The 144179-nt window shown below is 41.3% G+C and overlaps 4 protein-coding genes and 1 long non-coding RNA gene across 11 annotated transcripts; 3 read left to right on the forward strand and 2 right to left on the reverse strand.

Moving 5' to 3' along the window:
• Positions 1-247: 247 nt before the first annotated feature.
• Positions 248-5795, forward strand: wnt8b (wingless-type MMTV integration site family, member 8b). Its single transcript, XM_030070703.1, has 6 exons — positions 248-318; positions 1127-1160; positions 2640-2778; positions 3466-3591; positions 3722-3864; positions 5226-5795. The coding sequence occupies exons 1-6, from the start codon at positions 248-250 to the stop codon at positions 5793-5795; spliced, it is 1083 nt and encodes a 360-aa protein (XP_029926563.1).
• A 6631-nt stretch (positions 5796-12426) lies between these two features.
• hif1an (hypoxia inducible factor 1 subunit alpha inhibitor) lies at positions 12427-31293 on the forward strand. Of its 3 annotated transcripts, none has more exons than XM_030070335.1 (8): positions 12427-12832; positions 24318-24568; positions 25146-25294; positions 25495-25640; positions 26004-26110; positions 28139-28202; positions 28346-28456; positions 28853-31293. In XM_030070335.1, exons 1-8 carry the CDS (start codon positions 12653-12655, stop codon positions 28907-28909), a joined length of 1065 nt encoding a protein of 354 aa, XP_029926195.1. In that variant the 5' UTR covers positions 12427-12652; the 3' UTR covers positions 28910-31293. The 3 variants fall into 3 exon arrangements, with proteins under 3 accessions (XP_029926195.1, XP_029926197.1, XP_029926196.1); XM_030070337.1 differs by lacking the exon at positions 12427-12832 and adding an exon at positions 23240-23261; XM_030070336.1 differs by lacking the exon at positions 12427-12832 and adding an exon at positions 23571-23620.
• A 51-nt stretch (positions 31294-31344) lies between these two features.
• Positions 31345-35876, reverse strand: cuedc2 (CUE domain containing 2). Of its 2 annotated transcripts, none has more exons than XM_030070338.1 (9): positions 35742-35876; positions 34951-35037; positions 34558-34701; positions 34358-34419; positions 33974-34107; positions 33647-33814; positions 33450-33514; positions 33294-33354; positions 31345-32773 (listed from the first exon to the last, which is right to left on the reverse strand). In XM_030070338.1, the coding sequence occupies exons 2-9, from the start codon at positions 35022-35024 to the stop codon at positions 32627-32629; spliced, it is 855 nt and encodes a 284-aa protein (XP_029926198.1). In that variant the 5' UTR covers positions 35025-35037; positions 35742-35876; the 3' UTR covers positions 31345-32626. The 2 variants fall into 2 exon arrangements, with proteins under 2 accessions (XP_029926198.1, XP_029926199.1); XM_030070339.1 differs by lacking the exon at positions 35742-35876 and adding an exon at positions 35367-35575.
• A 3873-nt stretch (positions 35877-39749) lies between these two features.
• LOC115372440 (uncharacterized) lies at positions 39750-61565 on the forward strand. Its single transcript, XR_003929452.1, has 3 exons — positions 39750-39907; positions 60168-60374; positions 61430-61565. It is a non-coding gene; the product is annotated as an uncharacterized LOC115372440 (long non-coding RNA).
• Positions 61566-81784: 20219 nt separating this feature from the next.
• On the reverse strand, positions 81785-108971 carry pax2a (paired box 2a). 4 transcript variants are annotated; one of them, XM_030070523.1, is made up of 11 exons: positions 108923-108965; positions 107188-107353; positions 105751-105948; positions 101705-101790; positions 100917-101036; positions 99850-99894; positions 92960-93135; positions 90760-90880; positions 83942-84043; positions 82192-82278; positions 81785-81906 (listed from the first exon to the last, which is right to left on the reverse strand). In XM_030070523.1, the coding sequence occupies exons 1-11, from the start codon at positions 108963-108965 to the stop codon at positions 81785-81787; spliced, it is 1266 nt and encodes a 421-aa protein (XP_029926383.1). The 4 variants fall into 4 exon arrangements, with proteins under 4 accessions (XP_029926383.1, XP_029926384.1, XP_029926385.1 ...); XM_030070525.1 differs by having other exon boundaries at positions 81849-81925; XM_030070524.1 differs by lacking the exon at positions 99850-99894.
• Positions 108972-144179: the final 35208 nt, after the last annotated feature.

Here is a 144179-nt window from a genome sequence, read left to right on the forward strand (position 1 = left end):
TCCTTGGTGCAATACTTCTGATTGGCTAAGAGAGTAAGAAGGGGGAAAATCTTTAATTAAGCAGATAATCTCTTGTTGGGACGAGAGCGGCTCCATTTAAGAGCCCCCCTCTTTGAGTCCTGTTTGGGACCCTTGGTAGCCCCAGTGAGGTTTTATATGTTGGCAGCTCAGTATCCTCTCCACCGCTAGACTGTCTGCAGGCTTTGGAAGGGCTACAGAGCCGCCGCCATCCCTCTCACCTGCCAGGATGTTCATGCATTTGGAGGTTTTCTATTATATTTTCATTCTTCTGGCTCATATGAGGTCTTACTGCTGCTGGTGAGTCGCATTTCATTTTGTCTTTACAGTTACATTTTGCGCCCTAATGCTGTTTACTTTAAGTATTTCATGCCATGGCAGTACCAACTCTTACAATCACCACAATACAAAAGTATTCTCTCTCTCTCTCTCTCTCTCTCTCTCTCTCTCTTTTTTTTTTTTTTTAAAGCATTGTATGGTCAGTGTACACCTCTTTTGTTTAGTATTCAGTTGTTCAAATATTATTATAAGGTCTAACATAACATATAAGAGAGTGTAATTGATCAGTTTAGTTGCTATAAGAACTTATTTTATTTACGTAAATGGTAATTTGAACAGAACCAACATTTTGAAAGTTCAAAGTTACTTTATTACATTATTCAATATTTGTATTTTAAAATGCAAAAGGATTTTTATGGGCATAATTTTGATGGTCAACACCTGTACTTAAATTATGTAACACTGGTTAGCACTGGGAAATTCCTTCATTTCTATTCAGCTCAGTTTTGTTCTCTTATACTGTGCTATGTTATGTTATGCTATATTATATTTTATTATGTTATACTGTGTCCATTGTTCAAATCCTTATCAAATTCAGATAGCATAGCTTTGCAACAGTCTGCCTCAATTCTAATATTTATGGACTATTCTTGAAAAAAGCAGGCCTATCGGTGGTGTTTACTATGTTTTGCCTATAACTGATTATAGATAATAGATTTCACGTGTTATGAAGCATGCTAATGAGAGATGTAAGCAGAGGACAGAGGAATTCCTAGTCTTGTGAAGGACACTTAGCTTTCCTGAGTTAATAAGCTGTCTCCTCTTCCAGGTCAGTGAATAATTTCTTGATGACTGGACCCAAGGTAAGCCAAGTTTCTTTTGATCTTTTCTCTCTCTTTCCCTTTCCTTAAAAAGAGAGGGAGAGTAGCTTCCCTTGCAGATGTATTGGAGAAGACATGATTTCTGTCTCGTTTTTGAGTCCTCGGTATAGGCCTGTTGTTCCTGTGATATCTCAATTCAAGTGTGTGACAAGCTCAGGTCCCTGCCTGTATGCCACAATGGCACTAATGATATATCAATGATATTCTTGGCCCTTTGTGATTTTTTCTCCTACCTCCATACACTTGACCTTATTCAGAGGCTCTGTATCCCTGGGTTGAGTGTGTAAAGAGGCAGGAGAGGCGAGGGCAAGCATGGCTATAGTGGGTGGTCATCATTAGCGAGCCAGACCCCTGTGAAAGAGGTGGTGCTTCATCTCCCCAAAGGCCACTTGAGACATATTAGTATGTATCGTTCACACAGTCTGAACAAGTAGCAGAGCGGCAGGCGAAAGCCAAGGGGACAGTGCATTGGTCAGTGTTCAGGACTTGGCATTCACAGTGGCAAATAAAGTTTAAGAATTATAATAATATTTGGACTCAGTTTGAGTCCGTTCAGGTAGGTTTTAACGTTATATTGATAATCAACAGGAATTATTCTCCTAAAACAGGAATTATTCTCCTAAAAAGGTCTTCTGGATGTATACAGTGTCTTTATGTTGACTATGAATACCATAGTGAATACTACAGAATACAATCATTTGTTGAGAAGGCCTCCAAATAGCAAGGCTGGAGCATTGGAATTAATCATTTACCACACTCGCTTTTTCAAATTTCCGTGGCAATTTATTTCTGGCCTCTGGAATTTCTTAAGGGAGTTGTCCGAATAAACACTTCTCAAATGAACTGATGTATTTATAGAATTAGAGGGCAGGGCAATCCGACATGAATGGAAGATGTGAGTTTCCATCTGTCTTTTCATCTCTTCATCAGGATCATCAACGCATCCGATTTGTTCCAAGATGATGTGAAAAAAGTTGACATCAGCAGCTAGATGGAAAAATATCAGTCAGTCATAATAAATCAAGACTAGATCACAGGGCCATCGTTAGACTTTTCATCGGGCAGATTTGACTTTGCTAGCGCTGAGTCTTTACATAAATGTCAAAACTTGCTCTGATGATTGATTGGCTCTGCTCAGGACTTACTAACTACCAATGATGTTGAATCAACTCCATGCCCTCTGAATCACACACTGAGTCTTGACGGTCGGCCTGCAGTGTATCTGTCCACAAAGCCTCTGTGATTGGTTAGGGAGGATATAATTACTCTTAATCACTTATTATATTTTGCAAGTACTATATATACTGAGCCTCAGGCAAATGCAAATGCAGCATGAGTCAGGCTACTAAATAATATGAGAGGCTTTAGAACCATCTCACCTTGTCACATCTGTGTCATCGCTGCAAGTCTGTGGGTTATTCTCTGGTTCCCACATTTTCCTCCTCCTCTCTGCCTCCCCAGGCGTACCTGATCTACTCCAGCAGTGTGGCAGCAGGAGCTCAGAGTGGCATAGAGGAGTGCAAATACCAGTTTGCATGGGACCGCTGGAACTGCCCAGAGAGAGCGCTCCAGCTGTCCACACACAGCAGCCTGCGCAGCGGTAAGCCCACAGTCCCCACGGACCAGCCACTGATAACACCACCTCTCCCTGATTTCTCTGCACATCAACAAAAATAGACTCTAGTTCTGATTGGTAATGATAATGATAATAGATTTAAACTGCAGGTTTGCTGTCCCGTCTCTAATTCTTGTCCGATTTGTGACCTTAAGAGAGAGCTTGTATTTGTTCCAGGTCTCTGAGAGGGGGGGAAGGTTTTTTTGAAATTGAGATGTTTGCTTAGTCAGAGGATACATCACCCTTAAGGATCGTTACAGTGACCACAGTCGCCCCGGCCAAAACAAACACACTAATCCAATTCACAACATCCTTACAGAGCCACCTCTCCTATTCAGGGCTTGTGAAAACATGATATTCATCAAACAAAGAGTGAGAGTCAAATGGGTTCGGTGTCATAGGATCCGTTTCATACAGAGCAGTTTATGATATTGATACCTCCACTCATAAACCACAGCATTTTTTACATGAAAATTAGGACTCAGTTTCTCATAGAAGAAACAGCATTTAATACACAGTTACTAACAATTACTAATCTAATATCCATTATAGTCTCCTAACCATTATAATACCTTCACATATTTCCTCTGCATTCATAGCCAACAATGAGCGATGTGTCTCTGACCTGTGGATGATCAGAAAATGATTGTAAATAAACTTTTCTGTTGCCAGCAAATCGGGAGACAGCGTTTGTCCATGCTATCAGCTCCGCTGGTGTGATGTACACGCTGACCAGGAACTGCAGTCTTGGGGACTTTGACAACTGTGGCTGTGACGACACCAGGAACGGACAACGGGGTAAGAGAAATATGCACGTCTGTTCATAAAGCTAAAAGCAACCTGAAATGAGTCACAGCAAAGGTTGAAGAACCTTAAACGGCAGACTTAACAGTATAGGCAATTTAATTATCATTCTTTTCTTTCCCAGGTGGTCACGGATGGCTCTGGGGGGGCTGCAGTGACAACGTCGGCTTTGGCGAGGCCATCTCTAAACAGTTTGTTGATGCCCTGGAGACCGGGCAGGACGCACGGGCAGCCATGAATCTCCATAATAACGAGGCTGGACGCAAGGTACAGTTCTGTTCCCTAATTCTCTCTGCTGTAAAAATATACATGCAGAATGAAAACCAAGAGGGAAAACCCACAACATAAGATGTGGTCCAGTCATGTTATAGTAATGCTTTGGTTTGATTTATCATTCATGTTAGAGCTCATCACTGTCTCATCACCGTCAAACTTGAACCATACAGTAGTTATAGCTGCAGTTTCAGGGGGTGTGGCTTGAAAACTGGGTGGCGGCCTGGTTGAAATTTGGGGAATCTCTCTTGACCCTACAGCTGAATGCACAATGTTAAGCACCTTTTGAATAATTTTTCCCCCTGCTCAGAATTACACTGAGTGTGCCACCCAAGCATCCCTTTCACATCCCTGTAAGTGAGGTGCCACTCGTCCCCAATAATAACAGTGTGTTCGGTGTACCAGAAGGGCCTATTTACCAGTGCTGAATGCCCCTTATGACAATACCGCAACTCAAGAATCTCAGGATCACTGGTGCAAGCTTAATTAGAGTTCCTGCGGAGCCAGACATTGCATAGCATTCTGTATTATGCTGCTTTTTAAAATAAGTGTTTAGTTTTATTCTTGCAATAAGGATCCCACATTTATGTTGGTCTTTGTTGGGCCCTGGGGGAGTCTGAGGGGACCACAGGCATGCAGCTGAAGTGCTCTTTGTTTACCGTGCCTGTGCTCCCCCCTGTTGTGCCCTAGGATCCCCATGGCACCTGGAGCATCATTGTAACAGAAAAAAATGGGGAGAGAAAGAGAGAAAAACTCCTTTTTCATTTCTCCACTCAATGGGACTCTCCATTGGGTCTTGTCTCACTAGAAAACATGTTGATAATGAACATGCTAAATAAATACTCCTATTTCTTCTGAGGGACAATAGGACTCAATGTGAAACTTTGATTCAGGCTCACCTCAACAGAAAGTTCATCCCCTCCCCGAAAACAAAACGTCCCTTTTCAAGCAACAGCTGTTTTGTGTGGGTTAAAGTCAGGAAAGACTGAGGACGATGAAAAAAAAAAAAAAAAAACCCTCAGCAATGGACCTTGAAGCTATCATTTCTTCCTTTCAATGTATTCATCCTTTTTCCGTTAACTGGAAAACCTCAAGAGTACAATCGCTTAATTTGACAACACATCAATCAAGAGACAATGCACATCCTGTCTTTAACACACGCGCACACACACATGCACGTGCACCTACATAAATACACATACATATGTATGTATATGCATATTCATGTACGCACACACATCTAATGTCCTCAATTTGTGTAAAATGTGGCAGGGTTTGTGCAAAATGCAATATAACTACATTTTATCAAAGGGAATCCTCACTATTTCCTTCCTTTCTCTTACTCTTGACTTCAGGCTGTGAAAGGGACCATGCAGCGGACGTGTAAATGTCACGGGGTCTCAGGGAGCTGCACCACTCAGACCTGCTGGCTGCAGCTCCCAGAATTCAGGGAGGTTGGAAACTACCTGAAGGAGAAATATCACAGGGCTCTGAAGGTGGATCTTCTGCGGGGAGCGGGGAACAGTGCAGCCAGCCGAGGGGCCATCGCCGAGACCTTCAGCTCCATCTCTCGCAAGGAGCTGGTCCATCTGGAAGACTCCCCTGATTACTGCCTAGAAAATCGCACTCTTGGCTTGCCGGGCACAGAGGGCCGCGAATGCCTCAAGAAAGGCAAGAACCTGAGCAAATGGGAGAAGCGGAGTTGCAAAAGACTATGCGGCGAATGCGGGCTGGCTGTGGAGGAACGCAAGGCTGAGATGGTGTCGAGCTGTAATTGTAAATTCCACTGGTGCTGCGCGGTGAAGTGCGAGCAGTGCCGAAAGACAGTGACCAAGTACTTCTGTGTGAAGAAAGGAGGCCAGCGGGGCAGGAATGAGAGCGCTAGCAGCCGCAGGAAGAGCCTCAGACTGAGGAAGAAGCACTGAAATGTTATGTTGTCATCCTCATCATTTTCCTTCTGCCACCATCTTAATTTTTTTTTTTTTTATCACAACACCCCTTGTCAACAAGCCCTCTCTGCCTGTGCAGGAAATGTATTTTGGAAAAGTTTATCTGACATGCAAACTAAGACCATCTTAAAGGTCCATTATACATAATTGCCAAGGGCTAATCCGAGTGAAGACTCAACTGGTTAAAAAATGTAATAAGCATGTAATTTGATAATTGAAACTACATCTGACTGACTGCTAAATTATGTGCTTATCCCACATTTTTTGTTAACTGTGTCTTAATAGTCCTCACTTAAATCAGCCCTTGGTCATTTTTCATAGTGCACCTTCAATTGTCAGTTTTGTATTGAAGGTTAATGACAGGGGAATGAGCACATTCCCTACATGATAGAGAGGATGAGAAGGGGAACTTTTAGAACTTTGTAGATTTTTTGGGGGGTATAAATTTATTTAAAATATATTTTTGTACTTTTTACAATAATATTTTGAAAAGTCACTGGGCATATGAAAGAATATTTAACCGACTAAATTTTTTTCTTTTTTCCCACTCCATGTTTTATTTATTTGTCATGCATCAAAAAAGGCTTTGGGGAGACAATTATTCATGTTTTGAATAGTGAAAGATCTGACTGTGAAGCACTGGCATGATAAACCTCTAAAATGATTTTCAAGAGCAAACCATGTGTGATTCTTAGAAACTCCCTAAACATGTTCAGCCCAGCACTCATCTTTGTCTCAACAGTCACTGCCAACATTTGATTACAATTTTACAATCTTTTATGATGACTCTGGCCATAGTCCACTCTCCCACCATCTGGCTTGCCCACACCTGTTTTGCCCATTTTGTGTATTTAATTGTATATAAAATGAAGCACTTTGTACTGTACATTGTTAATTTATTGCACAAGTTTTCCTAGTTTTGCTTTATTCTTAGCTGTCTTTGTGGTTTGTTTTCTGTTCAAATGTAATTAAAGAATAATAAATCCTTAAACCTGAGATATCTTTCAACCTGAAGAAAGTACCACTTATTCAAATGAACATATTTTAACACATTCTTTGTGACAGTAATTATTGACGATCTGCAGTACACAGAGCAACCTTACTCTTCACATTGTTCACATCGGGGATAGGATGCCCCCGGGGCAAAGCAACAAGAATAGAGAACTTTTCACCATACTCTTCCTTCCATCACGCCTTTCTCAATTTCGCCTCTACAAATACCTCCCGTTCTCTCCCTCATCATGGTAATCCTCAAAGAGCCCCCTAACTCCCCAGTGCTTGGAACTTTCTTTACTGTTTAATACTAGTTTAATTAACTTTGTCCAGACAAGAGTAGGGGTGTGGGGGTGGAGGGCATGAGGCAAGTTGCCCTTAAAAATCATCCCGCCTCTAATTTTATATGCTAATCTCCTTTTTCACGCCACCCCTCCTTAGGAGTGGGGGAAAGAAATGTTGGGAAAACTTGGGGTTGCCTGTGCTGGGCTTCCTGCGGCTGTTTTATTTCTGGGCCCACCTATTTGGATCCTTTCACTCCTCTAGGGCCTTCCTTTGCTCGATTTAACAATGAATGCAGAGCTAATCAGCTCTCTCGGAAATGCACCACTGTCGAGGAAGGTAATCCCTTCTTCTCTACTCTCAATGGGCTGTCGCCTTCTAAAGGGCTTTGGGAAAAGGCTTTGCACAGATTCACACTGTTCGCTCAAAAGAAGTTAGTTCAAGTATTGTGCCCAAACAAGTGGGTTTTATAAACAAATGCTTGCCAGGATACTCACCCCACCTGCAAGTAAAAAGTGCCAGGCCCAGGCACACTAGCACATGGCAGCCGAAGCCAAGGCCCTTAAGACGAGATGGGACATGAAAGAGGAGATTAGAGGTCCCATTGAGAGGGGGGCGTTCATTTCTGCACCTTCCTCTTTTTACTCAATAAAGTGTCAAGGAAACACCTTGTTGACATCTTATTTACCAAATAATGATCATAATCAAAACTCCCCCTCCTCTGATGACCCCTGTAGGCTGGCTGGATTGCTCTGCCTGGCATGCAGAAAAACCCTCTCATCGACAAAAGAACCAGCATACCATACTTTTGCCCCGCAGCTCTGTGGAAGCTCTGCAATTCACTGGGACAGCTAGGGAAAGACACACCATAGCCCCTCTCATACACTGAGGAACCTCAAAATGTGGATTTCATTGTATTTCAAAGGTACCACAAAAGACATAATAAGTATTTAATTATTTGTTTCACTTTGCAACAAATCAGATTTCAGCATGGTATGTGAAATTCAATAACGTATTCATCTTTATATTTGAAGAGTTCATATATATATATATATATATATATAACATAAATGCCATTCTTGAAAAGAAAAAAAAAGAAAAGAAACTGAACTGACTGTTGTATGTAATGCTTCACACACTGAATCCAAGTCAAATATTGCCTATGCACAAGCTTACTAGTATGATTTTCTGATTAACCTGAAAAAGCATGTTTCATAGAAATTGATACAACTGGAGTTATGCTTTCGCAAACAACCTTTTCTTTCTTTATTTATTAATGTGAGTCATGGATTACTGACATGAGCTAGCCGACTCTGTAAGCCCACATGTGAAATAATCACACAGAGGAACGCGTGGGCCTCGGTGTCCCAGGGCCATACCTGCTGACACAGCACTCAGTGGATGTGTGGGAAAGCCTCACAGACGAGCACGTTTGGCCGGTTCAAAGCCCAGCTGTTTGCCACACCTGTGACACTGTCCACTTGTTCAGGCAGGATCAATTCTGCATCAGCAGCAGAGATGAAAGAGGGGCATTTGAAAATCTGGACTAATCCCGGTCTAGTGGGTGGGATATGTCGGTAATACCATGCTTAACCTGTGGACTTGGTTTCAGGTCCTGATCTGCAGGTTTCACTCTGCAAAGAAATTTGAGCTGCATAGAACAAAATGAGATGATCATCATGCTTACAATGCACAAGACTGCACTGGTGACTATGGTTCAGAACATTTAAATAGCATTGACCCTATAATCCTCCTGCTGTACTTTTAAGATTTATGTTGACTCATGAGTGTGTGCTGATGTTTTAACATGAAGGACCAACTAGAGATTCATACAAACAACTAGACACACTTGTAGTTTAAGACAAAACATTGACACGAAAGACATGCAACATATTTCTTTTTATTTTCTTTCGATCTTAAGTTGGTTCTCTCTCTGTCACACATGGGCTCAAATACATGCAATCACGCATTAAAAAGTGAGAAAGTGAGAAATGTCCGCTTTGCTCGCCCACATTCAAGCCCATATTTTCCTCTTTATAACCAATATTTAATATGAATCATGGCTCAGACACACAAACTGCAGGGCCGGAGGTCTGGGGCCCCGTTTCCCCCACCCAGAGAGTGACATGACCTCTGACCAAGGAAACTGAACTTCTGTCTCTCCTCCATCTAAACCTCTGTGTGTCAGGGTGGGGGTGCTGGGCCTGCCAGGTCCAGTTTGTAATGAGGCATGAGCCCGAGGTGACGGAGAGAGAGAGGTGACACAGTGGAAATGGGAAATTAAGAGGAAACTGTCTCTCACAGCTCGGATGGTTGATTTTCACTTCTGTTGGCACTGGAGGTCACGCGATGCTGAGATATAGAAAGCTGTGGCAGAGATGTACCATTGAATTGGTATAATTGTTCACACTGGCCTTATTTTAAAAACAACTTTTTCACAGCAGCCATTTTAGGGTGAACCCAGGTGTTACTAATGACACTGATTAAGGCTCTATTCTTTTTTGGTGTTTGGAACAGAATTTTAATTAATAATATTAGTAACACTTGTCTTTACTCTACTATTTCATTTTGAAATGGCTGATGAAATACGTCTGTTACAATCAAAATTTGATTTTTGTGTCATGTTGGAATCTGTGATAGCAGCACCCACTGATGTTCAGCCTGTCTTCTAAAATACTTTTGGGCTTATATTACATATATATTACATATGGATTAGATTTTTTAAAAAAAGAAAAAAAAAAGAAAAAAGAAAAAAGAGCATAATTCTCTCAAAGTATTGCAAATGAAGATACAATCAATAAAAAAAACATGAAGCAAACTACTTTCACTGCTTGAGAGAATCCTTGACTAATAGGATTTATGGCTTAGGGGTTCTGGACACACAACACTTAGAAGGGTGAGGGTCAGTATGACGGTACAGATGACTGGGCCATCAATCGCCTACTCTAAATCAGTTTACAAAAAACAGAGAAACCTGCAGTTACTGGTGTTGTCTTATGTTGTAGATACTTAAGCTATAATTCACAGTTACATGACATACCTTAATGCATTGCACTTAGCGATATAATCAAAGACATTTTAGCTCTAGAAACATCAACCAGATATTTACAGCAACTATAAGGCGCTATCAGTTATTAGGAAACTCCTGCATTGTATCGCAACAGTAGCTCCTCAAACAATTCTTTGTTTTGACAAGAGTCCATCTGTTGGGAAGAAGAGAGCAGTGATGTGTGTTGTCCCTATCAGCAGGATTGAGATACAAGCTCTCTGGGCTCAGCAGGGTGGTCGGTCCCCCAGCCATGGATATCTGTGGAGATTGGGAGGAGAGGAGCATCAGAGGGATCAGGTCAGCTCAGCTCACTGGTCTGCAGAGGAAACACTGAGCATGGGAACCCACCGGGGGGCCCAAACTAGTCCCTGGGGTGGAAATCTGCTGGGGAAGCCTGAAAAGATGCCTGTTGATGCAAAAGCTGATAGCTTTAAAAAGCTGTCCCGAATCTGTCCATACAAAAAACACATAGCACATCACATTTTAAAGTAAGGGTTATGTTTAAGGGGGGGAAAGATCAAAGTGATTGATAAGATACACAGCACTCCAGCTAACTCCACCTTACCAGACTGATGATGACGAAGTGGAGGAAGGCTTCATCAGTTCAGCTGATCAGTCCACTGAGCAAGGTACAGCGTGCACTGCTATCTCTGAGGAGTGATCACCCAGTGATCAGTGAAGAAACGCTCAGGCTATGATGATCATGGTTAAATATTGGCCCTGGATGGCAAAAGATAGATAGAGAGAGAGAGAGAGAGAGAGATAGAGAGAGAGAGAGAGAGAGAGAGAGAGAGAGAGAGGGAGAGGGAGAGAGAGAGAGACTTTGTTGGAAATGTTTTATGAAAACATTTCCAAAGCTACAGATTCAACTGCTACAAAAATCTACTCACCACATACATTACAAAAAGAGATTAAATAGAAATAAAATGATACCCACTGCCTCTCTCCTCAAACACACTCACTATCAGTATCCAGAGACCCCCCTTCTGACAACATTACATCAAACCATTACATCAAAAAAGCGTCCCAGTTGCAAAAAATAAAAAAGTTCCCCATCCCTCAATGTTCTGACAGCCTCACCTACACAGCAAACACTCTGAAACCCCTCTCTGTTATTAACCAAACTGTGATATTCAAATTCAGCCCTAAGGCACACAGAGACCAGCCCCTTAAACCCTGACACCACCTCCACCAGCCCCCGCCCCTGCAGCCTGTCTCCTCTGCTGAGACAAATGTCCAACTTTTCCTGACCAGCCACAAAAATTCAGCGACCCAGGATCAACAGCCCCACGGAGAAAACGACTCCTATCCTCCCACAGATCCCAGACAGCAGTGCAAAAAGCAGCGACAACCTGTTACACTCAGAAACGACACAACACACAGCCTCGCTGATATTACAGAATGGACATCCCATCACCACACTTGGATCCATTTTGTTAAATAAAAAAATGTTGGCCAGTTTCTTTACTTGTATTAGTGACTCTATAATTTGGTTTGAGAAATATAATTTGACCAAAAATATGTTTTTTTTTGACAAATGATGAAATAAAAGAGTTCTCAGTAGTGGCCTTTAGACTTTTGGACCCCACTGTACATCTATTTACTATGCCATTCCAACCCATGCATGCAGCGTTATGTTCTCTTTCATTTTTCCCTGCAGTCCAAACTCAGTGCAGTATTCTCTAGATCAGCTTGCCATCAGTGTAATAACTCTGGTTCCAACACTGTTCCAATATTGTTGTCTGAATTAAAGTTATTTATTTAATTCATTTTTTTTTTTCTACAAAATGCTTTATGTGTAGGCTAGACTACAAAACAGGCATACTGGCATTGTCCAAATTTCTACTTTTCATATACCACTTCTTCTGTGCTTCTTTTTTGTTAATTTATTTACTTTTGTGATGTTTCATGTTTAATGTGATCTGGGGTAACCCACCGAGTTGAAGCCAATAAAATTGACCAGCAACACTAATTCAGATTCTGAAATAGGTATTTAAAATGGTCATATTTCATGTCACTTTATTGAAAATAGCCTACACATCACAGATAGCATGAAGCCATCATCGATTTCTGTCTATATCTGCTGGCCAACCCATTGTCCTCACCACTGACGACCAAAAAATGACGCAATAGCGCCCTCTAGTGGAAGTTGCAATGTGTTACATCAGATATTAGTTACTCCTCCAGCACTTTAGGTGTCACTGTTCCTCATTCTGCGCATGAAATTCTCAAAGTATTTCCTTGACTACTTTGGTTGGTGTCGTTTGTTCTGTGCCTGTCAACGCTGTGTTTACATCTACATGGAGCGGAGCTAAAACGACGCTGCGTTTGCCGTCTGGAGACCAGTTTGGTTTTCTCTGAGTCTTATTCCGCCGTGGAGGAGACACTTTGTATCACACACCCGCCGCTGAACCTCCAACCGAGCTGGGGTTTGTCGCGAAGAGGAGCCAATTTCGGACTGTTTTACTGAAAGGAGGTCGGGGGTTTGAAGCTGTGGTAGTCGACGGTGATGGCAACGGCAACGGTGGTGGAGACCGATCCGACCGCAAGCGAAGGCGGCGCCGCTTTCTCCGAGGTCCAAAACACGGGCTGGAATGAGTCTCAGCTCCGAAAGTATCCCTTCCCAACCAAGCCCATCCCCAGACTGTCCCACACAGACCCCAGGGCTGAGATGCTCATAAACAACGAGGTAAACTCCGCTGGCTACACAACTTTACGCACCCTGCGGCTGTACCTACTGATCCTCCGCTCTGCTTTTAATGGTTCAGATGGGTTGGAAGACCTTTGCTAGTTGTGTTAGACGACTGAGGACACAGATAGATTAGGGAAACTCAAACCAGTTCATATCCAGGACCCCAGATAGATCACGTAATGCACCATCCTCTCGTCTGATAGCATGCATGCACATCTGAGTGGTTACTTGCGCTGCAGAATTCAGTATCTCATTATTCTGTGGGTAGGGTGGTATGACTAGGGGGAGAAGGAAACCTAACTTAAATGAGTCATCTTTATGACCTCATTTTGAAAAAAAGTGATCACGCACTCCTCTCCGTTTTTCTGGGCTCCTCCTGAAACACGTCAGGGACCCCATGGTGTCCCTTGGTCCCAGTTTGGGAGCCACTAGCACTGGGAACCCTGATCTGCTCTTGAATTAACAGCAGATCGGATCAAGTGTGCCTGGCTCAAGATTAAGCTTAGAAACCCATCTCATTAAACATAGCAGAGCTCAGTTCATTGCTGCCGCCTTATTGCAGTACTCTTGGAGTTTAGAGATGGTAGGTCACGATTCATCCCAATAACCTTTACTCTTTAAGAGACTAAAGTCTCAGCAATTGAGTAAACATGATATTCCCGCGTTACAAGACCGTTTAATTTGCATCAGTGAAAATTAACCATCTTCCATAGCAGGTAGTAAAGGATAAGTGCCTTTTCCACTATTGCAAAAAGATGCAACAGTGGTGTTTTCCACAGTAGTTTTGTTGGGTAACAATGTGCCCGCATTGGTTGTGAGTGACAGCATTGTGGAAATGCACATCTTATTTGTTTGTACATGTTCAGAACTTGCATGTCACCAGAAATGTTACATCCCATCCGCTGCTGGTGGAAGAGCTCTGGGCGTTGCTGTGTTTGCATGACAAAATTGTAAACTTACATCACTTCCATTATGTGACAGAAGCTGTACAAGCAGAATAAAGGCAAGGCTGATATTTTTTCAGGTAGACAAGCCAACCTGTAATGGTCAAAATACAAATGTGAAAAAAAAAATCACATTATCAGCAGGACCTTTTGACAGTTGGCAGCTTGTTTAACATTAACAAAAAGGACCCTGCACAGAATGAGTTATTATGCATGCCATGATCCTTCCCATGAATGAGTGAATATGCTTTTTCACTTTTTCATTAATATGCCTTTCAAGGAAAATGACACCCCACTCACCAACTCCTAAAAGGATCTTATGATGAATTGTATCACAAAAGGCTACACTTATTTGCCTCTCTGTGATTGCATTTTAGGCTCAGTGGGTTTGAATGCCTGCTAGCACCACACAGACAGTATTACTATGACTAAGAAACACGCCACAGGCATAGTTTGTGTTGTGATAAGGAAACCCATTCTCTGTTTTCATTGTTGAATGCTCCTTTTATCGCTAGCAGCTTTTGCCCCACTTCAGGGGTTAAAAAGAACAAGGGAATGAACAAAAGTGTGTTTTCAATGAGTTTCACTCAGTAACAGGTCAGATCTGAATTCTGTTACCCCGTCCATCTAGTTGTTGTAATTGTACAGAAATAGTTATTTTCAACACTTTTAAAACTACACTGGCTTCAAAAGATCCTTGTCACTTGCACCACTAATTGTGTGATGGCTGTGTTGTAGTACACTAACCAAAGTTGTTTTTCTGCACTTTTAAGAGTTACTGTCCAAGAATAGATCAAGTATAACAGGGGAGTCTTCACAAACTAAACCATGCATCACTTGAACTTTGAAAGTGGAAAACATTGCTTTTACAGTGACCCTACCACTTGACATAAGACCTTGGTTTAGGGGACATTTTATAAATTATTTGAGTAACTGATCTTTTACCAGCAGTTATGTATTTTTCATGCTGTGTCCAAAACTGGAGGAACAAAAAATATGTTAGGAACACTAACATATTGTTCTTGATCTAGAAATTCTACTCTAAGGCTACATTTAGGTAGTCAGGAGAATATGGCCTAAATCATTTTTTTTTTTTTTTTTTTTTTTTTTTACTCAAATGTGACACCTCTAATATTTTTATACCAGTGTGATCAGCAGAAAGCCACACTGAATCTGACACCTCCTGAGTCCTAAACTGAGAGACACTGAGGTTGCAAATTTAATAGATATTAAGGGAAGATGCTTCAGCCAAAGCCCCCTTTTTTTCTTGTCCTCAACCCGACCGGCTGACGGACTGTTTCTGCAGAAACTATTTGAGAAATGAACGCCTGCACCACTGTTTAAATGGACTGTCGTGCCAATGACATTTTCTGTCGTTCAGTAGCATGCTTGTTGTAATTGTGGGGTCATGGTACAGATTTTTTTGCACTGATGTCCGATACGGGTCTCATGCAAAGATGAATGTGAGCAGTCAAGCCCAAAAGATCACATCTGAGAAAAAAAAATCAGAATTGGGTCACTTTAAACCGCTGTGAGATCGTGGCCCAACTCCTAGAGGGGAGCTTTAAGTCTGTTTTCAAAAGATCATAAACAGGTGTATGAACTAAAACGTGCAGAACAACAAGGTTAAATATTAAAGTGAACCTCTGGATGAGTCACAGTGGAAAAATAATTGCAGACTCGGGTCATAGAGTTAACGTATTTGAAAAGATATCTCTTTTCAATGATCTTATTCATGGGGGTAGGGTTTGCTCTCTCCTTGCTGTAATGTCCTTAAGGAAGATAGACGTGAATGGGAAACTCCTGCAAGTTTGGTTATTTTTGTGTTTGGCAGCCTAGGACCCGTGCATATCCTTTTATTGTTGTAGCTACAGCACATAGTGTTCACTAATACATTGCATCTGTTATTATGACTTAAATTAAGCATTAGTGTCCTTTGCCTGGCTGAGGGAAAAATGGGAGAGGCCATCTCAAAATCTCGAAACATCATGAGGCTTTTCTGATGATTAAACCCAGGACTTTGTAGAGTGAAACACACATCACCTGCCTGAGGTGTTGTATGGATGAACTTCCACTGAACTTGGATTAGAGCTGGACTAAGATTTGAGCAAACTCATCATATGCTCCTGCCTTATATCAATGAATTACAGTTTAATAATCTATCCTTACAATTAACATATATCCAGGGTGTGATACTGTCCCTTGTTGCCATTTATGTTATTTTACTGGTATTACAATATGATTTTCTGTGGCTTTTTGAACCTGCTGCTTCATATTGTAAAACCCTGCTGCGACATGTGTGTGGTAGCTCTCTAAAAGCAAAGGCACATAAATGGCTCACATTGGTGGCGACCTCAATATTCTGAAGTGTTTATACTGTTTACCGTCGAGGGAGTGAGTTCAATCTCGCTTCGTTTCAGGCGTAATCACGAGAAAACTAAAAAAAAAAAAAAAAAAAAAAAAGAAAGAAAGAAAGAAAAAGAAACGAACTGCCGGCTACGTGAGCGCGCGTGCGTGAGCGAATGTATCGCGAGCCCGAGGTTTAAGGATGCTGATGAGATGTCCAAATAAGGCTCGTCCATTCAAGTCCCCACTGAAATCCTTTACAGCAGAGCCGAGTGGTGTGTGTGTGTTTCCACCGTGCACGTACCAGGATGCGTGCAAGTTGCAGCTCTCTCTTTATATAAATATAAATATATATTTATAATATGGATTGCGTTGTGTTGCACCGCCGTAACAGTTACAACAACCTGTCAAAATAAAAGCCCGGCGTGTGGCTGCGCCAAACTAGAAGCCTTAACGTAAATGCGCGTCTGAGCTTTATACTTTCCTGCACTAAAAGGTTTCCCAGCAAGCCTGTGTTGAAATGATCTGATCTCACACTTCTGGCTGTGAATGCAGACGCCGTGCGCTCGCCTGTGAAACCGCGGAGTGGCTGCGTGCGCGGAGAGACACGGGAGCGCGCCTGTGGGTGTACGTTCAGTTAGTCACGTAGCACTCGCTACCTAACCCTTAACCCTTATTATGTCCAAAGGGACCGCCAGAGCTGCAGCCTGGCACTTACACGGAAACACCCACCAGTGATGTGATGTACATGTGTGCATGATGCGTCTCTCCGAATACAAAAGACTCTTTTGATTGCCACAGAAACACGAATAATAATAATAATTAAAAAAAAAGTGTGTGGAGGATCAACCACAAGAACACTCAGCTACATGACTCAGGAGCACCCGGTAATGCTGGGGATTTTTTCCCCCTCAGTTGATGATAATTTCTTGGAATTATAGGATTAAAGCTGTAAACAATAAAGTGAGATGTTAATGTGAGAACAGTTAATTTACAGCATAAAATGGGGATATGTAAAGTTGTAAAGTTAAAGAGAATGTAAATTTCTCTTGTGAGCTGGTGTGTTTTGCGTACGTGTGTATGTTTTGCAGGGCTCTCAAGTTTTGAATGCAGACCAGAGTGACACCCCCCTCCCCCCCGGCCGCCCCCAATTTTGTCACTCCGCAGAGGGTTGGATGGGTTATAGAAATGGAGGTCTTTCATATTATTCATATTATCATCAGTGTGGTTGCTGTTATAATAACTACTCAGGCTTACAGAAGTATGACACCAGGCACTGACAGTTTAACCAAGTAGAACATCTTTATTGATTTTTTTTTTTTTATTTAATGTGAGTGAGAGAGTGACTGACTGACTGACTGACCAGCTGATGGAGAGACTGAGTGGCTGACTGAGTGAGTGAGTGAGTGACCAACTGACTGAGTGACTGAGTGACCAACTGACTGAGTGAGTGAGTGACTGAGTGACTGACTGAGTGACCAACTCACTGAGTGAGTGACCAAGTGACTGACTGACTGAGTGAGTGAGTTACTGACTGAGTGAGCAACTGACTGAGTGACCAACTGACTGACTGAGTGAGTGACCAAGTGACTGACTGCCTGACTGAGTGAGTGACTGATTGACCAACTGACTGAGTGAGTTACTGAATGAGCAACTGACTGAGTGACTGACTGACTGAGTGACCAACTGACTGAGTGAGTGAGTGAGTGAGTGACTGACTGCCTGCCTGCCTGATTGAGTGAGTGAGTGAGTGACCAACTGACTGAGTGACTGACTGAGTGAGTGACCAACTGACTGAGTGACTGAGTGAGTGAGTGAGTTACTGACTGACTGAGTGACCAACTGACTGAGTGACCAACTGACTGAGTGAGTGAGTGAGTGACTGCCTGACTGAGTGACCAACTGACTGAGTGACTGCCTGCCTGACTGAGTGAGTGACTGAGTGACTGACTGAGTGACCAACTGACTGAGTGACTGCCTGACTGAGTGACCAACTGACTGAGTGAGTGAGTGACTGTCTGACTGAGTGAGTGACTGAGTGACCAACTGACTGAGTGACCAACTGACTGACTGACTGAGTGAGTGAGTTACTGACTGACTGAGTGACCAACTGAGTGAGTGAGTGACCAACTGACTGAGTGACTGACTGACTGAGTGAGTGAGTGACTGACTGACTGAGTGACCAACTGACTGAGTGAGTGAGTGACTGAGTGACCAACTGACTGAGTGACTGACTGAGTGACTGACTGACTGCCTGCCTGACTGAGTGAGTGAGTGACTGACTGAGTGAGTTACTGACTGACTGAGTGAGTTACTGACTGACTGAGTGACCAACTGACTGAGTGACTGAGTTACTGACTGACTGAGTGACCAAGTGACTGACTGAGTGAGTGAGTGAGTGACCAACTGACTGACTGCCTGACTGAGTTACTGACTGACTGAGTGACCAAGTGACTGACTGCCTGACTGAGTGAGTGAGTGACCAACTGACTGACTGAGTGAGTGAGTTACTGACTGACTGAGTGACCAAGTGACTGACTGAGTGACTGCCTGACTGAGTGACCAACTGACTGACTGACTGAGTGAGTGAGTGACTGACTGACTGAGTGACCAACTGACTGAGTGAGCGAGTTACTGAGTGACCAACTCACTGACTGAGTGACTGACTGACTGAGTGACTGACTGACTGAGTGAGCGAGTTACTGACTGAGTGACCAAGTGACTGACTGACTGAGTGAGTGAGTGAGTGAGTGAGTGAGTGAGTGAGTGACTGACTGACTGACTGACTATCTATGACTTGTGTCGTTTGTTATAAGTGTCTGTGGCCTTTTTGGACTCAGTAATCATCTGTGTTGTTGGCTCCCACTTAAAACAGTTCGGCTCAAGTCCTGCCATTTTCAAGGTCATGATGGAGGCCAATGTCCCGTCCAGAGACAAGCTATTCCGGGTTGATGTTTTGTTGAGACCCACCATCGAAAATACCCTCTCAGCATCCGCATTTGAGTGAGGAAGAACTAAGATTAAGGTTGCAATCTTTGCAAGCCTCCCAAATTGGTTCAAGCCAGTCACCTTTGAAAAAAGGAACCAAGGGCCTTTATTACTTAAATGTTTTCCTTTTATATTAAAAATGAGCAAATTGTGTTGTGTGCAAAATATTTCTTACTTTGTTCTTTTTTGAGGTCATCATTCCCCAAAACTCCTCAACGTCAAATGATGTTGGGTCCTGGGGCATGGCAATGTCCATTAGCTGGTAGTCCATAAGCTCCTCAGCTATTTGGTCCTGTTCCTTGGGATCATTAAAAGGAAGGAGTTCCTGATATCTTAAAAAGAGCACAATGTGTACAAGACTGTTTAGAATGCAATGAGAGACAGATTTCTTTTGTGATCATGATAATCATCTTTTTAAACCTAAAAAGATAGTCAGTATGTGAAAACCCTTGCCTGTCTACAAAGTAGAGGACATCTTCAACCCCACACTCAGCCCTCATTTGCACATCAACAAATCTGGCATGCTTCAGGAGAGCATCTTCCAAAGGGAGTTTATCTATGGCATACTCCACAGCTCTGACCAGGAAGGCCAGTGCTGCCTGTTGGAATTGTTGAGCCTTCTGTGTTGTGACCTCTCCAGCCTCAAGGAGCCTGTTGAGTGTAGCTCTGGTGATGAATCCCACATTGAGTTTTTCTCCTATCAGAGAGACAGTAGACATACAGTAGAGAAAGGTAGTCAAATACATGCATCTTACAGGATATCTTTGGGTTTAATACATACTTTTTAAAATATTTTATCCATTTTCCATCATCAGAAAGATCACTTAATCCATAGAAAAAAATTTATTTGTTGTCAATAAGCCTACAGGTTTATCTCCCTATGTGACTTCAAAGCATTACCTGGCAGTTGGTGCAGTGGGTCCTTGTAGGGGATGTCATGGACTTCTCCTCGCAGTGCTGCTGGTTTCAGGAACCTCAAACAAAGTTTCTTCACAAATTTCGTCATCTGCAAAATTTAATGTCATAAAAGTTTCCAATGCATGATTGATCATGCATTGGTGCATGATGCATGATAGATAATTAAGTTATTTTTTCACTCTGCAAAAGTCATTTATCAAGGGAGGCATATAGTGCACAGAATCAACAAATGACAAAATAACACAACCTATATCTCAAAGGAGTGCTGCACATAAGAAAGGAGACACAAAAATAGCCAAACATAGCCCACCAACCCTCCCATTTACCTCTTCATACAGCTGGAATATAGATGCCTTTTCTCTCTGGAGAAGGAGGTTCAGTGCAGAGAACACTGGCAATGTGGCCTGAAAGAACAGGAGGTAGACTTCCGTCAGGGGATCGGTAAACGCCTCCACTAGCCTTCTGAACCTTGGTTGTTTCTCATCTGCAAATAGACAATTTGTTAGTATTGGGTGTCTCATTTAACTATCCTGAACTAGTGTCAATATAATGAGTGACTTACTTAAGGATTTGAAGTAGCTGGTGAGTGGGCCATATTGCTTCAGAATGCGGGTGATGCACATCTCCAAACTCAGCCACCTCACAGAAATGTGCAGTAGCATTTCCATGTACTCACTGCCATGGAGTTCACAAAATTCTGATAAAATATGCAAGAAAAACAAAGTTAACTCATTTTTTCTTCAGTTTTGGTGTACAACACTGTAGCTAAATGAATTACAAACCTTTCAAGTAACCTTTACGGTTCGTGCTGCCCTTAAACCAATATCCAGTGTCAACCACAAGGTCCTCAGTGTCAAATCCAGATATCTGCAGAACATGATATGAGTGCAAGGATGTCATTTTACAGCAAATTAATTATTTCACCTTACATTAACAGATAATTAATATAAAAGCAAACATGTTGAAACTTACTTCCAAAAACCTCTCCCCTGCATGTTTGGCAGTGTTATGGATTATATGGCAGGGGCATCCATGAATGTAAATTTTGGGGTTTTCCTGAAGCATTTTTGCCGCAATTGAATTTTTGGCACCAATGTTAACAGGGGCATTATCAACTGACAAGCCAATGCAGTTTTTCCAAGGAATGTTATTCTCCATCAGTACATCGTGGATTTTTTTATATATGACATCAGCTGTGCCACATCTATTTCCACTTGTAGTGCACATGTCCAGGAATCTGTGCACAACTTTGGTGGTGTCAAATACCCTGACAGTTAAGGGGTTCATCTTCTCAAGTCCTGTAATGATATGGTAAATAACTAATTTTGCATGCATACACTGGATGTGTATTATTTCAGTGTGACTTAAACATGAGGAAATAGAAACAGGCAATTTAGCTGTCAAACGTATAGCCTACCTGTGTCATTTGAACCATCTATGACCAGTGTAAAGGGATTTTCCCTCATCTTCATCACCAGCTCGTTCTTATAGTGTGGTGCCACTGCTTCATTAATGATGCAGGTAGTTTTTGTGCTAGCACTCTTGAAATTTTGAGCTGTGGGAGAGTCTTTGAAACATTCCCTGTACAAGGGGCTGAAATGGTCAGCCACAGCAAACGGCACATTGTGTTGAACCATTGCTACGGCAACTTTCACTTCAGCTCTCCTTGTCTGCAACAGAAACAAATGAAAAAAGATTTAGCTCTGCTGACTACACATTTGAATGTCTACATGTCTACAATTTTAGTAACAACAAAAATACATTACAGAGCAGTATTCTGTCCATGTCATGGATGAATGTCTCATATATCATATGCCACAAACATAGAATTAGTTGTACTATTTTGTATAAATGGTATTCATGAACATTGTAACCTTTTGGATGTAATGTGCTATGTACCTTGACCTCTTGGACACTCATTTCTGCAGTCACTGGCACGTAAAAGTTTTTGACTGTGCTGGCTGACTTCAGTGACTGCTGTTTGGCCTTGTGCCCCTTACTTTCTATGTGCCTGGTCACATCTCGCACACCTTGATGGGCACAGGAGTTCTCTTGGCGGCAGATGGAGCACCAATAATAGAAGCTGGTGCTTCCTACAGTAATAAACGGCCATTTACAGGTCCATTCTTTATTAAAAGAGCTCTTGTAGGTGGCTGCTCCTGGTACTTTTCTTTTGTTTGTTTTGATGGTCTCTTCTGACTCCATAGCCATCTCGGACGTCTCTTCCACCTGTGCTGTCTCTGTCTCTTCCACCTGCACTGTATGTTCCTCTTCCACCTGTGCTGTCTCTGTCTCTTCCACCTGCACTGTATGTTCCTCTTCCTCCTGTGCTGTCTCTTTCTCTTCCACCTGCACTGTATGTTCCTCTTCCTCCTGTGCTGTCTCTTTCTCTTCCACCTGCACTGTATGTTCCTCTTCCTCCTGTGCTGTCTCTTTCTCTTCCACCTGCACTGTCTCTTTCTCCTGCACTGTCTCCTCCTGTTCCACCTGCACTGTCTCCTCTAACCTGGGCTTTTTAGGGGGCTTTCCTCTCATGGCAAATGAGAGGATGCTTGACTGCTTTGCCTTTTTACCTAACGTCTTTGAAAGACATATGCAATGATTAATGCATCCATGGCCAGGATTATGATCATAAAATATGACATGATTTTAAAAGTGACCTATGAAAACAGCAGTGTTAATTTTGTAAACGACGATGTTTACTAAACGTAAACACTATTACTGTGTCTCAAATTGCGCACTTCTCACACTCACGGCACCACTGACCGGAAGTAGCTAGCCAAAAAAGCTGACTTCACTTGTCGTTTTACGACTGCTAATATGTCACTTTATTAAGTTTTAATTTTTTTTCAGGCGAGAAAGTAACCACGTAGATTCCAAATGTTTGGTCAGTTTGTCCAAGTAACGTCTGTTTTGAAAATTGCTTTGACGTTTTCGGATAACTCTCAAGCTAGCGATTGTGCAAAGTACAGCCACATCCGGTTATTTACAAAAATAAAACTCTAATACCTTAGAAGCAGTGGTGATGCTTTTATTTTGAAGATAGGATGTATACACGTCTACTTCCGGATAACTTTACCACCGAAAACCAAAGCCGGCTGCGGCACTGGTAGGCATCAGGCGGGCCGACGACGGCACTAGCCGCTACCGCGTCAGGTCTGCCTGACAGGTGAGCAGCCGGTGCCGCGGTCGGTCCGCCTGATGCCGACTGTCGGCCACAGCACCAGGGGGTAGCGGTTACTGCCGCAGACGAAACATTCTTCAATAACAAATGATAAATTTAAGAATGATCAAAATCAGTAATCAATAGAGCTATTGTCGCGGGCGACGGTATTCGGCGGTGAATCTCCGTTCGGAATTAGAGAGGAGGAGAAGTAGAAGCTGTGGCGATAAGTGCACAACGGGAAGCGCGCCACCCTTCACTTTCGAAATTCGCGCCCTGTGCCAGTAATGGCCCTTTTACTCACCTCGACACGGTTTAGGTGATTTTCCATTACAATTGAGTAGCACCTCGCCGTGGCTGAGCGTACTTACAGACAGTGCACTGACGGAAGTGTGCGATTTGAGATACATCGTATTTCAGCAGCAGGTATACTAGCTCAGCACTAAGCAGCAGAACGCAGTTTCTATTTAACTAGCAGCTAGCTACCGTTGGTCAGCCGTTAACATAACAAACCCGCTGTCTGTCACAGTGAAACCATTTTTATTTATTGACTACCGTCATTCAAACAACCTAAGATGGTTCGCTGATGTGTGTGAATAGAATATTTATGACTTACTCTGGTCGCATACTCCGGTGGTCTCTCTCTGTGATGCAGCTCGTATCCAGTCGCAATTTCCAAAGAAAATAAAACTTCCAGGGGAACGGTTGTAGCAGAATTGCTTTTTTCATTGGTTGTTGCGTTAAGATTTACCCAGATACAGCAGTGTTTCTGTATCTGATTGGCTACACCATAGCCAATCAAACAACTTTCTTTTTTTGACTGACAGCACTGACACAGGCGCTCAATTTTTTTTTTTCAGCGTGAGAAATACAATGTGTGGCGGGAGTGCGTGACAAAAGACCCAAAAGAGTGACTGTCACGCTCAATGCGTGACACTTGAGAGCCCTGGTTTTGGTGTGTGTGGAATGTGTGTGTGTCTGGATTCATGGAGAGTGAGTAATGCAGTGTAAGTGTATTACGTGCCACTATAGGTCTTATTTGTGTCTCAAAGTTGGTGGGATACTTTACAATAGATAGGTCCTATTCATTTGCATGAGATCAATTTATTCAATCTGTTTTCAGGAGCCGGTGGTTTTAACAGACACAAATCTGGTGTATCCGGCTCTCAAATGGGACATTGGGTACCTCCAGGAGAACATCGGAAGCGGGGATTTCTCCGTCTATATAGCAGAAAACCACAAATTCCTCTACTACGATGAGAAAAAGATGGTCAACTTTGAGAACTTTGTGCCCAAATCACGACGAATGGAAATGAAATTCTCAGAGTTTGTGGACAAAATGCACAAAACAGAAGAAATGGGAGGAGAAGAGAGGTGAGCCACACTTGTTAAGTACACTTGTTTGTTTGAGCGTGGTGCGTATTCAGAAGAACCCAGAATTTTGATGCTTAATCGAAACAACAAAGTCTTCCTTTGAACTGTAAACAGGAATGTAACCCAAGTGTCAGAGACAAGACGGGATGTAGGCCAGAGTGTTTGTGCTGCAGGTGTGCTTGACAGTGGAGCGTGTTTTCTCTCATGAAATCTAATGCAGTACAGGAAACTGCAGGGAATGACTAAGCATTCACACAGGAGCATCTGTGGGACACCCTAGCTCTGTGACCTGACTTGGCCGGGCCGCTCACATTTGGATCACTTACTGAAGTGAACCTTCCCTTTGACTCACTGACACTTTTAGCAGCTCCTGCCTATATATATGTTTACAACACACTCTTCCCTTCCCTCGTATCTTTTTTGTGGTTTAAACAAGATGTGGTCTGCTACACTAATAATGATACTGCAGTGTAAACCTGCCTATCCTGCTGACACATGCAGAGTGCTTTTGAAAGTCAGCTGCACCGTGATGTGTGTTGGATTTGTGACTTTGTGTCTCTTTTCATGCTGTTTCCAGGGTATACCTGCAGCAGACACTGAATGACACAGTAGGGAGGAAGATTGTTGTTGACTTCCTAGGTTTCAACTGGAACTGGATCAACAAGCAGCAAGCCAAGAGAAACTGGGGACAGCTGACATCCAACCTGCTGCTCATAGGCATGGAGGGTAAGGGCCCCGCAGGCAGTAGTTATCCAATGAATAACTGATGTCTTCTAGTTTCTGCTGTATGATGCTGGATGAAATGGCCTCAGGCTGTGTCTAAATGATTTATCTTGTTTCTGTAATTTTAGATGTCTGTGTTGCCTCTTCTGGTGCGATCTCACTCAACATATCCACATTCTTCATTCATCCTCTTTTCACCACAGGCAACGTAACGCCAGCGCATTACGATGAGCAGCAAAACTTCTTTGCACAGATCAAAGGCCACAAGAGATGCATCCTCTTTCCTCCAGATCAGTTTGAATGTCTCTACCCATACCCTGTGCATCACCCCTGTGACAGACAGAGCCAAGTAAGCCCACGACATGCAAGTTCCACCTAGGTTTTATGAGGTGGGCTTGACTTGATTTTTTGGTTCCAGAATAGTGATTTCTGGTTTAGGCAATCAAGATCAGTCAAGTTCAGACAGGCTAAGATTAAACAGTGACTGAAATGAGCTGTGAAAAAGTGATTTACCATGGATTCACAATGAGAGAAACTATGTGCATCACATAGAGGCAAGTGCATGGTCTCTTATTTGTCTGAAAGTATCCAATATATAATTTCATTCCAGTATTTTTAGAAACAAAAAAGATAATTTATTTTCTCTTTTCACCAAGACAACTGAATGAGATGTGTTCATATTTTCTAATGGATATACATTCTTAATTTATAGGTTGATTTTGATAACCCTGACTATGAGAGGTTTCCCAACTTCAAAAATGTACTTGGCTATGAGGCTGTTGTCGGTCCTGGAGACGTGCTCTACATCCCCATGTACTGGTAAGAAGTGCTTTCATGGTCCATCTAGCTCCCATGTCTGTGGAGATGTGAAAATGTTGCACGCAACCATTACTCTCCATACAAATCAGCATCACCAAATCACTTCATTATCCCTCAGACAACTAGTCTCCCAGAAGCCTTGCCATATGAAACATTTTCATGTCCTCTGCATTTGAATGTGATATTCTTTGATTTAGCTGATAAACATTCTTGTGTCAGAAAATTATTCATCCATTTTCTATTACTGAACGTTAATTGTGCCTGACTGATTGGCCCAGAATCTGTAAACATCTGCTGTGTCAAAAGCAACTGAACGCAGCAGGAATAATTATTTAAGAATAAAGCTGTCCTGTTACAGCATAAATTGGCAGTGACCGCTTGGTATTGGCGCGATGGCAACAAAGGTGGAAAACCCTGATATGTAGTTTTATGGCCCCAATGAGCAAGCCCCAAAATGCTGCCCTTGGGCCAGAACCACTTTACTCTGCTGTATCCCACAATGCTTCACTGCACGGCTTGCTTGTTGGTGAGCCGAGCTGGCTGTGTGTGTGATGATTTCCTCTCCCCATGTCACACAGACTGCCTCCTGCTGCAGGCAGTGGAGGGAGAAATATGGTGACATTTCCATAAGAAAACTTGTGAGAACTACTAGCTGGCGCTCAGTAGAGTGTTTACTTCCACAGGCACGATGCAGTTGTCAGGACATGCAAGTTCCAGATGTTGAATTTTCACCACAAGTTCATAATTTCTTCCATGCCTCATTACCAACTTGTTTTACATCAGGAGATGCACACGTTTTCATGACTGTATGTGGAATGACACATGAAATATGCCTGTTCAAATTCTGGCCACTTCTAAGTGTTTTATTGGAGCACCACATGGCCAATCAGCTCTGTATTTGTTCAGCAGCAGTGATGAGTGTCATCTACTATGCCTAATTTTGTAAAAAAAATAGCAGGACAGATAGGTGAAAACTAGATATGAGCTCTTGAGTGCTTCCATGTTGTTTGATAGGTCCAGTAATGGAGGGTTTGCCTCTTATCTCTGCTGATCGATACAAAGAGTTTGATGGTGTTACATGAATCCCTTTGGAAGTTTTATGCCTTTTAGTGAGAACCCACATCCAGTGTCATGCCCTCCGGTGGGAAGTCCCTTTGAAAAGTTAATCAGTTCTTCATTCACCATAACTAACCTTTCCATTTCGTCTAAATTTTAGATATCTTGCTAACAGACAGACTAATAGTTGGAGTGGGGCAGAAAAAAAAATTCTAACCTGTGTGTGAGCAAGAGGATTGTCCAAGCAATCAAATGGCACCAACTTGCACCTGGGCACTTCCAGTGGGCACCAACCATTTACACACTGTACAAGCCAGTCAACAGTTTCAGAAAAGTGGGCATTCCTGTATGGACAAAATGACCTACCACTGAGTCTGCATCTCTCAAAACTAAATGAAACTTAATTGAATAAAAACGCCTGAAGAGAATTATGCATGGGGAATTAACTTTGCTTGTTCCCACCAGGTTGTTTGTTTCTGCTTGCAAACTGAAAGATTGCTCATGGAGACGAAGATCCCCCTTGTGAAATGTGCAGCTGTGCTCATTTAAAGTGGCGTGTGTTGTGGTGCCCTTTCTTGTGGGCAGTGCTCTTGCTTATGTGCAACTTCTCACTTATTCTTGCGAGTTTTATCATGGAAATGCAACCTTTGTTTTGAAAATGCTGACCTGGAGAAATGATGCCAAACATTTATTTAACACCGCTTACCTACCATACTGTCTCTCTCCCCCATAATAAGTGCCTGAGCTGACCTGGACCCTCCTCATCATCACACTCTTTAGGCTGCCACCCTTGTTACTCTTCTGCCTTTAGACTGCCTCTTTCAGTGTCTCACTGCCATTCATGATGTTGACATTCAGTATAAGAATTTTGTCTTGCGGTAACATAGAAATTCTAGAAATTTTTTCTTTAGTGGTGAGCCAGGACTTGTTCAGTTTAACTAATTAAGTCACACTTTTTCCTCTTTTCCTCAGGTGGCATCACATCGAGTCGCTGTTGAATGGTGGAGTGACAATCACTGTAAACTTCTGGTACAAAGTATGGACCTTTTTCATTCACTAGAACCGCATTCAAATACCTGTCTCATCCTTGCTGTTGCATTTACAAGTGGTTCTGCTTTCTAATCATGCCTTATCAAGTGTTTTTTTCATAAACATCAATGTACTGACTCCTTTGTGCAGGGTGCGCCTACACCCAAGAGGATAGAGTACCCTCTGCGAGCTCATCAGAAGGTGGCCATCATGAGAAATATTGAGAAGATGCTGGGAGAAGCGCTGGGAGACCCACATGAAGTAAAAGCAGTTGTTTTTATATCTTCATTAACTTATTTAACCGACAAATGATACAAAAATCTCTGCAGTCATCACTGTGCACAAGTGAAACTTGGACGTCACTCCTCCACCTCAGTTTCTAGAACATCAAACCAGGTTCCAAAGCTATTCCACATTTAGGTCGTCTGTTGGGAATGGAGCATGCATGAAATCCCAGTGGCACGCTGACCCTTCCAGCAACCCAATTACTGGAAATATTTATGGCTTACCTGATTTAGTACAAAGGAAAGAGATATGACAGGCCAGTATCAAAGGACACTGAAAGAATGCAGGATGTAGCTCTCTTACTGTTGGATGTATTTTGTTCTTGATGTGAAATTGCTTATCGTAACTGAGAATCTCTTTGTTTTTTTGTAGGTCGGACCTTTACTGAACTTGATGATCAAGGGGCGGTATGACCAGGATTTCAGCTAGAACCACATCACAAAAAAACATTAACCAGACTGCTGCTGAACGTGTGTGCGCATTAAAGTGAAACTGGTTCACATGCACTACGCACTCTGACTTTGGAGCTACCATTGCATGGCAGTAAATGGCCACCTTGAAAGACATTGAGACCACTCTGCTTTGTCTCTCTTAGCGCTGTTTTCATTGTAGATCCAACGATGACATGACAAGGAACTTGGCCTCTGCAAGTGTTTTTTTTTTTTTTTTTCTCTTCAGAGGTGGCATAATTTAGCTAATCTTCACTAAAATCCAGATACATTTATGTGAGTCAGTGTTCTTTCAATATCGTTGTAATAAAATATTCATTCTTAAAACAGTTCTAAGCACATCAACGAGACTATGTAGTCAGACTTTAATAATGATGCATGTTCAGGTGTATTTGGCCACACAGTCAGTACAGGTGGTCCGAGATGAGTACCTTTTGGGGAACCTTTCACATCATCACTTTGATCACTAAATAGGTGAATCCAGGCTTGGGATGTGTAAGAATTAGAATATTACAACACATTTTCCATCACAGTATACAAACATAATTGTGGTTTGATAACGAAATTTGCAGATTTCTTCCTGCACTTCCTCAACTCTGGGTGTTACAGGTGCTCTCCACTTTTAACCTGTAAACAAATTTAAAACTGCTTAAGTTCTTACCTATAAAGATGACCATTTTCTTCCTCTTCTTCTTCTTTTTTTTTTTTTTTTTGGAATATGCCTTCATGTGACTGTGTAAGCTGTGTTCTCTGTAGGCCAACTTTGCTGTGGTTCTTGGGAGTGATCAGCAAGAATTTTCTGTTGTAAACAAGAAGGCTTACAATGCTATGTGCGCAGTAATAGAAACCGAGTGATTGAAACAGTATGGATAAACAATAAATGATGAAGAATCTTCAATCTGGGTGAGAATGAAAAAAAAAAAACAAGCAGCTCATATTCACCCCAAGCAATATGCGACTGCTTACAGTTAATTGATTTTAGTTGAGTGATTGCTGTTATTTTTATGTTGTTGCTCGTTTGATTAATATTCCAAGTACTTTTATTGGATGTGCTTTTCTACTTACTTACCGGTATGAATTGAGGGTGCACTGAAAGTAAATAAATTTAGCAGTTTCACTTGTGTACACAGCTAATTTGAAGATTGAAAATTACTTGGTGTTGTAATTTGGGGAGGTTTCTGTAAGTATGGGGGACATTTTGTTTGGTGTGTGTGCCACATGCTACCAGCTCAGTCGAAGTTACAAAAGGGATTGAATAAAAGTGAAAGTGATAGTGTTTCATGTTGATAGCTGACCTAGTAGGGCCACCTGCTGGAGTGCATCTTTTGTATCCACCATCTAACATAATGTACTGTTTACAGTGGTGCCGTTCGCAGTAGCATGTCAACTTTGATTTATCATCATCTGGTCCATGGACTATAATGCCAAAATATATTCAATCACCATTATAGACAAAAAGCAGCAGGTCCGAGCTACAAATTGTGCACCAAAAGTCAAATTCAAGTTGAAATTTTATATTTGGTTGACCCAGGTTAACAACCCTCAAAATAGCACTTATGTATAGTTTTCATGCAGCCATATTTTGAAGGACATCCAAATGGGAGAGCAACTTGACAATTATTGTGCAATTTTTCGGTGCTCTTGCAGTTACAAAATGTCAATAGCACATCATATGACACAGATGGGACAGAATAATTGCATATTGTGCTGTATGTGCCAACCCAGCTGTGTATGAACTGTTAAATAGCTGTCAATATTTAGAAAGTTGTCTGGTTGCTCTGTGACACTTGAGTCGGTGGATATACGGAGAACTTACAAGGAAAAGAATATCTCCATACTTCATATACCAGTAATATGTACATCTTCAGGGCAAGTTTTCAAGACGTGTTCAATTCAATCTTTGAGGTATGTGAATTGTTGTGTATCTAATGTGCATATCTATTATAAAGTACAACTTGATGACACGCCATTTTCTCTGTAAAAAGACTTCATTTACCTGATGTAAGTCAGGGGTTGGATTTTCCTCTTTATTCCCAGGTTATCCTGTTTACTGTACTATGTGCCTTGTTCCACAATGGCATGGCACTAAATATTGCTAGGACATTGATTTTTTTTTTTTTTTTCCAAAATCATTTTTTACTCTGGCATTGAACAGCTTTACCGATGAAACTTAATAATTCATTGAAAAAACCTGAGCGTAGTCTCACTGATGGATGCCTGTTTTGAACATAATGTGCTCTTAGCTCCTCTGATTAAAGTTTGACTTTGTTTGCAGAGTTCTGAAGGACTTCTGAAAGATGTGATCATTTCTTCTGCACGTAGCTTTGCAATAAACTGTTCTAACAATGCTTTCAAAATGGTGTCAGTCAGTCTTTGGTAATGTCAGTGAATAATGTAAAGAATACGATACAAAGGTTAATTCTACAAAAATTAGTATTTACTACAAATTGTGTGGCAACAACAATTTTCCAAGGCAAGGTCAAGGGTGTCAAAACTCAGTTGTGACTTGAACACGGCTTGAGTAATTTATACCAGTATGCTTTACAGTAACACCATCATATTACTTACAGTAATTAAAGACAACACCGTTGCCGATAATGACAAAAGTATCAGTATCAACATAACTTTTCAACACTTGTGTTACACCTACACTCAGAAAAACTAATTCTCTATTTTATACCAACCGAAAACTGCCAATAGTTTGCTCCAAATGGATGCATAAGACAACACAAAATACAGCAGTATAACTTGGCAAAACTTATTCTAATTAACAACCAATTTGTCCTAATTTACATTTAAACCTAGAATCGAGTCATAATTAAAGTTTTCACAATCACAAGCAAAGTCACTGAAAACACAGATGAGGATGGAACGTTACTGAGAGGGGACCATTTTAGTAACCTTATGTAAACAGACCCTGCGAGCACCTAAAAGCACTCATCACAATAAATCCTTAAACAGTTTAAAACTTTGCAAATCTAAACATCTATATCAAAAATAAAGACAATGCTGTTTGATTGAACTTATCTGACTTTAAACAACTTTAAAATCAAGTCCTCAAGCAGCACTTGTCTGTTGATACTTTACAGTCCTCCACCCAAATTATCATGCCAATAATTTCTATGATGAAAAAATAGAACTTTGAATGAAAAACGGGTTCAATGCGTGAATTACCTAACATCAAAAAGGTTAAGAACTGTAATGTCCAGAGCGAGGTCTACAGCACCACTATAAAGAAACTAGCTATTTACAGCAATTAAAATACTTTGATTAGTCTGTTGCCATCATACCACATAATCAGTTTAGGAAAATACAAACAAATGGAAACCCGGAGCAAAGAAAAGTATGTCAGTGCAATGTCAGACCCGCTGAAATGGCAAAAAGTAGATAGACTAAGAGTTGGTACATTACACAAACATGTACACAAGCTATGATATCCCCACCAAAATGTCACACAAAATACCAACACCCCCAGGGTTAGGTGAACAGTGCTGCAAATAAAACACTGCGATGAGACGTATTTAACCAAGGCAGATAACTGTAACAAATCTGTTAAATAAGCCACTGATATACTATCAAATATCTTCTTTTTGCTTGAGTAAAATATCCAACAAATTCAGGCCCAAACAAAGGAATAAATTAAAGAATAATGTAAACAATAATGTCAATAGCTGCTCTTATAGTGATGTCTCAATCATCAATGGAATCTGTATTTCCGTGCAGGCTTGAGACTGACGTATGTCTTTTTCATGTCATCAGTCTCTTCTTTCTTCACAAGCTGGTATCGCTCCCCTTTCGTGGTTACCACCTGGTTACTGTGGTACCGAACAAGCTTCTTTGGGGCCTGTGAAGTTCATAACAGAATGCACAAAGTTTATTGTCTGAGCAGACTTATTGTGACAATGATAATAAACCTTATGCACCATCTTCCACATCACTGTTACAAAGTGCTTTACACAATAAAGTAACGGTACCAATCATTTCAAAACAAATTAAAAAGGATAAAAGTAACAAAGAGAGATCAAAAGGATAAAACAGAAGAAATGAATTGGAGATGATGCTATGAACAACATTAGGGAAAGGCCTCAGCATAAATATGAGTTTTAAAAAGAGATTTACAGGGAGGCACTGACTGAGCTACCCTGAGGCGTCCAACAGGGAGCTACATATCCAAGGGGCCTGGAGAGCCAAGGCCTGGTCACCCTTGGTAACGAGACAAGTTTTGGGAACAACGAAAGGCACCCTGCCTGCAGTCGAGCTCATATGCAATAAACAAATCTAAAAACTAACCTGGAGCCTCCCTGTGTAGTGTCTTGCACACAACAAAACTTAAATTCTGAAGATAAGGTATGAAGGGAACTTACATCTTTGGGGGCAACAGGTCTGTGTGTTTTCTTGTCATCTTCCCTGTCTACTAGCATGTACCTTGGGAAATAAAACATAACCATGAGTATGGATGTTGCAATAAAGAAACAAGCATGCTATCTCTTACTAAGGAACATGAACAATCGTCAACTTACTTCTCCAGGATGCTCTCTTTAAGTTTCTGGTCAGCAACTGAGGACATACCCTTCCCATGGTTTACCTAAGACAACAGGACAGACTGACTGTTACCAGTTTGTCACAGTGTATACCATCAGATCAGACAAACATGCACAAGGTGGGCAATGACTGACACTACAAGCTTGATGACTCTCAGGTTGTTGCAGAAACTCACATTAAGAGGAGTGGGGCTGAGCTGGACATCCCCTTCTATGATAAGGCGCACGGCCTCCTCCATGTCTCCCTTTGCGATAGACAGGGCGCTGCGGGCCTCTGACAGACTGCACTTGGGAAACATCTCCAGCAGGTGCTGTTCCTGTGCCTCCCACTCAGACAGCGGCACCTGGACAAAATATCATTCTTATATTGCTTCAACTTCAACTCAATATCAACACTAGCAAGAGCCACGTGGAGATTCTCGTGATGCATAAGGGAAAGTGTTATTCCAAAGAGTCTAATGAGAAAAAAAAAAAAAAATGCTGCCATGTCCTTAAATTATTACCTTGGCAGTGGCGCCCTCTGTCTGCGCATTAAGGCAGTGCGTGTCTCTCCCTGGTGGAGGTCCAGTCGCCAGTGATGTGAGTTTCAATGGAATCTCATTGGTCCCTGCCTTAGGCACACTGTTTTCTGTGTCAACTAAGCAATAAACACACAGCAGAACATCAATAATCTGTAGCAGACATATTAGACAACATTTTCCAGCTAAAATGAGCAAATGTTATTCCTCAAACAGCGGTCACTGGATCAGTTTATTCTGAAACCCCATTGGGCATTTGTTGATTTTAAAAAACAAAACAAAACAAAAAACAAAAACCAATATAACATTGCATTTGGTACTCATAACAAGGTGATACATTTGCAATATACGTCACATCATGACAGTTACCTGAGTTCCGGGCTGTGGCTAATTTAGAAGCCAAATTGAACATCATTTCACAGACTTTGACACTACAAATTAAAAACAAGGCATTAAAATAAGCATAACAGTCAAATGCCAGCAAAATTATGTGATGGTTTTATCTCATTTATCTGTGCTATCTGTGACAATCAGAAAATGTTGAAAGTGTAGTTATCTCTCATCTATACCTGTCAATTTCAGCAAAGCCAGGTATGTAGGCCTCTAGCATTTCAGCAAAGACCTCCACATCAAAGTTCTCCTCCACACTCTCCTGGGAGCCCAGATCCTCCAAGACCCCAGTGATATAAGAAAGGAGAACATCATCCAGTGTGCTGCAGAGTGGTTAGAGATGAAATACTGTGATTGCAGTCAAGTGAGCTAGTCACAGGGAACTGCATGCAATGAAGAGCTACAATCATAATCTTGATTTAAAAAAAAAAAAAAAAAAAAAAATGCAGTTATGTGGCAACAATTTGTGGCAAACATGCATGCCATACAATTTCCAACAACAATCTTTGTTTTAATGCAACTGTACAATCGTTGTACTGACATGAACTGTGCCACACAAACAAAACTTTTACCTGAGATCTGCATCAGGGATGAATGTCTGAATGAATTCGTGCAGGGCACCATGGATAATTTTGTGGAGGTCCATAGCGTTCTCCCGACTGTGCAGAAGAGGAAAAATAAACCTAAGTCCAACTAGCTGCAGCTGGGGTACAACAGATGGTCACACTAGTCATGTTAAACGGGACGGACTTCAAACCTCAAATAACCACACAGCTGTCAGCCATTCACCAAACATGGCAGTGGTGCTGTTCTGTAAGTTTGCTGTTATGAAAATGTTACAAAAGCTTTTCTTGGTTATGAGAGCTTGCTGGCGCTGCTCTATCTCACACTGACACGGTACTGTAGTGGCTACTGCTGAAACTGGTATTGCCACTGCTAATGTTTTCTCTAAACAAACCTATCTAAGTCCATCTGCGATATTTATTACCTTTAAGCAGCGTGTTAGAGAAGGAAACAAAACATGTTACCGCCGACTACCTATGTTAGCAGGCGAGCTAATCGTAAATTAGCCTAATAATTGCTAACGCTCCAGCTGAGATAGTTTTAGCTAAAGCGTTAGCTGCGGGCTAGCCAGAAAGCCGTGTGAGGTGAGTGAACTATCCCAATTCGATAGTTTAATTGATTTCCTGTCAACATTGGCCATTCAATCAACATCAGCATCCATCGTTACAACGTTAGCTAGCTTGTTAGCTCGCTGACTAGCATTAGCAGCTGGTTGGCGTTTCTTGCTAACGATGCTAAATGCATCCCAGGTGGTAATTAATTTTTGATGTCATAGCATCCCTTAAATGAATAAACTTACTGTGATGGGATTATGGGGACATGAAGCTAGATGTTTTCCCCAGATGTGTTGGGGGAGGCAGGGCACGGGCTTTTCTCTGGTCGCCTGTTAGCTAGCCCGCACGCTCAGTTCAAAACATCCGCACGTCATTTCCTTTGATCGTAAACAAGCAGCTGCGCCAAATTTGGTCTAAATCTTCCTTCAATTTCATCCATTAGCTTTTATGTTAAAATAACTAACTAACGCCAGTTATTTTTTGTGCTCCGACTGTAATTCAACCCTGTAGTTAAACCTATACAAGTGTTTAGAATTGTAAGTGTTACCATGGGAATGTGTAATGGAAATGACATTTGAAAGTAAAGTGATGCGTCCATCACAACAAAGACAAGATGTTTTCTCAACCTCTGTACAGTCACAGTGCTTCAGTTACGGTGTGTTCAAGGTGTAGACACGACCATGAAAACACAGCCGGTTTCCCCCGAGAAACTGGACCAGGTCAGAAATGATCAAACTGAAAATAATATCATTTTCAGAAACATGATCATATGGTAATCTTTTTTATGTTTGGGGTCAGATTGACCCCAGACATGATAATGGGGTTGATGATATAAAATGCTGTAGCATGCAGTCTAGCTGATGTGCCAGCAGCATGTCATGTTACATTATCAATTTTTGTTAAACAATTTTAATCATAATTCACTCATTCTGTCCGAACATAATCAAAGCTTTTATGTCTTTATGGAAATTTTGACTGAGAGCTGTGTTATGGTGATCTCAGTATAAATGAACACTTTATTAGTGACTCAAATTTCTGTCTGTTGTCGTTGGTGACTTTATTTTTTATTTTTTTTCTTCTGGTAAAAGAAGGTAGAGAGAGGTGCCAAACTAAACTGTTCAAGCTTATAATAGCATATGAATAATATGAATAATAACATATGAATTCTGTGTAGCCTATTCTGGTTATTATAAAAAAAATTTTTTCCTCCATAGGGGATCAAACTATTGTTTCTCATAACATGACCCATTAACTGTTTGGCCTATTTTGGCATATTGTGTGCAGACTAATTACAGCTCGGCTTTCAGTTAACATTTCTCCACAATAAATTATAAAGTTTGTGCAACACATCTTTGGGTCCTCTCCCCATGTCTGAACATTGCTTTAGGCCGGCATTAGACTAGTAAACAGGCGACTCTCACTTGGACATTATCTCATATCTTTTGCCAGATCCATACATAGTTGATGATCAAGGTGTTATCTGATGCAACATCAATGATGTCATTAGATCCTACTCTCAGTTACCTCCGCTGTGTTGGTATTATAGCAGATATGTACCTGTAAATCATTAATGCCCATTCAATTGTTTGCTCGCTCCCTTGGCAGTATCTCTTGCCAGCTGTAGTATTTCATCAAGCCTATGCAGGAAATATGGTACACACTACTGATAAAACAAGTAGGAACAATTCTTAACTTGGCTGAACTCTGTTTCAACTCTGAGGTCATGGCTAGACAGGTGGGGCTGAGGTATCAGTGAGGAGAGCGTGTAAAAATCTACAGCGAAGGAGTGCATCTCGTTTTTCTCCACATTGTGTCCACAGCTGACAGTGAAAAGAATCTGCAAGGCAGGCCATATAATGGAGACACAAGCACGCACTTAAGAGCAGCAGTAATGTATTGTTAACACTTAAGGGAATTGTGACGTTAGGCAGAAAAGTGAGTCAGCACCGGTAGTTTTCTCTGAAGCTGGAATAAAGAGCCTATATTTTGCCATGTGGGTTTATTTAACATTTATCCAAACTCTTACATAGAATTGAATTTATGCACATTGCCTGAATTGTTCCCAAAATAGAAAAAAATAGAAAACACCCCCCACAAAACCATACTGGGGGGCTGTATATAACCCCCCTCAGATTTTCCAATTCAAATTTTCCTCGGTAAACATTTACTTATTTGCGTTTTATTATATTATACTGTTTTTATCTATCTATCTATCTATCTATCTATCTATCTATCTATCTATCTATCTATCTGTCCATCTATCTATTTTACTAGGAAGCATCCTAACACTAGGTGGCAGCATTGAGTCATTGCTGACAGCAGGATGTCATCCACTGAGACTTTTTACTCTTGAGACCTGCCAGTAAAAACAACAAAAGTGATTTGTACTTATCAGAGCAGATCCGAAATTGTTTATAGCACATTGTGATGGATTACTCTGATTATTTATTTATTTATTTATTTATTTTTTATTCATCCTCATTATTTATTCTGTAACCCACTCCAACCTTGGAAAGACAAAGTTGTGTGTGTAAGTTTAAAGGCAAGCTCACAAAACTGCAATGAAATTACTTGCAAACACATTTGTGCTTAAAATTGGGAAAACACAGGGAATTAGCTGTCACTGTCAGAAAATAAAATAGAGAGAGAGAGAGAGAGAGAGAGAGAGAGAGAGAGAGAGAGAGAGAGCGCACTGGCTACTTCCATATACATGCGTCATTTTGACCATGTGAAAAATGTTTCATAATTATGTACAAGTAAGGAGTAAGTACAGATTTTATTAGACCAAATATACAAGTGAACGTATAATTTGAAGATAAAATGCCATAGCCCATAATGTTGTGCAAAAACCAAAGGTTCAGTATCACTTATTGGGATTTAATATGTATGTGTGTAACAGTGCTTACCACATGCACATATTTTTTAAAGTCTATTTATAAGATCAAAAATACAAGTTTGTGTCAGACTGTTTTAGCTCTTCCAAATTCATTACATTTTTCTGCTTTTCGGGACAAGAGCAAGGCCCTGAGCACAACAATTTATGTGTGTGATCAACTTCCTGTTATTTATCCACATTATTCTCCCAATGTCTAGGAAGTGTTTTTAATCAAAATAGGAAGCACTTGCACAAATGAGTCAAAAAACTTTTCTTTTTTCTTTTCTTTTTTTTTTTAAATTTCATATTCTATACATGCTAAGTGAAAAACTACCCTGAATGTGCAGTAATGGTGTGTTTACACGTCTCCCCCTGCCTATATGCTGTGGTACGATCAAGCATGTCATGCAACAATGTCGAGTCAGGGCACATAATGTGGATGTTGTACTGGTGGCACAGATTTCCATTTTCACACAGACAATGGGGACTGGGGGTAGGCAGGGGCATGTCTGAGCAAAAAAATCTAATTTCACTATTCTCATCAGAGTCACCAAACACTGTGTGAATGATTTACTGCCAAATTAATTACCCTTTACCCAACTTTAGACAATAATGTTCAGAGCTGTCTGTCGGAACAGTTCTGTAATTATTCTATTAATGTTCAATTTGCAGTTCAGCCAGAGTGACTTCATATTTAGATTTTATTATATTTTCTTAGTGAATGTGTAGTATTGCATCCACAATAGAAAGGCACAGAATTATTAGACATTTTTCAATTGAATTACCTGTGCAGCAAAGATGGAATCAGCGCATTATTTGATCTCAACACAGGAGAGAGAATTTGTTAAAATTTTAAATACTTAACACATCTGCTCAAAAGCTTTACAAAAGGTGCATTTATGGAGTGAAATCAAGCACAGTGCACTTTAATTAATTTACACTTTACTATTTAAGGTTCCCTTTGCTATCATAAGCCAGTTTTAATCAAGTCTAAGACTTTCAAGTAATCATTTCACCTCTTTCACCTCATAAATTTGGTTTTGGAGGCCATGTGGTTAAAGGCATTCTAGTGATTAAAAAAAGTACAGCATTAATAAGACTAATAAAATTCAAGTTGTTATAATATTTTTAATTTGATTACTGTGTACATTTACTGGAGTGTGACTGAGTTTTTTTTTTTTTTTTTTTTTTAATCATAGTCTACTTTAACCATAGTTTAGACTACTTTTTCAGTGTTTCAGTTCATTCCACTGTGGCAATCTAAAACTCATTCTACCCTTACCTAATTTCTTTTTCTTTTTCTTTTTCTTTTTTTTAAAGGCACAAATGCTGAACATTAGTGACTCGGAGGGGCTTGGAGCATGAGCCGAAGCTGGCTTGTTGTCCGAGGGCAAAGCTGAGCCGATCCAGATCCGGGCCACCTGTGTGGGCTAGCCTGCCCTCCCGTCTGCCTCCTGTCCTGTTTCCAGGAAGTGGTCACCAGGCTGCCCAGTGCCCCTCGCTCCCCCCGCTTCCACCTCCCAGACCAGCCATAGGGTACAGTATGTGAGAGTGCAGGGCCAGACTGGATACACAGACACAAAGTTAGAAATCTGTGTCAAATCCCTCTGAAGAAAGTGGAATATATATTACAGAAAAACATCGATTACTCTTGATAGGCTATAAAGCATTAACACTATTCTAACAGCAGCATTATAGTAGAAGTAGGACACAGTTTTTGGCTAAATTACAGCATGTGAAAATGACCGGAGTACTTAATAGCATCCTTAGAAAAACATATATCCATTTGTAGAGCCTGTGTAAATTACTTCCTTAATGTGCCAGCTATTTTAATTGCAATTTTGCAATATTTAAGTTTTGCTGGGTTTAATAAGCTACAAATGATGGCCACCGTAAGTAGGGCAGTTCAATATGTATTAATACAGCTAACCTAGGTTCATCTCAGTAAGTGGGCTGGTCTGCCCTGTCTTGGTCTATGTGTCTCTGTTCAGCAGTCGATAGGTTAACCTGCCCATGGCATCCATCTTGTGTGGCCCCCCTCGCATTACCATTGATCTGAGGGAAATAAAGAGCACACGTGTTATTATATACAGCCCAGAAAAACACCCTCTCACAGTGATGGAGTGAACAGGCCAAATGTATGAAATATTGCCCCTCCGACATATTCTGTCTTCCTGTCAATAGTACAGCCTTTGCCCACAACGTAGATCGATAGGGACTTATCTTTTCATGATAACACATAACGATGTTGCCTGTTTTCTTTTTCTGATATTGAAGCTCTAATTCTACCCTGCCACCTTTTTAAATCATGCATGCTGATATGTATATTTGGACGTGCCAACATAACTGTTTCCTTTTTATATATATTTATATATTTTTTGCTTCTATTTTGCCAAACCTTCAAGAAAGACCTACCAGTTTGAGAGATGGCAGTTATAAATTTACATGTTGGTTTTCTGGACGTTTCTCTGAAGCTTTTGGGGGTCTCTCATGTGTGAGACTGCTCAGCGGAGAGAAGACACCCCTCTGTAAAAACATCTGTTGTGGAAATGGCTGTCAGACTCCCTTTTGTGGGCTCCGTCTCTTCGTTTGCACAGAGATTGTCATTTGTTTTGATCATTTATGTGGGTGAAAGAATAATGATGAAAAATCTAGAGGATGCACCCATGCAGTCGAGCAGTCTGCAGTTAGTCAGATTTTTTTTTTTTTTTTAGGGATTGGAGCATTTCTCTGTGAGGCATTGTGGTCTGCATATTGAGGCATATCACTTAACTCCACGTTGTTCAGTAGAAAACCATAGTAGCGCATGTGGAATTGTAATGTCAGTGTGGATGATATGGCAAAGTAAAACTTTTCAGAAAATACTCTGCAAGGAACCATTTAAATTAGCAAACATTCCCTGTATATTAAGGGAAGCTGCTTAATATGATAACCAGAAACCTTCATTTGATTATTCATGATGTGGTGATCTTTATCATATATGAAAAGAAGTCACTGGAAAGAGAAATTGATATTGTTATTTATTGTTTGCAATAGTTTCCATGTGGAAACTATTTCTTGCAGACAGAATACAATGATTGCTGAATTCATTCTGGCTTTTGAAAGGTTTTGACGGGTGGATGGAGGCAGCCTGTGTTATTTAATACAAGTAAACTTAGACTAAATGCTGTAAACCGGTACCACTCATTGGAAACTATTACTTTCCGGGAGACTTATTAATCTGGTGAATGAGTATGCCAGCTGTAACAGGTGACTGTTTTTTGTCCCTGAAATGTTATTTTGATATATGGTCTGTACAAGCTTATGTGGTGACTTTCTCTTAAAATGGCCCAAGGTGTGGCGACGCCATGATTCTCCACCTACACAGGAAGTGTTTTGAGAGCACCTGTCCAGTAGAGCCGCGAGGCATGTCACCTCCATGTATCCCCGGGTCAACTGCCATTTATCTTAGTCAAACAGCTCCTTCGACTAATTCCTTTTCACTGCTCGACAATATTGTGCAGCCACAGCACAACAGGGAACACTGATACAACCATCTCACTCCAGGGTATTCCATTATAAAGGGCTGGATTATTGTAGGAGATTGTGTGGATCACCTTCAGACAAGGGAAGTCGGTTTTAAAACACTTGGCAATTTTATTATGCATGTATAGGCTAAATATCTGTCTTTTCCCTGCAACTTTTAATTGTGGAGAAATTACTGTTTTGGTCACGTGTTGGGGCAGATGGCAGCATCTGAATTACTTCTCCAACCTATATGTCTTGAAATGCCAAGCAAAAACTCTAACCATACTCTAACCAGACAATAAAAAACAGATAAAATTAAGTTTTGGTCAGGGATATTTTCCACAAGCTCCGAAGAGTCCTCTGAACACTCATTTTCATTTGTTTTGAGTCACACCGTTGTGAAGAAGGAAGACTAAACAATGCCAGATGTGAGGCATTTTCTCAGTTCACACACTATAACATATTTCCATGGGTTTACAGTGTATTTCTAGCATTTAGATTGTGTCTTACATAGGCCTCTGTCATGCCATCTTCACAAATTCTTCTACATTATTGTTTTTTTGTTTTTTTTAAATTCTAACATTTTTTAAATGATTATTATTGTTTCATTTATTTATTTATTTATTTGTTTATGTAGGAAGGTCCCATTGAGATACAGTATCTCTTCTTCCAGGCAGTCGTGGTGAAGAAGGCAGCAGAAAGCTAAGTTACTCAGAGAAAGTCCACATCAAGGCAATACCAGGTCAAGGCTCAATGAAACAAGTGTCCTTTAAGATACTCTTTAGGGTATTTTAAAATATGCATAAAGCAGGCAGTGTTACCAGTTTTAAGTTGTTTTGCGTTTTTTTTTTCATGCCTAAGGTGCGTGGAAAGAAAAGACAGTTTTACCGAGAATTGAAGGAATCCAGCTGGAGGATCTAGTGTTGTCGTTACTTGAGGAAGACGACAAAAGGTTGGAAATACTATGAAAGAAATTTGATCGACAATGTCTTAAAAATAAATATCACCATATGCATTCTTCTCCTTATATAAAGTGAGGGCAGGCCAAGAGCTTCATACAAAGTGCAATACAATTTGCAGTTATTATGTCTTCACAATCATGTAATATGAAGACATAAAAACCAAAGTAGCCTATTTTATGTTATTTATTTATTTTAGCCCTAGAGAGTTAATTACATGTCCTATGATCCTATGATCTAAATATTCAGAGTGAGTCCTATTTTGAAATATAAGCACTGTCTGCATTTAATTTAGTCATAACAGCAAGATCCCTGCATGAATTAACAGGATGCCAGTTTGTGGTTGCGTGGTTCTCCTGCAGAACAGGTGAGTGTTTCAGCAGAGTGACACCTCATAAACCAGCTGATAACCTGTTCCTGTGTCTTATCTGTCTCAGACAATCCCTGGTCCCTAAGCACGTTGTCGTTTCCCCTCGGGCCCATTATCAGATCCCCTCTGTAGGCTCCCAGCAGCTGCAGTTATTGTAGGAGACTCTACTTTTATAGCCCCATGATGTCTTTGACAACACTGCAGTTTTATGAGTGAATACATGCTGGTCGTCATGATCTGTATTTTCCTGTTTTTCTTTTTTCTTTTTTTTGACAGAGCCTATTACAGGTATTTGCCTTAAGCACAGCCTCCATCTCCAAAGGCTTTTTGTTGTTTATCCCATACATAGTTTCAAGACAAATGATTGCTACATTCAGTTTACAATAATAAAAAATCTATTTTTTAGTGCACATAGAACATGTTTTTTTAAGAACTTTAAAAATGTAATTATTCCATGCTGTCAGTTTTAAAGTTTGATTCACATTCTCTGTGGTTCACATTGGTGTTTATTATACAAACTTGCAGAATAAAAAAAAAAAAGAAATACTGAAGAAACCATTATTCTTTGCAATATTTTCATGACAATAGGAAAAAATGGACAATGCAGTGAAAAGCCTTTTGAGGAACCGTTGAATTTGATGCTGAGGCTTATTTTATTTTCACATGAAGTATGTGATTAATAATCTTTTTTTCCAATCATGTTTCAGCACTGATCGGCCCCTCTCACTATCTGTGGGAAACGTGTTATCTCCCTCCACCATTCATGTATACATTTATTGGATCCCAAGTCTCTGGGATCAATCTTTTGGCCACCAGAGGAGCATAACTAATGGCAACATTAGAATGGCTTTGTGAGAGGGACCGGCCGGATGCGGGTTAACCAAGCAGGAAATAATCTAGGATTTTATATCTTGCATGAATGGCCATAGGATATGCTGAGAATAAATTAATCCCCCCCAAAATTTTGAAGTGAGGTTGTCTTTTGAATAGAACAGTTTCAGAGGGGCGGGATTGTTTGGCTGATTTTTTTTTCTTTCTCTGTTGAGGGGGGGTGATGCTCCCTGAACGCACACATGTGGAATTTCTTGGCAGATAATGACTGTCATCTTAATGCTCAGCCAGGGTCAGACTATCTATTCTGTCTCTGACCGCAGGTCTAGACAGCCTTCCTCTGGAAAGCCTTTTTTTCTCTCTTACTTCCTTTTAAAGACCCACTTCTATTTTCCTGTTGTGCCCAAACAAGGATTTTATAAAACGGGTGACATCGCCACACAAGCTGTCCGCTGAATCCCCCTTAATTAAAGTGACGTTTAAAGCTTCCCTCAGACACTAATAAACCCCCTCTCCATTAAGATCCTCCTAATTACTGTGTGCAAAGGAAAGGGGGACACACACAGACAGACAGTGTGGAGGTAAGCCTGCTGGCATTTGGCCCCATAAGCTGAGCGCCACACAAAAGAAAATGTCCCCTGGGTTACCCATCCTACCAGAGAGGTTTTTTTTTTTTTTTAATCTCACTCCCCCCTTCCCTGTTTTCCTCTTTATGAATGAAAGTATATGACATGTGGGGCTGGGAGTGTCCATTCATGGAGCCGGTGGAATGTGTGAATAAGGGCCTTGAATGAGGCAGGAATCACAGCCACCTGATTAGTCATTAAGCAGTCTTTTCATATTACCATTGTTTTAATGTGCATGCCGGAAGTATGATTGCTTTTGTCTGTGAAGTCTATGAACTCTCATTCACCAGCGATGTGCTTATTAAATCTGTAGCGCAAAGTTTAGATATGTAACATAAAGCTTGGGGTTGCAGGGATATTTTCTAAAAATCTGTTTGTTCCTGTGAAAGTTTTACACAGATAAATCAATTCAAATTCACTTACTTCACCATATATGACATTTGTTGGAACTTCATGACGTAGAGTGTCAGTAGATTGTGATGTAAATGAGTTGGCCCAAATGGCAACTGAGTGGTTGGAATTGATGTAGACAAGAGACTTTGGTATTGTCACATTTCACACTGATCCTCAAGTATAGAGTGTGTGGACAGACACCGCAGCTTCAGTGGCAGAGGCTAGCACAGAAAGGTTAAACGTGTTTGGTTCACGTCCTGGTCTGCAGATTAATGACATTAACGAAGTTTCCATTAGTCGTGCAACGGGGGGAGACATGGGCGTCCATGCGGAAAGCCACATGACCGAGGCAGAGATAAGAGAAAATGAAATACGTCTTCATGGAGACAGGAGGGGCCAGGAAGTGCCACTCCAAATTAGCCGCAGGCCCAGTTTGTTGTTACTTCATTAACCCAACAGCCCCGGGAAAAATAAAGAGAAGGGTCGCAACCTTTAGCAACAGGGAAGCCTGAAATTTGCAAAGAGAGGCTCTTCAAATTTTTACCGGAGACACTGAGGTTACTCTCACATGTTGTTATTTTCTTCCGCGACCCAGTTCAGTTTGCACTCCAGATTACTTTGGGGTTGCATCATTAAACGAGGAAATGATGAAACCTCTGATGAAATACATTGTTTAGTTATCTTTGTTCTGTTTCATCAGCTAGCTTATAGCTGACCTTTAATACTCCAAGTAGCGTCTCGGGATGCTCAGTTTGAGTTCTTTATAATATCCTCACAGGTGGTTAAAAGGCAGATGAACCAGTTGGTGAGGTAATCTCAGTCCACTCTGACCGTTTTCAGACATTGTTCTGACTAAATCTTAAAAAAAGAATCTAGTTTCAAAAGCAGAGTTTGCTATTTTCTTACCAGGTTGACTAGTACCATTCAGGATTACACTCTCCAATCTTTAAAAACATCAAATTGCTGCATTCCTGGTATAGTTTCTCTGCTGTCAGACCTCAGTAAATTTATAAAGATGTCTTCTACATCCACACACCAAACTGAATCAAGATTATTTCCTGAGTACAGATTATGTTTCCTAGTTCAGAGCTGACAGCAGAGTAGATAATAAGGATGTAAAAGTTCACAAAACCAGGCTTGCATTCTTGTCAGTGAATGCATCATGATCTCACAAGCACTGAAACACCGACTAGCCCGCCTTGAGAGAAACCTCTCACAAAATAAGAGCCAACAGGCCGACTGTAATATACAACAGCTTATAATGAGCCATACTCCTTTTCAATGAGACCATAAAGAGATGGTATGTGCTGCAACTGCATATATATGCTTTCTTTCTTTCTTTTTTAAAAAATTTTGGATTAAAAGTAAACCTTTTGAAATAAGTGGGATTATCTGACTGTCCCCTTTATCGTATCGTAACCATTTAAAGGACTGATATTCAGAGGAACTTCTTTCGCAGGTTTCAGATGTCATTATTATAATTAGATGCTGTGCCCTGTGTTCTGTTTGTTGCCTTCTTGAACATTTGGTGCACTTCAAAACACAGTGGAGTTGTATAATGCCGTCCTTGTTGTTTGTAACTCGAGCTGAGCAGCAGCTCTTTATTTGCAGGCGGTGACTTTATTAGAGTCTATGGTTACAGACCCTTGGAAGGAGGGCTATTGTATTCTCACCCCTCCTCTGGCAAACATACCTCTTCTACTCCTTTCCTTTGTATACACCTCATACAAACAGGCCCGATGGAGTTCATCAAGTCAAATCTGGACTTACAGGGAGAATTCTTGGTTATTTTTCATTGACTGAAAAAATAGACAGTGATGGATTCTTAATTTTTTGTCCTGACATATTTGCACATATTGTTTTAGTGTCACTATTTCAATTAAAATGCCAGCTAAAATCTGCCTGCCTCTCTTTCTCTCTCTCTCGCACTCTCCCTCTGTCTCTTTCTCTCTCTCTCTGTCTCACACACACACACACACATACACACACTCAGCAACATGGATCAACAGTAGCTGACTCGGCTAGAAACTCAGTGGCACAGGTAGAGAGGAGCTGGGTCCAGCGAGTGTCTACTGGGGCTGCAGACACATCTGCCTGCTTGATTTCACCTGGTAACTGAGCATGTAGTATTTACTTCACGGCTGAAATGCAATCAGGGGCTGGTAGCTGGCAAGGAAGCAATGAGCCTGCGATTAGTTTTTTTTTTTTTTTTCCTTCCCCTCTGAAGAAGTCAGGAAGAGTTGAGTTGAAGAAGTGGGGTAGCAAAAATGCTTTGTAATACTTTGGAAACGGACTTAAAAACCCAAGTGAATTTTTGAATGTTTTAAGCTTGCCTATTCCCCATAAATTTTAATCTCATCTATTCTGTGAACCTATTTATCTCCATCCATTTCTGCAATTTCTGCAAATAATTTTTTTTATAGAAATATTTTATGAAGTACTGGCAGTAGTCTTATGACCATCACTATAATACAGCATTGTTGCAAAAGGTTAAGGTGTGAAATTCACACTTATGTAATGCTATCAAAGCTCTTTGCTTGGCAGAGAAAATAACTATATTGCCATACATAGAAATAGAAACACTCTAGACATTATTTAAAAATGTATATATTTTATAGCAAGAAAATTTCAATTATTCTATATTTTCCCAACAATACATTATGTATGTGTTAAAAATCAAATTTGCATTGCTTGTGTTTTTTTCTCCCTGGTGCAACTATTCCCAGTTTTTTACATAGCTGTCTAGGGCTTGGCAAGGCAGTCACATGGTCACACATAGAAGTGCTCATGCCATACATTTTTAACTGTGTAAAACAAAGTTTTCCTGCTTACTCTACTCATTAAAGTAATAGTATCAGTAACAGTATAGTTTAAACTTTCTTCTGAGGAAAAGCTGAAGCTGAACTTCAGTTAAAAAAAATAAGAGTATCTTATTGTTTACACACAATAAAATACATCATGAATGAGTATAAAGTTTCAGACACATCATTTTGACTTGTTTCCAATGCAGACTTGCACAGCCAGCTGAATTCCTGTTGATAAATGTAATAGCAGTGTTGGCTAGCTTCTCATGGTCGAGTGCCCCTCTGTGCACGTATAAACATTTTACGTCCTCGAGACAAGAGTCACCTCTCTAATCTGACTGAAGAAGTGTGTGGAGAGGTCTTTTATCCTACCCTGCTTTAACCGGTTGCTCACAGAAGAGCCATTCACCTCCATTAATGGGGAGTGAGTCTTTCACTGGGGCCTGTTTGCCTCTTAGACCTCTGAAAGAAACTTCGCCAGCGAGGAGACATTAAGAAAACCAGTTAATCTGAAGCAGTCTATCTGTGTCTGCCCAGGGAATGGACCGAGCTCCTTGGTGCCTTCACAAGAGCCTTCTCCTCACAACAACTACAGAAGTGCTAGATCAGGACTTTTCTCAGTAGCTTGACGAGGACACAATGGTTAAACAAATAAGCAGTTAGCCTCTTTGGTGTTTGTTGTGGTTGGTAGCCTTGTAAAATGCCACTGATTTATTAAATCCATCATGCAACAGTCGCTGTTTATTGCCACCTCTCGTCTATTCTGTTGATCATTGTTCATTGTGCACGTCACCCATATTTCAAATAATCTGGCATATAATAATATTCTGCAACTTTTCAACGCCCTGCAGAAACTTTGAAGTTTGACTTTTTTTTTTTTTTTTTTTTTTACTGTAAGTGACTACTGACAGTTTCATCCTGATGTGGAAAGTTATCCACGACACAAGGGAAATAAGGACTAAAGTGGCACAGATGCATGTGCATCAAAGCATAAATATTAGACCTTTTTTTGTTTGTTTTTACCTTTTGAGACACCAAGTTTTTGCAAGAGCTGACAAAATACTGGATGTCACACTAGGCAAATTCTGTGAAAACAAATAAGGAACAAAATAAATTCACACTCTCATGCCTCTGTGCTCTTCAGTTCTCACTCTGGCCAACAAATATAGCAAATTATTGATTTTAGTGCAGTGCCGCTGATATCCATTGGGGTAATTCTCAGACTCAGGCTATAAAGCCTTGCGTTCCCTAAAAGGAACCTGAGGACAGAGTAGTGCCGGAAAACGAGACAGCCCCTCTCACAGTCACAACTAAGTCAGTGTTATTTACCTTTGTTTGTGGCAGTGGGGGCTTTTAACCCCCAGACACCCACTTTAGTGGCCGTTTATGGAGCAATCCTACTGTAGCAGGAGTGACAGACCGAGGTCATCAGTGGCTGGAGCCAGAGTGACCTGTTGTTAGAGACAGGACTAATAAACACAAGAGTATCTTTAGTGAACAAGGCTAATCAGGTAGGTAGCCACAATGGCAGATAGCTAAGGGAGGGTGGGAGGAGAGTTCAGGGATGAGGAGGTAAAAAGAGATCAGGTGCAAGGACAACAGAGTGGGAGATGGAGTGAGGTTGTGTGAAATAGCTCTTAGAAAAGCATTGCAGTCAGTCTTGCTGTCTGTGTTACATGTAGAAACGTGGCAACACTGGAAAAAAAGAAAAAAAAAAAAAGAGTCATTTTGTCTCTAAAATCTTGTTTTTCTTAAAAAGCAAGTAGATCAGCCCACCAGAATCAAGGAAATTACACTTAATTCCAGAAAAGTCTGGAAACAAGTTGACAAATGGGATTATCTTGTCCCAGTAGCAGATTGTTTTTTCACTTGTTTTTAAGAAAATCTTTCTATAAGACTGAATGTGAGACTTAATTGCTTGTTAAGATGGATATTTTTTTTGCAGTGTGAACATGATGATTTGGAAGGCAGAGTCATAAATGTAGCAAACACATACATGCATGTATGCAAAACAGACACACATGCACAAGTGCACGTCAAACACACACCCACAAACACTCGTGTTTCAGCGGGTACGACAGATGCCGTATGGACTGTTGTATTCTCAGCAGTAAGGGAGGGCCCCGAGGGTCTCTGCTGTCTGACAGTACACCAGGGATCAGCTGTGACACAGTGACACCAATCCCCTCATGTCACACACACTGCTGTCCTAACACCACTGCGTTCTGTCTGAGTGTGTGTGTGTGTCTGTTGTGGAGTGTCATCATGTCACATACACTGTAGTAGATTTATTCATGTCGCCGTTATAGCGTTGCCTTGTCTGCCCTTTGTTGAACCAAGCGCACTCAAAAGGCTAAATGTCTGCTGCGCTAAAGTTATGGGATTTTAAAGTGCTCCAAATCAGATTATCAACAAGAAGAAAAAAGGCATTTGATGAAAATCCAGTGTTTGTGCACTTTGCATAGCGATGTCTTCTGTCTGCTGGATGTCAGTTCAGACAGAGGGAGAACTGCTGCAGGTTGTACTGCCCATGTTTGGCCAGCTGAGGCCATGCTTACCTCAGGGTGAGCGGAGGCTGCCTCTAGCCTCACTGTAGCTCCAGTCCGCTCGCTCCTCACAACAAGCAGCATATATGGGTCATGTAATAGGAAGCATGTTTATCATTTGCATAATCATCAAACCACGCCAAGAGATAACTCCATAAGACCATATAGTCTTTTGATGAATGAAGAATTCATCCCAACAAGGAGGAAATCCTCCATATGCTGCAGCCTGGAAAGAGCCTTTAAACTTGTCTGTAGCTACAAATGTCTTTACTTGTTAAAATATTTTCACCAAATTTACACTATATACGTTTTATGTTGAAACTATATATGTTGCATGTATGAAACATACACTTATTATCCATCTATATATCTATAAATTCTATCTCTATAAATAGATAGAACGATAGATAGACCGATGGTTAGATAGTTATAAAAACATACATGTATGTGGATATTTGTTGGAAACTATTCCTTGGTAATAAAGAAAGGGGTCACTGTATCAAGCTGCTTAAAAAAAGGCTCTCCTAGCAGTGGTGGTCCCTGTGCCGGGATGGTCAGTCTCTTTTCAGGTGCAGACCTCCTCCACTGAAAATCACCATGAGCCTGTCAAATAAGTAAAGCCAGGGAGATGTGTGGCCTGTGAAAGGGATATGCTCACCCTGCTAGTGGGCTCAGAGACGCTCCTTTGTTTCCTGGCATGTCTCACATACTTTCAGAGGCCAGATAAGCCCCAGCACCATGAAACACTGCTTTATGTTTGGCCTCAGTAACGTCCCAGAGAGGGCAGAGTGGGCTCAGAAAAGAGGGCAGTGAGTGAGCAGGTAATATGTCCTCCCCGTCCCACCTTATGTGTGTCTCATTAAAGGGCCAGATATGTGTAGAGCCCCGGTTGTGTAGTCCTGAAGTATTTCATCAGAGTACCTGCTGAAAGGTACTCCGATGGCTAAACACAATCCCCAAATTTAAGTCATCTTCCCCAACTTTTCCCTTCAACTCTTACACCATCGCTCCTCTTTGCTTTTATTCCCACTCCTTCTCTGAGGACTAGGGGTAAGCTGGGATGCTGAAAGGGGATGGAATGGGGGGGGGGGGGGGGGGGGGGGGGGGGGGGGGGGGGGGGGGGGGGGGGGGGGGGGGGGGGGGGGGGGGGGGGGTCTTGGCTGTTTCCTGAAATCGGATTAGCAGCTACTCTACACTTAGATTGCAGGGACTTGGGCTTTAGTTTAGCCCGGCTTGAGACCACCCAACAGGTAAACAGGTACATTACTGGAGAGTAAAAAACGACAGTGAATGGTGAGTGGATAAAGAATGAAAAATACTCAAGAGATGGCTTCAAAGTGAGAGAAAGAAATACAGAGGGAGTGTGGTGGAGCTTTTTTTTTTTTTTTTTTTTTTTTTAGTATGACAGTGGTTACTCTGAAATGATATCAAAAACTGGTGGGAAATTTAAATATTGCACTGCAAAAAATCTTCATCCTAACAAGTTTCATCTTAACTCGTACGCATCTCATACTCATCGTTAAAATCTTGTTTTTCTTGTAACAAGTGCAACAATTGCCAGTGGAATTAGATAATCTCTCTTGTATCAAATGCAGTTTTACTTGTTTCAAGATATTTTCTGGGAACAAGTAAAAATATGTTGATACAAGGCAGATCGCTAGTATAAAAAAATGACACTTGATTCAAGAAAATTCTTTAAATAAGTTGATTAGCATTGCAGACAAGTGGAATTATCTCACCCCGCTGGCAGTTTTTTTGCACTTGTTTTAAGAAAATTGAGATTTTAATACCACATGAGAGACGAAATGACTTCTGAAGATGGAGATTGTTTTGTGCACAATGAAAAACAAACAAGAAAAAGGAGAAAACCTGAAGCCTCACTTGTGAAATTTATTCGGAACCACCAATTTGTGAACTTCTTGTTGAACCAACTCTGTGGCCTTCACAAAAGACCTGTCTCCACCCCAGCCCTCCCCACTCACCAAGATATCTAAACCTCACACTGTCATGCTGCTGCCACTGCATCCCACAGAAAACCTCCTGAAAATTAGTTTTTGGCAACTGGCTCACAAACGCACTTTCCTGTCTGCTGCAAGCCACCAAGGCTTTGTTAGGCAGGGCCGCTCTGAGCCCAGAGCCTTCAAGACCCCCATTATGCAGCAGGACTCAGCGGGGCAGAAAGAGCAGGAGTGTTTTCGCCAGTCATGTGGGCACACAGGCATTATACACTCTTCAGTGGCACTGTAGATATTTTGTGAGTCTTACAAACAGAGGGGAGGCCTGCAAGGCTGCAAGAAGAAGTTTTGATAATTGGGAGTTATATAAGTTCCCAAATCCTCACAGGAGGATTGTAAGTTTTTTTTCCCTCCTTTTCCCCTATTGTGTGTTTTGAAAAGCTGTGTGTGAAGGCCCCTCTGCGAAGGTGACAAATCCTTTGACATAAATCATTGTGTAAAGGTTAAAGGAAAACAGTCAAGTCCTCAGGAAGAAGAGCCTCTAATTGCCTGCTTCACTCCAGCTTTTTTGAACACTGTTTTACAAATTAAACAACAGCTCTCACTCACTGCAGAGCTCGCTGCATGTGTGTGTGTGAGTGTCTGTGTGTGAGTGTGTGTGTCTTTGTATCTGTTGGTGTGTGCACACACTTATAACTGATTGTATATATAAGCTTGTTCACAACTAGTGCTCCCTAAAGGCCTCCACTGATGTTGTCAAGATCCACAGACGAGCATATCAGCTGTAGCTGGACAGGAGAAGCTGGAGTTTTTACTAATCAGTGATGGACAAACTCGGGGCTCTCTGCTTCTCAAACATCACCGCGTCTGTCAGGGGCCCTGAGTGTAGAGCAGGCGGGCTGAGCAGCTCTGATCGGCAGTGTTGTGTTCTTTTTTTTTTTTTTTTTTCCACTGAATCACACTGGGGAATGTGTGTTTGAGATGCAGGGATGCATGGTGCTAACCCTCCCCTGAGTAGTAATGCATGAACTGTTAGCAAAACATTGCCATGCTGCTGTTGCCTTCTATGTTAATAAGATGTCGATTTGGGGGAGGGGGGAGGACGATGGGGGGGGCACAGATGTAATTCAAGGTTGACATCACAGGATTCATAATACACCTATAGAGAGGGGATAGATAAACTTTCAAAGTCAATACAAAACCCCTGCAGACATAGGTGCTTGCTGATAATGATTCGCATGTGACAACAGATCGTTTTTATGAAGTGTTAGCACCACTTCGATTTTAGATTGGAACTCCTGAATGACAAAAACATCTCACTGGTAACACAATCAAAGATGCTGTCTGTATTCAGTCACTTTTTTTTTTTTTTTTGGTAAAATATGTGCCTTAAAAAAATTCTTTGACACAGCACAGAACATGTAAAAGAACCAATAAAACCATTTCCAATTCAGCTCATTACAAGCCCTCTCTATTTCTAATCGCCTTTTATGCAGCGTTTCCAGATTTCAAGTCGTACACCTCCATGTCACTCACTTACGTGTTTCAGAGCGAGGGGGTTCAGCTCGTGTAAATGTATTTATGAATGCATGATTTTGTGAAAGTGTGTACTTGGCTCTCTCCTCGTGCTGTCTAATAACTGGTAACCCCAGCTGTGAGTGTGTGTGTGTGTGTGTATGCGTATTTGTCTGCCTGTGTAAAGCTGAGGCTAGCTGGAGCACTGAGGCGTAACTTGGCCCCAGTCAGGCCAGTGCGCAGAGGGCAGAGACCAAAAAGCCTCCAGCAGTGTTCAGTCTCTCTCCCTCTCTTCTCAATCTCTCCCTCCTCCGCTGGGATTTTGAAATAGGTAGACTGGAAGATGTAACATGTATTTATTTTGTATACTACACACAGGGTTCCTTTGCCCTTTGGTACATGCACATGGTGCACATTTTACTGACCGTGAGGTGGCAGAGAAAATTGATCAACTTTGCAAATAATTCAGTAAGATCTGGTATTTTCACAATAACACTATAAGAAGTCAGCTTATAACAACCACAGGATGCATGTTCACCTTTTCTCCTGCATCCTCTGAGAGCAAATCAGAGGGAAATTTGTATATCCTCATGGTGTAGGTCTCGCTCTCTTGCAACTCCCCCCTCTCTCCTCTCCTCATAGAAGCTTCCAGCTGCATGGAGAGAAAAGCCAGCATGGAGCCAGGGCCACTGGTTAAGCATTTTCATGCTGGATTTGAAATCAGATTATATATGGGTCTGCTCAATTGACTTAATGGATTTGAAGAGACTAGATCCTATTAATAAAGGAATAAAAGAGATGGAGGGAAGGGAAAAAGGGGGTGACTTTGCCCCTGAGGTTGTGGTCCCACCAGTGGCACTAGCAGGCTAATCTGCCATGCAAATTAAATCCTGCCTCTATACACTGGCCCCTCTAATGTCCTCCATTACACACCTTTTATTTGTTGTGATCTGATATTGTAAACAGATATTGTTCCGGGCTCATCAGACTGCTGGGGGAGTGATTACTGGAGAAGATGGAAATTGTTTCTGTGAAGACATTCGTATCCCTGTTCATCTTTTGCTTTGGAGGAAGGAGCAATGGGAATATTCCACGATAGTCCTCAGATTGGGACTGACACTCATTTGGTTTCCTCTTTGGATTTTTTTTCCTTTTCCCTCAAGAATCCGTCAGCAAGAGTTCCAGGCAGGATTATGATGCAGTTGAGACTGAGAGGTTTAATCAGAGAGAGTGGCAGTATTTGGGCTGTAACAGAGCTTACCTTGCCGTTTTCTCTTTTGTCTTAATGAGGTTGTACTTTGGTTCATTCCTTGGAAGTCTACCTCTCACTGTTTCTGTCGGGCTGTCAAAAGTAGCTGTAACAACACACATATGTCACATATGCTAATCCGATTTGCACTTAATCATGACAGGGATTATACTGTACATACAGTAGCCACAAAGCTGTGAAACTTGTAGCGCTCTTTCAGTGTTTTCCACCGGCGAAGTTCACCCTCATGTGAGTTTGGCGCAAGTTTGCAGAACAGACAACTTCTCTCTGATGAGGAATTAAAACTAAATGAGGCTAGGAGGGGGGAAAAAATCCTAGGAACACTTGCATAAGTAGCTTTTCAAGTGCCCTGTTTAAGCTTTTTATAATCACCGCAAATGAGTAGATGAAATACTGGCTCAAGAGTTTGTTTGTGTATCCGGGAAATGAAGGGCAGTTGGTGGGAAAGTTTGTTTTCTCTGGTGTGAACGGGTGCAACTTGCTTTAGTCATTTACTGGCTCCCTCAAAGACAGTGCTTAACCGGAAATACTAAACAAGCATAGATATATATGTATGCATGTATTACACTCATGCATGGAAATAAAACACACAGCAACACAATAACTAAAACACGTCTCTGATCGGACATAATATGCACAAATATGTGTCCAGTGTGAAAATATGTCACAGTATTAGACAATATACAAAATATTAGGGACATGCTCCTAATAGTGAGTGCCATCCTCATTTGAATAATCCATGTTTTAGCTCAAGGTTTAAAAATGTTCTCTGATCATTGCATCCTTCCTTCATGACTTAATAGATGAAGTCTATAATGAATAAAGAATTGTAGCTTTCACCTGCAGTCCCAGTCCATTTCAGACAGAGGAGGGGGTCCTAATATTTTTGTATGATAGAAACAACATTCTGTTCCTGCTGTTGCCTAAATAACCAGTGTAGGAGGAGCATTGTTTCTGTCCAATCACAACTGAGAAAAAAAAACACACAGCTAAGTTCAATCCCTATGATGCTTCAGCCTATTATCAGCAAGGTGTTTGACCAATCACTGCAAGAGAAACTGCTTCTCCAGGATAAACATAAACTAAATATGGAATATATCCTATGTCTTTGATATCAACATCCTGCCAAATAAAAATGAATATCCACCTTTCAAACAAAGGTATGCCTGGGAGTGTGGACCTCATTTCAAGCACAATTAACTTGAAATGGAGTGCTGCAAGATCAATAGTCCCCAGTTGATCCAGAGGGAGCTGTCAGTCTATGGAAATGGCACACATATGGTAATATCCCCAGCTTAACAACAACTTAGAGGATTTACTGTTGCTGTTTTCAGACCCACATGAATAACAAACAGTGGGCCACCCCCTGGGAACCATTTTGTTTTATCCCAGCTTCAATTAATCTTTAAGGGGGAGGATACCATTCAGGAGAAATGGCAGGGGGGATATGAAGAGGGCGTTTGTAGATGTGAAAGGTATACTGCTAATTATGAAAATTACAAATAGACTATCCACTCATGCAAATTCAATGATCTGTGCGCTCTATTGTTCTTTTCTCCTAACTACCTTTTCATCATAGTTCTCCCTTTTTCTCCCAGTCTCTCTCTCTCTCTCTCTCTCTAACCCACAAACACACACACACACAATCACGCTCACACTCAGATACAATGTGTTTGCACTTTCATTTTCTAATTAGAACACTTTCGTCTCTGTGAGAGCTGCTATTGACAGACACACAGACATTAGCAGGATTGTATGAGTTCTTTACACTGATGAGTGTGATGAGATCTCAGGAGATGTGTATGGATTTTACCTCCTGCTGACTGCACTTCTCTCCTCTTAGCCTTGGGCCAGAAACCTGTGGCATAACAACTCCGTGAGAAGATATAAGACCCAGGAAGGCTGGCAAGCTTGCTAGTTATATGCTTCAGTCTGATGTCATTAAGTCAGATTCGTTTAGCAGAGTCAGAGTCGGACAGGCGGCACATATAGACAATGCACTGTCACTTGAGATAGTGCAGTGACTTAGGTCAATTTGAAATTGATTTACCTCAACTCTGCGATTGATGAAGTCCGTTCAGGTTAAACTGCAGAGTTCTCGATTGGACATGCACTTTGGGGAGTTGGTATTGGAATTGACTTGTGTGTGTGTCACCCTCAGCTCAAGCCAGGTGGGAAATTGAGTTACAAAGCACAGTATAAAAGGGATAGATGACCTCTGTGGCACTCATACAGTTTGTGTCTGCCTTTCATAACTCCGGCTAAAGAAAGTCAGTCGATTGAACTGAAAAAGACTGAGGAAAAATCCATATTACTCTCTCCATATTCTTGTAATCTTGAAGACCGTTGAGTCCTCTTGAGAAGAAGAGTACCTGAGAAATGTAACCATTCAGACTGTGACCGGGAAAGCTCTACTATTGGCAAATCACAAGACGATGGGGCAGCCAAAGCATGTAAAACACCTCCAGCTCCTGCAGAGGAGGCCACTTTGTGCTGCTGGGAGTGAAGGATGGAGGTGGAGGAGGAGAGGGACACAGAGGCAATTCCCTGTCCTGTTTTCCAGGGAGCGTGTTGAACTAAATCTAAATTGCTACTATGATTTCGTCACTCGCCTCTGATGGGAGAGAAGTGATGTTGGTAAAGAAATGAATAAATGGGAGAAAAAAAACACCATAGCTCTGGGCCTGTGGCTCTCCCTGACTCCAGCCTTTATCATGTAAATAAGGGGAATGGGAGTGGGTTAGGGGGACAATTCCCCAGCCGCCACTTGGGCCAAATGCAACTTTCCTGCGCTTTAGGCCCACAATGAGGAATGTATTTGGAGGCCTCAGTTTTAATTTAACTGGAGTGGCAGCTGAGGGGGCACAAGGGACCTCATCTCATGACTGCTACAATCGCTTGGCTGGAAGGAGAGGAAACTTCAACGTGGTGCTGTACATTTCAATGTGCAAGATCTCTTCCACAGCTCCATTACTAGTCTGTGAGTGTGTGTGTATGTGCTTATGTGCGTGTGTCTGTGTTTGTTTGCGTGTTGCAGCACACACATCTGACTGATGCACTTGCTCCGTAACACCTCTTTGGTTTCCCACGGAGGAAACACGCTTCTTGCACCGCTGTAACATTTGATTCATTACGATCTGAAACAGCACATCAGTTCACTTATTATGTCTTAAAAAATCCTCCCAGTGTCCCAAAGAGCAAGGGGGAAAATCCACCAAAGAGGCACTGCCTTGAAATTGACAGCTGTTATTGTGCTGTGCCATCTGGTGCATTTGCCAGGGAACAGAAAAGGGTTAATATTCTATGATGTGTGGTAGCAGTGGCACAGCCTTTTTTGCACAGCCAGAGTGAAATACCGGGTGCCAGGAGTCTGTGCACCCAATGGAGAATAAACCCTCAACATTAGCATGGCACCATATCAACCAATGTGGCTAATTTACTGGGTCAAATACGATTGGGAAGGTGCCAAAATAACAGCCGTACCAGCAGAATTTCTAACAGTGCGGAGGATCAACAAAGGAAAGTTACAGCTCTGCTTGGCATAATGCAGCTTTGAGCCACAACCCTCTGCAGATAAAACTCAACAATGCTGCAGTTATTTATTTATTCATTTATTTTTGGGGGGTTAGGTAGGGGGTAATTCTACATTTGGGAATTTTATTTCCTTGTACAACTCATGTGCATGTTTGTGTCCCTGCACATTTGTGTGCAAGTATGTGTTTTGTTGTGTTGGAGTCTACACTGCAGCGCTGTCATTATTCATTGACCACAGATGTAAATGGATCTAAACAATGGGACACGCGTGCTGCGGGTAGTGATCGCCCCTGGAGAGGACAGGGCCTGCTGAAATTAATAGGCCTCCCGTGGCTAAATAAGCAATGGCAAAATAAGCCTAAATGTCCCCCAATCGTGTGACAGACAGGGCCCAAGAATCTGAACAGCAGGTAGTTATTATATGAATTGCCGGAGAGGGACATATTGCAGACTCGACATGCCACATCAAAAACATCACACTGCACTGGATTTGAATCATTATACGTGTGTGTGGTGGGTTTCATTTGAAACCAGCTCATCTGCCACACAGTATTTCTGGCTATTTGAGAAGAAAGCATTTTGAGGGTTTTGTGTGCGCCACTGTGGCTTTAAATATTATTTTGACTCTTTCACAGTATATAAGATTTAAATGTGAAAGGCCACGACATGTTCTGTCACCCATCTGATCTCATCATATGACAGTGCTGGTTAAACTTTTTTTTCCCAGGTGAGATCATAGGCAAATTACAACCCATTGGGTATCAAAAAAATGCTTTTTAATCAGAACATATCACATATGGTCACTCATATGCCTAAAGCCCTTAATGCTGAATAAAAAAAGATAAAGAATACAGGCAGAAATATGCTCCTTAGCTGGAAGACACACTTCCTTAAGCCATCGGCTCATTTATAATTCTGAGTGCTGGTTCACAAAATGGTCCAACATTTAAAGCGACTGGCAGGGGGTAAATTAGTGCTCCGAGATGAATTATCATACAATTAAGAAACCCAGACTGTGCCAAAAAACAAAACACACAATATGGAAGAAAGACCTACTTTTCCTCTAATTCATCAGGGACAAAGCGTTTTCCCATCCTCTTTTTAAAGGAACAGGCCTATGGATGACTTTCCGCTTCATGCATTTTGCGCTGAAGGTCGTTGACACTGCTGCATCTACAGCACTAAAGAGATAAGTGTGATGTAATGCACTGAGAAATTTTACACACATTCATTTGCAATAATTCAGAGATTAGATGGGCATATGTCTCACTCTGTATGGTAAGCTCTCAATGTTTTCTTTTCTGAATCCTATATAATTCTGTATAATCCTATATAGTTCTCATATTTACCTGCACATGATGTAGCTTTTCATGCACCAAAATATTTGCATGCATTCCTGACACTCTCTTTTTTTTCTCCCTCCTTCACTTACTCTCTTTCTTTCTTACTCTTTCTCTCTCTCTCTGGATTCTTTCTGGTGATGAAGGTGGCGGCGGTGGGGATCTGAGCTCTGTGGAGTGATGGGACTGCTGAGGTGGTCAATAATCTATTACTGCACATGGGCCTCCACAGAGTGACAAATGTCTGTCAGAGAAATGGGCCCAGAGAGGTCAGAGCTGGGCTACTGACCTCAGCCCCCCTCAGCCACCGCAGACAGATAGATAGGAACATGAGCGGGCTGACTCAGACTACGGTAAAATACACATTCTGTGTGTTTGTGTCTCTTTTCATGTCCCCCCACCACTCTCAAAACACCCCTGTTTCTATAGACTAGCCTTGTTCCCTCCCTAAAAAATCCTTTCCCTTTGCAGTCACTTTAATAAACCTCAACATCCAAGTCATCACTGCACGGTTCAACAAATCATGCAATCCTGTTCACTGCCATATAAAATGAGGTTTTAAAATTCATATATGGAGTGAACTCATTTTGGAGGGGCTTTATGTAGGTATGAATCATCTACCTGTTTAGAAACATCATTCCATCACAGGAGGACCACAGGTCCTCTCACACACAGTGAGAAATCAAGTGAGGTGTAACATAACCTTTAATGCAGTAATAAAGTAGTGAAGTAATGAATAAAATTAAGTGCAAAAGCATCCCGAGACATCCTAAATTCTCAGTTTGCTAATCTGTTACATTTCCTGTCCATGTCATGACAGATTTGAATATTACCTTTCTAGTTTGACTTGATGCCCTTATCGGTGTATTAAAGTGGACAGTGAGCACAAAACAGTTGTCAAAAGTAGCTGTTAAAATCAAAGGTGAAAAGTGAAAAATAAAGTGAAAATTTCTAATGGTAATTCACACTTTATCATTCTGGAGATAGGATCACTTATAATAGGTGGAAAAGTGACTGACTTTGGAGCTGAGTGTATAAAAATTCCCAACTAATGCCTTTTGGAGTTGACCTGTGAAGAGTCAGTGGTCTTCGTGTATTGGCAGCTCTGCATCCATGTAATAATGATAAGAATGGACGTAGACCATTTAAGTTGCAAATCAATAGCAAATTAAATTTTTCAGCAGTGCAAGCCACATTCAGAATCACCTGTAATTAGCCTTGACAGACTCTGGTTGCACCGGTCTCTTGTCACTCGGCTCCCCATACACACAATGCCTAGCTCTACTCACAGCAACTACTAATTTGCTGAGTATTGCCTTTAATGCATATTTAATGAAATTGCAAGATTTCTTTTTTTCCCAATTATCATCAACATATTTCATCACTGCTCCTTATATTGTCATTACAGGTGCAGAGAAATGGCACAAGTATTCAAGACGGTACCTGAAGTAGGTTAAGCAGAAACACATGGGCCTAGCCTGGCGGTGTGGTTGGGAAAATGGGCTGGGACCTGATTTAGATAAAAACACGATGACCCACAGGCACTCCTATAATGAATAGTGTCCTCCAAACCTTTCGTTTTTCCCAGCTTACTACATTTGTCATCTTCATATGAATAAACAGGCCTATTTAATCTATCTGTCCTTTCATGAGTTTATGTGGCACATATACGCTAACAGCAGGATACGTGCAGCCTACAAACATGCTTGTTTTGTCCTGTTTCCACTGAATGGTTATCAACAGAATCTCCATTGCAAATGAACTGCACCAGGATGCAGGGCCAATCTGTCATTCTCTGAATTTATGTAGAAACTTTGACAGTGTTTGGAATTATCTCATAACTCTACATGTGTTTTTTTTTTTGTAAGACTAACCCCAGTAAAAGCTAGTATTGTAGCTTATAGCCGCAAAGGTGTTGTCAAAAGTTTCACCTGAGGTGACCAAGAGAACCAAGAAGATGTTGAATGTGTTGCTGTTGACCTGTCATTCCCTCACTCCTCGCTTCCCTCTGCTGCCCTGAGTCCACTCTTGATCAAGTGGAAATTAACTGCACCTGACTGACATCCCAGGACCCATATTGGGCTGGGAATCTGCACATTGGCTCTTCCTTTTTAATAGACTTAAACCTCATTTGGCCTCTAAAGCCTGTGAAGACTCCCATGGGATCACCAGAGGCAAAGACACAAACACACAAAAGCACACACTCACATACACACACACACACTAAAGCTAGAGGGAGAAACATCTATGCCAGAGGGGTAGACATAGCAAGAGAGATGTTGAGGCAGTAAAAGAAAAAGAAAAATGTAAGAAGAGGGAGAAAGAGAGAAGAGGGGAGTGAGGCTGCATGTAGGAGTTAGATGGAAAGATTTTGGGGGATTACAGCCACAGTTTGAGTATGATGAGAGAGAGGAGAGTGACTGAGGAGACAGAAATGGAGACAGAAACAGACAAAGAGACAATGGGGAGATGGAGAAGACAACACTGAATGAGATTTGGTTCGTCTGTGCTGGCGACAGACCCTGATTAGGCTGTTGCTGAACAGTCAGAGAGGCAGAGCGGGCTGAGTGGGAACAATGCAGTCCGTTTTCCCTTCATAACAACAGACCTTCCTGTCTGACCCCCTAACCTCTGTCACCGGCAATATGTGTCAGAGCCGCGACGACACCCTGTCAGACCCCTCCCTCCCTCCTCTCCCTGCTTCCCTGTCCCCCCTCCCACTAACTTCAAGTCCGTCAGTCCAACCTTGTCACCTGACGAGATCCAAATTATTCACTTTTTGAAGAGGGGGTTGGCTAAGGGGAGATGTTACATTTGTTATCTTTTTTTTTCATCATTGTTCTACTCTACTCTTATTGTTTTGTGCACTTGTACATCTCCACTGGAAATGGTTTAATGTTGGTAGAGGGAGAATGAACAAGTTAAAAATCAGTCTAGAGTACAGAGCATAATTAAAGTCTTCTGTCTGCCATGCTCAGTGTATTCTTTTGCCTGATATCACAGTATTAAAAAAAAAAGCTCACAGTGTAAATTTAGGTGGGATTAGAGGGATGATTGGAAATTCTTACCACAAGGAGCTGACAGCTGGGAAGGAAAGCTGATGCAGGGAAGACATTTGTTTTAGCTTTCTTGTGCCTGGAATCACAAGTATTACAAATGCGATCAAACCATTGTTTAAAGAATACATTTTGGGCAAAATACCCCTTTTCCAACTCACCCTGACTGAGATGTTTGATACCATTTTCACCTCTGTACATCCAGTGCTTCGGTTCCTATGGGTAGTGTTTTGTGTTAGCTTAGCATAAACACTTGAAGTCTATGGCACCAAATAGCAGTCTATAGCACCAGCTCTGTGTAAGTGAATAAACCTTACTGCAACTCCGAAATAATCGTATTTACACAATGTATCATATACCTTGGGATTTAAAAATATGGTGGAACAATAACCACTGAGCACATTGTATCAGCAGTGATCCACGCAAACAAGACTCGGAAGAAAATGAAGGTTGTTTGGCGACTTTTTTCGTGACTCTGTTTTTCTTGTTACTTGTTTTGTGTGCTGTGAAACACAACAAAGCCAACAGCAAGTTTTCTGAATCTCAATTTTAGTCTGGGAATTTGCTTGGACTGAGCTGATATTCATGTTCATTTTGATATCATGGCATCTTAACAAATGTCATGCACTGAGCATGTATTGTTATGTATGATATGCACGCTACTATATGAATTTATGCCTATGAGTGTCAAATTCAAATTTGAGTCCACTGGTGTCCTTGCGGGTTGTACGGATGTCATATGATATTCCATTTACTGACACTGTTCATGCTGTGTTAAACATCAGGGAAACAGAAAAGAGTGAATTGTGTTTTCTAAATTTTGGAGCCCGATAACGAGACAGTGACAGATCGCTTGTGAGAGAAAGAGAGGGGTGGGATAGCTGTGGAAAATAAAATAATCATAGTACATTCATATTTTTAAAAAACCTCCATAGATTATAAGAATGCTCATTTTCCCTGGTTGAAGTCATTCTGTATAGATGTATAGATGTGACCTAACACTGTTACAGCTGTGAAACTTTGCGGCCAGTCATGCAGTAAAAGATGCGTTTAAAATCCATTCCGGTATGAAAATGGCATTCCTTCTATCAGGCTGCATAAGACAACAGTCAGAACTATTCTCCAGTTCAACCAGATCTCATTAGCCTTTGCCAATTTTCCTGTCTTGTACCCGTAACATTCCATCTGGTGTCTTGGAGTTTCTGATAGTGAACTCCGTGTGTATGGAGAGGAGCCTCTGCAAAGCTCTCTCTTTTTTTTCTTTTCCACGGGCTGATTCAAAGTCATCTTTTGTCTTGTGAAGGGGGCCTATTGTCTACATATTAAGTGAGGTTCTGTAAGGGTTTCAGCAGCATCTTGACTCCCCTAAGCTGAGGAGCAGCTGAGGTTAAGTGGTCTCCTCACTCATGGCACCCATCTTCTCCTTTGCCGTGACAGCTGGGGACCAGACTGTTGCCATAGATACAGCTCCCACCCGTCTTTCCGCTGAGGTGCCCCCCGGAATAAACGCAGTGCATATACTGTATATCACTATATGTATATAATGGTGCTAATCCATACTCACTCACTTAAAAAGAAGTCTGTAAAAGAAATGAAAAACATGGACATTGCCAAAATGTTTAGATTATAAATATTTGTAAGATTCCAAATCTGAAATTTTTTTAGAGATTAAATCGCTAACATTTTGGTGACTCCCATCTGTCCCCCTCCCCTCTTCCCTTCTTCTGTCTTTTCTAAGCAGAGCAAAACAATTTAGTAAGATATGAATACTGAACAGTGAATACCGATTCTGAAAGCATAAACTTCTTTTTCCTTTCATGCACTCCAAAGTTTAATTGTTATCTATTAGAACTGATTATGAGAAATGGGGAGTCAGTTTTTGGAACAGTTAAAATAAATTCCAATCAGTGTAGATGAGCGCATTTCTGTTTGTTTTGTTCAACTTGCAGAACTTTTCTCTGGAGGTGGAAGGATTCCAGTAGATAAGCCAGTGATCAGGAAAATAATTTCAAATATTCTTTTCCAATAACACACTCCATAGGCCAACTTCTTGTGTGCCAGACTACAAAAGACACAAGTCCTGCTCATTGTCAACTGACTGCCAATTGAATGGACTGGGAACGACGAAGGGAAGCATGGAGCCACACTATTGATTAAATCAGATTCTAAATTGAACTTCCTCTGAATGATGAAATCTAAGTTAGGAAACGCCTGAATAATTCAAAGCTCTTTTTAAATTCCAGAGCCTGTGTAATTTCTGTTCTGGTTTCATCAAACGTCTAAAACACATTTAATCAGTGTAAACTATAATGTAAGCCTGTGCTATATTATGAAAATATAATCTTAGGCAAATTTAAAAAACAAGTGATTAAATGAGACTGTAAGTTACCTGCTGAAATTAAAGCTGAAATCCAGTTTTATTATTTATTTATTTATTTATTTTTAAATAAATGTATCTTTATAATACCCATGTGCATGAAGAATTAGGGTAAAACTGGGACATTTGTGGTGACTCTCTCTATGTCAACAGTATCAATTCACTTTTTGGGATGCAAGCAGCGCCGTTACCCCATAAACTCGAATAATTAGCCATAGAGGGTTCAGTTACAATCTCAGATACAGATAGAAGGAAAATAATCTGAATGAAACAGTAGACGTCACTGTGTGGCCGTGGGATCACAACCCTTTCACAACCACAATCACAGTTTTCTTGTTTTTTGAATGTTGGGCAACACAGCTCAAGTAATGAAGTGGTAGCCTGCTTACAGATCAAGGGTCTGAGGGAAAACACAAGCGGTGATGTCATGTCATGATTACATGTCTTGCAAGATCTTACGACCAACACTGCATAATGCATTTATTTGATGCTGAGCATGTGGAAATGTCTGGATAATATTGATCAGCTGTCACTGGGCGTTGCAATAAATAAATGTATTAATCAACCTTACAACAGATGTACAGTAGAAGTAGACACACATGATTGGCACTGGATCGCTTTTGTGAGTAATGACGGTAAATCCTAGATGGGCTTTCAGAAGTGTATAATTATGCACCCTTCAAACCAAATAGATATAATATAAAAAATGGCACCTTGCAGCTGACAAATATACAAGATTTTTCTTTTGATAGCTAAACAAAAAATATTAAAAAATATTGACTGACCAAATGGCCTTTTGATGCACTGAATAATTATGGCAACAAACTAAATTTTGTAATAAGCCTGAAATATATGAAGTCTTATGTATGTATTTGAGACAGGATGGTTTGCCATAAGTCTTTTTTGTTGAGACATTTTTAAAGGCAGTTTTCAAAGAAACAATCCACTGATATTATCTAAGACTTATAACATCATGTTAATGCAGACATGATGCATAAATAAATTTTGCACATTATTAATGGGCAATTCAGTGTAAATTTTAGCCAGAATTATAAATGCATTTCCTCCTCACATAAGAATTAACTCCCAGATCATCAGAGCTGCACTGAGAGGCCGCTGCTGTTCACTACATTGAAGCTCCCATTGAGGTGGAGCTAGAGGATCTTGATGCTAGTGGATTTTGATGACACCTGTGTGGGTGTGGCCTGCTTTCTCACCAATAACACTGGCCTGTGTGGCAACGATGCTGGATCAGGTTTAGAGAGTGGGTTAAAGGGGAATGATGGGATGGTACAACCAGGAGGCCCCACCCAGGACCCTGGACCAGCAGGATGAGATTAGAGGACATTTGTTCCACAATATTGCTGCCTCCTGGTTTCCTAAGGCTGGTGCGTTTGCACAGAAGGCGCAGGCAGATATTTGGGCAGCGGCCAAAGCCTTTCCTCGCTAGCGGGCCACCTCGCTTGAGCTGCAGGTGCTGAGAGGGACTCCCCACTGCTTCCTAGTGTGGTCTGCGACCCCACAGGCTGATGGAACAAATGCTGGGCTGGGGAAAATAAACTTATCTCATTTGGATGACAACACATAGCCTCGGGTTACCATGTTGTGTTGCACCAGTTTTGAGAAACAAGTCGGATGGGGTCAGTGGCTCGTCTTCCATTGTGAAGCAGAGAGAGGAGATTTGATGCAGAAGTGATAGCAAACTATTCAGTGAATCACAGAATTTACTATTTGAGCTTTTACAAAAATATAAGTTAATGTTGTTGATTGATAATTGAACTGGAGCAGTCAAATGAGATAAACGACATTATACACCACAGTTTTACAAGCCAAAGTCTTTGCATGCTGAGTAAATGGGAATGCTGGAGGTATTCTCTGTGGAGGTGCCCTCTTCTCTTACAGCCCAGAGAGTCACTGAGGTGGCTTGCTGACCTGGCCCTGACCCCTGAGGTGAACTCCATCACGCAGAGGTGTTAGTGTGCCACCCGGTGTGATGGATCACCCCTCAGATCCCTCTGATCTCACAATCACAGCCAATCACAGGTACTCTCTCTGTTACTATAATGATCAGCAATGATTCGGGCCTGGAGTATTCAGATGATGGATGAAGGCTCATGCAGGGTCCTAAGAGAGGGTGAGTGAGGACAGGCTGGAGAGAGCCAGGGCTCAGTCTATTGACAGCGTTGGTAGGCCGGGTAGTTGTTCAGAGGCTCACGTCTTTATCATAATGAAGTGGAGATACTTAACCCTGGTTTACGTGGGGGTCTCTTGATGCCTTAGCACTAATGTAGAAGGTGACCCCCCTTAGGGAGACGCCCACACATCGGCTGACCATTTTGCCAGATGATATGCTAATTTTCATGACCTTAGGTGGAGCTAGGTTACTCCCACATCTATGGTAATGGGAAACTGATGAACTCAGGGAGACATATGAGGGGCAAAGCTTTTATTTACACGTCTTTAATTCGAAATTTATCATAATGCATTATTATAACCTCAAAATAACAATTAAATTGATGTAGTTTGAAATATTAGTGGTTGCAGACAAATATATCCAAGTGTGTGTGATACAGAGGATCAGACTATTACAAATACTAATGTATACAGCATCAGCTCTGTTTGTATAGAAAAACAGCAATAAAATGTTGGAGGCTGGCTTCTGTACTGTATCTATATAATACATGCAGTGTCTATGTCTAGCCTTGGATTTGGGTAAGGCTGTCACAAGCTCACATGAGTGCATGCATCATAGAGCAGGGGTACTCATCCAAACCCCACCCAAAAACCCAGTCCCCCGGTGCGGGGAATTACTGGGCCTCTCCCAGCTCCTGGTAACCCCTTCATTATCCACACACCAATGGGCCCGGATCAGATTCAGCCCTTCTGCGGGGAAGGGGGGAAGAAATGGAAATAGGGAGGCAGGGGCTGCAGTCCATGCATCTGAACAATGCCTCAATGTTTAAGAAATGGCCTCAAGGATGGGAAGTGATAGGGTTCAGTTGTGCTTCGTGTGGAGCAGGCTTCCCTGTTTTGCATGCAGTTAGGTTTCATTTGTGAAAATATGCCCAAATACTGAATACTCCTGATCTGTGGCTATTTAATTATTACGTGTTGAAAAAGTCGCATTGCTTGATTGGAAAAAAAAAAACAAAAAAACATTTTGGATCCTGTCTTTTGTTCTGTCTATGGACTGTGCTGTCTGTACGCACTTATGCTCAGACTTCTCTGTCCCTCTTCCTCTATTCATTTTTAAATTAACCTCCTAATGGACCTCATCTGTCCAGAGAGAGCCTATTAACTAAGACCCCGCTCTCATCCAGGGGCCCTGCCATAGAAGGTTGCAGACCCCACCCACATGGATCTGTCCCGTACTGCCCATCAAGTGAACAGCCACGCTCACTAGGAAACAAAAATCAAACACGGTGAAAAGAAGAGCTAACAAAAGGATTTCATTATATACAGTTAATTATCTACTGGCCCTTTCCGAACCAAAGAATTAGAGAGCTTTAATTGCTTTATCACCTGGGCCTTGTGAGCTCAGCAACTCAGCAATCAGCCTGATTTGTTTTAAATGAGCTGCCACAGGACGGGGGGAAACTTGATGCTCTCTCTCTGCCCTGCAGCACCTATAGGGTGAGGTGGTGGACTGCAGGGGTTGAGAATAAGGCCAGGGTTCCTGAATAGTAAATTGAATGTCTGTGAATGAATGGAAATCAACAGTGTCAGTCCCTGAAGCGCCCTTACTCTTTCTGCTGGCTGAAACAATCCTCAACAACAGCCGTTAAAGGCCCTCTTTTTGAATGGAGGTTTCAAAACCCCAACACTAACTCCCTAAGGATGGGGTAGTAGCCTTGGGATTTGAACACCAATGTTACTGAAGCAATTAGCATATTCCTGTATTAAAGGAGGGAAGCGTGACAGTGTTTTCCAGGATGTCAGTATGTATCATTAAAAGGCATATTTTAATTAGGGACATGTTAGTTCGTTACACTAAATGGATTAACATTGCTTGTCAAGGGTAGAGATATGTTTTACATTTAAGTCCATTGGGGAACAAGGTCTCAATTTAACAAGACATCTTAAGTTGAGATGAGTCTTGTTAGTGGGGATTCAGAAATGGCACTTAGACAGTTTAATATTTTGAAAATGTGCAAAGATGCTATAATACTGGGCTACTGTTTGTGTGTAACTGAGCTTAAGAAATCAATTATCATATTGCAATAGGCTGTGCGCTCTGATCTGGAAACACCGTTAATATGTTGAAAGAGCAGACAGTTTGCAATCACGTGCAAACTCTATTTTAAACAATAGACAGAACATCAACCAAATTAAATGGTACTGACGTTTATACTATAATTTCATATCACTCATTCATCCGTCTTATAGTACAAGCATATTTTCTCTTTCTCAGAGTTTATGAGGAGAGCTTTAAAAATGAGTCAGTTCACCTTCTGGCGATGCAGCGGGAATAGGTTCTGCCTGACCGTTTGGATCAAAGTGTGGTTATCTCTCCTATTGAGCTGTTCTAACCTCTGTCTTCTCTCATTATAGAGTGGACAATGAGAATTTCCCTCCATTAATCAGAACCCAGTCCCCAGGTCAGCCATCACAGAAACCCTAACAAGCCAAAATGCAAAAACAAGTGGGGGAATAAAAATAAAATAATAAAAAAAAAAACAAGACAAACATCTCCTGAAAGTCATATATGCCTGAGAATTGATTTCCTCTCTGTTAGTGGGAGAAAATGGGTGAGAAACTACTGCTTAGCCAGAGGTTCTACCAAATTAGATTCACTTTGTGTGTGCAGTCAGCAATCAGTCAGCAAAGTCAACTTCAACTGGTTGTGAAGTAAGCACATATTCATATAAATTGGCTTTTTTCTGCTGTGAATGAAATAATCCCCGACCTCACCACACTGGATCGCTCTACATACATTTACACAAGTTGTTTCCGTCCGTATGAGAATAATGGCTCGTGTTTGAGAATGTATTTCCACGGCTTCCCATAAAGAGGGTGTCTAAGGATTTTCAGAGTAACAGGATAGTTATGAGGATGTGAACCCTGCAGCTGTGTTTTTACATTTCTGGCACACCTGCTGTGGTTACAACACCCCTGCAAGGATTATCTCCAAGAGGATTTGCAATAGCAACTGCCTACAGAGGTGTAAAAAATACACTACCTGAATTCTTGACCTGTGCTGCACATGTTCACGAGGTTGCCACTAAAGGAGACGATTAATTCAGGGTTGTGGCAAGATAGAAACAATCTGGGATAAATTCTGTAAAATGCTAATCTTGCTCTGAAGTACATGTATGGATAGAGGAGTCTGTAATCTGATGAAAATAAAAAAATATATATATAAGCATCTAGGACTCACATGGCGCTTTATCTCTATAATGTGCCATTTGCCATAAATAAAAGATTATATTCAGTAGAGTATCATCACTCCTCCCTTCTGACTGTCACTTAGCCCTGTCTCAGTATAATGTCCTGCCCTACTTTGCCGGTTCTTGATTAAAATGTTGACTTTTTGCTGGGTAATAACCTGATTAATGTAATTGAATGTAAAAGGGCGTAGCTCAGCAGCACTGCTGATCACTGGAGATGGATTAGGAGAGAAGGCTTTCAAATTGAATACAGTTCTCCCTCCTCAGCCTGTTAATTGTGCCGTTTACCACTACCTGAGTCAGTGACCACTGCTATTTAGTCTCTCTAATGATGATGCACAGTCCGACCCAACCACAGATAATTAAAAAAGCCTTCCCCACACCCAGCCCCCATCTCTCTCTGTCTTGAGTTTGGTGTTGCATTGACAAGCCGCACTATGGCTAGGTATTGAGCTGTCCACTTGGCAGAGTCTTGGCTGCGGGCCTTCGCAGCCCTGTAAACGCTGTTGTCGGGTGTATTTTGTGGAATAAAGTTACATATAGATCCTAATGTTCGAGGCTTTGTCTAGTTATTCCTGTTGCAGTCTTTCTTCACTTGGATTAGTTTTTTTTTTCAAAGCTTCACTCAAGCTAAAATAGTTTATTTTTGAGTTATGATTGATTGATGTATGAGAGAATTTGCCTGTTTTCTTAGGTCTGATAAATACTGTATCTTCAGTTCATAATAACATAATATCTTTAAGACACTATGTTTGATTTTTTAACCCCTTGAACTCCTTAATATTCTTAAATTCCGCCCTAAGTACTTCAAAGTTAGATTTTTCTTCTCCATAGTCTATAATATCACATGCATATTCTGTATCTGCTGGTTACAAAGCTTCACTGGAGTTACATCATTCTTATATTGCATCATTTTATACACATCTCCCTGTGCTTCAACAGGACATATTTGATATGTTTGGAAACTCTAGGATCTCCACTAAAATTTAAAATAAAGTCATGTGGGTTTGAACAAAGTTGCACAGCATGCATTTGACCAATGTGACTGACAGGGTTAAAAATCTTATCAATACATAGTAAATATTTTGAAGCGCTTTGACTCCAACTGACAAAATCAATCAGATTTTTTCTTTGGACTAGTCTAGAAAGAGAAAATCTCCCCTCGAGAAGAGCAGGTTGTGCAGTGCACATGTGACACTCTACATCAAGCCTCATTATTTCCATCACATGTCACGTTTGTAACTTGTAATTGGGTAAACTGTGATGAAACAGGCTGACGCCCCTCCCAGAGCTGCAGCTGAAAAGAGTGGACTATATTTTCATGGCAAGTTACAGAATAGGGTTAATTGGCCCACATTCCAGTGGAAGTGTCTCTGTGTGGCTTAATTTTGCAGTACAGTGCAGAAGCTAACACACTCCACAACACTGACAATACGATGTGTCAGAGGTACCACATGCCACACATTGCCATGGGTCGCTGGTGGGTGGGGTGGCTCACGTTTTTGTTCAGAGTAATGTGCAAAGAAGTACTTAACCCCATCATCAAGACCTGGCAGTGAGAGTGTCTGCAAACTCATTTCATTTCTGCATGGTGATGGCTTGTTGACCTATTTTTAGCCTCTCTCTCTGATAGAGAACGGTGGTTGCTGTATGGAGAGGAAAATAGCCTCAGTGGCAGTTGTACTTGGGGAAGAGGACAATGCTGAAAGCCTGTCATTTTACTTGAACCTTACATTGTATAATCTCTTTAATCTTTTTCAGCATGAGCATTATGTGCAGTGTAGTTGTTCTAAATACTTTTGAGGCATATTGTTGTGATTTGAACAGAAATATACCATATTTTATGTCAGTATTAGAGTAAAAAATCATTGAATGTGGTACAGTTTATCTTTATACCTATACACAATGCAGGCTCTTCCCAATCAGTCTTTGAATTATCAGATTTAAATTCATCACTCTATATGTATCTTGGTCAAGCTGGCTATATAATGAGGAGTGTTTTAAAAGGTCTGAAAGGAGGAACAGAAGACACTGAATTTACACAGCTTGTAGTCTTGAGCAAGTCCTGAAATAATTAGGGGAGAGAAATCTTTGGCTTGTGCAAACTTCCCTCCACCATAGCAGAAAAAAATAATAAAGAGAATGTGTGCGAGACAAAGGCAAGAGACCCCCATGGTGCCTGGGTCTCCTCTTCCTGTCATGAGTATTCCTACGGGGTTTCACATGACAAAACGCAGAAAGTTGTTTTGTCCCTGTGCCTGTCACAATACACCCTCATAACTGGAGCTGTGTGTGTATATGTGCATTTGTGTGTGTGTGTATGTGTGAGTTTGTGTGTGCACTTGCATAAGTGTATGTGCGTGTGCTTTTTTTTTTTTTTGTGCTGGCATGTTGTCTTGCTGTCTTCTCTGTCAGCTCATAGCCTGGCACCTGCTCTCATGTTCCTAATTAGTCTCATTTAATTAATTATATTCTACAGCACATCTCCTCTCTGTTCGCATGCAGTTTCTTTAAGTAGGTTCCTCTCCTTCCCTTCTACTCCTCTGTCCTTTCCACTTTAGGAGAATATATGTCTTGTGAGATCTGCATCTTGTCGTGTACTGTATATTAGTGGTACAATGGGAATCCTCTGAGAAGGGTTGTTGTTCAGTTTGAAAAAAAAAAAAAAGAATAGAGGTAGTTGTTTTCTCTTTTGCTTAATAAGCTGTCCCACACTGAGACACCACGGCTGAAGTGTGCAGTCTTTATCGTGCTTAAACACAAAACATGCAAGAATTATCAACTGAATTGAACACGTGAAATGGGGAAAAAAAAGACCTCAGAGTCTTTTAGTGGACCACATGATTACAGTCACACACGATGCACCTGGTTACTTTTTCAACATATTAAAATTGATGCTACGTACACTGGCATTTTCGTTCATTTGAGGGACTTGTGCAGCTGCTGACTCACAGACAGAATCTCTTCGGCAAGCCAAGTTTCAAGCATGGTGAGTAAACAGAAATCAGGGAAGCACTTTACCTGTGACAGTTGGCCTAAGCACCTCTTTCTTCTCTGTTAGCTTTTCTATTCCATTTGTCAAGTTCACTTGGGTTGTATGTCAGTGTTGTCTATTAAGTGTATTTTCACTGTGCTTAGCACTACAGTAAAATGGCCTTACAGGAACAAGAAAGCGAGAGAGGAAAAGGGTTTGCTAGACCTCAAAGTAATGGCTCATCACTTGGCCTAGATAGAAAACTAACTTTGTACAAACTGTTGTTTGCACCCTTTATACAATGGTTTTATTGGTATAAGCTTACTAGCAAGTGATTGACAAGAAGTACATACATTGGTGTTACGCAAGCTGGAGTACGTATATCTGACACCAACACCAGTCAAACACCAACCATAAAATCACCTTTGCATTACAGATGAGGTGTGATAGCATCCTTAAACCCAGTGACACTAACAAGGGGGGCGTCCAAGGTGCACTGCCCCATCAATGAATTCATCCTGACGCCACCCCAGTGGAAACAGCATTGGATTTCACTTCCTGATGTCAGAGAACTGCGGCAACCAGTCTGAAGCAGCCTCGCAGCTGCCCCCCATCCCGTGTTTTCCACTAGAGGATCCTGGGCTTAAAGAAAAGATGCTGTTAATAATGCAGAGCCTTAGTGAACACCACCCAACACCACCACAAAAGACAAGATCAAACTTTTGGCAAAGCCGGCGCTGGAGAGGACTGATAGTGTTTCCCAGTGTAGCTTGCTGTACGTTGACCATATGGACATCATAATCACCCGTGGGATGAATCAGCAGATTCTTGATCTGGAGCCCAAAATCACACGACACCTTAATTAGCTGGTGTTGATATCGCCCTTCACAGCGCTAATTTGTCATCGCCAACAAAACAGCTTCTGGCAAGCACTGTTCTGTTGAATTTTGTTGACACTGTTAAGGAATCTGAGATGGAATGTGAGAGGTGACAAATATCTGAATTACGTGAATAAAATGGTCCCCTGACAGGTACGTTTCTTGGCAGAGCATCTCTTTTGTCAAGAAAGATTTCACCTTGAAAGCTGCTCTATATTCAGAGGTGTACCAACAATGAATTATGAGTTTGAATAAAGCATTTATGTGGGCCAATCACAATATATGTTATTCGGTCATATTGTCTATACACATGAAGCAGTGTTTGCTATATCTGTGCATATATCTGAGGCATAAAACAATTACTTTGTATTAGCTATTAACTACACAATATATGCAGCCATCATTAAAATATGTGGGACTGTGTTTATTCCCAATGACATGCAGTTCCCAATAAGGTGTAAATAATTGCTGCCCTCCTCAGTAGGCGTAGCCACCATGAAGCACTGAGTTGAAAAGGTCAGACGTGTTCTGCACGCTAGCTCTAAAGTGGTTTATTAGCATCCCAACGACATATTCAGGAGATCGTCTGAGACATAATTACCTGGATAAGGTACAGATGAATACTGTATTTGGGGGAGAAGGCAAGGTTGGTTGGATATTGGCTTTGTCTCCATTAACCTGGAGCACGGTGTTAAAGGATCTGTTTGTGGAGAGAAAATGACAGGGAGTCTGGCTGACAGGGCTGGACTGAGACAGTTAAAGGCCCCTTGCTGCATAGGATAATTAATAAATAAAATACCAGGGGAGCCCCTGCCATGCCTTCGTCTATGACAGGGGCTGTCTCCAGTGCGCTAAAGCATTAAATGACCAATTTCTGTCAGACTAACTTCCACCACGCTCTCTCTCCCTCTATTTCTCCCTCTCTCTTTTGCTCGCCCTCTCGTCTACACTGTACTCTCCAACCTATCTCACCCGCTCCCTCTCTCCCTCTTTTCCCTCACTCCCGCTCCCTCGCTTCCTCGTTTTACGAAGTGGGGCTACTTTGCTCTCTTTGCAGTGAGTTTTTCAGCGACTGATGGCTCTAGTTCATTTCTGCTGAATTAATTGGTCCCTGAATGAATTCTGTTGACAGGGCAATTCATCATGTGTTTGGCCTGACAGTGACTGGGTGTTGGGTAGGGGAGGGGGCGGAGGCGTGGGAGGGAGTGTGTGCACGGGGGGTGGAGTGGCGTGGGGATCCAGGCAGAGGTGGTGGGGGTTGGTGATTCTGGCCTCCCACTTTCTTTCTCCCCTCTTCCCCCATCTCTTTTTCTTGCTCCCCAGTCCTACCCACGTTCCTATTAGAGCCGTTGCAAGCTGGATGGTCTTGTTACAGAGCGCATTGTTTTACCCGGATAGCTGGGGCTCTGTGCATCTCAAACAAATCAACCCCCCTCAGGCTGGGCCTCTGTCAGACAGAAGACGATCTCTCCACTTGAAGGGGGCAGTCAGGTCACTGCTACCCCATTTTACACATTTTGGCCTTTCATTTCCCCCTGCTTCCCCTCAACCTTGAATCACCCTCCCCAATGCACATACAGACTACCCAAAACATGTACATACACACACATAAACACATGCAGACATAAACAAACATACACCCTTTCATGCCCCAGAGCTCCCCAGCCCTTTTGCAGAGTGACATAATCAAGTAGTGAGGCATATTTAGTGCATAATTACACAGTGTGCCTCACAATAGCCATTCAAAATGATAATTTAGCTCCTGAAGTGAAACTGGTCTCAGCTGATGACTGATCTAACAGGGATGGAAATGGTCTAACAGCATACAGTTGGCAAAGAAGCCCAGGCTGAAGAACATTTCTTCAGTTAAAACTGCTCATTATCCTAATTGTGCACTATTGTACAGTACAGCGTGCACACACACAGGCCAAGCATCCTTTGAGTTTGAATGTGGAGAAAAGCTCTTTAGGCTGTGTTGAGTCAATCAATGCTCACTCATTAGAAACATCACAAAGTCATGTTCCTGTCGCCTGGATGGTCTCACCCGCCGACAGTGAAAATAACCTCATAATCGTCGTTCTGTCAGGATCACGATCATCAGAGAGCAGGCTTGAACCCTCTGACTCCCACACTGAAACAATCATCGGTGTGAGATGATATATATATTTGACTTGATATCACACGGAGAATTTCACAGCCCACAAAGACACACTGCAAACAACTCAGCTGTATCACAGTGTGTTAGTTAATGTCTGATAATTTTCACAGCTTGTCTTTGGATCAGGATGATGAACACCTACAGAGGCTTGCTGTCTGTGCTCAGGGATAATTCAGTAGTACTTTGCACTAAATGGACCCCCTAAACAATCTGCCACATCACGCTTTAAGGCATTTATATGTGTATAGGACATTCCTATATATTCATACACTTGATTTGATTGATTGTTCTTTGTTTAATGCCATATAGCAACTCTTTTCAGCCAGCCACCACTTGACCACTGGACACTGAATCGCCTCGTCTTCCCAACTCAAATTCATTTGGGATTAACAGAGAGTTAACGGAGACGGCGTTGTGAACAATACTGCAACCGTGCAGCCACTAATTAAAGCTGCTGCTAATGAGGGCTTGTTGATTGACACAACAGGGTTGGCCTCTCCCCTCACCAGCATCAACTATGACAGCCACATGATGAGACTGATGACAGGCTCCCATGCAGGCAGATGACAGGACGTCACCGATAGACCACCGCCACTCCTCGTCTCAGAACAATACCGTGCTCGTGTGACACCTCCAGACTCACGGTGTGTCATTCTCTGGTCATCGCTTGGATGTTTACATGAAGACAAATTATTATGGAGTGGCTTCTGAGTCCTGAATATCTGTGGGTTTATATTGTAAGTGTTTATACTGAGCATGTTCAATGCCTGTGTAGACAGAATGAGATAGCTATGATATGGGGAATGAATAAATTCTGGGCTATAATCAAGGGAAATGAAAAAAAAATGCTGTAGATTTATGTTACACACTGGCTGAAGTAACACTTCAAATTTGCAAGGGATTATTTCAGGCTGCGTCCACCCACCCACCAGCTCTTCGCTCTTTAAGATGGTTTTATTTCACTGTATATATTATCACTGACAGACGTGAATCATGCCAAAGAGGCCTAGCTGCAGGGCATCACCGAGCCACGCTGACAATGAGGGTGAAGTGTTTCAGTAAATCTTGCGCGAGGCCCATGGCCCCTGTGGCAGGGCCCCTCGGTACGGGTTTGAGAAGCCCCTAGGATGACAGGTGCTTTTCGTAATGCCTAGCTGATGAGAGCCAATCAGTGAGCCCCATTCTGCTGGTGTGTGTCTCTTCTCCTGTTGTTGTCATCTGGCCCGCTAAAGTAAAGATGAGCTTGATTGACAGATGCATCCGGGTTCACAGTTTATTGGTTTCTACGAGAGAGCCAGATATGCCAATTTAGACAGGGTAGTGACAAAAAAAGTTCCCATCTAAATGGAATAATTTTACCACTGGGAATTCTCAGCTGGGAGAAGAGGGAGTGTGAGTGTGTGCGGGGAGGGATGTTTCTTCTTTTTTTTTTTTTTATCTTTTAACAAGGCCTGAATGACAAACACATAGGACAGTTAGGGGCTGACAGAAACAGCAGCTTTTGATGCTTCACAGGGGATCCATGAAATAAACAATAGGCAGAGGAAGGAGAGAAATTGAATTACAACTGGCCTGGATGCTGTTGAGAGTAGAGAGTGTGGAGAGGAGGCAGGCAGCAGTGTGGTATGGCAGAATGAAACCAATGCATCATTAAATATACTGGAGTCTGAATGTGGAGTAACACATTCCTGCTTCCCCTCAACTCTCCTGCTTCTTTGTCTCGCGCTCCTCCCTCTCTCTCTCTCTCTTTTTCAGTCTTTCTTTCTCTCCTTCTCGTTATTTCTCTCATTCTCCCTCTCTCCTGCATGCACACACATGCGCACACACACACACACAAATCCATAGAATACCACACAAATCCACGCATACTCATACAACTGCCACTGTGCCACCGTGTTTACTTCACTAAGAAAGTGAATCAAATAACGTTTTGTATGGTTACATATTCAACATGCACGCACCAGTACAGATCCGCACACATCCAGTGTTACACCCAAACACACACTAAGCTGTGCACCTGTCATGTATTTTATATTTGAGGGCTGTAACCCGTATGAGTGCCTTCTGTAGCCCCCTTCATAAAATCAAACATCAATACACCAGCAGCAGGCGCACTCCCTGGGAACCTTGAACCCTGAATCATTTTCTTATGGGGTTAATAATGAGGGGACACCGAGTCAATGACTGACATATAAAAGAATTTATTTCTCATGTGCACAAAAAGAATTGGAACAGAACTGGAACAGAACAATGATTGAGGCCACAAGGCTTTCTGTATAGATTTTCATCAGAAATCCTTTTTTTATGTCCATGACACATCTCCTGTATCATCTTTACAACAATAGAAGACCCATTCCTTCAGAGGTGCTCCACTTTCTAAAGCAAAGTCTTCTCCTGAATGAAGGTGGCTTGCACGCGATGCCGGTGTTTCATTTTCAGATATGTTGAGCTACACGGAGACAGAAATAGGCAAATCCCAAGTGCAATTTGTAGAGGATGTAGCTTCTCCCAAAGAGTGGGACTGCAGTCTGTGTCTGTGTTATCTGGTGTCCACAGCAATGACAGTTACGTTTGGAGCCAGATGATGTACAGATGATGTGTGGAATTAAAGTAAACTTCATCTCAGATGCCTTACGCTCAACACTTGTAGTGAGGGGTGGAGCTCTCAGGGAGAAAGAGAGGGAGAAAAAGGCAGGTGGGAGAGAGGACAGATGAGTGAGTGGGAATAAGTGTGAATGTGTGTCTACACATGGAGGCACAGATGACCGTAAATTGGATGAACATGATGATCACAACATCTACTAATAGCAAACAAGACAATACCTCTGATTGTTGCCAAGGACTTCAGTTTGATCATATCGTCATTTAAGGGAACATGGAGCAAGAATAAAAATCAAACTAAGTGTGAAAAGCCCTTCCTACTTGTTGACTTTTATGCACTTATCCATCATTCCCACAGAAGACCTTGGGGATTACTTATTCTGAGCCCAACAACAAAAGATGATACAGAAAGCCATTTAACTCATTGCATAGTGACATAAAACATCATCATAAAATTATCATGAAAAAAAAAGACAACCTATGTGATGTTAGCATCTGAAACCTGCTACTTATGTAGCCACAGGTTATACAGTAGTTGTGCCTTTTTTTCCTCAGAGCACAACAATACATTAAGACACAAATGTAATGCATTTTTTCAGTCTGTATATCTACAAAGGGAGCCAGTACATTAGTGTGATACTGTAATGGTGTGTGTGATCTTATTTACAGAGAGGAATTGTCTTCACATTATTCACAAATCATTCTACAAAGCAGCATTTGTTGCAATTGATGGAATATTAAGTCATTGAATTTCACCTTTTTTTTTTTATTATAGTTATATGCATCATGTTGTCTGCCTGTTTAAAATCACAACATACATGTTCAGTGTTGACTACTTATTAAAAGATAATACTGCTTTATTTATGCATACATATACTGTAAATAAAATATTAAATATCAAACTAAGTCTTTGGCAAATGTAGTTAAAAGTACATTCACAAAATATTTCCAGAAGCAAAATGAATAAATGTTTCCTTTCTGTCCCTATGCAGTGTTGAACTTGATCAGGGAAGGTGGTAAATGCCTATTTGTCAAGGCAAATCATTTCACCTAACAGGCATGAATTCATGTAGACTGGTTTGTAAGGCAATTTTGAAGCTAATTTACAGTTGGTTTGCTTAACTGTGTACAGCTTGCTCAACTGTATAGGCATCTAGTGGCATGACTAAATTGCTGAATGTGGTATAACTGAGGAGAATTGAATGGGTTTGTTCATATAGCCATAAGGCTATGGCTTCCAAACTCATCATAAACTTGAAAGCATTGCTTTCGCTCTGAAAAAGATGTTCATACAAAAACTTGTCTGTCTGTCTGCTTCGTTTTTGTACAGCTATGAAGCATAAATATTTCGGAATTGCGCTGTTGCTTCATAAGGTAATTAAAAATTAACTTTATGTGAATGTACCAAACAAATCAAATAAGCTGACGTTATAGTGCAAAAAAAGAGCAAAGGACGATCATGCGTGGACAAGGATATGACTGGGATGTGACGAAAATGTGTTAGAACACGACTGCTCTGAAAAATATTTGATACTTTTTTTTACATTAAAAAATAATGACAGAAAAAAATAATTTAAAGTATTTAAAATTCTGGCTGGACCACGTTGAGAGATGGTCACCATGTTTTCAATACTTTGAAACACGATTTACATTTTTTACATCTGATTGTTTGCCACAGGGAGTGTGATGTTGCCTTTAGTTTAGGGTCAGTAAACGCTGTAGGACATGCTATGTTTATCCTATAATGTACGAGGGGTTGGAAGAATGGGAGCAGAGGAAGTAGTCAAAGCACCAGAATGTAGCCCACCCTATGGTTTGGAGCCAGGATCTCGTTAAGCTGAAAAGCTGAGTTTCAGAGGGCCCTCACACCACTGGTTTATTAAGCTGCTGGACTTGCATCATCCTAGTATGGGACCTTTCATGTCTCCCCTGGACTTCTCTTTGTAGCAGAAAAATACTGCAGTTCATAATGTAAAGGAATGTGAAGATCCATGAAGGAAAATAACAACAACATCAACAGCAACAAAGAAACAAAAATAAAAACCCACAACATTTTTTTCCACATGGTATTCTTCACACTGTTTTTCTTCAATTTATATTTTATAATATATATATTTATATAATCTCTTAAAGTCATTCTGGAAATGTTCAGGCCTGTGAGATAGTGGGGGCTTGATGGTTGAGTTCTGAATGCCCGAGGGCCCTCGTGACCCAAAGTGTGTACGCTGAAGCCGATCTAGACGCACCGTCGACCTTGCACATCCCTCCTCCGCATCACGTAACCGGGGGTTCCTTAGGTTTCCACCTCGCTTCCCTTTGACCTCAGTGTTTCTCAGACGGGGACAATATGGAGGCCGAGGCCCTGGCCCTGCAGTTTGAGCTGGTCTCCATGGTAACTAGTGGCGATCGTAGGCAGTGGCAGCAGTGGGAGGTGCGGAGCCACGGGATGCGGCACTATAATAATAAGGGGAACCTGAAAGTTAACAGAAGAACGAGTTGTTGGAAAACGCGAGGTCAAACATGATTTAAAACACTTTTTTTTTTTTTTTTTTTTTTTTTTTTATACAACAGCTGATTTAGTAAGTCTTATATCATTTTCTTTGACAGACTGAGGGAGGCCTAAACTTTCTAAGATTTTAATTCTTGACAGTAACAACTTGGAGAAATCAAAGAAAAAAATATTTACAGTGTGTTTTTAATTTTTTTTTTATTATTATGTAACAAGACAAAATCACTTACTTAGTAATGCTGGATTGCTGAACCGCCATGCTTCGTTGTAAGTAGTATATTGGGGATGAGAGTAAGGGTTTCCAGAAAAGTCCCCTCCTAGATTTCAAAATGATAAAAAAAATAAACATTAGTGAAGAGATATCACATCAAAATGTCTCACTGGATTCATGTAATAGTAGGAAATGGCTGATGAATGTCAACCAGAAAGTCATCCAGTTCCTTAAATAAAAAACATGGTCTCCTTTGGTGCAATTAATGTTTCTGTAACACTGAGCGCCAACAACACTTTTCACTACAGTGTTTCAGAGGCATTTTCTTCCTGGCTGTTTCTCATCTTTTCTACACACTCCCTTTAGGTGAATTGATTGTTCTATTAATCCTGTGTTAGTCTTCAGGATTTCCTCTATTCGTTCCTTAAGTGAGGACTTCAGTGCTTTTTTTTTTCCCTCCCTGCTTTTAACCAATGACGCTTCGCTTCAAAACTCCCTAATGGATCCTCCCGGACTCTCATTCTCTCTTTGTCCTCACTGTACAGGTCCTGGTGGAAAGGACGGGAGGCTGAGGTGATGTCAGTGAGCAATGCTGTTGGTCCCACAGGTTTCTTTCTTTTATGAGACTATAAAGTCTGGGTTTTATATGAAGCTGCTGAGGAATGGCCTTTGCTTTAACAGTGTTTGGGGCCAGTCACTAAATCATAGTCATTCGCCACCAGATGAAAAAAATATCTGCGGTCCGTGGATTAAGAAGACCTTTGCGCGTGTGTGTGTGTGTGTGTATGTGTTTGTAAGTACACCCCAGAATGTTTATCGATTTAACGATAAACCAATAATTCATTTTCTTAATTTAATTTGAGACATATCTTTACCCACTTCTGAATCCCTTAAAATGTTAACTTTACGCACTGCACGCTTCTAAACCCTTCATGTCTGCTTTGATTATTGTCCAGTGTGAAAGGTACATGTCTCTGAGCAATAAAGGGAATTGTGTTTTCAGTTGTTTGGAGGAGAGATCTACACACACACACACACACACACACACACACACACACACACTGGTAGCTATAGCATCCACACTGCTGGTCCTGTAACCCGAGCTTATCCCTGAGAGAGATAGTGATTTAAATATTTACAGGCCCTCCACGCCTCTGTGTTTTGACCCTTAACTGTTTGCTGTGAACCTGAACTGCAGGTTAAGTAGAGGGGAAAGAGATACGCTCTGCAGCCCTGGGTGTCCGGGGAGGCGAGAAGAAGAGCAAGAGCAGTGTTTATCGACGGGGCTGGTGAGAGTGTGCTGCGTGGACACGGTGAGGGTAATGAGCGCTGGGAGCTGGAGTGGAACTGAGAGGAACTGTCCTATCTCACGGCCACTGATTGTGGTGATCGCCTATCGAGCTCGTCTAATGTCCTCGTCCGCAGACGCTAACCACACGCTAACCACACTCTAACAAAGCTATAACAAGCTTGCTTCAGTCCTTCGGGTCAAAGCCACCAGCAACACTGTGAGGGTTTGTTTATTTCTGCCATGTCGATAGTGAATGTGTGAGAGCATGCGTGTGTGCGTATGTATGCGTTTGCCCACCACAGCCATGAACACATGGTTTATACTGTAAATTACGTCACAGTAAAGCATATCCCCTGAATTTGCTGCTGAATGACCTCAAGTTTTATAAACATGATCAACTGGAAGGGATTACCTTTTGAAAATGAAATGAGCAAAACTAAAAGTAATGACATTGTAAAAAGGAAGTAATGTAACCTACCAGGAACCATTCCAGCGAGTGTGGAGGTGGGGTAGCTGCCCTGTCCTGTGGGGGGGACATGAGGAGGGTAGCCAGGTAAGGTGGTGCTGGCCATGTCTCGACCTGGGGGAGGACAGGAATAAAATGGTTACAAAGATGCTCACATACAAAAAAAAAAAAAGAGAAGAAAAGAAAAAAAAGAATATAGTATCATATTTTCTGAAACTGACTTTGAGTAGAAATGCTTGAACATGTATGCTTTTTTTTTTTTTTTTTTTTTTTTAGAACAATGGCTATTATTACAACATTTTGGGAATTGGGAATTTTGTTCCTTTTGTGGGCAGAAAGTTCTACAATACCTACCATGATATTTCATTAAACCATATGCATCTAGAAAGACACTAAAAGAACCAAAGTGAGGTACAGAGAATACCGAGTGATCGTACTGCCACCATCACTATCACACTACAACACACTGCTTTATGTTCACTGCAAGCACTGCATGTAATGCAAAATTGTCTACAGAAAAATATATACCAAAAACCTTAAAAATGACCAAAAATTATTCATCTCAACACACACATCCACTATACATCTCAAATACAACAGCATGTTACATGAAGTTATATGTGTATGTATATATGTTAACAGGCGGACAATTTTTAGGAGAAACAAAACCATCACTGATTTAAAAAAGTAAGTCTCATGAAAAACAACAAACACTTGCAATGTCCCAAACAGTCCAGCTAACAGGAGAGCTGACAGGAACATCAGGCCAATCACGGCCAAGAGCTCTGCTCTCTGCTCCACATTCAGCTCTGTAATTGACAGTGACGACATCGGGCTTGGCTGGATCAGGGGGCACACAGGACAGAGCACTACCAGCCCAAAACAGGCCCCAGCATCAGCCCTAAGTCTCTACCCCCACTCACCACCACCACCACCACCCCCCTGCCCTCCTCTGGCCCCCAGACCTTGGGCCTGTCACGAGGCTGGAAGGACTTGGAGGCCCAGGGCCATTGTTAGTGAGAGGGACAAGCAAAGGGTCAGGCTTGGAGGAAGGCAGTGTGGAAAGGGGGAGAGAGTAGTCGCTGTTAATGAGGAGCAAGCAGTCAGTTTTGCTCCTGTATGCACAACAGTAGATCCATGGAGCATGATGGGATTGATGCCTCTGCAACGTGATAGGCGGCTGTTTTAATCCGCTCTATATTTGGAAATGACTTCCTCAGTCTAAAATAATGACAACACAAAAGATAGATTGAAAAGAAAAAGAAAAAAAGAATAAACTAAATAGAATGAGTTTGATTCAGCTTTGTCTGGTTATGGGGCCTTTGATGGGGCTGTACCTGCTATAAAGGGTTGGCTGGCATACTGGCTGTAGCAGGGGCCGTGGGCATGGGCAGGGTAGCTGGGAGTAGAGGCATCTACTGAGAGGCTGGACTGGTGGGGCAAGATGTCAGCTAGAGCAGAGTCCCCAAGAGAAGAGGGGGTGAAGGGGGCAAAGGATGCCTCATGGGGCTCACGCTTTACACACATGGAGGGCAGGTGGGATGGGTGAGAGTCTGCCAGGTGGAAAAGAGAACAAAACAAAACAAAATATAATGTAGACATACAAGCCCACACATGCACTCACTCAACCGCTCTCTCACTCACTCACTTACTCACTCGGATGTGCACAAGTGTGAGGTGGGATGGATAACTTTTTAAGTGACCAAACAAACACACACCCAAATGCTGTGCATGGACAGTCACGGCAGTAAGCAAAAGAGAGTATGCAGATTTTTTCAGGCAAGACACCAACAGCAAATGAGGCCCAAATTACAAAAAGAGGAAGCATTGTGCTTTGGGTTGACGTATCTTTGAAGGAAGGAACAAATTCCTTATGCATTTAGTAGTGTTGGGCCACGTTATTGACTTTTTTTTTAATCTTTGATTGTGGCATCATTTTAAGTCTTTTATCATCTCAAGACCAGAAATTTCATACGAGTTCTAAACAAATGAGCTGCCTTTAGCAGTTGATTTGCTCATTTACATAGCTTATAATAATAATCTCATATGCGCCCAACAGTAATTCATTCAACTAAGTGGAAACATACACCAGTGAAATGTTGCAACAACACATCGCGCCTGATCAATCAAGCTCAAATGCGTAAAAAATTTCCCCAAGGTTTTGAGAAAACAAACAATATAATCTCCCCGCTGCTTTCTCACAACAAAATCACTCCGACAAACAACCGGCTTGTGGATGGTTCAAAACTCTGGACTTTGATCTAATTTGGCTGATGAGTCTTGGCATCTTTCATTTCACCGGCTTTGCCTCTGAAACCTAAGCAATCAATGTGAGCTCTGTCTCTGGCCTCTCCATGTCTGCCTGCAGAGCCCGTTCTGTTCGCTGGGGCCTGTGGGGAGAGATGGCTCTTTCCCGACACCATGATAGCCTCATTAGCTGCTTCCCCCATCATTGTTATTTTACAACAGGACTGTGTGTCGGGATTCCTCATTAAGATAAGGGCTGTTCCATGGAGGGGGATGCAAACCCGTCAGCCCTATGAACCTAATGCCAGGGAATTAGGCAACGTAACTGACCCCTTTCCCATAGAAATCAGTAGTAGGCTCCTCTCAGCCTGTTTCTGGTCTTTTCTCTCTGTGACAGCTGCTGTGAATGTGGATTTAGATACAGTTTGTGCAATTACGCTTTCATCTCACTGAAGCTCATACTATTGTTTTAGTGGGAACCACACAATGTATAAAATGTAAGTGTTGCAACTTGATCAAATGATTAAGCAACATGGTTACCATGAATCACAACTTTAGGATGAGATTCCTCAGGGTGTCAAACATGAAGGCCAAGCCAGGTTTGTCTATATCTGAGTCTGCCTGCTTGCTGCCGTTGGCTTCTGTTTTCACAGCGCCTGAACAACTATTGTCAAACAGACAGGGGTTACGAAGCAACAACAACCGACGCAAACGCTGCGTTCAAGACCACTGAACTCTGAAACTAATCAGACATGGTGTTGCTTATTGTCCTGGAGACAAGGCAGACCCTGGGTAAAGGGAGCCTGTCAAATCACAGGCCCTGATGATGGAGATGGAAGATAAACTCAGGGTCCTTGGGGACTCTTCTCCCCAGCAAACACATCTCTGAGAGAGTGGGGATGCTATAGAGTTCTCCAACATCTGTCTGATATCACATCTACAGATCCCATCAACCATAGAAATGGACCGTAAAGAACCAGTCCTGTAAGTGATGTGTCCAGATATAGCTGCAATAGCGTTCTCACAATGTTTTCATTTTTAAACACACAGTGGGAAACTTTGGCGCACAGACCATTTATTGTTCGAGCTTTTTTCTCTCTTTTTTTTTTCTTTTTCCAAGGGTGCCATTCAATGCACAGTGAACTTTCTAATTCCCATGTTCAAGAACACAGCAAGACTAACCTTCTCTCCTGCGCAGGCAGGGCAAAGTCATCTGCAGAAGATCCTACAGAGAATTAGAATGTTAAATTTACCTTGACAGGGACACCTTCGTGTTTGCTACAGTAACAGCCAGTAAAATCTTTGACCTCAATTTCCTGCAATCTAGAGGCAGTAATTTATCATCACTTACCACCAACAACAAGCTAAAAAAGAAAAATCATCAAACACTCCATCCAATTATGGGTGAGTAAAGAATGCTTGCCGGGCCAAATGGCTGGAATTCTCCATTCATGGGTTTAAAGTCATTCATTATCAAATGTGTGCTCAAAGGTTAGTGTGCTATTGGGGGGTGGGAGGTGGGGGGGGGGGGTGATATAAACATTAATTTCCAAGCTCTAGGCTGTGGGCATTCGACTGGACTGAGACAAGCCGTTTGTCACCAGGCCACACACCAAGCACCGCAGGTTAGGTGGCTGCTTGTTGTTTGCCGCCCACCGGAGAATAGCTGGGCCTGCCAGGTTAGAAAATGGGCTCTGGGCGTGGTATATATTTCAGCTGAGGTTCATCTGAAATAAAGCACCTGTTCTCACACCACTCTCTCATCAGCGCACTTTCTCATTTTTCACTCATAGCTAGAAAGCTAGATAGCTATATAGATAGAGGTTGGTAAGAGTTGTAGCGCGGCAGAGGGGTGCCTATTTACACCAGGCTTCCCCACAGGCGCTGGTAAGAGTGATTATCTGGCCCAGCTTGCACAGGGACTGTGCTCTCATCAGGCACCTGCAACCCTGTTTAACTACTGCTAAGTGGCTACAATATTACTCATTCATTCTTAATATCAGGCTTGTGTCAGAATTAGAGTGTCCTGTGTGAAGATGCACGGGATCTACTTCATATTTGCTTGTTCTGCTCAAGTATCTGCAGATGCTGGATAGCAGCCAGACACTGCTTTGGACCAGAGGTAAATTATGACATGTTGTTTATAAATAGCTACTGCATAAATCACTGAACAGGCCCTGTTCATTATGTTGCTCTTTGCAAAACAGACAGACTCGAGTACCGCAACTTTTTTATGATCTGGAAAAAACATTCTTTTTTCATTCATTCAGCTACTTATGGCTGATCCAAGTTCTTAACAAAATATATGCAGCATTTCCATTCAGTATTATAAACTTGCCAATCAACAAGCTACGTTCATGGTGTCCCTCGTTAGGGATAATAAGAGAATATTCTCCTTTGAAATAAATATTGACAAATTATGTTATTTTTTACTGCGACGGTTTCATTACAATGGATTGCGATTTAAATGTATCTCGAAATAGTCATTGTGCGGGAGAGGAAATCATTTGGAGAAGATGGGTACTTCTTAGTGAATTCCAATGGTGCGTTTCAATGCCCTAAATCTCTCTGTAATTTGGCTGCCTCCCTCCTTCCTACAGTAGGTAGCCCCTCTCTCTCACACACTTGGATAAACAGAGGACACAAAAGATGGCCGACATTGGTTTCGCTAGCGCCCTTGGAATGCAAAACTCAGCTCCTCCTGAGTACTTCATTAATCATTCATCTTTAATAGATTATGCAAATTTCAGGACATAAAAATCAACAAGATCAATAACTATATGAATTTTAATTGGGAGCTGAAAACATTTAAAGAATGAATATGATATCATAGCTCCATCCAGTATGAGAGCATAATTTATTGAGAATTGGATCACAGCCTAAGTGAGGGAGATAATTTAGCATTTTTTTCCAAGTTGGCTTTCATTCCTATTTACAGAGTTTGCATGAAGAAAGCATAGTATTATGCTCTAACAATCTACATCAAAACAAATGCTGTGTGCATTGTGGATATGTGGAAATAACATACAAGCAGAGGTGAGGTTGAAAGGAAAAACTATATATGAGTTTTGCGTTTTAGCCAAAATTCTCAGATACCATTTTCTGAAATGCATGTGCCAAACACAGAGTGATATTCCACTTTGAGAAAAGTTTTGTTAATTCACTTCCTCATTATGCAATTTGTGGCCCTCAGATGTATCGCTTTAGGAGGCCCCCGGCTCCCAGGTGGCTTGGAGGCCACCTGCTATGAGTGTGCTCCCCAGAGCGAGACCGCTTTCATAGGAGGAGCCCGGCATAAAAGACAAAAACACACCTTTCTTCTCCTGAGGCCCAACTTTCTGGGGCAAATCTACCTCCCACATACTCGGGAGAAAAAAAGGGGTCTTTCTTTTCCCACAACACTGCGCTCAGGTCTGGGGCTGGCCTGGGGATCATTTGAGAAGGGCCACTGCAGTTTTCAATCATGTTGTCCTCCTCTTCACTCACACACATACGCGCGCACACACTCACACACACATAGACACACACATAGATGTACACACAGTGGAGTCATTGACTTTGATGGCCACTGCATAATTATGGGAGTTTTATTAAAAGGCTGGCATATTAGTCTCAGGCCAGTGTGGCTATCAGTAAACCTAGCCTCTCCTGGGAAAGAGCCTCAGCAGCTACAACGAAACAATATTTCAATTAACCAGGCAGCCATCAACCTTGACAGCAAACCAAAAGAAACTATGGCGCAACACAAGGTGGCTTGGCGTGGGTTATATGATACAGATAGTTAATACTACAAGATATTCAATACACTACACCTGTCATTACCTGTGGCTTTCCGCAGCACTCAGTGGAGCCATACTATTGAAAACAGCAACCATTCTATAACGTGAAAAAAAAAGTACAATTTCACGTTTCTTTCACTTTTTGCCTCTCTCTCTTTCTCTCTCTCTCTCTCTCTCTCTCTCTTTCTCTCTCTCTCTCTCTTTCTCCACAGCATGAGGCAGTCAGCCAGCCACTGTGCCATTCCAGCCGCTGTCAATCAACAGGCTATCATAGCCTTTGATGACAACGTCGTGTCATGGCGAGAACAGCAGCTGTCTCTTATGAGAAGTGCTCCCAGTCAATCTGTTAGCGGGCCAATCCACGCTAACACAAAAGCCAGTTAGGAGCAGCGTGCGAAAGGCCTGTAGGATTTAATGGGCTCAAATGATATATCACCTCACACTTTTCCCTGAGAAATAAACACGCAGAGCACTTTAAAAGTGGAGCTATTCATTTTGTAATAAGAATTTGATATCCCTGGAAAATATGTAGTACGCCATAAGGAAGTTTTACTACTGTTGAAATATGTGTAATGTTCTATTAAAAATAAGAAATAAAGTGGTAAAGATTTGATGAGTCAATGATGATCCAACACCTTAGGTAAGAAGTAAGTTGATATTTTGAGAGGATGGGGAGATGTGTTACAGTAATGTGCAAAGAATGCAGAGGCAGAGATCAACGTGCTTCAAATGTCTTTGACTTGCTGCAGCATGTGTCATTAGAGGGATGTAGATGTTGTAGATGTGGAGTGAGTCAAGCTGTACCTGTGACAACAGAGTAGCTCTGGGAGACACTGGAGGCCAGGTCAGAGCTGGCGCTGGTGGAAAGGCTGGGCTTCACCTCGTCCAGGCCTGCATTCAGGGAGGGGAGGGAGTACTCATTCGCCTGTGGACAAATATGAAACCGTTTAACAGGTATGCAAAAATATATCAGCGGATAGGTGGAGAGATGTACATTCAAGAAGGCAGGTGGCAATGCAAGGTTTTCACTGTGATAAAGGGAGTATTTGGTTTTATCGGTTCCATGAAGTGGTTAATATCGCTGCTGCATGAGCTGCAAACCCACTCCAACTGTCAGGTTTTGAGAAGATTTACAATTTTAGAAGACAATGCAAAAAAAAAAAAAAAAAATGTGCCTCAAGGAAACCCTGGTCTCTCCGAGGAAGCTCTCTGTGATCCTTTCACTGTGTTTCACCCTCTGAATATTTCCTGTGCATTCTGTGAGCCCCCCCTCAAACTCCCCCCCTCCTGGTGCTTTACCAAGACCTATGATGTATGCATGCATTAGGGCTTGTCTGAGGAGCAGGGAGGAAGGGAGAGAGGGATGAGAGAGGGATTGGGAGAGGAGTGAAAGGACGGGGTGTCAGCTGGCTCTTTGTGCTCCACTGCAGTCATCCCTGTGACCAGTCAAGGGAGGAGACATTCAGGGCTTTGTTACAGGAGAGACATGTGGTCCGGGTTTTAAAAGGGAGTACAACCTCAAAATCAACCTTTGTGTTTTGCCTCCAGGATGAATGCATAAAATGGATTAATAAAAATCATAAAAATGATATAGTTTCATTTCCTATATAAATTTAATATTAATTTTAACTTTTTTATTGGAGGTTTTCATTACATTTTAGCTCAAACGTAATAAAATGAACTCTTCCTTTCTGGCAGCGAATCAGACTGCCTTTCATGTTTCCCGCTCCCAGTAAAAGAGTGCAATGCAACGCTAGTAAACTTCACCCAGTTAGTCTGTTTAGTATTTATTCACTTTAATCTCAGGATAAGTCTCTGCTAGCAGATGTGATGAATCCCGTTTGTTAATGAGATGAGACTTCCTGACCTGACTCTTGTTTGAGAGTGCGTCTGTGCGAGTGTGTGCACACGCGTTTGTGTCTGTTTGCGTGAGATTGTGTGTGCATCTGTTTGTCTCAATGGGAGGGGGTCCCACAGGGGCGAGCTGGTGACCCCAGTCTTGTCTGCCTCTATCCCAGATAAACTCTAATTGTCTGCTTACAACTGTTCCCTGGCACTAGGCTGGATGTTCCTCTCTATTCCGCTGGGCCTCTGCAGCACAAGAGCCATTTTGTCATGCAGATGGGCTGTGGGCAGGGCTGGGCAGGGCTGGGCGGAGGGCGAGTGGCAAGCACAGTGGGCCCTGAATGACCTGACCACATGGCTGCCAGAAGTGTGGGAGGGATGAGGCCTATTCAGCCTGGCCTCTTCAAAATGGCTTTTTAATGCCCTGACGCAGACACCAGACAAGCCCCTAATAGCCTAATATCCCACCTTTTCACCAGTTTAAAAAAAGGAGGGGGTGTTGGAAACAGGGAGAAAAAGGAGGTCCACGGAAAAAAGTGGAAAGCAGTCTGATTAATATTACATTAAATTAAAACTGATTTTTCTGGACCATTCTGACGCCATTTCTCTCCCCCCTCCTCCACCTTCCTCTCGCCTTTTTAATACCTTCTCCTCCACTCTTTGTGATTGCAAGTCATTTCCAATTCGTTTTGGTATTGATCTTGCCGTAGAAATCACTTTGGTAATTAGCTGCATTAGGGCCTGTATAGCAGGCTGAGGGGCTGTCCCTCTGATTTATCGCCGCTGTAATTTGCCGCGATCGCACAGAGATGAAAATGAACTCAATTAGGCCACTGCTAAGGCTGCACGGGCACCCACATAGAGTTTCAAGGGAAAAATTAATAGTCTCTTGTTGTTTAACAGTCTAATGAATGTAAATAAAGGTTATCCGCTGTAATAGGCCCGTTGCTTTGAGCAAGAAGCTACACAGAGCTTTTTGTCACCTGTGTCAGCATGTGTACCAGTTAATTCACTATGTAATGTTAGAAATCAATCTAAATTATTTCACTGTGGCCTAACGCATCCGAAGGACAGGCAGGGAGAAAAAGAATTTTAAAAAAAACTAGGCAGGATGCTTGTGCAAAAATACTTGAGATCTAGAAAGAAATCCCTGACCGACCTGTTCGGGTTTGATGTGTTCTGAAGTGGGGAAGACATCAGGGTAAGAGGGGCGCTCAAACACACGGTCCAGGGCCTCCAGTTGCTGCTGGGTGAAGGCGTCCGCTCGCAGGTGCTTCCTTAAACTCTCCACGCTGCCCTGAGAGTCACTGCCTGGGCCCGAGCCATCAGAGCCATCTAGAAAGAAACAGAGAGGGAAAAGACGGGAAAACATCAGTATGGCTTCAGTCTATATACCTGATATTATTCTGAGGAGAAGCATGAGAGGATATTGAGAACAAAAGACATGAGAGAGATAGAGTTAGGAACAGCTGTAAATTCATGGAGGAAAACAAGATTATCCCTCTTCTTCTCTCTCTTTTCTACTGTCTCCCTATGCCTCTCACTCTCTTACACACTCTCGGGGTGGCTCTGTGTGTCCCCCACCCCCCTCTCATGGCCACCATCAGCATGGTCATCATGTGATAGGTCTGTGGTAATTGATGGATTACCTTCAGTGCAAATATATACTTGTAAGGGAGAGAGTGTGTTTCAGAAGGAGAAAGCAGGGATGGCGATTACATACAGAGCCTCTCATTCTGCCAGCGGGAAATGGAGAGCCATTATTTAACCGTACTATTTCCTCCTGAACATATTACCCTCCCTCTTTCTCTCTCTCCCTCTCTCTCTCTCTTGCACTCTCTATCTCTCTCTGCCTCTCTCTCTCCATCCCCCACAGATTGCCTGTCTTCTGGAAAACAGAATGGAGTAGGGACGGTACTCAGGGCCGAATGAGGACGGGGCGCTGAGGGCAAGCGTATGCATTTCCTCACTTGGTCACACTCTATATAAACAAATGAGCCTCTGCTTCTCTCGTTCTCCTGATCTCTGACCCTATCAACCTGGCCACGGAGCCCACAGCCACCACCGCGGCGCTCTCCCTGCTTACTCATTAAGTCCTGAATACCGCAAAGAAAAAAAAGAAAAGAAAAAAAAAATCCACTGCTAAAACCTCCAGCCAGCATCCCAGGAACCTCCAGTCGACTGCCTGCCACCCGCCACCCTCCCTTCCTCCCTTCCTCGCCAACAGCGGACGAGGGCTTTAGCTCCCGTACAAATCTGTCATTCTAAATTTGCAGCAGATTATGTTCTCTCCTGGGCGAGCCAGCGGTGATATATGATATGCAAGGCCGCTATTGATTGCCTGATCCGCCGGCAGAGGAGGGAGGTGAAATGAACTTGGAATGAACATCATGCCTCAACTCATTGTGCGTATAATACTCTACTTAATCCCACATTTTTCTGTGCTATGGAATTCAATTGATCAATCATGTTCCACTGATGGTACCATTTCAGGGGCGTTATTGCCATTCTGCTCGGCTGCTTGACCTTTTTTCAATGGCTGAGGCCAGAGGATGAACCCGGCTCGCACCAAGAAATAGATCTATGGAGAGAACGGAATAGGGCACTGGAATTGGGTATGGGAGATATGTGTGTGTGTGTGTGTGTGCAAGTGGGTGTGTGTGCATAGAAGCGTGCATGTGTGTTGTGTTTCACTGCTAAAATATATTGACTTTAGTTATGTGTTACATTTGTGATGGAATCTGTCTTTCCTCCTACAATGCTCATGCTGTTAGTATTTTTTTTTCCCCCTGCCATCAACTGAACCAAGCTGCATATTTTAGCACAGGCATTTTTTTCAAACAGCTCCCTTGAGGGGGGCCTTTCACACTGTTGTTGTTGCTGTATGAAACTCAGTTGTTGTCTTTGGTACAGAAGAAAATGGAGTCATTAATTAACTTGTATCAGCTGGTCTGAGAAAAGAGGCAAGCGCGATCAATAGCAAGTGTTTGTCATTCACTATGGAGGGCCATGCTTGCCGTACTCAACACCCCCCAGACAATCAGGCCTACTGAACTGGCTGCAAAAGGACAGAGCTTCCCAACACAGGATAGCATTTGCTTGGCTTTCCCCGCTTATAGCAAATCATTTCATTTCAGATTTCACAATTAGGAATTTATGTTTGACATTTATCATAAGCCAGTTGCAGTAAATCAAATCCATCCTTCAATGGTCGACCCGTCGATAAGTGAAGTGTGAAGCCCTACTGGCACATCATGCGTGCGTGCGTGCGTGCGTGCATGCGTGCGTGTGTGTGTGTCTCGCTGACTGACTTGTTTCATTTACTCCGTGGTTCCTCAACCCCTTGGGTGTCTCAGCAGGTATGCTCTTATCACTCCCCACATCACCAGGTGACTGTGTCTCTTCATTTTAACACCAAAGTGTGAAGAGAGACTGGAGCTGTGTCAGATTAGACAGCCGAGATAAAAACAAAGCTCTGCCCGATGATCTTCACACCTCATCCCTAAAGGAATGCACCGATTGGATAAATAAGCTCTTTGACCAGCTGGAAAAGACTAATGCCGTTTGAGCTCTGTGTGTCCAGCAGTTAGACATTTTGCCATAGTGTTATATATGGTGCATACTGTGTGTTAGGTGGGCTATACAGGCTTGCTTTATGCCACCTCAGAAGCACTGGCGGGCACTAAGTACTCAACAGGCTTGAAACTGCTACTGATCAGCTTATTCCGCACTGTAAAGGTGATCAAAGGGCTTAAAAGTTGGTGTATGCCTTGAGCAAACAAATGCTCATGCGCTTTTGTTATTTCAATCATTTGTAACCACACACACACACACACACACACACAATTGCAGACAGTGTTAACCAATGACTGCTGCTGAGAAACAGTAGTGTCAACAGAAAGGAGCAATAGCTTGACATGCTGCTATGTTTTGCTTTGTGTCGCTGAGGGGGATTTTACGCCCTGTGCCGGCATGGTGGCACTTTATGTCCTTCTTTCATCTCCTCTGTTCCTGTGATAAGATAACGCAAAGGAAAGAGAGAATGAAAGAAAAAGAGGGGGGGGGCTTGCTTGAAAGGCAAATGAATTCCTACACACCGGCTGGTTCCCTCTGTAAATCAATGACATGGGGTTCCCTAGATCAGAAGCTGCAAGTCGACCATTTACTTATTCATCCTCTGCTGATAGGTGAAATGATGCTATCGCAAATAGTGTGAATCATTTGTTGATGTTTTTAAAAATGCAGCTGAGCTTGAAAAAAAAAAGAGAAAAAAAGAAAAAGAACACAAACAAACTGGTATACCCAGAGGGTGAACACTCCTTCCCTGTAAGCTAGCTATATTTATGAAACCTCTGAAGCGGAAAGGAGAGAGAGGTGGGTAGGGTGGGGGAGTGAATGAGAGAGAGAGAGAGAGAGAGAGAGAGAGAGAGAGAGAGGCCATGGCTGTTAAAATCCTGTTATGTTGTGGCGTGTTTAAGAGCTTTATTAATTCGATTTAGCACCACCAAGCAGTGTACTGACTGTCAGCGGGCATAGTGATGGTTATTTGATATTTGCACTGGTCTCTTTGCTATAGCAGTGAGGCTTTTAGTCCAAGTATTCTGAAGCGCACTAGTTATTTCATTTACTTTAATATAAAATTTCAGATCTGGGTACTGCTGAGAAAAAGTTTATAAAATGCTAAGTCTAAACTATTTGGACACTGTCTGCAAGTCTATAACATTAATATTTGCATGCTGTTTGCACCCCCCAAATCCCTGTGTCTCCTCTCTCATCTTATTCCTCTGCCTCTCTGTCCTCCTCTGCTCTGCCATCTACGTTCCTCTGGACCAGCTTGTCGTTTAGCATTGCCACCCTGTGCGGGGAGTCTTTGTGGAGATGCAATTAACGTATCCCTCCTTTTTCTTGCCTTTTCTCCCTCCTTCTCAAGCTGAGTAATGCATCGCTCCATTAATTCTCGGCATCAGTGCCCGTAATTGACTTTTCTCTGACATGATTCCTCTTCATGAGAGTGAATTCCCTCTCCTTTTATTTTGTGTGACAGATCTCGGTGTATATTGTTTACAACTGCGCAAAAGGGTCACAACGGAGCCGTGTAAATGAACGTGGATGGTTAGCCTGCAAAGAGGGGGGAAGAAGAAGGAGAAATGAAATACTGTAGAGAAAGAATGACAGAAAGAGAGAGCTGGAGCAGTGGAAGAGGAGGAGGGGGAGTGTGCAATGTGGACCCTTTCGTGTCGTTCTCTACAGTCAGGGCCCTAAGAGCATCTTGTCTCTATGTTACGCTCTGTGGTCTCTCTCAAACCTGGGCTTTTCTCTCTCACACACACCCCATCAGGGCCATCATGGTGCTCATGATTCCATTTATTTCTGTCTCGCTCTGGATACATTTATTTTCTAAAGTGATCCTCTATTGACTCATTGTCATGGACTGGCTTGACTGGTCAACCAGTGTAGGCCCAGGTTGAAATCCATACACTAACTGATTTAAACTCCTTCAATGGGACATATGTGCTAGAGATACATACTAGACACCCTCAACAGGGCCAGATATAAAATTCGCGGAAATCAAAACGGGCATGGTATTCATTTTTTCTCAAGCTACTGAACAATGTTGTGTGTGGCTGCAGATGCTGCATATGGTCGTTCCTGTCATGAATGAGCAACTTGCTAGGCCATATTTTTTCTCCCCGCTTCACACACTCATCAACTCCTTCCACACTCATCCCACACCCACGCTACAATCACAAGTTATGACCTTTGCTTTCTGCATGTAATTTATCACTGTAGCTCTCCACTGCCTGTCCTCCCCAGAGCACCCCGGGGTTTCATCCGGGGCGCGGTAAGCCAGCTATGAGAGAAACACAGAGTTAGGTCACATCAACCTGCCTGCATACATCAGCAAGGTCAGGATCGACCTGTCACTGTGCACGACTTGGAAACACAGGCTTCATGTAAACCTGGAGCTTTAATAAGAACGGGTAATTCCCTCTATTTATGAGAAAAAAAATTAGAGCAGGTGTGTATCACATAAAGTGTTCATGTAACTGCCTCAAAGCGCTGACAGACATAATCAGAATGATTTCTGAGAAAATGACTGGAATGCCCAAACTTTACTTTTTTAATTGAGTGCACAGACCATACCTTCCCCTGCGCAAGACTATTCTACACATTTGACAATCACACAATGGTTGTCACCCAATCTTCTCTGTCTTTTCTTGGCTTCCACTTCCGCCATAGGTTTAAATGACTGAATGAGAGCATGCTGTACAACAGGCTAATTTCCCCACTTTACTATTAATGCATTTGGCAGGGACAACATTCCATTTCCTGTAATGAGATACACAAATAAATCTGGCTATGGATAGATTCAGGGTGGGGTGGAGTGTGTGGGGGCAAAGGAGGGGGCGCATTGAGGCGCATTCTCCCAGCACTGGCATAATTGGTATCGCTGCTTGCAGACATGCAAACCAATCTCTCCTCAGATAGGGCTGAAGCTCTCTCTTTTTCCCCCTTAAGGCTATTTCTTTTGTCTTTTCGATAGCTTGCACATCCAAGATAGAGGGAAGGAGGGGGGAGAGATGTTAATTTGTGAATTAATAGCTTTTCTCTGCAGAATTGCAAATTCTTTTAAATGTCACTATGTTCACTGTGCGAGGAGCATCTAAAGCCATGGAGTCACAAATACACACACGTGCACACACACATACATACACATGCACACACTCAAATTTGCAGAAAAGTGTACGCACACAAACACACAAATCTTAAAACTAACCCTTGCTCAACTCCCACTGAGCCTGCCAGACCCTCCTTCGCCCCTCCTCCCCTCACACACACACACACACATTCTCTCATCCCCTTGCTCTTCTTTCTCTCTCTCTCTTTCTTTCTCATCCCATCCTCACTCGAAGCCGTCCAGTGTAACATGCTACTTTTAATTTGCAATAACACATGACAAGGACAGATTAATGGCTCTTATGGCACCTGTGTCCCTGAAGCTCGTCTTACGGGGACCCGGTGTACATAACGCGTGTCACACTACATTATCTCTACAGCCCTCCAGTAATGGGGACCTTTTTCTTCCTCAAAGGGCAACCACTGACTTCAGCCACACCACGAACACACACACACACACACACACACACACCATCCCTCTACTACCTGAACAAGGGCTTGGCAATGCATTCTTCAAGTTCATAGTGAAATGTTCACATTCTATGTATACATAACAATATCAAACGGACATAGTGGTGCTTTGCAAGTTTAAAATCAGTGCTGTGTTTTCGCTGAGAGACATGCAAAAAAGTGTTCTGAGTCATTTGTGGGCTATCCTTTTATTTTTTCCTTTCTATTTTCCTTCATTTTTAATTTTTTTAATTTTTTTTTTCTGCCTGACAAGATAACAGGTTAGCAAATTAGCACGTAAAACACTGCTTTGTCATAGGCTTAGCCAGCTCAGGTAGCCTGGGCCTTTTGTACTGTACATGTCTACCTGCAACTGAGACATCCCTTAGCTGTGTCACCACCTCCCGGGTGACTTTGTGTGAAATAACAACAATGCCTAAATAACTTCATAGCCTTTGGGACTTGTTGGAGCCATCCTGAATAACCAAACAAGAAGTCTCCAGTGCTGCGGTTGCTGACAGCACAGGGAAAACTGCGGGGAAAGTCCATACTCAAAATTATTCAAATGAATCAGTCTGAATTAATAATTAACTATAAACAGGTAGGCAACAACATGAAAAGCCATTAACTACATCTTCTTGTTGAAAATTCAAAACTGATAACGAAATGCTGAATTGGACATAGTGTGCATTACCGTATTGGGAACGGCATGCCATTACATGGAAAATATGATTTCCACAGTCACTTTAGCTTAATTTATTTTAATGTCTCTTGAAAATATTTATCTGAAAATCTTCCCCCGTCTCTTCCTCACAAGCTCATAACCCTGGAAGAGCAAAAACAATTGCAATTGAGAAGAAGAATGTGTGGTTTATCTGATTTGACCAAAACAAAAGAGAAGGTTTGCTAACTTCAACTTACAATGTCCTATTTTCCTCCCATCCAAGTGGTTGCCACTCCAGAGAACTAAAGAGACAGAAACATAAAAGAAGCAAGTGGCCTGTTTTGATGAATGCTCTTTAAGATAAATTTTCAACCATATCAACCCATCAGCCTCAGAATCACCACACACACACACACACACACACACACACACACAGACATACACATACACACACGCTCACACATGCACACACACACACACACACACACACCTCAGTACCCCTCCCACCACCCCTCCAACCCACCTCCACCGGTCTGTTCCTACACCTGTTCAGGCCTCCACCAGGGACATGTTAATTCATAGGCATTAAAAAAGCCAATTGTTTGCACAACCGATAATCTATTAGCCCTCAGGCAGTGTGAGTCCACTCACTTGCCTTGCCTAGGAATGAGAAATTCTGGATTGGACTGGATAGGCTTCCACTTAATCTTTGAGCGTATCTAGGCCTATTTACTTGCCAGTCCCATACTTAGTATATAGTTTTACTGCTGTGTTTTTTTTTTGTTTTTTTTTTTCATATATTCTGTACTTTTATATTGTTCACCACCACAGAATACAGTGATGAAATGTAATTCAATCAAACAAGGTGGCTTTGTTTATTTAGTCAGCACAGATTATGAACAGACTGGTAGTTAACTGATAGTATCAAGAGGAGAAATGAAAACGGGGCCTCTTCCTCTGCGTTTCGTTATGTTATAGAAATGAAAGCACAGAGCACTGATGCCTTGCCAAGGGGGATTAGAGTTTTATGACAGCTATATGGAATATCTACAGTATGTTTGAGCATGGTATAAAATTGAGATGCAGCTCTGTAGGTGTTATGGTAAAACATAGGGCATCAAAAAAGCTGATTGAATCACAACACACTCTCAGCACTCGCCTTGCCTGATATACAACATAACAAGTCACTGGAGACAGCACACAGAAACCCACTTGGCTGCAGTGCTGTCATAAATGCCATCCTCTTCAAACACAGAAAAGTAGGAGACGAGTGATGGAGAGAATTAAAAGGACAGAAAACAAAGGGATCTTGTGTCTCCCTTACCATCATCTCGTTTCCTCTTCTCGCCATTGGAGCGGGGGATACCCAGAATGCCGTTGATGGAGTAGGATCCTACGGGATCGTTGGAGGCGCTGGTCACAGGGGGAGAGGCTGTGCTGGGCACTGATGGAGAAAGCTGAGTTAGTGTGTGTGTACAGTGTTTCTGTGCGTGTGTGTTCGTATTTATCTCTGTCCATACATAGCTACGAGTATATGTCCACGTGAGGGCATGCACTACATGAAAATCCATTTTAACAAGTCATTTAGTCTTAAATTCAGTCTTAAAAATCTTGTTTTTTTTAAAACAAATGCCTGTGGGATGACATAATCCCATTTGTTTCTAATACAGCTTCACTTGTTCCACTTTTTTTTTTTCTGGGAACAAATACAAATATGTTGAAACAAGGCAGATTAAGGCAGATCAGCCCACTAGAATCAAGAAAATTACGCTTGACTCAAGAAAATTCAGGAAGCAAGCTGATTGGCATTCGAAAGAAATGGGATTATTTCATCCCGCTGGCAGATTATTTGCACTAGTTTTAAGAAAAGGATTAAGAGGAAGATTAGAATAGTTAATATGAGACTTTTTTATGAGAGTTTTTTTGTAACCCTGTTTAAATGTTAAAGTGTGTGTGTGTGTGTGTGTGTGTGTGTGTGTGTGTGTGTTTTGTGTTTTTTCTATTTAGTTCCTCTATATGTAAGGCTTTCCTGTCTTTCACCTGCCTATGCTCTTTTGTATGTATTGTAATCTGCGTGTGATGCTATACATGCATAGTCCCACTCCCACTCACCTATGGTGTGACCAGGCGTGGAGAGTGGCGTAACAGATCCGTCGGGGGACGGGTGGAATGGCTGCTGGACTTTGGTGCGGATAATCCTGGTAAAGTGAACAACAGACACGGATCAATCAATACCGTTTCCAGAGCATGGAGATTTCACACCAACCCAGCGGCCCCGGGACACTTAAACATGGCACATCACGTCCACTTATGCCCATGCATGTGTACAAGTGCTCCATCATTTGGGGTGCTTGTATCCCCATATTCGGGTCCTGTCACAAATAACCAATCTCGGGGCATTAGGGGCAATCTCTCTGCTCCTGTGTGAGACTGAATAGATGCTGCCCCCTGAGATTGTGGATTCAATCTAGCTGGATTCTGAGGTTAGAAATATGATAAAGTCCCTATACCGTTAAGATGTGATATGGGGGGAAAGTCTTCATTGCACTTTGGACTGAATGATCTTGCAAACAAAGCATGAAATCACATCAATTCACCTCAATGATCGGCTTCACTGGCTCTACCTGGCCAACTCTAATAATCTCCCTCTCCTGCTCTCAGCTCCCTCTTTTCTTCTCTCCCCCCTCTCTCTCTCTCTCTCTCTCTCTCTCTCTCTCTCTCTCTTTCACTCCATCTCTCAAACCTGATTTTTCTCTCTTCTCACTCTCATCCTCATCCTGTCTCTTCCCCTCTCTTCTTTGCTCATTCTCCTCTCTCTCCCCCTGTCCAATGTGCTCGCAATTTTTACTGTGCTCCCCTAACAATATGTGTCTCCCACAACCTTCATCTCTCTCTCTATCTCTTTCTGTTCTTCTTTCTTCTCTTTTGCTGCTCTTTTTCAATTCGCTATCTTTATTTCTCTCTGTATTTCTTTATTGCCTCTCTACCTCCTGGTCTCAGTTGCAGTTTTTAGTCTCTTTATCGTTCAGATCACCCAGTCTAGTACGCAGTGCTCCTCCAGAGTCATTGTAGATCAGGGCCTATTGATTGGGACTTGGGGATAGAAAAGTTGACGACAAATGGCACCGGAGAACAGCGAATGCAAATGGTGAACTATAAATTATATGTGACAGGAAAGCAATACTGTCTTATTGGCCCAACCTGAGACCACTGCCACATCCATTGTCTTTTAATCTGTGGTGCACTTTGGAATAAAAAAAAAAAAAAAAAAGCAGCTGTCGGAATAATCTGAAAACTTTGTGGCTGTGTTCACATCTTTTATTAAATTAAAAGCCTCCGAGATTATTTTGCATCTGTGCATTTGAAGATTATTGTAATTCTTTAAGTGAAAAGGAAAGGTACAGCGGGATTTACACAAGCTCAGCATCAGCTCTTATGGGACATTATCGCATTACATTACACCATCACTATGATTATGCTTTGACTGATACATGAAAGTGAGATCATTGAATAAAAGGAATGCTCTGTGTTGATATAAATCGCTCATGGCAGCACCCTTACTTGAGAGATATGACAAAAAAAAACAGACTTTTTTCACACTACAGATCAGGCAAATGACATGTGATGCTTAAATGTGCATGCAGTATCTCGGCATAAGGTATCAGTTCTGAATCAGGCAGGTAAGGGTTAACTTCCTCAGGGGTAAAATGTACATCAGACTCTTTTCATTCCCCTCACTATCTCATGTGTCCTCCATACTCTCTCCTTCAGGCAGGGCAACAAAGGCTAGCAGCCACCTCCAGAAAACACACATCAATATTTTATTTGAATTTCTAACATCTCACCACAACAGTTATCTGACCTCATGACTTGAGGGAGCCTCATAAATTCAAGGACTTTGTTTCAAATGTGTGTTGTTGGTATTGAATAAGCAATTTGGATGGGCGAATTAACGACTTTGGTGTTTGGTTGTTGAAAAAAAAAAAAAAAAAAACAATCCCCAAAGAAATATTAAAATGTGGATCAATATGATTGAAAGCCGCTTGGGACCTTATGGGTTTGCCTCCGTCCACTGGGCATGCTGCAGCGGGTGGAAACTCCTTTCTGTGGCTTCAAAACAAAGTGCAACCCAGTCTCTGTGTAATCTTTAATAATTCATGCAGGAAAAATGTGTTTAAAGCCAGGACATCCTCTTTAGTCAACAGAGCAGAGGTCAGCTCCTTAACCACAGAGACCACCAGGGGTCCACCAGGCGGCCTCCTCCACTTTTCTATCACACTGTCCTCCTCCTTCACATCTCTGCCAATGTGTCTTTCAAAAACAATGAAAAAATAACAGAAATAACAGAAATAAGAGCATTTGAACTATATAGTAATAATCAAAGGGAAATAGTACTTCACTTAAATTTTACACAATGTAAAAGTTATATTAGCACTGACATGTTGGAGGGGGCTGAACTAATACACCCTTTTCCTTTTTTAAAGATATTTAATAACAAACATTAGTTAACTTTTTTTCAGTTCAAGCCTGTTTTTTTGATTAAAATCTTTAATATGCAAACTATAAGGAATGATGCCAAATGTGTGCTTTTTGAAAACATTATTTATTAATTTAAGAAAAAAAAGAAAGAAAAAAAAAAACAGATTTGTGCATTGCCACACGGGAAGATGTTAATAGTTAACATGTGGGCCAACATTGTTTCAAAGGACGCCATTTCCCCTTACAAGGATCAAACTAGTGCTGTTTCCATACAACTCCAAACGACGACACACACACTGTACATCACTATCACTATCATAAAAGTTTTTTTTTTCTTTTCTATTTAATAGCAAAAGCATAAAAAGGCAATTCTGCCGCACAATCCTGCTACATTTGTTGATTTCATGAACAACCGATGAAAACAGAGAACAACGGCAGATAAACCTGTTGAGATCGTCCCTTTAATGGCAGCCTCATTTCTAATATTTTTTTTCTCCTCTCTCTTTTTTCTTTATCTCCTGCTTTTAACTGAATGTGCTATGTGCGCAGAGTTGTGATCTCTCTTCAGCTCATTAAAATGTAATGCCGATGACCAGCTCTCTGGAACAGTGCCTCCTAACCAAAGTTCATCACTCGCAGACACTGGGTAGGCCTATAGGGCTTTTTTTCACTTTGCGCACATCCACTGGGGCTTTTCACCGCGTCCTCTGTCTAAAGACACTTTGTCCACTGCTGTCCCGCTTCATGTGGGAAGGTGAAGGTGTAGAGTGTCTGCTTTAGCTGCTTGAATGGAACAGATACTCTTTTATAGTCCATTTAGCAGTAGATCAACACTACTGCGGAATAAGAATTTTTCTAGAATTACAATTCTGGATTTAGTATTGAGGGGACAATATTGATAATAGCGTACTACTACTACAACTACAACAAACAACAGCAATAATAATAATGTAATAACATAGCATTTTAAAATATTCATTAATTGCATATTAACTTATTAGTCTAATTTATGGCAGTAAACTAGTGCTTGTGATTTGTAAATAAAAAAATAAATAATTTCGATGAAAGTAATTGCAGATTTGTAGACAATAGTGTTAAAATAATAATAATAAAAAAAAACAATAGGTTAAAATGTGTTTATATTCATCACTCTACATCCACCTCGGTGTTGGGTCCCACTATTTGAAAACAGAGCAATTGGCTGGCAATAAAGAGCCTGCCGCCTCTGTCGCAGTGTGGTCCCAGTATTGAACGACTTTGTTGGGTATTTCCCTCCGCCTCTGGATCTGGTTACGCGGTATTGATCGGTTTTTATCGAGACAGATGTGATTTTTCGTGGCCCCAACCTTAGTTCCCGTGCTGGCTGTGCTGTGGGGATTGGATTGCACTTGTGAGACCACCCCGGATAGGCTCAATTGAAAAACGGCTGCATGCAGTTTCGCCTTATATGTGGAGATAAAACAGCCCTGCGCCTATTTTTAGTTATTTTACAACCCTGTCTTATTCCTTCCGCGCAGGGCAAACGACTGTCGTCCTTTTGTTTCTTATTTCTTATCTCATTTGTATTTAACAACTCAGTTTTTTAAGACAGAAAAGTGAATGCATACCCTCTTAGAATAAACATGCAGGCCTGCCTTTTAGAGAGAGACAATTTTAGCCTTTAGTTAATGTCTACCTACCTGTTGATGGATGAAACGCTGGGAACTGTGTCATTGTCGCAGACGCCCTCGGCCAGTAGTCGGTCCCTAATCTCCCAGGCGAACATGGTTGGGTTCTGGCGTTTATATTCTGCAATTTTATCCACTACTTTCGGAGTTGCGACCTTTGGTTTGGAGCCACCAATGACTCCAGGTTTAATACTGCCGGTTTCGTAGTACCTGCATGAGGACAGAGTGAGTGGTCCTGATGGGTGAGAAAGTCTAATTCAAGATCCAGAAAAAATGGCTTGAATTCGTTTATGGGGAAACAAATCCTTGCCGACCTTTTTTGCACTTATAGCTACATATGGGACTATCCTGACTGGGGAATGTGTGCAGTGAAATAATCGACTAATATGATGGTGGCTTTAACCTATTGCTCTCGAAGTAGGCGGTAGGTGCAGGCCTAATCAAGTGTCAGCTGGAAGGTGAACAGAGCAAATTTTCAACGCAAACACTGTAATTACAATCACACAAAAAGCAGCGAGAAGGACAGAACAAAGGGCGGTTGAGCTAATAGCACAGGTTAGACTTTATTTCCAGGCCTCATAAGCTTATGGTCGCACGCACGACATGCCACCATGACCTATTGGTAAATGTAGGTGACAAACATTCAGTGTGTGTGAAATAAAATACCTCTCAAGTGCCTTCTGATAGCTGAAAAACAATAAATTTCAAGAAATTATCTTTCTACGTTTGGGCTCCCAAATAAGAAAGAAAGAAAGAAAGAAAGAAAGAAAGAAAGAAAGAAAGAAAGAAAGAAAAAACAGCAGAAAGAACAACGCAGTATGGGGTAAAAATAAAATTCTGTGTGCTTGTGCCCCCCGTTTTAAAGAGGCCTAAAAAGAAAGAAAGTAAATACACTATGGAATAGAAACTTAAAATATGTCTGTGGCACGAAATAATGAGTTTATAGTGACCTTAGAGTGTATTGCATTGTTTCCAATATTCCTATATGGACACACAGTTGTGAGACTATGATAACCATACGGTATTTAAAAATACAAAAAAAAAAAAAAAAAAAAAAAATCCTATTTAGATTTATGTGTCTGTGGAACTCTACTGTAAGCGGTTGCTTACAGTGACCTAATGGTATTTATCTCTGCCCTGTAATATTCCCAAATGCCCTTATGATATTATCTATCCTTTGTAATTTTGCTGTAATCATTGCCACTAAAAACAATTATAATATTAATATGTGAAACAAGTGTAAAGACTGTGGCTAAGAGTAGTGTGTAGAAAATATCGGACGCAGAAGTCCTGCAACCATAGAAATTATAAGAAGACAAAAAAAAAAAATAAAAATAAAGAAAAGACCGATGACTGAGGCTGAAACAGAGCTGGGTGCGCACAGGCTATGGCACAAGATTGATGTTTGACACACATACGGGCTCTGGTGGTGGTGTACCCCCCTTTTACCTGCCGAGGATTTTGCTGACACAGCCGTGACTGACCCGTAGCTGTCTGGAGATGTCGCAGGGCCGGACGCCCTGGTGGGCCAGCTCCACGATCCTCTGCCTCACCACGTCTGGTAGGGGTCTGCCGTTCACAAACACCCCGCCGAGCTGGTTCACACCGCCGTGCCCTACGTGGGATACAACAGCAGCACAGGGGAACATAACATTACATACATACAGAAGACATGCAGGGGGTCTGAGCTGCAGCTGGGGCGGACACACATCCTCTCTCTTCTGTTTTTCTTTTCTTTTTTCTTTCTATTTTTTCTATTTTTTTTTAACACCATAGCCATGTGTTGCATAGCCTATAGAGTATAAGTCAGCAATTATTAGCACAAATCTGCACATGCACACCCATATGCACACACAAATTAAAAATAACAATCTGTTTTGTTGCTTAAATTACTCCTTAAACATCTGTAATTATATGCAAAAATCTCCAAATAATAATAATAATAATAATAATAATAATAATAATAACAATAATAATAATAATAATAATAATAATAATAATAATAATAATGTGCCGCTTTTGTTGTTGTAAACATCATAGATGAATGAAAAAGTGTTCACTTCCAACAGATGATGTTTTCTTATGGAGCAATAAAAGAAAAGAAAAAAAAAACAAAGAAAAAAATAAATGTTGAATATAAATACTAGGCTACAGTTTTTGCTTTTTTGAATTAAAGCGTAAAACCAATTCGACTTTGCCTGCACTGTAGTGCTGGCCTCATTAGGCAATATTTTCCAAGAGCATCTCTTGCACTGCAGCCTAACACATGTCGCAGATATTATGTTTCAACCTGTTTAATTTTCCTTGCACAATTATTGTAAATAATTAAAAAAGAGCTTTGATAACTCATATTACAAACGCGGATGGTGCGAATGAAGAGGAATCAATAATTTACAGAGAGCCCGGGTTTGCTTTACCCATATCGTATAGGAAAAAAAAAAACATAAAAATACAACAACAATTATAACAGCTACTCAAATTTTTCCATGCACCTTTATTTTTTTACAACAATTCCAAACTGTGCGATGGAAAGGTAAATAAAGTGAGATTTTCTTCCCACATTTACATCCATTTACAAACAGCGTCTTCTGTGCTCTCCAGAGTAATTTCCCTTGCCAAGGTAATAAACGCTTTGTATTCAAATAGGGGAGTTTCAGTGTTTTCTTCTTTAACACTAAAAAACAAATGTAGCTTAGGCCTGGGATTTCTTGCCTTGTTACAATTAACCTTTGAGTCAATAAAGCTTTACACGTGTATTTCACTTTTGAGAAATTTAAAAATAAAAACACCTGTGCTATTTTCATAATAAGAGTTACCAATTACCCTGTTCAAACGTATTAGCCTCCGCTCGTGGTTTATTCTTCCTCTTTTTCTCCTACAATGTGTTTTAATTCAAACTCGATTGCCAAAACTTTGTAAATTCTCTCTGGTAGGCAGAGGAGGGAGAGCCACGAACATGTTAAAGCATTAAGCTTTTGTGCATCCTCTGTGTAATAACAAAACAATCACTGGCATGGAGTAAGACGTATTATGGTGGGCATAATGATTAAAAAAGTCTCATTAATTTTGAATGCATATAATAATATGTGGACAAATTCGTCCGCGTGTAATGCAAACGTCTGCGATCGTATTTGTGCAGGAATACAGAGATATTATTGACAGGAAACTAATTCTTTATACTCACGGTGCATCGCTGAGAAGGGGTCTGCTTTGCAGTGAATATCCATGGGATAGCAAAGGAAAGAAAGGTAATCGACTGAGGTCGCCGTTTCGCCTCGGTGATGCAGCTTTAAATACGTAAAAAAGTAGGATTGATAATAGGTGCAGATCAGTCCGCGTAAAAACAGTCCGTGGGCTGCAGCAGAAAGAATAACTTCTTGGGGCAATGCTAAGTTTTCCTCCTGTTTAACTCTAAACTAAAAAGTCTGCAGAAGGGCTGTCAGGTGCAGCGCATGACCCACGCTTGTGCAGAGCGCACCAGTCGCAGCAACATTGGCTCAAACCGGGTCACTATTTGTCTTTAAAGGACATCATGAGGAAAACAAAACAATAGCTGAGTCCCCACGGGTCCAGACGGGAATCTGCGGCGGAAAAATTCCTCTCCTCTGACGGTGTGGAGGACCGGTGGGGTCTCTGGTTTAATCAGATAGGGGCGGAGATGACAGGGGCAACATGGACACGCCGAAAGTAGAGCTCTCTGTCCCCCTCTCCTCCAGAATGGGCTGTGCCTGAACGAAGCTTTGGGCTGAGAATGAAACCCCTCTCCTTGTGTGTCTGTTTCTAAAAGCTGCAGTCCCACAGATCACCCCCTCCTACCTCCATCCCACAGATCCCCTCGCATAGAGATGGATGACTTGTCAGACAAAGGCAATAGATTCCAACACTTTGTGATTCGCCCACGTAAAAACCTGCAGCTCAAATGAGGAGGTCCCTGCATCCGACAGCCAGGAAGGGGAGGGAGACGAAATGGGAAATGATGAGACTTTGGGGTGAAGAATCAAGGAAATTAAAGGCAGGGGGTAGGAAAGAGGTAAAGCAGTGTCAAGCCAGAGTATGTTGTTCAAAGCATCTGCTCTCAAACGTTTTCATGTCAAGGACTCCCAAACAGATATAAGCCACGGACACACAATTGGTGAGATTTTGTCTCAGGGATGCCTCTGTGCATGGCAAGATTTTTATTGTTGCTGTTTTAGAATTGAATTATACAGTAAAACTCCATGTGGGTGGATATTAACAGTTTTCAGGGTGAAACTACTGATTTATGGCTATACAGGTATTATATATTCTTTAATGGTGTATTATCTGGTGAAAATAAATGATCATAATACATTTTAAATATTTCTCATTTTTCTGGAGACCAGTGGAATTTCCTAAAAGAATCAAAGAATCTGACTTTAAGAGCCACTGCAAGCTTTAAAGTGAAGTCATACCAGATTGTCTCCAGATTGTCCAAAACAACTCAGAGCTTAACAGTCTTTCCAGAAAGTGTTGTGATAAGCTTCTGCAGTCTGGCTGATACAATTCAAAAAGTCCCCTCTGATTTGGAAAATACATCGTGCCTGCTTCTGACTGATAATTTTGACTGCGTGCCACCCAGACCTCCCTCTTTTCCACAAAAAAAAAAAAAAAAAAAAAAAAAAAAAAAAAAAAAAACTCATACAGCTCAAGAACAGACTTTCCTCACTAGAAACGGCATGTCCTATTAGATCAACGCTATAAATGAGTGTCTGGCCTGTTGAAGTGGCATTAGTGGGGCACGAAAAAAATTGCCAGTCACGAAGAAATGTTTCACGTCTTGGCAGTAGTTATCTGAACATGCTGTGTGCGGGCAGACAGGAGTTTTACAGCCTGGAGAGGCAGAGGCAGCCGAGTACCCCGCTGCCTGTTTGCGCCATTGCTCTGTAGATGGCGCTCATAGGTTATGCTGCCCACCGAGCTCATGCAGGCAGGTATAGGCTAATGTTGGTCAGGGGTGGGTCAAAGGTTGGGGTGAGCCTACTGTAGTTGAATAATGCTCTGCTGATCTCCTCCAGAATAACTCAATCCAAACTCAAGCGAAGAAATTGACATTTTAAAGAAGACTCCGACATGTTTCACTACGGTTTGAACTTCTGGACCCAGCCTGGCCTTAAACATAGCGGATTTTAGGTATAACATAGGAGTTATTTTTCCAACATAATAGTTTCACCATTATTTCAGTTTCTTGAGATTAATATAGCGGGGTATAGCGTGGTTTGATTTGTGGAAAGGAAGCAGAGTGTGCATAGAGATTGTGGTTGACACAAAGTCACCGAGAAGAAATTATACCATGGCATATCAAGGTTTTAAAAGCTTATTTTAATATACACAGAAGTCTAAAGCCTTATTATACTGCATTATAAAGCCCGGATTTATTAATTTATTGATGACAATGAGCAGTCTTTGATACTACAAGTATGCTTTTAAAATTATTGTTGTGATTATTAGAACTCAGATTATATATTGGAGAGGGAGATATTCAGTCTGTTTTGTGGGTGTTATTTAGACGGCGAGGCTTTGTGGATGTTGGACTTTCTAAGGCCGTGTTGCGTCCTGCCCTCTGGACAAGTTTGAGGACGATTCCTCTTTTTGTTTCTGCCTTTTTTTTTTTTTTTTTTTTTTTTGGAGGGAGCTTCTGGTACAATATGTAGCACCATGGGCTGTAATTTCACACGTCAGTGCACTTTTGCCCTAAAGCTGCTGCTATTTCCCCCACAACACCCCGATTTGCCCCCCGTACCCCTTTTGCACTGCTATGATGACGTCGCAGTGTCACAGTGCTACAACAAAACAAATGGCGTGATAATTAAGGAACTGTTACTGACTCCACTCTTTTCCAAACCTGAGCAGCAATTTCAGATTCTTACCTTCGATTAAACATTTGCATGATACAATAAGCCTAGGCAAGTAGGTTATACAATATATTGCACTCTTAGGAGAATAAAATAATTGCAAAGTATATTTATTGATATATTTGGAAGTTGAAGTCCTCAAACAAGAAAATCATTCATCTTTTCACACATACATAATTATTTATTTATGCATTTTGTTTTGTTTCCTATTATATATTCTATTTACAGAGAGCCATTGACATTACCATTATTGTTCAACTACAGCATAGTGAGTGTATAAACAAGTAACAACAACAACAACAACAACAACAACAACAACAACAACAACAATGACAATAACAATAACCATAGGCTAAACAGCTAAACAGATAACTTTCCTATTGAGGTTGAAGGTAGAGTGAGTGACTAAGGAAGGAGAGGGAGATACATATATAGACAGAGAGAGAGAGAGAGAGAGAGAGAGAGAGAGAGAGAGAGACAGAGAGAGAGAGAGAGAGAGAGACAGACAGAGAGAGAGAGAGAGAGAGAGAGAGGGAGAGAGACTAAATCCACTGGTAAAGGAGATGAATTTCCATCGGCTGCAAACCAAATCCTTTTCCTCCATGTCTGGACGTCTAAGGCCTGTTTGGCCCGTAACGCACCTTCACATCAACAATCGATATTGCTCGTTTTCCTTCTTCTGCCCCTAAAGAGGAGGCAAGATGCTGCTAAACCCACTGGGTAGCCTCCTGCACCAATTTCCCAGGTCCTCCTAAACATTTCCACGTCAGGGACCCCCAGACAGAATCACATTAGACCAATGATATGTTGTTGTTGTTATATAAGGAGCTTGGACCTGTATAAATAAAACAAATATCCATGTACATTTTTCAGTGTGATAAATTATTCAGCAAGTTAATAATAAAATGAATAAAATTTAAAACTATTCTCCATTTTGCAGTGGGACCCGCTGGAACCCACTTAAGAACCCCTGGAGGCCTCCGGACCACACTTTGGGATTCACTGTAGCCTATTAAAAGTTGTATGGTTGCCTTTGAAGCCATATAAAGGCCATGGTAACTTGGACAAACTCGTATAAATTTCGTCCTGTCCACGAATGGCATGTATGGATTATCTGAGGAGCAGATTTAGTATTCGATCTATTTTTTTATGCCTGTGAAAGATGGTTGAAAATATAAACTAATTTTATTTACATCTATGACATCCATCCAGAAAAAAAAAATAAAACAAGATAGCGATCAAAGCTACACGAACAGTGGTGAATCCATACTGTTAAGAGCGGTGGGTATGTTACTTATTATTACTTATATTTTTATATTGCACTACTTCATGATATCATTCTGGCATTAAAAGCTGCATGGTTAAGTATGTGTATTTTTCCCCTGGATCTAGTTTTGTCCTATTAGTGAAAGCATCAGAATTTTATCAGGAGTCACTTATGATTTGCTGTCTCCTGACACCCACAGCCATATGGGCAGGCTATGCCAAACTGCAAGATATCAGCTGCGTCCTTAGATTGCTTATTCATGTGCTTTATAACGGGAGCAGATGGATATCAATTTGACTCTATCCTCGACACCATCGCAGATTGATTTTGTACTTGCTTTTAATTTTGCCATAATTAATTAGATCATTACAACTGTTTTCCATCGATCTTCCCATCTAAACCCAAAATCGAGAGGTGAATTAGAATGTGATCTATGTTTTCAATTAAAGCCCCGACTTTTGTATTAGCATCACCCTTATGGTGATGTTAATACAAAATTATGTAGCTCTTTTTGATAATAATAATAATAATAATAATAATAATAATAATAGAAAGCTTATCTTATCAAACACGTTTTCCTTATCTTCATTTGATTACAGTACATCAACAAAAAACACATAAATAAATAATAGTAAGCATAAATACATGCCTCATTCGCTGCTCAATAATGGGTACATAAAATATAAATGTGACGAAAAGCGCACCACTAACGTGTATTTTGATTAGAAAAAAATAAAAAAAAATCTGTAGATAAACAGATAAGCAGAAGATGCAGAGATAACCTCCACACTGTTGTGGTCCTAGCTCGCACCATGCACACACCTGCAAACAAACATTGACATTTGTATGAGGCAGAGGGAGAAATCCTTACCTGATCGACCAGCGCTGTGAGGCATGGCTCTCCCTTGTCTAATGGTCCGTCTCCCCGATGCAGCCCAGTAGATCTGTCCGGCCTCCTGCGCTCCCTCCCCGGCTGGGCGTCGTGCTTCTCCCCGCTGGTTGTCAGAATCTTTGACCGATCATCCAAAACTAAACGGTTTAGGCGACAACAAAAAGGGGAAGCAACCCTGCTTCAGTGAACTAGGAATTGATAAAGGAGGAAAAATAGAAATCAAAAAACATAGAGCGTTGCAGGTGTTGTATAAAAGGAAGAATAAAACTTGCGTTTCAGATGAAAAAAAGAGGACATTTTACTATGGATGTATGCAAACAGCTGTAGTTTTCAGAGTTGGACTCCTTGTATGAACACTGACGGATGTAAAATTTAAACATCAGACTGTATGGTATGTATTTATTTAATGTATGTATTATGTAATATGGTGTAAATATCTTCTATAAGCAGTACTTAGAGTTGTTGCGATGGTTTGTGGTTTTGCATCTATGTAACGTTCCGTTTGTTTGTGCTGTTTTCATAATAATTTATTTATTAGATGCTATTTATGTTTTGAGCAGTCGGAATATCTCAGATAATATTTTAGGCATGGAAAATATAAGGTTTTCAATCCAAAAAATGCAGCAGTGACAAGATGCAATAACTGATTTATTTTTATTTTGAACAATAATCGATAATTAATTTTTATTTGATTTTATTTATTGAGTGAACTAAAAAATGACAGGATGCCAGGATCTTTCAAGATTATAATTTTTCCTAATCTGCTTTTACATTTGAAGAAATTTACAAAGTTTCATGTACTCTCTCTCTCTCTCTCTCTCTCTCTCTCTCTCTCTCTCTCTCTGTCTCTCTCTCTCTCTCTCTCGCCATACAAGCACGCGCGCGCGCGCGCACGCACGCACGCACGCACGCACGCACACGCACAGCTACACAGACTACAAGTATAGTTAAAAAAAATAGCAGTTTCAACTGTTTCAGAATACTTTATTATTGTTAGCAGAGAATTTGGGCAACATTTCTTTTCACTTGTCTACTGCAGACTCTTATTGTGATGAGGTCTACTTATTTTATTGCCTCCAATAACTTGCAGGAAATGGTAAGGTATGACTTCAAGCCACTAAACAGGCAAAGTCAAAAATCCTCTCCTAAAGACATTTTGTCCAGTCAGATCAGTGGCCAGCAGCACAGTAAAAGGCAGACACATGAACGGCACAGAGGAAACTTTCTATGTGTGTTTAACAGTGTGAGGGAACACAAAAAAGTAAGGGTGGAGAATAAAACTTAGTAACTGGAACATTAACAGATGAATAACCAGTAAAAATGCAATATTACAATATTCACAAGAACGACAGAGCGTGATAAAGCTATAAAATACAACATTAAAAGATTATAGCTTCTCTATTGGCTATTTAACAAACATTTTGTATTATAACACTCTTTACAGTGCTTGAAGTTCTAAAATGGCAATAAGATTGCCACTGGACCAAGAACCAGTAATGGATATTATGGAACACTTTTATCTAAGATATTCAGATGGAAAAAAAAAAAAAAAAAAAAAAAAAAAAAAAATATATATATATATATATATATATATATATATATATATATATATATATATATATATATTCCTTACTTGAAAGGTCTTTTAAGTAGAAACACTGTCCAACTCTCAGTTACGGTGCTGTCTGCCATGAAAACATCAAATCTTTATGGCATGTGCACATTATTGTCAATTTCAAACCCTTTAATGCATCGTCTTAAACATAAAACTTAGATTTTGTCACCGGTATTTAAAAAATACAAAATAAAATGAGGACATTTTATTCAAATGTGTTAAGACTAAGCTAATTTTGTATCAGTGTGATGTTCTTGAACTATAGAACTGTGAGCTAAGCGGTTTGGGAGTATCTGTATTTTTTTGGGTTGCAAAATATTTGTCCAAGGAAATAAATCAATCATTGTTAAATTAGACTAATTAAACATTGCCATTAATCAACTATTGTCTAGTAAATAAATTTATACATTTAAATATTTTTTTTTCTAAAATTGAAGGATAATTTTGCTTTGAAACCTTTCTTGAAAAGTTGACGTGTGTATGTGTTCAGTATGTGTTTGTGGGGGTCTGTGTGTGGTTATGTGTGTGTATATGTGTGTATTTGTGAGTAAGCCAAGAAACAGCATATACATAAATTTATGCAAATTTAACGTGTGATTCTGGTGCATTTTGCAGGATAGTCAAACTTACACTCTGGCAGAAAAGCAAATAGGCAAACATACACACACACACATACACACACATGCATGCTCTCTATTGTACGCACAACATTTTTAATCATATTATAATTGTATTGTAATTGTTGACAGTAAAATAAATTGATAAAAATAGTAAGAACTGCATCTACCTTATTAATCTCTGCCTTAATGATCTTAATAAAGTTTCAGGTGGAACTCCCCCCATCCCAACACACACACACACACACACACACACACACACACACACACACACACACACACACCTATATCTCTGCTCACCGAACACACTGGGGGTCTGGGAGAACATCCGAATGGGAGGGACCCAAATAGAGAAGCTTAAATGGCCATAAAGCTGTGTGGGCTGTCAGTAATGGAACCTAAGCTCTTCTCAGAGCCACACACTACATTTACGGGTTATGACCGGAGTCTGCAGGAGAGGCAGATTGAAAATTGAGGGAGAGGAGTGATTTTGGTCAGAACGTGTTGGGGGAGGTGGGGGGTCTTATGGCATAGTCCATTAGACTGGTCAACGGTATCTACCCTCTCCAAGATTGCCAGGGGGCCGCGCAGGGAGGGTGGGAGGGTGGTGAGGTGTATGGGTGTGTGTGCGTGTGTGTGTAGGTGTATGTGTGTGTTGGGGTGGCTTGGGAGCGGGGGGCTCAGATTAATGATGAGGCATGTATCTGCAAACCTTCTCTCTTCCTATACCCGCTCTCCCAGGATAGCCAAAGTTTTAACCTGTCCTCCTACTCTTTTCTTTCCAGCCCTCATCCTCAAACCCCACCACACCGCCGCCGCCATGTCCTTTTTTTTAAAAATAGTGTCCCACTTGCTCATGGCCTGAACATTAAATAAACCTCCCTCCTTCACCCTTCCTTCCACACTCCCCCTCCACCTCTCCCTGGCACCACCTCCCTCTCCTCTCACTTGGAGGCCACTGTAACTCCGTGCACCAGCCTGTGCCCGTCGTTTATCATGGAAGTCAGATGTGCCTGGCCTCTTTCAGGCAAATTTCACAAATTTTCTTGGAGGGCTGGGTATCGGCAAGGACCTCACAGCACAACATGTATCATTATACATGGGCCTACAATATGATTTGTGTCACAACACATTGCAAGACTCTACAGAGCTGAGAGAAAATGCATAGCTGCAGCTAACAAAACGATGTATTGCATAACACCTACCTACTAAAGATTGTGGTCTAACAAATATATAACACATTACATGATAAATGACAAACTGATTCAAAAAATTTAATTAAAATTCCTATTTATTAAATGAAAATCAGCAATGTGCCTATTTTACACAGTGCAATATAACATAGATATCATAATATCAAATGAAAATTTAAAGCATAAATGATAAATATCAATACAAGGGGCAATTATCGCAGTATTGCAAAAAATAAATAAAATCACAATACTCAGCTGTATCAGTTTTTTTTTTGCACAGCTATATATGTAACATGTTATTTTATTGGTTGTTTTAAGTTGCCTAAATTACTTATGAATGGTCATTTATATAGTGTGGATTACAATTTTTCCTCTGCGGGGAAACGGTTGGCCATACTACGAAAACAATGGAACAATATGTTTCCTGCCTGATGTCTGGATGGTTTGTTGGAAATCTGGGCTGAGCGACAGCCAGTATCATCATCATCAACTCTTGCCAGCTTTTCATATTTAAAGCCAGCAAGGGTTTAATTACCAAATGATGACAGTGTCATATGGTACCATGATGGCACAGAATGAGTGTGTGTATAGTGTGTGTGTGTCTCTCTCTGTCTGTGTGTTGCATGCGTTTGTCTGTCGCAAGCGAGCGTACGAGCATACCTTTTCTGTGTGTGCACAACGTGATGGTAGGTAGCTGAAGGGCCTGAACAGGAAGACAAGAAGCGGGCATGGGGTGCTGGAAAACAGACACAGTAAAACATCTGTAATTTGTAATTCACTAGTATTCAATGGCTGCTCATGGATTAAAGATTAAAATCTATTGTCTTGACAGATGGGAGAGAAAGGGAGAGAGAGAGAGAGAGAGAGAGAGAGAGAGAGAGAGAGAGAGAGAGAGAGAGAGAGAGAGAGGAAGAGAGGGACACTCATGCACATCCCATTTCCATTTGTATATGAGCAGAACAGTTTGGCTAATCACAGTGGAAAAATAAGCTGTCTGTTTGCCTCACTCTGGGCAAAACCGCCATGAGCCTTATTTCCAGCTGTGGAGACATTAAAGAAGAGGACTCATTCTGTTCAGATATGTCAGCCGCAGACAATGTAGAAGTTTTTCGTTCTACTCATATAATTCTTTGGTTAATATCTCCTATCAGACGTTCCTGTGTACAGAAATTCCCAGCCAGGGGCCTCCACAAACAGACGGGCGAACCGATCAAAGGATGTGCGTCCATTCAAAAATGTGCCCCTCATCCAAGTCCGGAAAAGACAGGATGAAGTCCAGTGAGGCTGGGATACCTTTTTCCTTTAGTCATTCTAATGAATGGCTGTTTTATCAACCCTGCTGCGAGGAAATGAGCTTGCTCTGGTGGACGCTGCCTCGCAGCTGCCCAGCGGTGGAAGTCCCTTTCTCTCTCAAATCTCAAGCCACATGTTTTTTTTTTTTTTTTTCAGTGGGAAAAAAGACGTGATAAATGTTATTGTTCATTACAATCGTCCTTCATATCATGACCTAGCAACGCAGCAAGTAAGGTCGTCACCATCACCACCACCATCTCCACCGCCAAAATACAGAGTGTAACAATAAGGAATTGTTTTTTAATTAAAATTTGTCATAGGCTTATTTGATACACTGATAATTGTACTGCCAATGCATGCAAGGACCACAAGACATCATATGGCTGAGTTAGAATTTCTTGTTTAGTCTGTGTGGTCTGCATTGAGAGGGTTCTGTGTGGTTGTGTGTGTGTGTGTGTGTGTGTGTGTAGAGGGGTAATGGTCTGGTCAGTGGAGTGAAGCAGACCACCTGAGAGTTGTTTTTGGGCATTAGTGTGTGTGTTCTCTCTCTCTCTCTCTCTCTCTCTCTCTCTCTTACTATGTGTGTGCGTGTGCGTGAGTATTTGTGTGTGTGTGTGTGTGATATATGACACTGGCCATCTGAAGGAGGTGCCTTGCTCTCCCTCTCCAGGCTGCATGAAAGGGAGCTGAGAAGCCTGATGAATTAAAGCCTCTCTTCAATAAAACATCAGAGTCTTTCAGTAACACACGCTTGAGATGCCCCAGTAATTGACTTTTGGACTTTAGGATTTACATGAACCCTCCAAAAGCAGCTTACCTGTGCAGTGATGCCCCTTGAGTCCCCATCCATTCCCCGCTGATGTGGATTTCCATAAACTCTTGCAATCTTCACATATTTTTTTTTTAACCTCCCATTTCTGATAAATGCAAAACTATCGACTGTAGATAATTTGAGGGATTTATTGAAGTGTTTGAAATAATTTATCTTGAAAGAGAAATCTTGCCAAAAAAAAAAAAAAAAAATCTTAATCCATTGATATTTGGCACATTGGTATTCTGATGTAGTGGGTCTGCAGATTGTACTCAGTGAATGGCTGGGGTCCCACATACAGTATTAGCACTTGTATTAGTATTGCTTTGATTATTGATTTTTTTTTTTATTTCCTACTTTTTAAAAAAAAAAAAAAAAAATTCTTTCTTATTTTATTTCTTTCTCCTTAATCCAGATGTTTGAACATGAATGTTTTTCATCTACACAAAGTACAATACGTCAGTCTTAAATTTTTCCTTTTACACAATACCTGCATTTTAAACCCTTTATGGATATTTAAAAGCAGGAACAGAATGTGCCATGTGGAAAAATCATACGGGGGCAGTAGTACCATGTAATGAAAATCAAAAATTAGCACTTGTATCCGTCAGATCAAACGTTATTCATTACAGTCAGTCAAGGTAGCCCAAGAGGCTTTGGTATCTTTTTTGTTATTTCACAGCCAGGTCCAGGAAAAACCCAGAAGCCATTAAAGAGGGTAAGACCAGTGTGATAGTCATTTTATTGGTCCATCCCTCACAAGTGTCAAGTAACATGCTCACCTTATATCTCTCACTATATGAGATGTGGGCTCTGGGTGGCGGCAAGTCGTCTGGTGTCATCAGGAATGAGGAATCAGGCATGGTTTTACTACTGTGAGTCCACAATTACAATATTACACATCAGAGTGCGGTTATAAGTTTTTGGCTTAGATGGATGGCGCTGGACAAAGTTGTGAATTTACTCCTCATCTCAGCAGCACATAATAAACTCTTTAACAAGATGGGGAAAGTAAGAGTGAAGGAAGATCTATGGGAGGAGCAGAGGAGCTTGGCAGATTTAATTAATTACTGCATATTAAAATGTTTGTTTACAGAAGTGAGCAGCTACAAGAGGTCCGATGTTAATTAATTTAAGGCGTACTTCCCCCCAGCCTCAGCGATGTGTCGCAAGCCGCAGAGCTACTCCCTTTGGCAGGGAGTCTGCGTCTCATTGGATATCCATCAATTGCTGTGAGGTGTGTAAGAAACAAAGATGCATAGTGTACAAATTAGGCCCAATGTTAACATGATTGCATATTAAGATTTCTAATTAGCAGGCAGACGGAAAAGGTGAAGGAGCTGAGGAATATACGGTGCACGGCTGGCCATTTAAGAAACACAGCAGCTGAAGAACGTCTCTGAAATGTCTATTTCCTGTTTAATGATTAAAATTATGTCTAGCTTTGGATCTCCTCTAAGTAGCCTACCTACATGGCTATGTCCAAAGTGTTTGTGGACAGATGTAGTTGTTGGAGAAAGTCAGACGGCTTGATTTGTGTGCTGATGCTGTCTGGTCTCCCGAGGTTCCTTTTCGGACAATGATGTATCTAACTCCCCTACGAGGTCAGCTGGACTGAGTCCAGAACATCACCTGCAATCAATAGTGTGGGTAAAGCAGGCCCAACTGAACGCATGTGAGGGCAAAGACTCCACTTAGAAGCCCACTGTGGGAAAAAAGGCCTGCACGGCCCATTGCCTTGCTAAAACCAAACCACAGCCAGGTTGGACGCCTGACACACCACTGTCTTCAGGAGAGAGGGGAGCAGGCAGTGCAAGAGAAGAGAGAGAGAAGGCGAGAGGCTGTGATTTCGAGAAAACAACAGGAAATAGAAGAGGTTGAAGAATATTGGAAGGCAAAAAAAAAAAAAAAAATACACAACATTGACTGCTGCCTTCTTAAAATGTCAGAGGAAGGAGATGCACAGTAGTTGGTAACACTGAGGGTTTGTTTGTTGCAGTAGACTAGATGAGGATGCATCAAGCACATAATGAAAGAGAAAAGGAGAGAGAGAGAGACAGAGAGAGAGAGACAGAGAGAGAGAGAGACGGAGAGAGAGAGAGAGAGTGGCGGGGTGCTCATTGAGGTGAGGAAAGGCTGTGTTTGTGGGGATGCGTGTAATTATTTCACTTCTTAGAGTCATTATTGGCCCTGCTTGCTATACTGTCAGCGGCTAAGAACCTTACATCTACACGCGGAGCACCAGTGTAATGTTCCACTGTGGCAATCTAACATGTGTTCCCCTCAAATTGCTCTCTTACCTCTGATCTCGATTATCAGCCCGGAGTTTCAAATAACAGATTGACTTTACACATAGAGGGGAAGTGCCATCCCTCCCTGTCTAGGTAACTGTAGACAAAAAACACAGGGTGAGAATCTAAAATTAATATCACCTCAAAATTCATGGGGATGATACCATCGAGCATTCTAGTCAGTGTTTCACAGTAAAGTCTTTAAAGGAAAATATTGTTGTTTATGTACATGCTGAAATCTGTTTTGTATCTCTCTCTTCACTTTGTCTAAAATAAAGAATAAACATTATAAAGTGTGAGAAAATTGCCAAACCTCCTTTTTTAATGAAAAATATCTGCTGTATCAATGTGATATTAGTCCATACAACAGTCTAGAATCTCTCCCTCTAACATACACACACACACACACACACACACACACACACACACACAAACACAGAAGCACATGTACAAACACCCTTTTTTCTAAGGAATGTGACACATAAAAACACCCATTTATCCACTATACACTTCTGTTGCCTCTGCCCAGACAGCCATGGTGTAGTTTTTATTTTTAACTCTTAGCTGGCGCTTCCTCAATCAAGACCTTGGCGTGCCACAGTGCAGACCTCGCTGCTGAAGACGCTGATGCCTGGGATGCAGAGGCTGGGAAAAGTGGCAGATGCTCTGCTGTGTGTGTGTGTGTGTGTGTGTGTGTGTGTGTGTGTGTGTGTGTGTGTTTCAGTGACAGCATGTGTGCAAGTGTGTTTGTGTGAACGTCTACTGTAAGTGGGATTTGAAGAATTGGCACAGTCATCTGAGCAGCGCTCCGAATCTCTCGCAAACAAATGAAGGCCCACAGCCTCAAAGTGAGATTGATATCTCTTTTTGAACTTCACAGAGAATATTCTGAATATGGAGAGGGGTTCCTCATTCCCAGGGGATCCACGGGGTGCCTCTCTCCTCTTTTCCCCACCTCCACACCAAAAATAACAGGAAAAAAATGGCCCTGGTACATCTTTTGTGTTCATCAATATTCACTCATTCATCGTGTGTCCTGGCAGCTGAAATCTCGACAAGCACGGCGCAATGGATGGGCCTGAAATCCACTTTGTTGCAGTGGGGACGATGTCTGAAATTGAGTTTGGAATTAAAATAGAACAATCCCCAATTTTTCTGGACTGGAGGCAGAGCCATACATTTCACTTAGCGACTGAAAACTTTTCAATTTGTGCGGCGGGTCCTCAACAGAACCCAGCCATTAAATAGGTCAAGGATGGATGTGCCCAGACTACATTGCTCTCTGAGTCAAACAAAGAAAGTTGGGAGCACATTTGCAAAACATCATTTGTTTTCACAGGGTAGGAAATGCTTGCAAGTAGGGGGATGTACACAAAAGCAAACAGTGAATTGATGTATGACTTAGGCTTCTAAAACAACAATAAACTCTGAGCAGCAGTAAAAGAGACCTGTTACAAATGCAACCACCTTAGATAGGGAAGATGCATAAAAATAAAAAATCCAGATGCCATTACATTGAGGTTCATGACTTTTGACAAAAATGAATAAATAAATAAATAAAAAATCCTGTAGCCAGCATATTTCTAGTTGGGTTTGCCCCGCTCCCACATGGGTAACAAACTACGCAAAGGTTTATGACACTAAAGCAGCGAACCTCACAACATGTCTCTGGTAAATGTAATGATATCTGCCACAATCAATACAACACGATGATGTGTTTTTAATCATGCACAGTTGAGGTTGATTTGACTGTCATTTTCATGGTGGATTCACTTAGCTGCTCATAGCATGGTTCCTCTTAAAGGGTCAGTGGGTCCCCAGCAAAGATTTGTACCAGCTCAACATAAATTATCCGCAGTTTTTTATGGCTCTGCCACCAAGACGTTATTCACAAGAATTTATGTAGTTTTGTCTGACCTTAATAACTCATAAGAAATGTAACTTTGCCGTAAAACTGATTGTCTTCAGAGGTGGAGTTTTCTGAAATGCTCAGGTGTGTTATTATGCATCTTGTCTTGGTGCTTCCTGACTATTACATGTATTTACAGTTACGCCTTTGCCCACTTTTATATCTAAGTGAGCACATGTACGACTGAAGCCAATCCCTTTTTGCGCCCTTTTAATCCCTCCCCTCCAACGCCACTTCATAATGATCTCTCCCTGAAAGGTAAATCAATTATATAACGGCGACAAAAGAACCGTTTTGTCATAAAATGGTAATTAGTTTGGGTCCTGACCTCCCTCCTGGCATCTCGACTCCCCCAGCTGAGGACCGGGGCATGTCCGCAGTCCACACTTAACGACAGGCAGGCGTAACACACCGGCTGAGCATTGTGGGGCCTTTGTCTTCATTCAAGGGGAGATGAAGTTCTCGCCGCCACGTTTATCAATCATGGAGGGGCTCCAGCTGTTCCACAGGCTTCGGCCAGGCTTTAACAGCCGGCCTTACAAATTGTCTGTGAATAGCAAGGAACAGGGACGGCAGCCCCCCTTCAAAACCCACCCGCCCCACACCCCACCCTATCCCATCCAGCCCTTTTCTACCTCGCAGACACAAACACCATCAGCACAAACACATACACACACACACGAACCATGCAGACACAAACAAGCGTCATCACCACATGCTCACTATCAAAAATATGCACAAACATTATCACGAGACACTTGCACATGCACACACACAGGCAAGCATGCAGCTGCAGAAGTGATGATGAGGGACACCATCACAAAGTGCAGAAAACTTATATTACAACTTTAAAATATGCATCTTTAACAACACAGAAAACACTCACACAAAAAAACACAATATGCATGCAGACCACGTTGGTGTGTTGCAACATGCAAACATGCAGCTACCACCAGCGCCACATGTGCACATAATCACATATACAAAAACACAGTGCACCTACACAAACGCAGACAGGCATACAGTACACATACCCACACACACCCCAACACATGCATGCATTAGCCTATAACAAACCAAACTGTGGTAACCTGTAGACTGGTATATAATATGGAAAAAAAACCCAAAAAACAAGGTTTACTGATGCAAAAATGACTATTCTGAAATTAAAAGATGTATGACCTAGGCTATATTACACCACCATCACTTCTCAAAAGACAAAACTCCACACACCTGGATTGTATCAATGCATTATGGGGCAATGAACCAATCAGATGTCAGAGTACTGACCCAAACTTTCTTTGTTAGTATTTCATATACATATATTTCATACATCTAAAGCAGAGAGAACAAAAACATTCTTTCCACATTTGGCTTAGCTTATAAGAGCTCATATTCCAAATAGTGCACACCTCTCTGCATGTTTTTTTCTACCACAATGACAAACACACAAAGTGTTTCTATACACACAAACAGATGCGCCAGAATGTCTAGTGCCTTCTTTTGTTCACGTCTTTTGACTAATGCTTCTCTGTAGCCTTTTTCGCAGCCATGACCGACCCTACCGTCTGCTCTGTGCAATTACAAGATGGATTAACAGCTCTTTCTAACACTATCATCATCACCACGCATGCCTTGGAGGAATCTGAGGGTGCTGCATTCCTGGATGAGCATCACATCCAATTACAGCTTAATGAATGATGGAGAGGCATATACCACTCAACAAATCAGGCATATTGAAACCGTTCTGAATTAACTTACAGGGTATTTTTGAGGGTGCCCTCTTTGAATTACTATTAAATTATGTCTGCTGTCCCTTGATATTTCTATCTGGACATCTTGCAAATGAATGAACATGCCAAAGATCAAATAGCCAGCGCAAAAAAAAAAAATCAAATATTGTTGGTATAGAATTATCACTGTACGTCTGGATGGATGATCTGTAGGGTTTCTCTGGAATGAAAAGTTACATGTGTCAAAAATATAGATAGATGAACATATAAATTAGCTGTTCTCCAAGGTCAAATACTGATTGCATTGTTACTCTCGCATGCCACGGTGTCAAAGCGATCTGCACTCTCACTTTTTCATCATATTCTGCACATCAACAAAATAGCAAGAGGATGAAGTGAAGGGGACAAAGACAGAGGAAGGGAAAGGGGGGGTCGGAGAGAAGGAAAGAGATGTGAAAAAAGAAAGAGAGAGAGTGAGAGAGTGCGAGTGAGAGGGATACAAATTGATCGTTTGGTGGCTAGATCAGTCATAGTCATCCTGGGCGGATGGATGAATGTCTTTGATGGCCACTGCAGGTTCAGGCAGAGAGAGTGTCTGAAAACAAGAGAAATTGGTTTGGGCCCTCGGGAGGGGAATCAATGTGTGAGGGGCATGTAAGTGCTGTAGTGTTGTTTTGTGGAGGGCTATGGGGGTTGTCCAAAGTTTGAGGGGTCTGGAATGTGACAGCTGAATTCTCCCTTGAAATGCCTTGTGTTTTGCCTTGTGTCTGATTTTTAAAATTGACCATATCTCACCATATGGTATTTACTGTGAGTGCCATCTCCTGACTTCTTAATAACATTCAGGTCAAAATCCAACTGCTAATTACAACTAGGAATCTGACATTTTTCTTGAAATTATTACAATATCCTATAACACCTATTAACATATATCTATTAATACCTATGAATATCCTATTAGGCACTAAATAACACAGAAGTATCTTGTTAGAGATAAATAAATTCTACTTTTATCATGCATGCTTTCTTAAAACACAAACCAATTCTGCCTGACATAAAACTAATAAGTTTAATAGCATTGCCTTTAACCTTTTCCTTTTTACCTTTTTACTTTACTTTCCTGTTAAACTTTCAAACTGATGTGAAAACAAGCAATGGGACTCTGTCTTACGCGGTACCTTTTGACCCACATGAGGTGAACACAGTATAACCACCTGAGCGGTGGCTTTTGGTTTATAGTCATTATTTCATAATGTGGGTGTCATTGAGGATATATAAATATAATTAATTTGACTTAACTGATTAGGAATCCCAAATTCCTTTTCGAGGTCTTAATCTGAGGCCAGAAACTTTATGCGACCCAGTTTTTTTTTTCATGTAACTATAAAATCTGCAGGTCTCTTTTCAAATCCAGGGCTATTTAAGTAAAGCACAGGTATTGCAGCTCACACTGACTTTTCAGTGGCACCATTCTCCTTAGACACCTGCTGTCCAGCAGGCCTGAGGAGGTCAGCAGCTGGCTCAGGCTCCCTATTTCATTTTTTCTTTATGGAAAAAGGTGCAGCTCCAAATGATGTCCCATATCCTCTTTTTTGTTGGAGGGCTGCACTTTGTAATCTTTGACCAGAGGTAGTGGGCGAGGAAGTGGTGTGGCAGGTGGTTAGTTGCTTGGGGGAGTGTTGCACTAAGAGTGAAAGAGCCAAAATACAATCTATCTATATCTATATTTGAAACAGACTTTTAGCTTTTCCCTGGCTGGTGTATTCTGATTTAAAAAAAATAAATAAATAAAAAAATAAAAACACAGAATGCTTTCATTTCAAGTAATGGCTGCTACAACCTCACTGACAGTAGCAGTAACATTGTTTTACCAACTGATTAGTCTCTATTTTCAGGATGGAAACAATAACCAAAATCACATACTAGTTAATGGGGCCATTGTGACTTGAATAGTTATATCTCTTGGATTATGATATTTCTGCCAGACAGTGTCTTTGAACAATGATGCGACCAAGTCGACTGTGTTCTGGTAATGAGTCATATGACAACTCCTGGGGTTTCTCCTAACTATCCAGGCAAATGTCAGCAGTCTACCCCCCATTCCCTTTGATGACCTATTAAATATTATGAGGACCCCCTCCTGTGTGCACTGTAGTCTCGCTCATATCAAGATGGTGTTTAATGCCCATGAGACAAACAATAGACAGATTAAAGCTATTATACCCTGCTGCACTCCCACATTCACCCTCTACAAAGTGGAGTTGTGATGAGTTGTTTAATAGGTTTGTGACTTAAAACCAGTTTATGCAGTAAGGCGCACTGTTCAGTTATAATTGATCTATGAACATTTATAGTACAGTAATCTAATTCTGTCAAAACAAAGCAGACTTAATGACCTTCTCTGGAACAGCTGTATTTCAAACAGTGTGTCCCTCTTAGACAGAGAGGACTTACCTCCCTGTGATCCGTAGTTGTTATTAATAATGCTACTGAAACCTAATCAACTTCAAATACTGCGGCTTGTCAGACAGACAATATATTAAGACAAATGATGATTTTATACTCAAGCAAATGACAGATTTCAAATCTCTGAACATGGTCATTTTCTGGCTTGTGAGTCAAGTATAAGGAGCTAATTATATGAAGATCTGAGAAAAAATAACTTCTCATTTTCAAGAATAATGGAAGAGAAATGTTGTAGATTAATGGCACTATTTATCTTTTTTAAATTTCTGTCTTTCTCCGGTGATGGCAGCGCTCCCCAAGGAAAATATTCATAAAATGAAATTGAAGTCATAACTTAATAGGTTATTAAAATTTTTGAATGCATATCACTTCTCCTTTCGCGGCGCTGTAAATTTAAATTGAAGTTTGTGGCGTTCAGAGTCACCGGCAGGAGTTTTTTATGGTGTCACAAGAGAGGGGGGACATGCATCTCTGTCAGTGGGGTATTTGCTATTCTAATTTTATGGCAGGCCAGATTATCAGGCAGGAATGTCAGTGTGTGCAGGCAGACTGCTGACAACACCTCAGCCCTCAGCCATGTGTTTCCATTAGAGAGAGCCAGCGTCCAGGGGTTTGTTCCCTCTATTATTTTCCATTTCTGTCTTTTATCTTGATTTAAACAGAAACTCGCTGCATATTCCTCTCCTGTCATTTCTCGCCCACTCCTGCCTCCACCCCTCACACTTACTCTCTTGTGCCAAAGCCCCCATTTCTGCTCTCTCTCCTTTTCCCCCCTCCACCCTCCAGATCTACCCTCTCTGTTCTCTCTCTTCTATCTATCTCTGCTCCACAGGGGGCTGAGGTCCCGATACAGACAGAGAAGACAGAGAGATGTGACTCTCAGGGGGGTGGGGGTGTAGATCAAGTGATGGTGGGATACCTATCTTTAGCCTGCTATGTGTGTATGGACACACACTACGAAAGAAGGTGAGATGGATGGAGGATGAGATTGACAGGGAGGAAGAAGAGAGAGAGAGAGAGAGAAGGGAGGAATGATGGACGCAGAGGGGTCCATCATCTCAGCTGGGTATGTGTGTGGGGGGGCAGGCTCTCAAGGTCAGGGGGCAAATTTATTTATTTCCCTGGAAGTTACAATGAAATTTTACTGAGTACTTTGCTGCGATGATGAGAGAGATCAGTAGCTATAAATTTGTCTTGCCATTTGGTCGCCAGTGATGAACCATTTATTATGCCACCTTCAAGGACACAGCATGATATTTGTATGGTAGTGCTATTCTATGTAATGATATCCATTTCATAGTGTCATATAACACAAATGAGAAAATTAAGAATAAAACCGCTCAGCACAGAGCAGGGTCTACCTTTATTCAGAGCTATCTAATGGGATATGTACAGTAAATGTCACATGATATTTGTGATGCCCTTGTCCCGGTTTTACAGTAGCAGTTAAAATGTTGATGTTGTCTTGCCTTCACAAAGTACTAAAGGTCCACAAGTAAATGCAACCTTTTTTTCAAGGCCATAGTAAGGGAAATACGGAGACGTGCAACACTTTTTCTGTGATACTTGGAATTTAACCTAAGAAAAAAATAAACAAACAAACCAAAAATAAGTATTGCACATAGGCGACTACACAACAAATGCAATTTCATGTTACTTCTGAGAATAATTTAGCAAGAACAGGAGTCTTGGCTGCACACTTTTCCCCCTGTTTTGTCTTGCCTCTCATCACACAACAGACATCTCCAGGGTCCCTCAGAGGGCATGATGAACTAATGCTCTTTATTGATTGGCCATTTAAAAGCCTCTTGTAGCCTTGGGAGTATGTTAATGCCATGAGGCCCTTTCCCCTGCCGCCCTGTGGTCCCCAGGGCCCTTGTGTATATTCCTCAGTGGGCCATCATAGGGAGTTCATTAATGGTCAATTACTAATAGCTGATGAGGCTCATTGTGTTACGGCGCTTCCATAACTGGGCATCTGTCTCTCCTGCTTTGCAAAAACGACAGGCAGGACAAAACTGGGGATCTTTATTTCTTTGTTTTTTTGCAGCAGCAGTCAGTATCTATATTTTTAATCACAATCTACTGATCAGAAATCACCGTCTGGGGTGATCTTGAGAGTGTTACATGTCAGGGAAAAAGAAACAACACCCGTTATTTAAATGTCTGCCGTTGTTATGTAGATTTTAATGTTGCTGACGTAATTTCTCCTCTCAAAATTGTGTGTGTAGCTTCTTTTTTATTTTTATTGGGGTTTTTTTAAATCTCAGATGGAGAGGGGGGCTGCCGCAATGCCTTGAGGAATTTTTTTCTTCACTTTTTTTCACCACTTTTTTCAATTTCTATTTAGAGATTGTGCACGGTGAAAACCTTAAAGTATAACATATTGGAGCGCTCACACCATCCTGACCTGTTTATGCGAGGAGAGTTGATAGGCTGTCAGGCCCCAAGTGGGAAGAGCCCCTGAATGAGGCGAGGCATCCTTTGACTGCCGGGCTGATATTTGTGGATAATAAAAGGAATAAATCAGACAATGGGGCTGAATATTTCATTTGTTATCCATATTCCTTATGGGAAGAATGATACAGAAATGTAAAAACAGCAATTTTGCACCAGTCCCTGCTGGGATTGTGCCAGAGCAGAAGGGCTGTTTTCATGTGTTAAGATAAAGTGCATCTTTAACCAGCCTACTCTCTCTGGTATAAATCTAACAGGCAGCTTATACATTACCTGTTTCAACGCAACATACTGCTACCTAAATATGTTTTCGTAATATGTTATTTTTATTTTCAAGTCTCTCAGCTCCTGTCTGTCATCTCTCTCTCTCTCTCTCTCTCTCTCTCTCTCTCTCTCTCTCTCTCTCTCTCTCTCTCTCTCTCTCTCTCTCTCTCTCTTTCTCTGTCTCTCTCTCTCTCTTCCTCCCGTCTCCAGAGGACAATATACAATCTTGGGGACTTTGGGGTCAGCAGGATAACTTGTGATGACATTATAATGACCTTCACTTTTCGCTCCTTTCTGGTGATGGATCCCTTGAGTTATCTCTCCTTCTGCTGAGAGGTGAAGATTATCTGAATGAAATGGGAAGTGATATCCACGGTGCATTGTAGGCACTCGGGCCCTCACAAATGGCAGAATACAAACACGGGAGGGGGTAGAGGTACTGTGCCCAGCTGGCACTGCTCCCAGACTCAGTGAAAGTTTGGAATGTAGTTTTGAATGTATCCCAAAGCTGATAAGACGCTGTAATCAGAGGACACGATAAAAGCATGGAGAAACTAAAGGGAGTCATTTCAAAGGCCATGAGCTATCATCATAAATTCATGAGCTTTGCAACTTCAAATAGAGCCTGTGCCAAGTTAAATCCACCAGCTTCACAACATAAGGAATGTATGGAGTTCTAAGAAAAGCATAATGTAACTCTTACATATTAAAACTTTGCAACTGCAGAATAAAACATGAAATAAATTAAAGCTTTTGATGTTGTTTTTCAGGTTCAAAGCGTCCAAGCACATTATGAATGCAGGGCAGAGCGACAACAGTAACAATGACACCAACCGTAAACTATTTTTGAGGGGCTCCAGTGCCAAAAGAGGCCTATTTGGTTGGCTTTTTATGCCAACTCAGCACTCTGTCCCACAGCGCCTCGTCCCATCTGTCAGTGGACCCTTTAGTGCTGGGGAACGTGGGGGTGGCAGGGGCTGAAAGCAGGGCAATTGGGATCAGTCTGTGTCCCACTGCCATTATCAGTTTTACCCTGACAACACATCTACTTTTCACTTTCACCCTGGGAATGGAGAGGGGGGGCCTTCACAGAGGCAGTGGCAAGAGCAGGAGATGATGGACATGAAAATGAGCTTCTTTTTTCCCTTCCCTGAGTGGATGGAAGAAAATGTGGTGTCATATCCTGTCAGATGTTGACTCATGGCTGGGGATATTCATGCTGAAGTACATCCAACCACCTGTCTCCTTCAGATTCCACTGTTAAACAGGGGGGATATGAAGCACTGCTGGAAAGAGTCACTTTGGTCAGTCTTACAAATATGTTCTTTTTCCCTTATCAGCAATGAGCAAAATTACGTAAAAATGAACTGCTGGTGTCAAGACATATTAATATAGAGTTTAAATATAGACTTTTATTCTCAGTATGCAAAAAAAAAAAAAAAAAAAAAAAAAAAAAAATACAATGAAGAAATTAAATTTTGGTGTTCTTCCAACTTTGATATTTTCTTTAACTTACACTTAACACTTGTGGAACTATGCAATTATGGCTAGTGTAATGTTTACAGCCCAGTTCAAACACAACTTTAATGTTATGCTATATTTAAACTTTTTTTTTTGGTCATATCACATTTAAAGTTGTTTTAAAGTAGGCCTACAGGATAAATTCACACCTGTAAATAAATAAATAAATCAATAACTTAACATTACCACTTATGCCTTTACTCATTGTTATCTCTGACTTAGAATTAATAAACTGGTAAGAAGTGTTGTGTCTTTCTTTGATGAGTTAAAGTTTACAGTTAATGACGCTGATAATTACATTATTATTGATAATGTTTGCCTTTAGCCAATTGACAGCGTAGTCACTATAGTGGAATGTGTTTGATTTTTAAAATGTTGTTGTTATTATTATTATTATTATTATTATTAGTGGTAGTAGTAGTAGTAGTAGTATTCTGTAGTAGTACATATGTTAAATAGCTCAAACTTAAATTAATTTGATATTAACATTAATTTGATGTCAGAAAATGAAGAGTTCCTATTATGAAATTAAGTCTAACTTCATGTGGTTACTGACAAAGCCAAATTTCCTGGCTAAACAAGCTAGCTAGCGAGGCAAGATGAAATCTCCCCTGGAGCTACACCTGTTTCCTCACTATTTATGTATTATCATCTTCTGTTATAATTAAATGGTTTTCATTTATTGCACAGTATACTTGCAGTAATATTTGCTTTTTTGGTGTGTGCGCAGGCTTGTTTGAAGAAGTTTATTGCAGTGCAGATCTGCACATCCATCGGGGAAGTCATTTTTGTCGGTGACTTGGTTTGACTGTGTATTCATCATCATCAATCAACATATGAATTTTATGTTACAGAAATCTGAAAAATAATCCTGCTTCTGAAAGTATTCTCATGCCAATTAGCCAAATACAAAGTAGGCAAAATGGCCAAATAAAAATTTGAAGGAAAAAGAAAAGTAATGTATATTTCAAAAACATTTAACCCCTCTGATAGTCAGTGGGCATCATGTTACCCCTTGCTAACCCTAGCCTGTTACATTTCGACATCGCAGACAAACATCTTCTACAGTGGGACTCTGCTGGATGATTTGGGTTTACAGTGGGCAGAGACGTGGGCAAGCCAGGGGCCGCTCTCCTGATCACTGATGACCGTCAGCCAGCGCGGGCCTCTGGTGATATGTGGGCCCTCCAAGCTCCGGTAGCCCCACCACACCACACCCTAGGGTGCCACAAATATCAGCATTGTAATTTCACGCCTGTGATTATTATCGCGAGCTCTATCTCTGAGCGGGAATCCTCCACCCATCCTCTTTAGTCCTCCCAGCTGAGCTACTGTTTAACAGCCTCTCCCCGAGACCCATGCACTCAGACACACACAGGCATAGACATCCACACATACATGCGTATACACACATATGCACACACACGCCGACTCACACGTACACACCCACACACACATTTACACACACAAACACACACAATATTTTAATGTCTGCCCTCCATGGGCCCGTTTAAGGCTTTCTCATTTCTTCTTCTCCCATCTTCTGTTAATTCACCACCATCTGCCCCAGCATCTGTTTGAGGAGCCAGAAAAAAGTGTCTGCCACGGCGGAGAAACTCTATGCTTTTTCTCTCTTTCTTGTTTTTTTTTTTTTTTTTTTTTTTTCTTTGCTCCTGGTCTGGTGTCTGCTTTTCTCAATCCCTTACCCTCTTGCCCATTTAAATGCCAGCAGCAGCATCCTCTTCAGTCTTTGTCTGGCCTTCTACTCCACCCCCTTTTCTAACTGGCCCTGATTTAGCATAATCTCCAAAAACCTTGATCCATCCTCCTCTACACCCCTCCCAACACACACACACACACCCACACCCACACCCACACCCACACACACACACACACACACACACACACACACACTTCCTTTCCCACTCACCATCCACAGCAATAAAACAGAGAAGGCAGTCACATCCTTTCCATATCTAACTGCCTAATTAATGTCTACAGTCAAGTGCAAACTATAAGAGAAACTCCTGAACAGTGTGTGTGTGTGTGTGTGTTTCCCACAATTAGATATTTTATTCATTCTTTTGGAAATGATTGCTGTAATGAAATATTAAAGTTGTCCGCTACCAGTTGATAACTACCAGCATAACAGCAACATTTCCAGGATAACAGGGGAAAGGGTGATTTTTATGAGCAGGATTACCGGCGGATGCTACCTGCTCCCTTGCATCAACTCCAATACATACTGTTAATCCATCCAACCCTTCACTATATTTAACTCCTTCCAAAGCCCTATCTATGCCCTCCAGTCTTTTCATTCTGCCTCCTGCCTGCCCTCCTATCTTTCTTCTTTCCTTTGAGGTTTAACCAACAATAGGACTGTCCACTCCACAGCCGGCCTGAGCCACAGGATTCATCCCTGCCAGAGGAGATTACAAGCATTCTTCTGCCGGGCCACAGTTGTCGTGGAGACCTGCAACGCTGGGACAGCTCTCTAAGGGTGAATTCAGACAGGACGCTTTTTTGAACGCGACTGGGCTTTTTTTTTTTTTTTCCAGTATTTTCAGTGGCAGACACATACTGTATGTCTCCTCCAAACTATATGCATTTGTACTGCGTTTTTCTCCAAGTTAAACATGTCTCAACTTTAGCCATGCCATGTAAGCCAGACAGAGATAAAAATAGCTTTTTAGGAACTAAGCATCCTCACTTACGGTTTCCCAGTGATGTGAATTTTGTTACATCCTCTGTTTCAAAATGGGCACCCCATCCTTTTCTGCAAATGCAAACAGAGAAATTGCTATTTTTCTCTTGCACATTTTATTTTCAGCAACATTATCCCCTTTATTACTTCAGGTTAGTTAGCCAACACTAATTAGATAGTTGCATAGCAACAAGAATGATATAACTCTCGCTGCTGCCTTTGAAATCTTGATTTCTCTGTTACTGGTGATGCTCACAGTCATGTTTTGCATCTAAGTGTGAATAAAATGTGATCATGTTCTTAGAAAATGATAGTGACAGTTTCATAGCTCCAAATAACACCCCTTTATATCTCTTTAAAAACACACAACTCTTTCTTTCTTTCTTTCTTTCTTTCTTTTTTACTATTGTCTCCCTCTCTTTTTCTCTGTTTGATTCCCTCGCTCTGTTTGTGTACATCTTTGAGTGACACGCAGCCCATCATGATCTCAAACCCATCGGGACCTGCAGCTTTTATTTAGCAGCCTTGCAGAGTGTAGTAAAGCCTCCTCTTCTGGGCTTGCCACAGGCTAAAGGTATTAGAGTCATCTAATTAAATACAGGGCTGGATGTCCTCTGCTCCCTACATGCCCTCAGGCCAACATGGATTGGCCAGCTTCATGCAATATGCTTAAACATATGGGGCAAAGCTTGTAAATCTGAATAGACATGTGATCTCCGACACTATGTGCATTCCCTTCAGATAATTGTGATTATAGGACAGTTTCTTTTTCTTCATATCATTATTATCGGCAATTCTTTCTGTGGGTGATGCTGTCTTTCTCCCTTCCTTTCTCTCGCTCTCCCTCTCTCATTTTCACATTCTCTGTGGGGAGCTTTTGTCTGGTAAGTTGTCACATTAAGTGGTAACTTTTGGGTGATAGCTGGGCTTTCCTTTCTATCTCTTTATGGCCAGACCCTCTAATAGCTGTCCTGCAGCAGTGCCTCAGGCAATCATGTTACAAATAAACAGGCTGACACAGTCATTTACTCAAATCGTCCCTACACTATTCACAACCCTCCCCTGGTGATGATCCTTCGAACAACAATTATTTCAAATGTCAAAGATCCAAGCCTGCAGGGCATAGACAAATGAACATTAAAAATCTATTACAAAACACTTGAAAATATATATATATAGGCTTTCTTTATTTTCCTAATAAAATATTACAACAAAAAATAAGTCACCGATATGCAATATAGATTACACCACCATTTCCTAATATATTGCATGTTATCAAGTAATAATGTCCTTATGAATATGGAATTTTGGCAAAATCGGATTTCATTTATTTCAAAGGAACGAGGTCCATAAGTCAGCAGTGTTGTGGAAAGCTCTGAGGTGTTGGAGTTTGCCCACAGTGGTTTGTGTTTGTGTATCATCTCCTTGTTTCCTTTTGTTTCACATGACTCCATCCGGAGGGGCGGCCTCTGATTTGCTGTCACACTGAGCTGTTCTACATGACCTCTCATAACCTCATCTCATCTCTCCAAGGACTCCCAGAAACCTTTGGCCGACCCTGCTGATGAGATGAAGATATTTCCACCTCAGCCAACTGAAACCTCTGGGTGCATTATGGCCTAAAATAACTGTCCATTAGCTGTTCTGCCACTCGGGTACTTTTTAAATAATCTGATAATGGGGTGTGAGTAATCATAATACTCAGAGCTCATTGTGGCAGAACTGTCTGATTAAGAAAGAAAGAAAGAAAGAAAGAAAGAAAGAAAGAAAAAGAAAGAAAGAAAGAAAGAATAGACAAACTAAGGAAGAAATATGAGGCATTTTTGACTTTAATATCTCACTTTATCTGTCAATATTGCTTGGTCCAAGTGCTTCCTGTTTTGCCTATCTGTAAGTGAATTGTCCAGTTAAGATATATAAGGCTAATATAAAGGCATTGCTTGCAGTATCAATCTATTCCATGTGATTGCCCCTCATGATGGGCACAAAATCCATCCAGTGATAATGGCATCCATCTCCGCCTTTATATTGCATGTATTTGTTACCTTTGGCCCAGTAGCAATAAATCCAATCTAGTCTCCTGGATGTGGACCACTGACCACTGGGAACTGGTCAAGGAGAGTGGCCACAGTTCATTTCACATCAACGCCTGTCATGATTACAGAGAGATTAAACGACCCCCCCCTCCATTGCAGCTATTCACATCCCATAAGCATACATATTTAAGGCTTAATGTACAATATATTTTGGAGTGCTTCAAGCATCTACACATGCACATATTAGCACTGGAAATTCTGTTTTGAAAGCCTGCATCACAAGCTCTGATACACGCAGAATATGGCATATAATAATTGAAACTTTGTCTGACAGTGGGTATTTGTTATGTTCATTGTGAAAAATACTTGTAAGACACTAAAATTGATTGTGAGTTGTGAGCACTCAGGACTCTCATCAACAGTGATTTCAACCTATCACGACCATCCCCAAGGGAGCTCTTAATGGAGCAGATGGCAGACAAATAGGGTGTAAGGAAAAAAATTAAGGACTTTTACAGGGTTTTCATCAATTACCTGGGCTAATGTATCAATACAGAGAAAAACAATCTTATTTGTGATGTTTTTGACAGCACCATCAATATATTAATAACAACAATGTGAGGCATCAATCTTCATTTCCAACTTCAAAGGATGCTTACTTATTTCTCAACACCTCAGTGAAACTAAAACTTGAATTCTCACTCTCGCGGGGCACCGTCAGAGCGCTTGCAAGAGAACCAGCGTGCATTTTCATGTATCACACAATCACTGCTGTCACAGCCCTCATGTTGGGCCTCCAGTACATTCCATAATAGCGAGCAATGAGCGAGTCATTGTCCTGCATTAGCATGTTACGGTACAGGGAGTTAAATAGCCCAATTTTCATCTCTGCCCCACATCCTTCTGATGGTATTGGCTCTGATGGGCATGTGCGTTAGGAAGCTGGTTGCCAGCTTCATAAAGGATGATAAGAGTGTGTCATAGATTCATAAAGCAGTGTGACAAGCTTTTTGGAGGCTGATGAGATGGCTGGTATTCGAAATATTACAACGTTATCCCTCTATTTTAGCCTCTGAACATTGTGTCTTAAACATTTTAGACACAGATGGGCTTTCATTCTTGCAGCAGATTTTGTATAATGCCTGATACTGACAAAATCACTAATGCATTAAGTTTGAATACAACAAGTACATAATGAGCAAAAAAACCCACAACAAAATACAACAATAAGCCAGTTGAAAAAAAAAATGGTGAGTCAAACATTCAACCATGAATGTACCCACCAAAAATTATAAAGGAACTGAACAAGTTTTCCGATAGACAATAAATACTGATTATTGATTTATCACAACAAAATGTAAACAAAGACAAAATGTAAACAGAACTGGAAGCCAGTAGAAGGCGTTGTGTTTTGACTTGTGGAAGAGCTCAAATATGAGATTTGCACATCAGCCTTACCACAACCAATAGAGATGAAGGTATCACTATTGTTATACCTGACTGAGCATCTCAAATAATGACGCACTGAAGAAAAGGAACCTCAAAATGAAGAGGTAAAAAGGAAAACCACAACACAAAACACACAACAGAAGAAAAGAAAAAGCCATGATTCAATATCTATGCAAATCCAAAAGTTATTTCTCAGATTCTCGCTTTCTAGTGTTATGCTGCTTATGAAGTCTCAATTAATATGTCAGGACTTTTGTAATTAAAAATGCTCCTGGTATAAATGAAATATTCAACAGTTCCTGTGACAGTGATATATTCTACATTGATTATCCCCAGTGATTTTGACTTGCTAATTAATCAACATTATTTATGATGATAAAAGGAAAAAAAAAAACTTTAATGAGCAAATTGCCTCAGGAATCGAGATGTACTCAATCAAACAAACTTCTAAAATGTTTATTATTTTGTGTAAATGCTTAATGCAGCTGCAGGATTGTATATGGGCAGATACCAGGTGTGGGGTTGCGGAAATAGATGAAGCCCAGTGTTGTGAGAATACATGCTCAGTCAACTTTTCCAGGGTAAATATTAAAATTAAGCAAGAAGTTTGCAGTGCTATGCTGTCTTACAAGCAGCACTGGAGAGGAATTGTCTCTTCAGCATCTGTGAATCCAATGTAACACCTTAAGCAGCACAGAAACAATACTATAAAATGTCATCTACTAATTTTATTTTTATCAAAGCATCATTCAGATAGAAAGTGTTAGGGTCAATTATTTGAGCCTCCATATTGCTTTGGATATCTGGAATTTTGTCGGCCTTCCTCTTTAATGTGGAATTATTCTCATGAAGGCCCATGATCTTTAATTATTCCAGTCCAACAAAGGCTAATCTCCAATTTTAAGTTGTTCTCCCTGAAATAAAGAAATATGCACACCCACTTTCCAAGGCTTCCTGGCTTAGCCCTGCCCATTGTGTTTTTTACGCAGTTTGTCTCTATTCATTTGCATTTTTATGCAAGGTTAGTCGTGAGGGACTTCTATTACTGCCATGAATACATTAAGAAAACCATTAATCACGTTTGGTGTAATACAGAATGAATCAGCGACACACCTGTCCTGTTTGCTGGGAGGGGGGGAGTTGTTACTTATCACTCACACTGGGCAGGACAGGGACATGAACCTGAGGCTGACACATCCAGACCTGCCCGGTCCAAAAGGATGCATCCAGTTCAGTCTGATTCCACAGAAGAGGACAAAACCAGATTAAAAACATATATGGGACCCAAATTATGCTGCACATTCTCTTGGTTGCCATGTTTGTAATGACAAACATTTAGTTAAGGGCTTCTTTTGTATCATTTATGCCTTTATTTTTTGAACCCCGAATGGGCTATTTTTCAACTGATCCCAAATACTGTAAATGCTTTCAGAAAAGCTGCATATTTCATCAATCAAACAGAATCAATCATTTTTCCTGAACAACTATAACGTGTCTTATGCTAAATGATGATTTTGTATCTACTTTAAGGTTTGAAATTGTTCTGATTTGTTGTAGTTGACCAAAAACCCCTCAACTCTGGATAAAAATGATCATTGGTGGCCATTATGAAAGAATCAAAGCATCAATTCCCGTTTCGTCTTGTTCTCGCTCAGGTCAGACAACAGCTCTGTTTCTCAACATCCTGAGGAAGAAAGCAGGAATAAGCATTTAGACAAGCATCAAGGAAATAAGCCAGTAAAAAGACGGCATACAGAGACACAGATGTAGTTATTATGCTGCTCCTAAAGTTGGCATTCCTCTTACCCTTCCTGTTGGAATAAAAGGGATGTTAATCTGACGCACCAGTGGAACTCTGTCTAATGTGAAAATGGAGAGGTTTTTTTTTTTTTTTCTGTTTCTGCGAGGAAGAGGCTTCTATCACACTAATGATAATAAATGGCAACTAATGGGATGACCAAACATAACAAATGGAAAGTTTTAAAGGTACGGGGGCCACATTAAATCTGCAATGACAGCTTCAAGTAAGAGCTGTGGCTGTTCAGACCAAGTGAAATTGATCATTGTTATGAGTGGAGTTTTAGAATATCCGGGTTCTTAATAAGACATCATCTACTTCTTATGCACTGTGTCTGTAACTGCTTTGACATTGTCATATATTTTAGCTCCTTTATGTCTGACTTATTGAATGATTTAACACTGCCTGCATCAGGTCACCTCATCTGTGATCACAGTTTAAACTGGAAAGGAAAAGACTGGTCTGCGGTCTGGCATCACCAGCCCACCAGCTCAAGAATCTGCTAATTGTACCAAGGCTGAAAAAAAAAAAAAAAAAAAAAAAAAAAAAGGTGGAAAATGTGGAGGTGGAATTAATAAGTTGAAGGTAAGATGAAAAATCAGATGTGTCATAATTTTCATAAATTTGTCACCATTTTTGCACCTTATTTGTCACCTTTTGTCACCTTTTTGCCACCTGATTTTACAGTTTGTTCATTTTATGAAGACAATGAAATTCATGAGTACATCTTTCACTTGTTAGAATTACTTAAAACAGCCCTGAATGGTGCTGGCTGCTAACACTAATATACATTCATTTTTCCAACATGTTTTAATATTTAATTGAATTAATTTATAAATAATAATAATACTGCGATGGACTGGCGACCTGTCCAGGGTGTTTCACTGCCTTCGCCCTATGAGCGCTAGGATTGGCTCCAGCACCCCCCGTGACCCTAGTGAGGATAAGCGGTTTAGAAGATGAATGAATGAATGAATAATAGTAATAATAAAATATAATCTAGTTCACAACAACAAGATTTTCATCACAGGTACAGGATTTATTCATTAATCTATTTATTTATTTCATTGTGGTTTAGCCTTTCATCATTAGTGTCATTAACAACTGTTTCATAGTTTTTATGGGCTAATAGGTTCCTCAATAGACTTGCACTGTGTGAAATAATGATGTACTTTTTTCCATTCAGGGGTGTAGGATAGCTTCTTTCTCTAGTCCGTTAAAACTGAGTAACATTTCTCATGGAATTTCAAGTCTTTGTGGATTTGGCATCGAGTGGAACTGCATTTGTCTTTATGATTGTGCTCCTTGAGCTGACTTTTTTTTTTTTTCACAATAATCAATATCAAAGTCGCCAATGGCAGCAATGCCCAAGAAAGAAGGAGTAATTGTGGCGAGGCATTCTTTCTCTGCATTGGCCTTGTCAATGTAACAATGCTTTTAGAGTTTGGCCCTGAGCATTTAAACACACTCTCAATCACTCCTGAAATCCTAGTAGGCCACACTTGGCTGCTATTGTAACTTAGATACAGTCTCAATTTGTGTGTTGTCTCACAGCAGACATGGGAGAAATAAATGGATTGATCTCCTGTCCCAGTCCAACAGTTACAGCACATTTTGCTCTGAGACTGGATTCATAAACAATGTCACTGCTCACAAATAAACAGGCATGATCACAACTTCAGGACTATGTTGTCATCTCACCTGCGTGCCCACACAGTTGTTTTTGTATTTCCTTTGTCTGATATACAATATTTACAGCAAGCAGCCTCTGGTGAGATCTGTTGACATTCTGGATACTTGGTAAAAACTGTGTTTATCGTCCAATAAACAGCCACTAAATATTACATAAAGAGATGAAAGAATGGACAAGGAAAAGGGGAAATAAGAAAAAAAAATGGGTTGAGAAATATAGAGGGAGATATTATGGCGTTTAAAAAGGCAAAATCAGGATATGAACACTATGAACTGATTTGACTTTCTCAGCTTCTATAACCAGAATGATATGTTTCTGCCATGGACCTCATCTGAAGCTTGACAAAACTTACTAAACTCAGAGCAAGAGCGAGCAAATGATTCCTTGTTTGGGAATTAGGACTACAAACAACAAAGCCATGCACATGATCTGAGATGCTGACTGATTCCATCTCATTGCAGAGCCAAACCAAGAATGTCCAAAATAACTTGAAAAACTGAAAAAAGTAGAACCATTCATGTCCACACAGGGCTGTTCAGATTCATCCTCTTGGTTTTATATTGAAATCAGACTTATTCAGAGAGCGCTCCTCCTGAGGCATGGTCCGGTGGAGCAAAGGGAGGGTGTGAGAAGCGTGCAGCCTTGTTTGGCCCCTCGGTGACCAGAGAGGAGGTGATAAATGACTACAACGCTCATCCCTGTCAGCAAAAGGAGGGGGAGAATCGGCCCCCCTACAGTGAGCTACATCATCCTAACAACATTATTCTTTTCATGTGGCTTGTCGATAAAAGCCCTGTGTGATTGGCATGGGGATCCGCTCAGGTTAATTGGAAGCCTGAACTGTGTAACGGCACGGGAAGCTGAGCAGACATTGTCCCCCTTGTAATAACACAGGAGGCCTGTGTGTCTGTGTATCGATTACATCTTAGGTTCATGGCATCCGTATGGGAATGAAATATCAGAGGACAGGTTATGGATGTTGCCATCATTGGCACTGAAGGAACGGAGATGGGCCACTTGTACCAAAGGAAAAAAGCCAGATGAAGAGGCTACACTTAACATGATTACATTATGATAGCTCCTTTGATCAAATCATCATCATCATCATCATCATCACATTGCTCTGCTTACAGCTAACATTTAAAGTTAATGGAAAAGGTCTGATTTATCATTAGAGATGTATGCAGTGTTTTAGCGTGACAGGTGTGTAGTCGCATGCTTACAGAACTCGTCTGCCTTCCTCTCATTTTAACCCCCCACTCTTCAGACTCCTTTTGATCAAGGGGCCATGGCTGCAATCAGATGAGTGACACATGATATGCTATATAGGAGGTAACCTAACACACAGCTCTCTACTTGGAAGCATGACTTACAATCTCGTGGGCTATAGGCCACCCTGGTCCACGGTAGCGTTAAGACAGAGTGAGTGACAGTGATAATATGTGGCTGAGAAGAGGGAAAGCCTGTTTTAGTGGCTTGCCTCTGATAGATAGAGCTCAGATGTTAAAGAGCTGTTTTTCACCTTTGCACAGTAAAGATTTTTTTTTTTTTTTTTTAAAGAGGGAGCGGTTTGCAGAGAAGAGACAGAGAGAATCTGTTGTTTGACTCCATGTTTGTTGCGTTATCTTACTACGAAACACACTGCCAAGTTTCTGAAGTGTTCATTTCGTATTAGAATCTTATTCTAATTATCACCTCGATCATTCCAGGTGGCACCTTGATTCATTATTTAGCCACCAAGGGTTTCCGTGGTTTGATGCCATAACTCAGAGATTTTGCTTATTAATTTAGAAATTAATTACAAACAAAAAGTGACATTTTACAAGAAATGTTTAGCATGGCATGAATTATCGCCGCTGTAAATTGGATGCAAGCAACGGAGTGCATAGCCTTGACTTGAGCGCTTTGTGATTAATAAAAGAAGCTTTCACTTCAGTTTTACAGCCAGTCATGATGAACGACACGAAGAAATGAAACAAACTCCTCCTCCAACTGAAGGACAGGCTATTGTAAGGGTGGATGTACGTTTGAAAAGATGTATTAGATTACGAGGAATCAGGACTCTCATTTGTTGTATTTGTTGTCCCATCAGACAGTTCGGTGACTAATAGCCGACAAGGAACACAACTCAAGATGAAGGTCACGCATTTGTTCGGTAGATTGTAATTTCTGCATTTTAATATGCCGGGCAATTCAACGGATGTCAATAAGTTTTCTTTTGTTTTGCTGATGATCACATTATTGTGTGACATTTTGTCATAGATAAAATGCCCGCATTAGAAACTGCACAGGCAGGCAATGACTTGGACACCCTCACTCTGTTGTGTGGAACACAAACAGGAGGTCCAGCTCCATCTCCTGTGGAGCAGAAGATCTGGATTCTACATGAGTGACTGAGACACAGCATCCTCCATACTGCCTCTCATAGCCCCCTCATAGAGCCCCACAAGGCCCACCACGTGCCTCTCAGCACTGAGGTCCAGATTGTGCCACTGGGCTGGTACCGGACTGGAGGTGGGCGATGGAGCCCCAATCCATCTCCCGCAGGAGCCCAGTGACGGG

The sequence above is a fragment of the Myripristis murdjan genome, chromosome 15 (assembly GCF_902150065.1).
Source record: "Myripristis murdjan chromosome 15, fMyrMur1.1, whole genome shotgun sequence".
Taxonomy (NCBI): Eukaryota; Metazoa; Chordata; class Actinopteri; order Holocentriformes; family Holocentridae; genus Myripristis; species Myripristis murdjan.

Coding starts and splice junctions, on each gene's coding strand:
- hif1an (XM_030070335.1), top strand. CDS start 12,653: ATGGCAACGGCAACGGTGGTGGAGACCGATCCGACCGCAAGCGAAGGC. Junction 25,641..26,003: donor CCTGTGACAGACAGAGCCAA/GTAAGCCCACGA, acceptor CTTAATTTATAG/GTTGATTTTGATAACCCTGA. Junction 26,111..28,138: donor CTCTACATCCCCATGTACTG/GTAAGAAGTGCT, acceptor TCTTTTCCTCAG/GTGGCATCACATCGAGTCGC.
- pax2a (XM_030070523.1), bottom strand. CDS start 108,965: ATGGATATTCACTGCAAAGCAGACCCCTTCTCAGCGATGCACC. Junction 105,949..107,187: donor GTCAGCAAAATCCTCGGCAG/GTAAAAGGGGGG, acceptor GTCCTCATGCAG/GTACTACGAAACCGGCAGTA. Junction 82,279..83,941: donor ACTCGCTGGAATGGTTCCTG/GTAGGTTACATT, acceptor TTTGAAATCTAG/GAGGGGACTTTTCTGGAAAC.
- wnt8b (XM_030070703.1), top strand. CDS start 248: ATGTTCATGCATTTGGAGGTTTTCTATTATATTTTCATTCTTCTGGCT. Junction 2,779..3,465: donor ACACAGCAGCCTGCGCAGCG/GTAAGCCCACAG, acceptor TTCTGTTGCCAG/CAAATCGGGAGACAGCGTTT. Junction 3,865..5,225: donor ATAACGAGGCTGGACGCAAG/GTACAGTTCTGT, acceptor TCTTGACTTCAG/GCTGTGAAAGGGACCATGCA.
- cuedc2 (XM_030070338.1), bottom strand. CDS start 35,024: ATGGACCTCCACAAAATTATCCATGGTGCCCTGCACGAATTCATTCAG. Junction 34,702..34,950: donor ATCCCTGATGCAGATCTCAG/GTAAAAGTTTTG, acceptor ACCACTCTGCAG/CACACTGGATGATGTTCTCC. Junction 32,774..33,293: donor GACCTGTTGCCCCCAAAGAT/GTAAGTTCCCTT, acceptor TGAACTTCACAG/GCCCCAAAGAAGCTTGTTCG.